The 144,179-nt window shown below is 38.9% G+C and overlaps 3 protein-coding genes across 3 annotated transcripts in view; all 3 read left to right on the forward strand.

The window, feature by feature from the left end:
- Positions 1–8,857: 8,857 nt before the first annotated feature.
- Positions 8,858–53,508, forward strand: LOC102085467 (sodium channel protein type 5 subunit alpha-like). Its single transcript, XM_065050379.1, has 26 exons — positions 8,858–8,996; positions 14,922–15,232; positions 17,793–17,911; positions 19,280–19,369; positions 20,421–20,549; positions 23,264–23,355; positions 25,607–25,813; positions 26,443–26,506; positions 27,519–27,663; positions 28,956–29,150; positions 30,457–30,645; positions 31,290–31,392; positions 33,503–33,741; positions 33,856–34,008; positions 35,146–35,499; positions 36,252–36,704; positions 38,940–39,051; positions 39,795–39,949; positions 40,391–40,564; positions 42,164–42,301; positions 45,301–45,555; positions 46,433–46,486; positions 47,375–47,516; positions 50,020–50,120; positions 50,891–51,155; positions 52,226–53,508. The coding sequence occupies exons 2-26, from the start codon at positions 14,960–14,962 to the stop codon at positions 53,374–53,376; spliced, it is 5,352 nt and encodes a 1,783-aa protein (XP_064906451.1). The 5' UTR covers positions 8,858–8,996; positions 14,922–14,959; the 3' UTR covers positions 53,377–53,508.
- A 24,378-nt stretch (positions 53,509–77,886) lies between these two features.
- LOC102085297 (sodium channel protein type 5 subunit alpha) lies at positions 77,887–111,220 on the forward strand. Its single transcript, XM_065050380.1, has 27 exons — positions 77,887–78,164; positions 79,142–79,260; positions 80,821–80,928; positions 83,044–83,172; positions 83,961–84,052; positions 84,903–85,115; positions 87,458–87,515; positions 88,178–88,319; positions 88,806–89,003; positions 89,964–90,146; positions 90,690–91,095; positions 91,836–91,958; positions 93,393–93,631; positions 93,982–94,182; positions 94,943–95,296; positions 96,982–97,411; positions 98,345–98,502; positions 99,592–99,712; positions 102,163–102,317; positions 103,168–103,341; positions 103,616–103,723; positions 105,117–105,395; positions 106,211–106,264; positions 106,736–106,877; positions 107,488–107,588; positions 107,886–108,156; positions 109,483–111,220. The coding sequence occupies exons 1-27, from the start codon at positions 77,910–77,912 to the stop codon at positions 110,679–110,681; spliced, it is 6,012 nt and encodes a 2,003-aa protein (XP_064906452.1). The 5' UTR covers positions 77,887–77,909; the 3' UTR covers positions 110,682–111,220.
- A 20,690-nt stretch (positions 111,221–131,910) lies between these two features.
- LOC102083872 (sodium channel protein type 5 subunit alpha) overlaps positions 131,911–144,179 on the forward strand; it is a 194,471-nt gene continuing 182,202 nt past the window's right edge. The window contains exon 1 of the mRNA XM_065055229.1: positions 131,911–132,054. The gene's annotated coding sequence lies outside the window, so the exon portion shown is untranslated. The remainder of the gene's footprint in view (positions 132,055–144,179) is intronic.

The raw sequence follows: 144,179 nt of genomic DNA on the forward strand, positions 1-144,179 counted from the left end.
GACAAGGGGCCATGGGCTTCAACTCTGCCAGGGGAAATTTAGGCTGGATATTAGAAAGCAATTCTTTGCAGAGAGAGTGGTCAGGCATTGGAATGGCTGCCCAGGGAGGGAGTGGACTCGCCATCCCTGGAGGTTTTTAAACTGAGACTGGACATGGCACTTAGTGCCATGATCTAGTAAATGGACTGGAGTTGAACCAATGGTTGGACTCGATGATCTCTGAGGTATTTTCCAACCCAGTCAATTCTGTGATTCTGTGATTCTGTGAAAAATGAGGTCCTGACTCACACCTTTTTTAAGACAGCTCCACTGAGCAAGTAGCAAAGACTCAATTACCTTCCCAAGAGAACCAGGGAAGACTTACATGATTTTGTCTAATGAAAAAAGTTTCCTGAAAATAATCATATGATGGTATGAAATTTAATACTGTTTTCCACGGGCATCTCTCACCCCTCAACTCCCAAATATCTCTTTAGCGCTTTAACTATTAGCGCAAAGTGTTCAGCTGCAGCAGTGACCATGTGCTGGGTGAGGATCTGTATGGAGCTGTGTACTGGACTATTTTCTCAGCACACCTCTTTGTTATAAGGGTTACTTCATTATGGTAGAGCAGGAAAGATGCTAATAGTGAAAAAAAATACTGTGAGAAAAAAATGTATAAAGGGATAAGGAAAATAAGATACATTCAGGTATTCACATTCTTGCTCAATGCTGGTTGCAAAGATAAGTAGAAGACATAAAGCAGTTTACTTCTGCTAATTGAAACTTTGCTTATTTTGATACAGGTCGCATTTTCTAGCATTGCTGAAAGCACGTCGTCCTCATCACAATTGCAAGTGGAGGGTGTGATTCTCAAATGAGATCTGCCTTGACCAAAGTCCTTCCTGAGCCACAGTATTTCTACCATTTCATCTTGTTACAGCAGTGGGAAGCGTATAATGTAAGACATCTCCTAAGATAAATGTCAAATGTGTTTATTACCTAATACATTTCAGTTTTTTTCAAATATAAAATTAAGGCTTCTTTTGTTCAGAGTTTAGCTGTGTGGTGGCTTCAGGCTAATGGCAATTGTCAAAGCATCTCAGATGCTGTCATGCATAAAGTGTATAATTTTATTGGGTTTTGGACTGGAAAAGAATGAAGCAGCATGAAGTTTTCTCTGCAAGTAAATACTGATCAAAGTGCCTTACTGCATTTCAGTATGCATTAGTCCATTAAGAGGCTGACGACTTCTTTTCATAACGCAATAATTTTCATGCATACTTCAAAGTAATTTCTTTTTTTCTCTTTAAGATGTTGAAATTCTTGTATTATTTTTGTGTTATTATTTGATAAAATGAAATAATAATTTCATTCATAAACACTAATCTTCATTTCATTATTGATAATCACCAATAGATTATCCATTTAGTAAAGTCAATATTTTGTCTTCAAGGGCAGTCATCTTTTATACCTTTGATTTAAAAATGAATTTGTTTATGGACAGAGAACATTTGGTTTTTACTTTGTTATGCAATTTAAAAATTGCTTTTCCTTTTTGTTTTGTGAATCAAATAACTTTTTGTGGGTAGTCACTGTTACTAATATATATATATATAATACAGTGTTTCAGATCAACAAATCATTACTTGAAGGACAAAAAAAGTATAGTGATCCCTTTGTATCACAGAAGCATTGCAGTTGAAAGTGATCTCTGGAGATTACGTAGTCCAGCAAAGATTGTATGTACTGAGGGCTGCTAAAAATATGAGTATTAACATAGTGAAAATGTTCTTTTGTGTGTGTGTGTATGTTTTTCAAGCCTGAACTAAAGATATTACGCAAAAAAAAATAATTGTACATGAACTTTCCTTTATTATGCAGTAAACCTTTCAACATTTCATCTTGTTTGTGTCGTTTTAGGAAAGCGGAAAGATGACCTAGTTTATAATGTTATTTGGTGGCTTTTGGTTTTGGAAGAGAAGGAACGTGATGTATGAATGAGTCCAGGGGTTATTTTTCAATTTCCATGAAAATCTGATCAACTTCGGCAAAATTGTGAATTTCTGAGAACACAAGAGCGAGCAAACAACTGTTGAGCCAAAAAGGAAGTGGTGGAGGATTGAATAGGTCTCAGGAGTGAAGCCAGGATGTTGAGATAAGGGGAGAAATAACGATGGAAATGCCCGGAATTTAAGTGTTTGTTTGTTGAATAATCATTGTAATAAGTAAGACTGTAAAGGTGATATTTCCTTAATAATAGTAGGTTGAAGAATGCTATAGAATTTCCCAGCTGCTTCTCTCTGCTGCTCCATTCCCTCTTTGTGAGGTTGGACAGTCACAGCATTCCAAGCAAATCTTAAAGGGATTTGGAAATAGGCTGTAAGAATGATTTGGAGCCAGAGAAGTATAACTTATGGTGTGAAGTTCAGATGGATTTTTGTCTATGGAAGAGCGGATGAAAGAGTATGTGGTAGCAGTTTTCAAATAATTTAGAAGAAATGTGGAATAAACTCATATTCATGTCTGTGATGAGTGAAACAAGAAGTAACAGGCTGAGATTGGAGTTCAGGAAATGCAGATGAAGCACAAGAAAAACTGTCAGTGAGAATAGTGAAGCACTAGAATATGTTGCATATGAAGGTTTTGGAATCATCATCTGTTGTAACAAAAGAGTAAACAAATATCTCCAGGAATTACATCAGTAGAGTTGATGCTGGTTTGGGGTAAAACTCTTCACGGGGAGGAATAACCCCAGACACCAGTACAGGTTGGGGATTGACCTGCTGGAAAGCAGCTCTGCAGAGAAGGACCTGGGAGTCCTGGTGGACAACAGGTCGACCATGAGCCAGTGATGTGCCCTCTTAGCCAAGAAAGCCAACGGTGCCTGGGGTTCATTAGGAAGAGTGTGACCAGCAGGTTGAGGGAGGTTGTTCCTCCCCATTTACTCTGCCCTGGTGAGGCCGCATCTGGAGCACTGTGGCCAGGTCTGGGCTCAGCAGTTTAAGGACAAGGAATTACTGGAGGCAGTTCAGCAGTGGGCTACGAAGATGATGAGGGGTCTGGAGCATCTTTCTGATGAGGAGAAACTGAGAGAGCTGGGGCTGTTCAGCCTGAAGAAGAGAAGCTGAGAGGGGATCTCATCAATGTTTATAAATATCTCCAGGGTGGGTGTCAAGAGGATGGACCAGACTCTGTTCAGTGGTGCCCAATGACAGGATGAGGGGCAACGGGCACAGACTGAAACACAGGAGGTTCCATCTGAACATGAGGAGAGACTTCTTTCCTTTGAGGTGCCAGAGCCTGGCCCAGGCTGCCCAGAGAGGCTTTGGAGTCTCCTTCTCTGGAGACATTCAAACCCACCTGGACACCTTCCTGTGTGATCTGCTCTGGTGACCCTGCTTGAGCAGGTGGGTTGGACTGGATGATCTCTAGAGGTCCCTTCCCACCCCAACCAGTCTGTGATTCTTCTTGTCAGTTTTAAAGCTGCAACGGACAAAATGTTGCGCAGTGGGAAGATATAGGTTTGAAAACAGCTGGCCCGACCTTTACTAGGGCTCTTGCATTTGTCATTTTATGGTTGCCTTCAGAGCCATGTAATAAAAGGTGAGACTTCCAGAATAAACTGTGTTACCAAGATGGTGTCAGAAGTTCTGGAAATCTTTCAGAGATTGTGTGCTCATAGTATCTTTTGAGAAACATAAAATGCTTCAAAAATGCTAATACTGTTTTTCAGAATACTAAGAAGAAACAGATGGAGTAACTTGAACTTGAGGCGCTGAGCTCATTTTCTGACTTAGTCAGTGTACATTAGGTGATTAGGCAAAAAGCTACTCTGTGTAACAATGCATTTAATGTGTACTTACCATTAAAGCTATTTCCTGTTATTCTGTAAGGCCAATTAGCTATTTACCAAATACCAAATTCCATGTCTGTGTGATTTCTTATTTCATCATGCAGCACGAAAAAAGGAAAATGGCAATCATATAAATTATTATCTTGGCAAATACATCAGGTACTTTACACTATTTGATTATTTTCTAATAGGGATTGGGACACACCTATAGTTTATCTCTAGTATTTATTTGCCAGAGCCCTTAATTTTTTCTCACTGGCAGACTCATGCCTTTATATATTTTGTGTAATATAATAGTTTTTCTGTGTCTGTTGGTTTAGGGTCTTTTTGTATACCTAATATTTAGTTATTCTGCATTCTAACTATAACAAAGAAGATGTATTTCCCCACTACTTTTCTTTTTGCCTTCTGTACCATATCTCTCTTGTTATGGGGATATGATATTTTTTAAGACATATTCCTGGAATCTCATCTAGGTCTTGAAATTAAGGAGAATCCGGAAGCTTCTGGCCAGCAGCTGAATTAATTCAGCCCACGATGGAGGCATTTGGGTTTGCATCATGATAAATACGTATGAATTATTTAGAGGTGGCTCTTACTGTGGTATGTCAGAGGTTGTAGTATTTCCCAAATTGTGGGCCTGCCTCCCTCCCTGTCTGCCAGTTCAGGTTCCAGACAGGAGGGAGGATCAAATTCTCTGAAGGTGCAGGTGTAGTAAACAGAAATCTCTGCAAATAATTTTCATTGCAAGTGTATCTGATGCAACGCTTGAATTACCAAAGAGTAGGAAATTTTATGGCTGAGCAATGAACCGCCTCCATTACATAATCGTAAGAAATACCATTTATGAGCTCTAAGCACCAGGGTTAATAACTGTTATACTATTCTGAATATGCGTTTTAAAGAAATACTGTCCTATGAAAATCTGCTATCAGTTTTTGAACTGTGGCCGTATGTAAACAGAGCTAGGTAGGGATTAGAAAACGAAGGACTAATCTAATTAAACTGTAATGATTTTGAGTATTCAAGAAGGCCACAAGTGTTCATAAGTTGCTTGGATACTTAATTGTCCATCCTGTTAAATATATCTGTGCCCTTTTTTTGGTCCACATTTAACTATTTTCAACTTTCAGCTTTTGTTTGTTGGATTGAAGAGCTGTCTGCTATTAAAGTTCTCATTCATTTATAAGTCCTTATGAGGTGATCAAGTCAGGTCTCCACTTCTTATTTTAATGATTATGATGGAAACAATCACTGAATTTGCTGACTATTTTATCCCGTACCACATTTTTCAAATATATTTACCTGAAAGACATAACCAAGATGGTTTTGATTAATTTGTCTTTTCAGCACGAGCTTGTGTCCCCAAAACACTAAAGAGCTACACCCAGAATAGAAAGTGTACTTAGTTTTTTTTGTTGCATTTGGCATCAGTGCCTTGGAAAATTCAGTCACCGGGGACCATATTTGCGCGATTATATCTGTATGTTCCATTTTGCTGTCTTGTGGCTGTCCCGCAACAGGTCAGCTGAAGAGCCATGGTACCAAAAGCAGAAGAAGTTGCCCAGTGATCAGTGATAATTCTATTTCAAGCTGAGGCGAGGAAACCATGTGGTTCGCACCTTGAAAATTTGTGTCTGGCACTGTTGCTCCAGGACAGTGTGCAAGTGTGAGGGCTCAAGAGAAAATCAGATTCCTAGCATAGAATAACTAGCGTTTTCTATTGAGAAATTCTTTCTGTCGTGGTATCACAGATGCAGGTTACCCAATTCCAGAAAGTGGCATTAATGAGGAGGAACTTTATTTTTAAAGTTACTTGGAAGACTTTTTTCATTGTGTGTGGTAGTGAGGCAAAAATAACAGCTGATTGTCTCAATACCAGCTTTTTGCTGTGATTATGATTTGTGTTTATTTTTATTATGCCCAAAAGTATTCCTGTAGTGTTCCTATCTTTAAAGAAGCTAAAAACATACCATACCTGTGCTCTATCTGACATATTTTCCATTCCCTGCTCTCCAGAGACAGAGATTTTGCGTTTGGGATAGTATTTTGATGTCCGTGTTCATATGTATTTGCTGTTATGTGCACAGTTGAATTCTCTGTGTTTTGGGGGGGTTTTCTGTGTGCAACTGGTTTGCGCTTGGTGATTCTAATGGAGGATCATTGGCATCACTCTGTTTGTCTGAGACTCACGGTTGATGTCAACTCATGGGCAGCGAATCATAACCAGAAGGTGCAGTAAGCTCTGTAATTAGTGGTCGTGCTTTGTCTCTGTGAGAATCTTAACCTAAATTAAAGCAATCATAATATATTTGATATCAAATTCAATAGAGTTCTTCATCAGTGGACGCCACGATCTGGTTATGTGTTGTGTATGACTTTGTTTTGCAGGATCCATTTCTTGAAAATATGGAATCTCTTTCTTAGGCTTGAGTAGTTTTCCTTCCTACTACTATGGTTAAAGTTACTATGTGTTTTTAGTGTTTAAGTAATATTGATTTTTCCATTGATTTTTTGACGAATGTATTTGTTTTCTCTCTGTAAAACACTTTTTATTTTACTTGAACTTCTTTTCATGTGTACTTTGTGAATAATACATAAGAAAGACTATTGAATAGGTCAGTATACATATTTCAGAATTAGATTCACAGATCCGTCAGTTGATGATAGTGACTTATTTGTTTGAAATTAAGTTCCATTCCCTCTTGTATCCATCTGGTATCTTGTGTCCATCTTGTAATTTTAGCCAATTATAGAACTAGTATCCAAAAGATGCAGATGTATCTCAAAGCGGGGGGTAGTGAGATTAGGTTTTCAGCGATCTGAATTTCAGACTTCTCACAAATCGCAGGGGTTCTCTGATCAGTCAGCTGTTGAGGAAAGGCCCCAATCAGACCGGAAAAGGAGGGAAATCATGCTGAATTTCTTAGGAATTTAAATGATGGGAAAAATAGGAAGAGAAACCTTGTATGAACCCTTCTCCCTCTAAGCCAGAAGCACGTGTTGTGTGTCTGTTATCCCACTGAATACAGGAGACACAGATTTCCAGCATTATCGCACTGAGCATTTCTCCGTAGATCAAAGCCAGCAGACGGGGTGGCCAGATAGAATTTGAGGCTGGAATGTGCATAAACCATCAAATGCCTTGATATCTTCAATTACCATATGCATCCGATCAGTAATTTAAAGCCACATCTAGTGTTTAGAGTTATGGAGCAGACACAAGAGACATTTAATTATGCAAAAATCTGGTTTTTTTCAGCTCTTGACATCCGCACATGCTTAGTCATTAGACTAATGCTGATGTACTAATGCTACCAAGAAAACATATTTTTCTTGTACTCTGACAATAAAAAGGAAAAAGGAAGAGTGTTATACTCTGCAGTTAATGGAAGAGACAGATCCCCGTCAAGAATATGATGACTAAATTTCTATAATGAACATAATGAATGAAACTGTGAAGAAAACAATGTTCTTCTTGTGAAGCAGGTTTTCTGCCCCCTCCCTGCCTTTAAGAAACTGCCTTCCTCATAGGAGAAAGTTTTACACAGTGACACAAGAAGAGTTACTTGTCCAAATGTTTTGCTCTTGGCTGCAAGCCCTAGGGCTTTCTTTTAACAGCTACAGATAAAAATCATGTTTTCTATGTCTTCCTCTTTTCTCCTTGTAAATATTAGAGCATGCAAAAAGGGCAGAAGGGGAGCAACTCTTTTTTCTCCTTTTATTTCTGTCTTTACTCCCTGTGCCCCATTTTTGACAGGGACAGATTGATGAAGAAGCTACAGCAGAAAAAAAATACATCCAGGTAAGGATCCTTCTTCTATGTAGTAGTACTAGCTGGTCCAGCATTATAAATGATGCTGCTTTTGACCGTAGCAGATACAGTGCCATTATAGAACGATGCTTTACTGGTCCTTCAAATTCTCTCTTAATTGAACTTGTCTCAAGTACATGCTATTGCTTTCTGGAAAAATAACTTACACTCAAACTTAAAATGGCTTTTTGCTGTTTGCCTGACAGAACACTTAGTGTCTTTCTTTCTTTAAAACCATCTTTAGTTATTTCCTTTGCTGATGATACCTATAAAGTTAAGTGTTTGCTCACCGTTGTTTTTCTGTTTGCGTGCATTAGGGCTGCCTGGCTTTTAAGGACAGTGTAGTTCCTTTGGTAGAATTCTTCCAGCAAACCCATAGTAACTGTCTTATTGTCAGGAAATATAATAGGAAAGATTTAGAATCTACCCAATAAAGATTAAAGTAATTTTTGGACAATAATGCATTCTGATGATGTAACTCAAAGAGAAATAATTCATTTAGCAATAGGACTTACCAACAGTTTTTATTTGTTACTATCTGATACCTGTTGCTAGCAAGCTTTATACATTGTTTTTATTTTAATAAATATAACTGATTTCAGAATGAGGATTAATGTTGTTGTTTTTATTTTGCTCAAACAAGTTTGTATGTTTAAACAGAAGTTATGGCATAATGTGATATTGAATGTGTTTTGGGCTCTGATCCTGCATATATGAGACAGAATATTTGACTGTGACGTTTTGTCTTTATAAGGTACAATGAACGTACATCATAGCCTGGGATTAATAAAAAATAGAAATTAAGGAATGAGAAACAGTAATATGTAAGTCGAATTTCTAACCAAAAGCTTTTAATGAAGGGTAAAAATTGTGTCAGTATTTAATACATACTGGAAAGTTCATCTGGTTGAAACCTCAGAATAAAATAAGAAGCAGGGCAGCTTTTGCTTTCATAGGTTTTTACATATATATTTCTGATTGAACAAAAAACCCCTCTTTCCTTTTAATAAATGTAACTGATTTCAACAGAAAGAAAAGAATTGATTAATGCTTAGGTGTTTATTCTTCAAAAGTATCACCCTGCACTTTTTCCTTTTTTTTTTTTACAGTGCTTTAAAGTGAGATCACAAAATTCCCTTTATTACCATCAGAAGAGCAACAAAGCTCCTCCCTCCATCCCTCCCCCAGCATCCCAGTACAAAAGAAAACTTACTGCATGGGCAGAATGTTCATGTAACCAGAATAGTGAAGGTGAGAAAAGGAAGACGTTTTGCCTCTGAAGATACAAGCCAGCCAAAATTAGCTTAAGAAATCCGTGTGAAGGGTTTTTATTTTGAAGGGGATGTTGTAAGTATTTTGGTTCTGCCGAATATTTGTGTACTATGAAAAATCTCAATTGCTAATTCTGTTAATTTAAATCTATGCATGTTTGATCAAACTAGTCAGTGATGTATGTGTACATTTGAGTATATATATAAAAATATGTGCACACATGTTTTTAAGTCTTAGATGTGGCTTAGGTGCAGGTAGCATGTACATAAGAAAATGTGCCCTTAATGTAGAACTGCTATATTGCTGTAAACATGCAGCCCTTCCTTTAGTTTCCATGGGGCAATATAACATTTTACTCAATATTAATGCATTTCTCATATTAATTGCTGACTACTTTTTGTCTTGTTGGTTTGTTATATTGGCTTATGACCAGTAGTCTTCAAATTGTCTTTAGTACTAACCTGAGCTGTACTTATCTTGAGATAGTGGAATTTCTTTACCTACACAAATCTGGAATGTTTTTCTCACAAAAATGCTGGTGAGTGATTTTTTTTCAAGGTGTTTAAGCAATATACAATATAGCCTGTTGCATTCTTTTCTGGAGGTGATGAGTGAATAGATTTAATTGTATTATATTGCGATTGTGAATAACTTTTTATATTATACCTGTTAAAACATAACAAACAAGCAAACAAAATCCATACTGGTAGATATTTATCGAAACACAAAGTTTTGGTTGGGGTGGGGTTGGGGGTTGAGTGGGAATTGGAGAGTGGACCAAGCGCTGGGTGGAAGAAATGTCCATGTAATTAGAAACAGCAGTAGTCCAATAAAATACCCAAGTTTGATTTTACAAGGGACTAAAATCTGTTATATCACAGAGTTGTTTAGGTTGGAAAATAGCTTTAAAATCATCGGGTCCAACAGTTAAGCCAGTTGGAACAGTGTTTCATCTGATAGAAAAATATTTCAGCTACATATAAAATAGTCATTTGATTCCTTTCTAATAATCTTTTTTGTGGAATATAAGTTATTACTTTTAATAATGGGCATTCACTACAGTATGCATGTTTAGTGCATCCATGGTGGTGATGAACTTGGAGGTGCTTATAATATTCAGATTTTTCAGATCAATGTTTCCTGTTGTATATGGTGAACTGATTGAATGTAAAGTTGGAAATCTGAAATAGCTAATGCACACCATTGGTTTTGCTGACATCTGGTTCTACTCTTTTGGGTCATCTTGGAAAGTGGCTCCAGAGTGTTAAAAGTCTCTGCTTAACATCAAGGAAAATTTTTGGCAGCTATGGAATTGTTCAATGCAAAATTGATACATATATTTTAGTGTCTAAATGCAGCTGTCTGTGATCTCCGTGTTTAAACTCCCATTACAGTCAGTGGTGATTTAGTTCATCTTGTCCCTGGAGTTTTAGATTATTTTAAGGTATCTGTCTCCCTTTGGTCATTTGAATATCTCTACAGCCTTGATTGTCTGTATGCACCACTAGATATATACTGATTGTAATGGGAGTTAAGATATCTTGTTTACCTGCTGGACCTTAATGAATATGTTTTATCTACAGACTGTATCCATCCATATCTTCTTCATCTTTCTGTATAGCTGGCCTATGTGTTAATACAAATTTGTATATATTTGAAATACTAAAAAGGCTGCTGATTTTGCTGATACAGCTAAAAAGGCAACCTTGTTCCATGAACCAAACTGAATGTGATGTATGCCCTTAAATGTGGTTAAGTACTTCTTTGTTAACCACTTGGAAATATCTGGGTTTGGATGTTTTGTTATTATCATTGTCTGAACTGCGTATCAGATTTATTAACATTTGATTTTGCGTTTAAAATGAGTTTTGACAAATACACAGTTTGGTCAAAACAAGCTTTTTGTAAATACTGTGGATAAATACGGGAAAAGGAACAGGGCTCTGATTAGAGCATAATTTTATTAATTCCAGTCCTATAGTGGTGAATCTCCTGGTAAGCATTGCTATGTGTTTTATTATTTTTTTATTTATTAATTTTAAGATACTTCTTGACCTATATTAAACAGATAGTTATTTGATTTTGTGCTTTCAGACAAGATCCTACCACAGGGACACATTTTTGTTCCTTGTTCCCATGTGAAGGAATCTACTAAACGCATACTAAAACCAAACTAAACAAACAGAGAGCAGTGTAAGGGAAAGGGACCTGGGGGTCCTGGGGACAACAGGATGACCATGAGCCAGCACTGGGCCCTTGTGGCCAGGAAGGCCAGTGGTACCTGGGGTGGGTTAGAAGGGGGTGGTCAGTAGGTCAGAGAGGTTCTCCTGCCCCTCTACTCTGCCCTGGGGAGACCACACCTGGAATATTGTGTCCAGTTGTGGCCCCTCAGTTCCAGCAGGACAGGGAACTGCTGGAGAGAGTCCAGCGCAGGGCAACAAAGATGATGAAGGGAGTGGAGCATCTCCCGTGTGAGGAAAGGCTGAGGGAGCTGGGGCTCTGGAGCTTGGAGAAGAGACTGAGGGGTGACCTCATTAATGTTTAGAGGTATATAAAGGGTGAGTGTCAGGAGGATGGAGCCAGGCTCTTCTCAGTGACAACCAATGACAGGACAAGGGGTAATGGGTACAAACTGGAACACAAAAGGTTCCACTTAAATTTGAGAGGGAACTTCTTCTCAGTGAGGGTGCCAGAGCCTGGCCCAGGCTGCCCAGGGAGGTTGTGGAGTCTCCTTCTCTGCAGACATTCCAACCCGCCTGGACACCTTCCTGTGTAACCTCATCTGGGTGTTCCTGCTCCATGGGGGGATTGCACTGGATGAGCTTTCGAGGTCCCTTCCAATCCCTGACATTCTGTGATTCTGTAAAATAGTTTGCCCTTTGTTTTTTCAGTTCCAGGTGCTCAAAAGAAATATTTAGTGGGTTGCTTTTGACAAGGGAGCAGACAGAAATAATTTGAAACTGAGAATTGTTTCTAATATGTGCTAGAACTACATTGAAACACAAACAAGAACATTTTTCTGTTTATGTTCCTGCTAGTTTTCCAATCTTATACTTTGGAAACTCCTCCTCAAGAAAGCACCTTACTGATTTTGATAGTATTTTATTGAGCAGTTCTGTTAGTTTAAAATCCCCTTATGGACCGTAGAATATCTTGTGGTCAATAGTTTGATTGCTGTTGCCTTCCTGCAGATAAAATAAAAGGAACTTCAGGGAGCTGAAATGAGTTTTGGGATTCACATAAATGGCACCAAATTAAGGAGTTGCATAGAAAGCTTGAATTTGTATTTTAATTGTGTAAATCTGTTAGCATCTTCAGTGATTAGTCATTACCCCAGTAAGCATTTTGTAATTTGTATCTCTGAAACACTGTATAATTGGCAGTACTTTGCTCTTCTGTAGAAAATTGTCCTAAATTATAGCTTTTATCTTAAGAAATGTTTGTAGATGATTGTACTATAGTAGTCCCCATGTGTCCATTTCATTTAATGGCTTGATGTTCATCCTCTTCTAATACTTTGGAGGTAATTTGTTCAGTAAATTTCATCAGTATATCTGGAATTCCTTGGGTTTTGACATGAAAAGATGATGTCATTTTCACAGTACCTGAAGTCAGCCTTAAGTTAGACTAACCTAAAACTGTAGCTGAGTACACTGAATTCAGTTCACCTCAATATAAGAGACAGAAGAAATTTCCATTTCAATTTTTTAAAGAAATAAGAATTTGAAGGCATACTTTTGTATCTCTGATGCTGTAGAGAGTAGTCCTTTAGCAACTGAAGGTCCCACCGGTGGAATTTTATCTCTTACTGCTGGACCACTTTTTGCTATAGGACCAGAGGTATCAAAACCTATTGTAGGTTTTGCAAATCTCAATTTAATTTAAATTGAAATTTCTTGCCTGTCATGAACTGGAAATTAAGAGTCTGGGATTCTAGCCTTGTATTTGCCTTCAGCATCATGCTTTAGGTAGTATTAAGTTAGGATTTCCCCACTCTAACTCGTATTTACACACCCAGGTTTGTTCTCCCAGGTTCTAGAAGACACTCCATTCACTAGCGCTTAAGCTGACTTCTGAGAACACTTTTCCTGTAGCTTCCCCACCAGAATCCTTTACTAGGGAGACTTTTCCATCCAATGCAAAGACTGAAATTATTTCTAAGGGTAACACTTTACCTCACTGTCTTGACTTAAAACTTCAGCTAGTTCAGCAGCATGTGGTTGAGTTCAGCTGAGCTTCAAGAATTTCAAGTAGCCTTTCTGTCTTTTCAAAAGCTTTTAGTCCTCTGTATTGCAAAGATTCTTCTTCAGTCACATCTTCTTAGCTTCTTGTTTCCCAACCTAAGTCACAATCTGTAAATGCCTGGCAGCTGATGAAAGGCCAAGAAGTCTGTTGTTCCATGTGAGCCCAAGTATATTTCTGTTACAGGTCTTCAGAAAAAGTCCCCTCACGTTGTCTGTGAATGTTTGTCCAATTATGACTTCTAGTCACTGCTGCTGAAGGGGATGTGTAGGGTTTTATTTGCTCTTGATCATTGCTTTTGACAGATTCAACTTTCGTGGGTTTTTTGGAAATTCAGCTCCCAAATCCTTAATACTAAAGCAATGTTTATATTTACTAAAACAATTTTCTTTGCATCATTTGTTACAGCCAATGTAGTTGCATAAAAGCTTAGTGTCTCTGTTGGCCTTAAAAACACTTTGAAGACAGAATTAATCTTCTTAGAATTATTACAAATTAAAAAAAAAAAAAAAAACACAAAAAGAGCACGTTGATTTTCACTTTATCTTTTTGACCTTTCCTTTGGAAATGAGTCTGTGTGGTTTTTCAAAGCAACAGTTCTTTAGTTATATACTTCCCATTTGTTATCATGGTAAATTTTGACCTCTGAGTTGTGATCTCTGAGCAGGTCTGAACTTGTAAAGTCCCAGAAAAGGAAAAAAAAAGAACAAAAAGAAATCGCCTAAACCAATATAAAATCATTGCACAATCATTCTGGCTCTAGGCAGTTGCATATTTTTTTAAAAAGAAATACATCTAAGCATTTAAAGAAGAGAGCTGTAATTATTAGAGAATACTGATCTCTAACACAGTACCCAGAACTAAAGTAGCACGGCTGGACTTTGGGCAATCAAAAATGTAGAGTGTTTTATAGACTCGTTGGTGGCCAAAGGTGTTCGTTAGATGGGAGCAATTGGTTTTGACACGAGTCTCACATGGCAAGTCATCCTGGAATGGGTCAAAATCTTATTAATCTTTTGTGGATGAGAACTGCAGTCCTATAAATTACTGTCATCTACAATTAATGTCATAAATTCAAGCCAGACAGCATTAGTGACCAAATACTTAAGAGTGATTTGCCTTACACCACTTCAGTGCTTCTCGTTAGCTTGCCGCCCTTCCCCTTTGTCAATGATTTAAAGTCAAGCAGAATAATTGAAAACAAATTATTGAAGGTACTCTGCTAATCCCCAGAAGAGTTGCGCTGTTGGTGAATATGTAAGACGGTGAAGTTTCTTTGTAATATTTACCTTTTTCCAGGCTGGCATGGGAGGCAGAATGGACCCACATCTGTCAGCATGGATAAACAAGTCGATGACTTGGATCAAAATCCCAGTAGTTAATAGTGATTAAATTGGTTTCCTCTGATGTGTGGGAAAGAGTGGTTATTAAACAAACAGACATAACCAAGATCTCCAGAAACAGCCGACACTTTACTGCAGAGCCACAAAGCATTAATTAACCTGCAACCTTCTAGGAGAGCCTCATCTTCCTATTGACATGCAGTTATGAGGAGGGTGATACCAGATTGACTTGATTATTCGGTTTGTAGTTGTTCTTTATGGTGTCTTTAGGTTGTTTAAATTCTGCAAAACAGTCAGTGGGTATGGAGCATCGTGAGGGTTGATCAGTACAGAAATGGTTTATCTAATGGGTATTAGTTTTACGTTTTATATTATTTATGTTATTTTCTAATTGTCAATAGCTTTCTCTCTTAAGTTACTTCTAGCACTGGAAGCAAACATAAAGAAAGAAAAATGGATTCCTTTATTTGGCCATCAGAAACTCACAGCTTTCGACGTTTTACCCCTGAGTCCTTGGCAGCGATCAAGGACAGAATTGCTGAGAAAAAAGAGCAGCAAGCCAAAGTTGACCAGGAGAATAAAGACAAAGGAGTTGAAGAAGACAAACTTAATCCTCAGCTTGATCTGAAAACCTGCAAAAAACTGCCATCTCTGTATGGGGATGTTCCTGCGGAGCTCATTGGGGAACCCCTGGAAGATTTTGATCCATACTACAGTGATCACCAGGTTAAAACTTTTGAAAGCAATTTTTAAAAATTTAATTTTGACCACTGAACTCTTAAGAGACAGTAAAAGCTCTCTTCAGGGGATGCTGGGGTTTGATTTTTCTGTAGACAGATATTCAAAGATTACTAATGTATTTTGGGGTGGGAGTGCTGAGGTGTGCTCCACATTATGTAATGTGAAGGCATTTTAAGTTCCAGTCAACAACCAGAATTAATTATGAAAAAAGGATACATTTGATGCATTTTGATAGGAAAGATGTTCCAGGATAACTGATGCCTTATTTTCCAGAGCAGTTTCTATGATGTCTGAGAGGCTGAACTCACTCTAGTTTAAACAGTACCTGTCAAAGAGTAGATGAGTGTACTGGAATTGCTTACTTACTACAGATGCTTTTGTTGAATTACAAATATCCAAATTAGGGGAGACATAGTTGAGATATTCCCAGTACTCCGTGCACCAAAACCATATATTTTCATTATAGAAATTAATTTTCTGTTATGTCTCATCAGTTTTATTAATTGTACCATATTTATATTGCATATACTCTGTGCTATTGCAAGGTGTTTTGTGTTGTTGCCTATAGGAGTGTGTAAGGTAGATGCTCTGGGAATCCATTTAAAATGAAACATCTATTTTGTGACTGAGGACTTGACCCAAAGAGCAGAACGTTCCATGCATGTTGCTGTCTTCTGTATACCAGCAAGTCACTGGAATATAGTAATTTAATTAGAGAATGTGTTAAAATCTTTGTTCTTCCAGAGATTTTTTATATTTATTTTTTTTCTCAAAGTTATCTAAGTGTTATTCTTGATGAAGAGAAACTAAGGCTGATACATTTGAACAAATGTGGTTTAACCTGGCTGGCAGTTAAACAACACACGCAGCCATTTGCTCACCTTCCCCCCACAGTGTGAAAGGGCAGAGAACTGGAAAAAGTAGAACATATGGATTGAGATAAAGGCAGTTTAATAAGTAAAGCAAAAGCCTCACACACAAGTAAACAAGGAATTCAGCCACCACTTCCCATGGGCAGGCAGGTGTTCAGATGTCTCCAGGACAACTGGGCTCCATGACATATAACTGACTTGAGAAGACAAATGTCATCACTCCTAGCATCCCCCTCCTTCCTTCTTCTTTCTCCAGCTTTTTATATGCTGAGCATGATATCATATGGTGTGGAATATCCCTTTGGTCCCTGGGGTCAGCTGTCCCGGCTCTGTCCCCTCCCAGCCTTTTGATCACTCCCTGCCTTCTCGTGGGCAGTGTGAGAAGCTGAAAAGTCCCTGACTGCTCAGCAACAACCAAAACATCAGTGTGTTATCAACATTATTCTCATACTAATTCCAAAATGGAGCACTATATCAGCTACTATACCAGACCAATGGTACCTGGGGTGGATTAGAAGGGGGGTGGTCAGTAGGTCAGAGAGGTTCTCCTGCCCCTCTACTTCTGCCCTGGTGAGACCACACCTGGAATACTGTGTCCAGTTCTGGGCCCCTCAGTTCAAGAACAGGGAACTGCTGGAGAGAGTCCAGTGCAGAGTGACGAAGATGATTAAGGGAGTGGAGCATCTCCCTTATGAGGAAGTCTCTTTAGATTAGAGAAGAGGAGACTGAGGGGTGACCTCAGTAATGTTTAGAGGTATATAAAGGGTGAGTGTCAGGAGGATGGAGCCAGGCTCTTCTCAGTGACAACCGATGATAGGACAAGGGGCAATGGGTACAAACTGGAACACAAAAGGTTCCACTTAAATATGAGAAGAAAGTTCTTCTCAGTGAGGGTGGCAGAGCCTGGCCCAGGCTGCCCAGGGAGGTTGTGGAGTCTCCTTCTCTGCAGACATTCAAACCTGCCTGGACACCTTCCTGTGTAACCTCATCTGGGTGTTCCTGCTCCGGTGGGGGGATTGGACTGGATGACCTTTCGAGGTCCCTTCCAACCCCTGGCATTCTGTGATTCTGTGATACTAGGATGAAAATTAACTCTGTCCCAGTTGAAACCAGGATAAGACATTTACATAAAAGATAGTGAACTGTGGTTTTGATTTAAGGGATTTCACTTTTACTTCATGTGGCAAAAGTACTGAGCTCCATGGACCTTAAGGTGGCTTAGAGAGGATTTACAGTTTTATTTGATAATTTAGAGGTATTTCAAAATAAAAATTTTGACTGGACAGGATTCTGGCAATCCTACACAATGTATATTTTGTAAAGAATATTTTGTAGCCTATGACACTACCCAAGAGTCAGGTACTTTTGAGTGTCATTAACACCATTGTTGCAGTCCTAGGATAGTAACCCTTAATTACTTTGACCAAGTGAATATGGTCACTTGCTTTTCAAATTAATTTCCATTACTACCTCTTCCTCACAGTCAATAATGAACTGGTGTCTTTCAAATCATAGTACCATCAAATCACAGCTCCAATTAAGACTACAGGAAAGCTTTACTCTTTATTGCAGTTATATATAGTTCTAGATGCAGATATGAAAAGCTAAACTTTTAATTTGGGGGGAAAATTTTCTTTCATTAAAATATTTCACATGATTTTTTTTTTTTGTAGACTTTTATGGTGATAAATAAAAGGAGGACTATTTTCCGTTTTACTGCCACACCTGCCTTGTGTATATTTGGTCCTTTTAATCCAGTCAGAAAAGCAGCAATTAAAATTATCATCCATTCATATCCTTTTCTTGGTTTATATTGCTTCAGTTTTAAAAGGTACTGTGCCGTTTTCTGTGGTTCAGTTCCTCTGTTCATATGAATGTAAGTGTAAACTCATGTGGCTGTGATAGAGATTTTTAAAACAGTTATATTGAATCTTGTTTCACAATAGCCGAGATATTTACATGGTGTTGGTACAAGTAAAAATGTCAAAAAGCTCGTATTTTAAGTCAGATTTGCAGATAGTTTTATGAAACAACATTTAGAGGATACTGTTTGTTATTTTAGCCCCTTTCTGGAGGTTTTTCTAAATATCTACTGTGGTGACAAGCTTGAAAAAACAAGGAAACAAACCAAACAAAACCGCCACAAACCAATGACTCTCTAGCTATTAAAACATGAAGGATGTGATTTACGGCAACGCTGTGCCGAAGGTGTCTGATGTTATCCTAAGAAAAGTATTTCACGCTCCCGTTTATAAAGTTCTGAGGAGCACCCATTTTTCATATTTTTGCAATGGGGTTTGAAGAATGGAAAAATGTGAAGGATTGCGGTGTAAAACCATAGGCTGAGTAGTTTGTGCTCTTTCTGCAGAACATCTGCCTTCATTTGGAATTTATTAATTTGTAGAAATAGATCCTTTTATGAGAACTTATGGCTGATTTTGAATGTGTATTCCTGCTATTAGAAATCACTAAATTTGCTGTTCAGTTTCAAATAAACCCTAAATGTAAGGACAATGTTTATTTTAAAGAAAACCTCCCTTTCATTAGGGAACAAGTGAACTTTCATGAAAGGGTATTTTTTCTTGTGTATGTTTTCATCACCTGCCATATTAAATGAGAAAGTTTCCAGAACTCATTGTAGAGCAAAGTTGTCTCTTCTAGGAATGTATATATGGATTCCCAGTTTCAAATCATACTGGTTATTGATAATTAAGCTTTTTAATCTGGTTTTCCTAGGTGTAAAACCCCTAGTTATTCCAGGGTTGTTGCCCATTTCTCTTTATTCCATGCTCCTGCTGGGAAGAAATTGAGGTTTCTAAAGTTTCAAATAACAGTAGACAGCAGAGGACTCAGATTTTTTCCAGTTGTTTATGTTTCTCATCTCTTCTGTTAAACAGATTATGTCCCACTAGTGTCCTCAATTCCAAATCGATCTCCACATGCAGATAATTATTGTTATTTTGAAATTAGGATGTTTACCCAGCTGAGCAGAAGTTTGATCTGACATCAATTTCTTCAGAAAACACATGAGAAGTCCTGAGCATATTGAAAACCAAAGTAATTATTTGAATAGCTGTATGTGGTTTTGTGTGTAAATCAGCAACTTTTGTGAACTTTATTGTTTTACAACATAGCACTTTTTCCTTAGCTTATTATTCACATTATTTGTTGGCTTTATTACATGTACTGTGGTGCTCAATTGTGTTTCCATGGCTGTGAATAAGCTTCCAGATGCACTCAACTGGGCTGAGTAAGTATCTCAGTTGCCATTTGTTCCCTCTTTTTCTAAGGATAGTAACATGCCAGACCAAAAAATTTGAATAACGTGGTAATCTAATTCTGGGGCTTGAAAATTCTCAGACAGACCTCTGAGGAAGATTCAGGATTATTATTATTATATCACACAGTCTTCTATAGAGCTTCAGTGCCTTTTCTTAGAGGCTTACACCATATGCCCTTTTCTCAATGTTGGCTAATTTTGCCATCTGATGTAACACAGAAAGCTGCCCCATTTTTCCTTTTAAATATTAAGCCTTTTAGAGACTGTGCAGCAGGATTCTAACTGAATATCTCTCATTCTAAGGCAATAACCTGAATGGCTGTTATGGCCAACTCATGCAAAAAGGATAGATGGGTGAATATTCATTCAGTTTTTCCTTGCTGTTTTCTGGGAACACCCGAGTTCAGTTCACATTAGGAAACCATCTATTTATAATGTCATGTTACCTTTTGTAACCTGTATCCAGCGTAACTTGAGCTAATGTTCTGGAATTAAACCTTGAAGATGTGTCTGGGGCCTCAGAGGTCCTATAATTTTAATTCCACTTATATTGAGGTAAGCATGGTGGTAATGATAGCTTAATTTTATGTAGCATTTCTTTTAGTGATAAAGTTTAAAGAATCAACATACAAAATGTGCAAACTTTACAGGTTAAAATAAATCTTTGCTGTTATTTTCCTCAAAAAATGTTGAGGCTTTGAAGTTTTCCAGCCTGCTTTAGATCATAAACACAGTCTTAAAATCTTTTCATAACGGAATGTGAGCTATTCATCCAAAAATAGCATTATATGCTTAGGTGAACATTCGTGAATAGAGATCCACATGGAAATCTTACTGAAATTCAGGAAGGCATCACCTTATACCCATAATGTTTCTGAAAGTAATATAACCTGTCCTATTTTCCTTCACATTTTCTACCTTCATCTCCATTCAGTGACTAAATCACAGAGAAGGTAGGAACATGCCTGAATCTCATTTACATTTTTATTTCTATAAATTTAATATACACATTCCTTCTCAGATATCTTTTTACTGCCATATACACTGGTGAAATATTAATAAAAGTATTAGCAAGAGGACTTTTTTGGAATGAATTTACCTTTCTTCGAGATCCGTGGAACTGCTTGGATCTTTTTGTTATTGTCGTAACGTAAGTAAACCTCAGTTGTTCTTTTACACTCAAGAGACAAACATGCAGATGAAATGCTGTTTGATATTGAAGTTCTTTAGAGTGGTGGGCATCCTACCTGCTGAAAAGTAACTGTGGTTCAATCACCCTTTGCATATCTGCGAAGTGAAAAATAGTCCTAGACCTTAAAGCAAGACCTAAATGCAAAACTCATCTTAAAACTGTTTGGTTATTCTCAATTTAGTACGTATTTAAATTTTGTTAAGAGGCAATTGCTTAGCTAACCAAAAGCATGTATTTTCTTAGTCGCACTCTGGATCAGATGTAACTCATTTGAGAAGGATCCAAAGTGGGTCACAAGGTGTTGAATGACATGGCGATAAATAGCAGATGAAATCCCAAGACTGAAAAGTGATGCTCAAGGAAAAACAGACCTAGCTTGACATAGGCAGTTATGGGCTCTGAAATAGCTTCCACTTGTTGGGAAGGTGATGCTGGAGTTAAAATAGACAATCATGTGAAAACAGCACTTTGGTTTGTAATCATGGTCAGAAAAGGAGTTAGAAAATTAGGGCACTATGGGTAAGAAATAAAGAAGCAGAACACAGATTTATTTCACTGTGTAGCCTGTATTTTTCTTCAGGACTATATGTAGTTTTGCTCCTGACATCTCAAAAGATGACAGAATTAAAAAAGATACAGATAAGATGTATATCTTTTATTCCACATAATAAAGAATCTAAATAAAGTAGAACTCTCATTAAAAATACAGAACAGGAACATGGTTGAAGTCTGTGGCAGGGAGCCAAAAAATAATAAATAATTTATTTTTTTCTCCTACAATGAGAGCTAAGGGCATCAAATGAAGTGTCACATGGCAGAATAAAAAAGAAGGGAGTAGTTTTTCATACTACATGTAGGCATATTCCCATAGGAGGTTGTGGATGCCAACATCTCAGTTGCATTCAGAAGACATCTGGACAAAATCCTGCGTGAAAACACATCAGGGTTATTTTAAACATAAAGATACTGTATCTTGTTCAGAAAGTCCCTGAGCTATAAACTTGCTGGAAGAATTAAATCTGGGAAGCATCACTGCCTTGATTCTAAAATCCCTTGAAAGCATCTGTTGTTGGTCATTCTTGAAGTCCAGATGAATCACTGCTGTGGTCAATATTAAATTTGTATCAAAATCAACTTGCCAGGTGGACAAGGAATAAGGAAGAAACCAAGTCAGAATTTGCATCTCAAATATAGAATTTTAATCTAGAAAGGAAAATATTCATGCTTGCAGCAGTGAACACATTCCCTCATGCCCAGACTCCGAGCTTTCAAACCAAACCTCTGTCATTTAGTATTTCTGAATAGTTTTCCTTAAGCTGATTTTCTGCCACATCCACCTTTCTATAGAGTAGAGTGTATCATGCCTGTGATTTGAAGAAAATCCCCTTGAAGATCAACCAGCTGTTCTGGGGGCCACTTTTTCCTTTGGGGCAGTTTTACGTTGCTGAACACGCTGAAATCTGCCGTCCTAAAGTCTAAGATTTTTTTGTACTCTTCATCTTGCTAACTTGTCTCTGGGTCTTAAACTCCACCATCTTATGGGCTCTGTACCAAAGGCTACATCAACTGTCATATCTCTGACTGTTTTTGCCTTGTTTGTAAATAACAGATTATGAATTCAGATGTCTTTGCACACCCATACATGTATATTAACAAAGTATTCTTATGGGTAATCTATAAACCACTAAGGAGCTTACGTATTGTTAATCATCAGCGGCTATCAATTAGTCCAGCATGTTTGAGCAGATATAAGCACTTTGCAATTTAGTACCTTCTGAGTTTTTGGGGTCCTATCATGCAACGAATAAAAGTATTTGGAAATTAACTCAACGGTTAAGTTATTACTTAAAGTATTTGAGAATTAGCTAATCTTACAGGTTAGATAAACCCCCAGCGTTCTGATGTATTGCTGAGAAAGTTTTGCTTGAGTGGGAGGTTGCCCAGATCACCTTCAGAGGTCCTTTCCAACTGATGTTTCTCAGATGCTGTTATTGAGACTTTATTTTAAGCAATTCTGTTACTAGTTATGACCTTGTCATAAGAAGAATCACAATTCATGTCCGTTCTGACAGTCTTATAAAATCTGGGCTAACCTGTTAAATATAAAATGCCATGTAGAACATGCAACTCTTAAAATCCTAATTTTCTGAAATTTTCAAATTGTTGAAATGACTAAATTGAAACTAGTTTCAATACTCAAGTTCTCAGCTGACTGTTAAGTAACAGTTAGAAAGACAGCCATGTGGTACAGAATCAACATATTATAAACTTAGTTTTGCTCAGCTCTCTTCTCCTAAAGTATATATTGCAGAGTTCTGAGATAGCCACATCATGTACTTTCATGTGGTCTAAATCAGATTAGTCTCAGTATGAGAAGGTGTGGTTGTGACATTGAAGGTTTATGTTTGACATTTTGATGAGTAAGCACTTCAAAAGTTAAGCATCCAAATCCACACTAAGTAAAAACCTGCCATGTTTCTTTTCAAAGGTAGTATTCAAAAGTCCCATTATTTTATATAGATATCTAGATATTCCTAACTTTAAACAACTACTTTAGGACGTATTTGACCTATTTATTTTCTGTAAGTTACTCGTTACTGTGTGTTCAGTATACTCATGCTCTGAAAAGCTAGATCGTTGTCATTCAGGTATATGGTGCTTTAATTTTATAGGTATGTTACTATTTATGAAGGTCCGGGCAAGGTCGCAGCTCTTCGAACTTTCAGAGTACTGAGGACTTTGAAAGCTATTTCAGTAATACCAGGTAAGGAACGACATATCTTACCGATTTTCTCCCTGCTTCAGCACTGTGCTATTTCTAAGTCCTCTCCTGTTCTTGTCTTCAGTTTTCTGGTCACATTTTGTGATGGTTAATAGGATCCCAAGGTCTGACAGTTTTGCAATTTGTAGTAACTCTCAGCAGTATCCTAACATAAGTTTTTAATCATCTTTCCTCAAAATTATTTTGACACAGGCAAATGTTTATATTTTCTTCTTTTTCTATCCCATCACTAATGTTCAATTTTACTTTGCCCCGTGCCACCCTATTCAATATGTTGTCTTTACATAATGATGGCTATACCACAATATTTCTGGTTTCACATTGTACTTCCTTAGCTCAGTCTTCTATGGTTTATTTCCCAGAATGCAGACTTCACGATATTTCAGGGTTACATTGATTTCTTTACTGATCACAGCTGCAGTATGGACTGAGCATAATACCTTCATCAATAGTATTTTGCATATGCTGTCCACATCATAGAATCATAGAATAATTTCAGTTGGAAGAGACCCTCAGGATCACTGAGTCCAACTATAACCTAACCTAACTCTAGCACTAAACTATGTCCCTAAGAACTTCGTCTAAATACCTTTTAAACCCCTCCAGGGATGGTGACTCCACCAGTTCCCCAGGCAGTCTGTTCAAATTCCCAATTTCTGTAAGCTGTGCTGCTACTTAAGATACCAAAGTAAGAATTTCATATTCTAACTGCAAAAACTCATTTGAAAATCTATAAATGACTATACATCCCACTTTATTAAATATAGTAACTTTACTATTTCTATGTAATTACAAACATATCTTTGATTTTGCTATGGAATTTTAACAGTGATCAAACATAGGACATGTTTAATTTTTAATGTCAAAACCACTTGTCCATACTTTCCCTTTCATATTCACATTGGAGAACAGATGTTAAATGTAACTTTACTTTTTTCTTATGAAAGACTTCTGGAAAAATCCTGGCTATCACTCTCTGCTGATGTCATATTTCAAATTCATTTATTCTGCCAGAATATTGGTCTTCAGTTTATATATAACCCATTTTCACAGAATTGCAGAATGGTTGAGGTTGGAAGAGATTTCTGGAGATCATCTGGTCCAACCCCCTGCTCAAACAGGGTCACCTGGAGCTGGTTGCCCAGGACCACGTCCAGATGGCTTTTGAGTATCTCTAAGGAGGGAGACTCCACAACCTCCCTGGGCAACCTGTGCCGGTGCTCAGTCACCCTCACAGTGAAAAAGTGTTTCCTGATGTTCAGAGGGAACATCTTGTGTTCCAGTTTGTGCCCATGGCCTCTGGTCCTGTCAGTGACCAGCACTGAAATGACCCTGGCTCCATCCTCTTTGCACCCTTCCTTCAGGTTTTTATATTTGTTCACGAGGTCCCCCATGAGCCTTCGCCTCTCCAGGCTGAACAGTCCCAGCTCTTTCAGCCTTTTCTCATGATAGAGGTGCTTCAGTCCCTTTGTCATCTTTGTGGTCCTTTGCTGGACTCTCTCTATTATGTCCATGTCTCTGTTGTACTGGAGAGCCCAGATATGGACCCAGTATTCCAGATGTGGCCTCACCAGTGCTAAGTAGAGGAGAAGGATCACCTCCCTTGACCTGCTGGCCATGCTCTACCTAATGCAGCCCAGGACACCATTCACCTTCTCTGTGGCAAGGGCACATTGGTGGCTCATGTTCATCTTGGTGTCCACCAGAACCCCCAGGTCCTTTTATGCCCAGCTGTTTTCCAGCTGGGTGGTCCCTGGCACATATTTATTCCCTTCTCATTGTCATAAATATTTTGTTGTTTTTAAACTGCTGATATCTGTAAGACGTTATGTTCTAAGAGAGAATTCCCTGAGGTCAGCAGAAGCTATCCTTTATGGTAATATGTATTTGACACAATGTGAAGTGCTTGATTGATTTTAATCAAGCACAGAAATCTGTTAATATTCATTAGAGCTCCTAAGAGTTTGCTTAGATGCCATCTTAATTTAGAATTTTCACGTTATAAAATTTAGTGTTAGAATGAAGTCAAAGCCAAGTAATTTATGACTCGGAAATTTAAGTAAAAATACTTTACTCATGCATATGCTTTATTTTACCTCATTTAATACTCTGAAGTCAAAAACACATTTACACTGATTGTTTTTAAAATACTTGCAACTGTTGTATATTTCCTATGGGAACACTATTGCATTCCTCTTCTCATTTTGCATATCATTGAATCTTATTTTTCTAGGTCTGAAAGTCATCGTAAATTCACTTATTGAATCCGTTAAGAAACTTACTGATGTATTGATTTTGACTGTTTTTTGCTTGAGTATATTTGCCCTAATAGGCCTTCAGCTTTTTATGGGCAATTTAACAGCCAAATGTGTCCTCAATAATACAATATACAATGAAACGTTGTGTAAGGATGCCAAGATATATTTACCAAGCGAGGAAGGTAAATTTCATTCTTTTCTCCCTTTACGTAATCTGTTTATCTGCCTATGTTTTTTCACAGAGATGTTAAAATATAGTTGCATGTATTTCTCACACAAAGTTAGGTCCTTCCATTTGCACACATAGCAACATGAAATCTGTGGGACAGCAGAATCTGAGATTAGTGAATGTGGGATTTGGAGCAAGATTAGCAGTCTGTGGGACAGAAGAGACTGAGTTTTCTATAAGCATTTGCTTCTTTTCCAATGTACATTGTATGGGGATCCCAATTTCAAGGGTACTTCACAGAGAATGATTTTTTCCATTGCTTAAGCTATATTATCCAGAGATTTTGCCTATTTGTTGCAGAGATTCTTGTTTTTATTGTTTGTTAAATACAATCTTACGTTATGAGTTATGCAGGTTAGTTTGTTTTGTGGTTTTTTTGTTTGCTTGGTTTTGTTGGTTGTTTGTTTAATTTGGCATGGGGACAGATCTGCTCGAATCAGCCCTGAGTGCTCTTTGTTGTGCCATGGGTCTTTCACAGAGATTTGGCCCACCAGGCTGTTTTTTAAAGAGCAGTAACATATGGTTTAATGTTGATGTGCTGACATCTTCTGATTCAATGATTCCTTGTTCATTTTTTATTAGATATCTGCTACAGAATTAATAACTCTTCTGAAATATTGCTCTGTGGATTCAGTTCAGATCCTGAGTAAGTGAACAAAACAGTTTTAGTACTCTCTCTTTTTTTTTTTTTCTCCAGATGTACTGTGATTTTATTTTTGGCTTAAAGGAATGGTGGTGATTTTTCAGGAGGGTGGAATTTGTGTGGGGGGTGTGATTAAATTAAAACCAAGATGTTTCTAGAGAACAAGTCTGATGAGGAGCAGCTGAGGGACCTGGGGGTTCAGCTGGAGAACAGGAGCTGAGGGGAGACCTTCTGATCTCTGAACTGCCTGAAAGGAGCTTGGAGCATGGAGGGGGTTGGTCTCTTCTCCTAAGTAACAAGTGACAGGATGAGAGGAAATGGCCTCAAGTTGCACCGGGGAAGGTTCAGATTGGATATTAGGAAAAAATCCTTCCCAGAAGGGGTTGTCAGGCATTGGAACAGGCTGCCCATGGCAGTGGTGGAGTCACCATCCCTGGAGGGGTTTAAAAGACATGTAGATGAGGTTCCTAGGGACATGGTTTAGTGACAGTGTTGGGTTAATGGCTGGACTCAAGGATCTTAAGGATCTCTTCCAACCAAAATGATTCTATGAGCCAAGGAATTATTTATTAATTAATTTATTAAATTATTATTAATATGCAATTTTCCTGACCACTGGTAATGTAGAAGAGGAGGGGAACAGGTTAGTAAAGAGTTTTGAGATATTAATAAACTTTCTTCTTCTTATCTTGATGAATTATTTAAAAACAAACATATTTCCATTTTTTTGCCCTCTATGTGTGTTTGTTTGCTTGTATCCTACATTAGCGAAGCGTTTTTGTTTAGCCAGAAACTAGACACAACTAGAGTTTCTGTCTTGTTTCTTTGACCAGACAATTAGCTTTCTAGGATTGTCTGATATGACTCAGACCTTCTGGCAGAATTACATTGAGGAATAATAAAGCAGACTTTCAGATAAACTGAACAAATCTGGTTTTGGTGTTGGGTACTGGATGCTTCCAGGTACAATCTAATACTGCAAGTGTGTATTGTTTCACATTTCTGTTGTGGATAGCACTGAGTGCCCAACAAACTATAGATGCCAGAAGATTGGGAAAAATCCTGACTTTGGTTATACAAGTTTTGACCATTTTGGCTGGGCCTTCCTTTCTTTGTTCCGTCTGATGACACAGGATTACTGGGAGCGTCTCTACAGACAAGTAGGTACTTTTATTACCTGCTAAGATGACATTAGACGTGCATTTTAGAGCTTTATGTCCACTAGAAAAATCTACACCTGTTTTAACATCCCTGAGACCAAATTTCTTTTAAACTCAATGTAAATGTTAAGGAAGTAGCTTCAAGTGACTAAGTTGTAACACCTGCAAGTGATGGTAGATGGGAGCAATCCTGCTGTGAATGCCCATAGTTTTGTTGGAGAAGACACTTGTGACAGTGATTAATAGTTAAATGATAATATGTAAATATAATATCAAAGGAACGGGTATATAGAAGATCCAGCTGATGAGCTCAGTGCTGCTGCAGGGGATGGGGGAATTTGTTATGCGCTTTGTTTCTCATCCTTTTACGTCCTGACTCCCCAGCAAACCTTTTGGCTCAACATATACACTTACATTTCAGGCCATTTTTATTAACTAGCACTAAAAAAAATCAGAGCTTTTATGTTTTGATTCCAAGAGTTGAATTTAACCTTTAAGTTCTGTTTTTTGACAAAAATGGTAGAAAAATTGCATGTAGAGAACTGTGGATCTGTTACATCTATGCAGTGCCTTTGCTAGAAGACAATTGTTCTTTGACTTGTTCTATAGCTTCCGTGTGGCCCATTTTAATTTTTTTTCCAGCAAGCTTTACTAACTGATACATATATATATATATATATGTATTTTTTTAATGGCTACATGTTCCTACCATTTGGAGGTCATGTGTTTTTTAGTTTTGAATGTGTCAGAGCTTAATTCTGAGCCATCTCCTCTGCTGCCATTTGAAAACAAAATGTAAAAATAAGCAATCATTCTAAATATTGCCTCTGATTCACTAAATATATCATCTTTCCTGACTGTTTAGATATCTGAGCTTTCATCCTTGTTACTGAGTTTTATGAATTTATTTTGTAGTCACCTGTATATCTCTTTACAACTGAAATTGTCTTCTTATAACTTAAACCATGATGATCACTTCCCCGATTTTCTGGGATATGTTTAATTTTTGGAATGGTTTTTGTTAATTCTTCACTGAATTATGATCACAGAGAAGTTTTTAAGAGCTGAAATTCATTTACTTGAAGGCCAGAGGAACTCCTGACTAGAAGGATTTCTAGACCTTCTATACCATTTAGACCAGAGGCAGATCCTACTGTTGTTGAAAGAAAACAGTGCTATATGTCAACCTTTTTTATTATATAGGAAAATAAATTGTTTCAAGTTGGTTTGAAATTCTATTGTAAATGTTAGTTTGTTAAGAATTTATTGCAATCTTTACGTTTTCCTCACAGACTATCCGGACATCTGGAAAGAACTACATTTTATTTTTTCTGGGGGTCATCTTTTTATGCTCATTTTATCTCTTCAATCTGATCTTGGCTGTAGTAACTATGGCATATGAAGAGCAAAACAGATCTACTCTTGCTGAAACAGAGGCAAAGGAAAAATTACTTCAGGATGCTCAACAAATTCTAGAGAATGAACAGGTTTGTAAGTTAGTATATTTAATACATTGAATCCAAATTAAAACATTTTAAGTTTTAGAATTTGCACACCTGGTGTTGTGTAGGAGCAGCTTGCTGGCAAGAATACAGTTTTTATGGTATTGCATAAATGCCTGCACTCTGTTGTTTGCCCCGTTCTCATACAATACCACTCATGCCATGTACAGAAATTCCTTTCTCTGGATATTCCATCTTGTTATTACTGCACACTCTGATGAAGGAAGTGTGAGTGAATATGTTTGCAAAGTGGTCATTTCTACAGCTTCCTGAAACTGGAAGTTCTGCTGCTGATAGGTTTCAGGACCAATTAAAAATGCAAACTTTCCGAGAGCCATTGTGCTCAGCTATTTGGGGGATTTCATGTCTCTTTTGATGAATTGCATGCAAAAGGTCTATGAGTTGACAAGGAATAGTCTTTGGCCAGGCTAATGCCATTAATTCCATATTAATACAGAAGAACATCCAGAGACTGCAGGAGTTTCTTTGCTGTTGTAGAGCTGATACACACACATTGTGTTCTTACAGCGTTCCCTCTTGGCACGGCGTTGCCTTAATTCACTTGTTCCTTGGCCTGTAGGAGACCAGGGATCACCTGGTTGTTCTTACTTTATTCCTGAGAAGTGAAGCTCTGAGCTAAGGCAACAAGATAGACTGAAAGTTATTGAAAGTCGTATTTTATCTTCTAACTTTTTATAAAAGATACCTCTGAGCAACCAGAAAAGTCAGACTTATAAGAGGACATACAAATATTCTCTGACAACTATCCAATTTCATCATTAAATGAAAGGCATCACCAGTTTACCAAATTCCTCCTCTACAGTTGTCAACAAGCCTGTAGTGTTTCTCTGTCTGAAATTCCAGCTTGCCAACCTTTACTTAGGCTTTTCTTCTGTTTTTCTTTCAACAGGATTAGTAGTTAAGAAAAGTTTAACATTTTAGGACTGAGTTTGAGCCCTTAGTCTTCTGTTGTCTCTGGTTTCAAGGTCCTTTCCAAAGTAAGAAAAGGAAAGCAAAAGGATATGCTTTAGTATTCTGCAATTCAGATACAAAATACAATGTCTAAAGTGCCAAGAGCAATCTTTAATTATAGTAGCTGATAAGTAACCCTGCTTTATCTTTCAGTATCATGAATAGGATTTTGTACTCCCATCTTTTAACTGTAGCTTAATATTTGAAAGGTAAGAATTATTAGCGCAAAGCATTCAGACAGCATAATAATTAAGCTGTATATGATCCTAGTCCATTCACCATGTATTAACAGACCGACTTTTTGCTGTTTCTTTTACAGATATTGGCTGCTAGAGAGAGTAATAACGCCTTACATGTCATATCTGAAATGTCAGTTACTGACTTGAAAAATTTAAAAGGAAAAGAGATGAAAGAACAACCGATTTTACAACAAAGCTTAATTTTAGGTGATTGTGGCAAAGACGAGACTATATTTAATTCACAGCCTGATCGCAGCCACAAGAAGCTTGTAAGTATTCGATAATAATTCAGTGTGCCCCATAAAGATATGTGTGTTGACCTGTCTGTTCTTCAGTGCACTTCAGTAACTCTGAGTTTAGCTTTCCTTAACTTCTAATGAGAACATAGTAGCTCCATTCCTAGTTTTAGGTGGTTCAATATTAGTATAGATCTTAATAGGTTTGATAGGGCTGGGAAAACTGATAATTTTGATAAACCAAATAACTATTCTTAATATTAGTAAATATTTATTATTTATTAATAATCAATAATTAGCCAATAAATTATTCAAACTGATTGTTGATGGTTTTTTTGTATGTTCTTTTTATCAGTCACAGATAAGACTATTTTTGTTTCCTTTCCTCCCCTGTTAATGATTCTATACTTCTTATATAAAGACATTATTATTATTCTTGTTAAACATTTTCAGGAGGAAAAAAATTATCGAAAAATATTACTGTTTTTGATTAAATGTCCGTCGCCTTCAAAGGCAAACACATGATATTGTTTTATTGTTTTGTTTTACATTCTTTCAGTCTTCATTGCAATGTGTACTTAAAAAGGCATATTTATCTTATACTGGACATAGTTTTTATATTGCCATTTCTTCATATTCTCTTGTTATATTATCTTCTGTTGTCTTTCTAACCAAAGAGGCAGATACTGCTCTCCTATGAATTGTCAATGGATGCTATTAAAGATCCTTTTCGAAGACAGAGGTTAATGAGTGCAGCCACTGTTATTACAGATAATTTGCGTAAGTCATACTTTAGTGTTTTATCCTATGGTGATTTTGTAACTTGACCTAAGAGATCAAAATGTCACAGTCAGCATTATTTTAAAAGTCACTAGGGGAAATTGTGCTGCAATAAAATGTACATTTCAGTAATACAAATTTTCTCGTATCTCACGTAACTTCAGCTGTAACTGACAATTAGCAAGGGTAAATCATGCCTGACCAACTTGATTGCCCTGCACAATAAAATAATTGGGGTTTCTGGATGGGGGGAAAGCGCTGTTTTAATTTACCTTGACTTTAGCAAGGCTCTCAGCATAGCCTGCCACAGTATTTTTCCATCCAAGTTAAGGTGTTAGAGTCTGCATGGCTGGACAAAAAAATGGTTGAGTGTTTGGGCTTCAAGTATCTGGTTGAACAGGTTATGTTCTACCTGGAGGCAGGTATTGATAACAAGTGGAGCACCACAGGGTGTATCTTAGGACACACGACCTGGGGGAGTTGAGGGCTTGCTCTCAGCTTTTGCAGATGACACCAAATTGGAGGGGGAACCGCTTGATGCACCGGAGGTAAAGGCTGCCATCTAGAGGGACTTAGGCTGGAGGAATGGGCCAACAGGAATGTTATGGAAGTTCTACCAGGACAAATGTAAATTACTGCTTATCTGCATGAACCTCTTGCAACAATACAGGCTGAGAGGTGGCTGGGAAGCAGCTCTGCAGGAAAGGTCCTGTGGGTCCTTGTGGGGAGGTTGCTGAGAAAGGCCCAGCAACATGCCCTTTTGGCAGCAATGGTTAACAGTATCCTGGACTATATTGAAAGGCTCATAACCAGGAGAAAAGTGATTATCACCCTTTATTAAGCACATGCTAGGCCATATAAAATGCTCAGTTTGCCCCCCAACCTTCCCAGTACGTGAAATACATTGAGTTCAGTAGAGGGCCACCAAGTCATGGGCTGGAACGCTCGCCCAGTGCTGCACTGGTTCAACCTGGAGAGAAGGCTTTGAGGAGAAGGTAGTATCGGCCTTCCAGTGTGTAGGAAGGCATTATCAAGAAGATGGAGCCAGACTCTTCATGGTCGTGGACAGTGGGAAGATGAGACAATAGACATCAATTGAAAGAAGAGAGGTTCAAACTGAGCATAAGGAGAAGCTCTCACCATGAGGACAGTCAGAGAGAGGAATAGGTTATTCAGTCTCTGAACTAATAGCCACCCTGCTTTGGAAAGGGGGCTGCACTAGACATCTCCTGGGGTCCCTTCCAACTTGACTTATAACCCTGTCCTTAACTATGGACACCAAGATATGAAAGACACCATTCTTCATTTTATCCTGGACTGTCTTTTCAACCTTTGCTGCAACTGTGACTGCACGGATGCAGCTCTCAGAAAACACGTTGTTGGTTTTCCCAGAGGCAGCTGTTTCTCCTTAATGCAGATCCTTTATCATCCTTCAGTAGTAAAATAAACATATGAAAAGGTGGGTGATATTACCTGTTCCTGTAATGACGAGATTTCTGGATGGTGACCTTTAAATAGCTTGTGATTAGTTTGTGTAGAATGAGTGGATGAGTGGAGCACCTCCCTTATGAGGAAAGGCTGAGGGAGCTGGGGCTCTGAAGCTTGGAGAAGAGGAGACTGAGACTGAGAGGTGACCTCATTAATGTTTACAGATATATAAAGGGTGAGTGTCAGGAGGATGGAGCCAGGCTCTTCTCGGTGACAACCAATGATAGGACAAGGGGCAATGGGTACAAACTGGAACACAAAAGGTTCCACTTAAATTTGAGAAGAAACTTCTTCTCAGTAAGGGTGCCAGAGCCTGGCCCAGGCTGCCCAGGGAGGTTGTGGAGTCTCCTACTCTGGAGACATTCAAGACCCACCTGGACACCTTCCTGTGTAACCTCATCTGGGTGTTCCTGCTCTGGCGGGGGGATTGCACTGGATGAGCTTTCAAGGTCCCTTCCAATCCCTGACGTTCTGTGATTCTGTGATTTTTTTCAATGATGGCATTCTGCTCACAATATTGATTTTTCTTTTCAGTCTTTTCTGTGACTGATTGTCTTTTTCTTCATAGTGTGAAATTCCACATAAGATTATTCCTATGTCACTTTCCCTCTTTGTCATTTAGAACTGCAGGAGTCAAAAATGAAATGCCCCACATTTTGGAAACGTTTTGCTCGAAAGTATCTAATTTGGAATTGTTGTCCCTTCTGGAGAGCAGTCAAAGACAAGGTGAAATTGGTAATTTTGGATCCATTTGCTGATCTCTTAATCATGGTTTGCATTATTGTGAATACCTTCTTCATGGCTCTGGAGTACCCTGACATGCCAAAGAGTTACCGACGAATGATTTGTATAAGTGACAAGGTAAGTTAGGTCTATGTTAGAGTGAATATGGTGTTATAACCCCATATATATACTGGACAGTCCCTTAAGGAGTCATACTTTTTCAGTGATTTATTGCTGAATTTCTTTTTCCAGGTCTTCACCCTGATTTTTACAGCAGAAATGATCTTGAAAATCATCGCTCTAGATCCTTACAACTATTTTCAACAAAAATGGAATATTTTTGATAGCGTAGTTGTTATGATTGGCCTAATAAGCTTTGAAGCAAATCTGTCATATTTCAGGCTGGTAATTATTTACTTATTCATTTTAAAATTACATGTGTTGTATAGATTTGTAAAAGATACAGTGAAATGGTCTTGAGTTATTTTACTGATGAATCTGTTAAATCAGTTCTCTTTCTTAGTAAATAGTAAGGCAACATGAATGTTTAATTAGAGTGAATATTAAATTAATATTGAAGAATATGTTCAATATATTTATTATACTGTGTATATTGGATGCTACCAATCCTCTGGCACAGTGAGATCTGAGTTGGCAGAGGGTTCACTGCTTCCCCATTGGGTCTGTACAGTGGCACCTCTCAACTACATTTCAGATCTTCCATTAAGAAAATATATTATCTAAGTGTTTTCATGAGCTTAGGGATAGCAAAGGTTCCTTCACAGCTTTTCCTTTTGAGCTGTGCAAAAAAGCCCCAGGTTTCCTCAAGGCTCAAACTTCACCTTGAGGTCTCCTCAAGATTTTCCTCCATGCTAGGGGAAAGGAGGAGTAGCTCTGAGATGTCTATGTGTAATGTTACCTTTTTGTTTGTGGCCTCACTATGTACTTATAATGCTAAATTTATTAATTCTAACATTCTTCATGGCTTTTCAGAGTCATCACCCCTAGAAATTCAGTTGAATTCTGTTTCATCTGGTGTATCGTGACCAAGAGGTTTTAACAGCCCCAAATGCTAATTTCACTAAAAATGTCCTCTTTGTTCACGAGGGTACAAAGAATAGATCCCATCTGGCTTTTCAGGTCCTATTTCAAGTGTATTTTTTCCATTTTTGTCTGATTACATTTGATTTGGTCAAATATGCAGTCATTTCATAAGCCTCCTCCAAGGACATATAAGCCACTCGATTATTATTACTATTATTATTGGTTTTGTTATTAACACTAATAGACTTACACATTCTTGTATCTAACTGAGCACAAACAATTTAAAAGTTTTGGCAGTTTTGTGCTGTTGGTAATATTAATCATCTGAGCTTAAGCACAGCGCTTTTGGATCAGAACAATTAATAACCTTTATTTGGGGGGAAAATGATGTTACTGAAGTAAAGGCAGCATGATAAATGCAGGGTCTGGTTTGTCTGTGTGCTTTGCTACCTGTGCAGTGTTCACCACTCACGTTGTTCTCTTGTGTTTTACTTACAGCTCAGGATCTTCAAATTGGCAAAGTCCTGGCCAGCATTAAATACTCTTATGAAAATAATTCTAAACTCAGTTGGTGCTCTGGGTAACCTCACTCTGGTTTTGATTATCACTGTATTTATTTTTGCTGTAGTAGGAAAGCAGGTTTTGGGCAGTTATTATGAGGAACGTTGGTGTAAGATAAGCACCAGTAAGAATTTACGCTGGCATATGAAGGATTTTTGTCATTCATTTCTGATTATATTCCGAATATTATGTGGAGAATGGATTGAAACCATGTGGGAATGTATGGAAGTGGCTGGAAAAGAGCTATGTCTTCCCATTTTCTTGCTAGTCCTGCTGATAGGAAACCTGGTGGTGAGTTTCAAGCTATTTTTCAGTCTCTACTTAATGCATTCAATTACAATGGCATTTGGTTTCCAAGGCAAACGTTATAATTTGAAGAGTGTTCACACTATTCTCTTTTCTGGATGTTCTTTAATATGTGCTTGTCTTTTGTCTTTTTTTTTTTCATTTTCCCCTTTCTCTTTCTCACACAAAATTATTCCTTTTACCCGGAGTATAGAACTGCAGTGCTTTTGGTAATTTGATGTCTGATTTCTTCATCTTTTGTGTTGCTAGGATCAAATAACCAAACTGTTCAGTGCTTTTAATGCTTACCAATTCATCCTTATATTATCAAAAGCTCACAGTACTGAGATTTTCTTATTTGTGTGACATATACAAGATCTAATATATATATACTTGGAAGACAAAGTCTTTTTCTTTTGCTTGATTTGTTGGCCTATACCAGATCCTTTTTGATGATGGCGTTATTAACAGTTACCTTTGTCCACTGTTTTCCAACACATCCACCTCCTTGTACATTATGGACATCAGAGTACGTGAGAATGTATTTGATATACCCAAATCCTCACTTCCTTTTTCTCTTGCTTTCTTTTTTCTAGAAGGAGCCATATCATGTTATATTAATATTCCAGTATAACAGTAAATAATTTCATTGCAGTGGTTGATGAGAGCAAGACTGAATTTTTTAAATTCTAAGGAGGGTTTTCTGAAATATTTTTTCTGTTAGTAGTAGTGTTTCCAACGTACTTTAACTATTTAAGGTGCTCAACCTGTTCATTGCCTTGCTGCTGAGTTCATTCAGTACAGACTCCTCTGGGGGACAAGAAGATCCTGGACGAATGACTAAATGTCAGATTGCCATTGCACAGATTCGCAAGGGCCTGCAGTCTGTGAAAGACAAAATTTGGGACCGTTGTGGCAAAATAATGAAACGAAGCCTCAAAACAACAGCCAAAAAGAAGACTTTGGTGAAAGTTTCTACCAAAGACATAGAGGAAAATAACTATGCCATGACAGATGTCAGAAAGGATGTAGACAACTGTTGGTTTGACAGTGGGTGTTACAAGACTGAAGAGAATTACCCAGTAACAAGGAAATATGAAGAATTTTTAAGCAGTCATAGGACCTGTGCTCCCATTGCTATATCAGAGACTTACACTGATGAAGGTGATGATGAGCACAGTGTATGCGCAGAAATAGAACACAGAAAACAGGTAAGGAATATGAATATTTGAAAAATTATTGTAACTTGCATCTGTAAATATAATCTCAAAGGCTCAAGAGTAAATAATATCCCTTCTGTCATTTCTGCCATTTTAGTTTCTTTGTTCTTCTAGTACCTTCAAAGTGCAAGAACTACCAAATGGTCTTAGTTATTCAATGAGAGATGCTGCATATCCACTTTTTCACCATTCTCCACATTGACAGCCATAATTCTGCTTCTGTCTGTTTTGTTTCCATTTATTGCTGTCAATTGCTAAATGAAGTTTGATCAAGATGTATTCTTTCTTCTTGTCTCCTTTACCTTACAGATGGTACCAGGAATTTGTGGAAGGCAGGCCTCTTGTGTTGCTTAAGTGTTGCTTCTCAGTTGCATGGAATCCAAAGGGAGTGCAAAGAAAAGCTTCACTTTAAAATAATAGTTTCTTAATATTTTAAACATTATTTTCCTGCTGCAGTGGAATCTCATATTGCTTGGAATTTTAGTGGCAAGGGCAGAGAGCTGAGTGAAGTCGCTGAGCTCTTCCAACTAGAAACGTGAGACTGTTGGGGTCCAGCTGCAAAGTTTGCTACGAGCCAGTTCATCAGAGCCTGGTGAACTGGATGCAGGAATCCATCAGTGGGCTAAATGGAGATCTTGAGAAATGATACCCTTCCACAGTATAACCACAAGACCGCATTATTTGCAACCGAGGAAGAAACCATTCTTTTAAATGCCTTTGAGGGATACCATTTAGTTACCTGTAAAACCAGAAAACTATTACATTTTGTGGATTCTTTAGATTCTGCTACAGAATTTTGACTTTTAATAATGACTGTCAGGTAGAAAAATGTGGAAAACCAACTCTTTTGTATTATTTCATGCAGGGAGACAGATTAAGACGTAGAGACCAATGCCGGAGTTCAAGCGGCTTGAGTCAGATTTCCGGAGCTTCTGAAACTGTAAGTGTGTTTTTGGAAACATACCAAAAAAAAGATCAAAAAGAGCTAATGATAACTTTCAACATCTTATGGAATATGCTAAAGATAAAAATTGTCACAGCAGTTCTCTCATTCAGCACTGACAGGACAAACTGGCATTTTCTGAAGAGTAGCAAGTATCCTGTGAAGATGCTACATCTTTCTAGAAGTAATAATAGTCTTAAGCATTGACGTTTGTCTCTCATAAACAGCCATGGCCAGCAGTGGAACTTAATATATTATTCTGTAAAAAATAACTGAACATAAATTAATCAAGAAACACACTCTCTTTATATGTCTGATACATACTCTTCATTTTTGTAGATAATTCTCTCTGCTGTCTTTGCCGGATGCAAAGATTTGTTCTCTAGAAATGGTTCCCAAAACAACCATACTTTTCTGATCTAGAAACTTACTACAATACGGTTCCACAACAAAAAAGGTGAAGAATCATGGCTTCCCTCCAATGACCCACAAAATTAAATGGAAGTTCAGCAACTTTCTGGATTACTACCTCCAAAAGTCCAACCACTTTGGCATTTTCTGGGTTTAGATAAAGTTGCCAGAAGTTTTATTTGTTATACATTAATTATATATATATATAAAATTAACATTAAAAATAATAAAATGTTCATGAATTTAAATAACTATCTTTTTAATGTGTTGAAGATTTCCTGGTGTCTTACCAACAGTGGCACTTTTCCCTTCTGGCTTCTCATTCTTATCCCCCTCCTCATGCCTTCCCTTTCCATGTCATATAGAGCACTTACACTTTATGGCTCATAGATTGCTTTATTCGTTTTTCTCTATATTTCTTTTCCTTATTGTGTTAACTAAGTCTGTAAGTTACCTACCAATAACTACAATTCTTTGGAATGCTTAGACCATATGTACATTTCTTTCCTGCCAGGCCTTTCCATCTTCAAGCCTTATGAGACATAGCTCATATCTCTGAAAATGAAAAGAGAATTGGATTGGCATGAAGAAAACAGAGATTTCTCTAAAGTAAACTTGTAGCACAATATAATATCTTCTAAGCATTTTCATTCCTGCAAGGCCAATGTAGACAACTAGAAGAAACTGAGAAACTTATTAAATTAAAGCCATGGAAACAAGGAGTAGGAATTAGCCTTTTCTGTCCTATTATTTATAATTTTCTTTTGGTAGTTCAGCAACATTATGAATTTATACACTGCAGATTTTGGGGGGGAGGTAACCTTATTAACTAAAATCAAATAAATTCTCTGCTTTGCCCTTCCCTTGTGCAGAAATGTGATGTCAGTAGCTGTTCTGAAGCCAGCACTGTGGATCCAGTTATTCTTCTGGAGATGTTTCCCCAGCCTAAAAAGTCACACCTTCCAAAGGACTGTTTCGGAGAAAGTAAGAATGTTTAATGTATTCCGGTGACACCAAATGAACCAAACAATTCAAAGACATCTGTTTGGAACATTTCCAAACTGGCAGAAACTATTTTTCTGAGACACTTGTTTATAAACATAAAACCTGAAATAAATATACCTGAAGTCCACATAGAACTGGAGTAGGATTGGGATGCCTGAACACAGGTACTTAGTGCCATGTGAGATGCCCGAGAGTACGCAAGACGACCGCTGGAAGTTGTCAGAATTGTCACAAAAGCTGTAGAATATCCAAAGAGACATAAAATGGTTCTATATCCCCATGTTTAGGTAGCAAAATGCCATCGTTGGTGAGTGACTCAGTCTTATATTAAGGCATCAGACTGTAGGGATCTGTATATGAGCAAAAGTGCTCAATGAAGAAATGTGTTTCTGGTGCGAAACAGTGAACAGAGAATCTAGTTGTAATTTCTCTCTAGTGCAATCAAGTGAAATAATCAGTTAAAATAATAATTCTGTAGGGCTTCTAGACACAACAGCTTCTCTGCTTTGTCCATGTATGAGTTGCTCTATTAAAAGAGATTATTTCAGCCTGCAAATCTTTTCTTTATCTTTAGATAATTTCAGCCACAGCATTACTCCATAGGTAAAACAGCACATTCTTTGTATCGTCTGTAGAAGCTCATTTTAAAAGATTTTACACTTTTTAGATTCCATGTCTCCACGTTTTCCATGGAGCCAATATACTGTTCTTTCTGTTTTCAGGTTGCGTTGAATGTTTCCCATGCTGTATAGTGGATACCACTGAGTTTCCAGGCAGAACTTGGTGGAAATTTAGAAAAACCTGCTACCGAATTGTAAAACACAGCTGGTTTGAAAATTTTATAATTTTTATGATAATTTTGAGCAGTGCTGCTCTGGTAATTATAATTTAATTTCTCAAATTTTGAATTGATCGTTGTCAGTAAAGGAAAAGAATTACACTATTGTATTTAATTAAATTCTACTCTCACATTCCTTTCCCAAGGGAGAGAGAAGTATAATAAACATATCCCTTAGAAGTTATAAGGCTCTCCCCAACTTGGATAAGATATTTAAATATTTTGAATCATCGTCTTCTTCATTGTTCTTCATGCAACATAGTTCTTCACACGCTTGTATACTTAATTAGGAGGCTAATCCAGGGTCTGAAATTACTTACGAAAGCTTAAAAAAATAGAAGTACTTCTAAATTTGTAAAGCAGCCTGACTGCTCAGTAAAACATTAGAATAATAAGCCAAACTATGTATTTCTGCTCAATTTTAAAATAATTTTCCATAAAACTAATGAACTGTTTTAAAACTGATTTCTGAAATTCCAGGCATTTGAAGATATTCACCTAAAGAACAGAAAAAATGTGAAAATGATCCTAGAGTATGCTGATATAATATTTACCTACATCTTTTTTATGGAGATGCTTCTGAAATGGGTAGCTTATGGTTTGCACAGTTATTTCACAAACGCCTGGTGTTGGGTTGACTTCATCATTGTATGTGTAAGTATTATATTAAGCTTGTCTTGCATGTTGAGTTTTGATATTTTCTACACAGAGAACTACATGTCAAATTTGGTTGTGAATAAGCAAAAGTGTAAATGACAGTTTCCAAAAAGTGAAAAAAATTGCAATCAAAAGACACTCTAGGATAAATTTAGGTGGAAATTGTAGGTAATAATCAGAAGTTGCTTAAGAAAAATGCGTTATGTATCACTGTCATGGAGGACCATGTTGGTTCTAAAACCATTTTTTGAGTGTAGAGAGTGTAATTAGTGATCAGAAATAAAACTAAGATTAGTTAAGATAACGGAAAAATGTGAAGCTGCTGGCAGCTCTGCCATTTAGAAACAGAAAAAAAGTAGAATTGCCTCCTCAAAGGAGAAGAAATTTAGATGGTAAAGGAATTGAAAAATATTGTTGGAAAAATCATTTACTGGAGATTTAGAGATGCGGGAAAACATGTTTAGCTTTGCAACCAAAGAAATCCTTGCAATCCTTTTTATAGTTACTAAGAGAAATGCTGAAATCATAGAATCACAGAATAGTTTGGGTTAGAAGGGACCTTCAAACTTATCTAGTCCAACCCCTGCCATGAGCAAGGACACCTTTACCAGATCAGGTTGCTCAGAGCCTCATCCAAGTAAGTCATCAGTAGTGAGGTGAAGGGGGTACACTGTTTGATAAATATCTGTATTTATTCTGAATTAAGACAAAGTTAAATAATACAATCTTGCCATATAAGAATGAGATATTTTTGTTTGTCAACAATACACTGGGAAGAGACTGAAGTTAAATATTTAAAACTAGGGCATCTAAACTTCCAGTAACATCAAAGTATCTGTTTGGTGGCCTCTGAATGGTTAGCTCTGAAAGTTGTGAAGTATTAGGAAATTTCAACAGAAAAGTATTATGACAATTTACAAAGAATGTGTCGTATAACTTTAGCAAATACATTTCTGTAATAATAATAGCAATCCTCTCCAAAAAAGAGGAAAAGCATGAAAATATCCAATGGCTAAACAATGAAACAACAAATTCAAACACGAAGAAAGAGGCAAATCATGAACAGTAAAGAAAAAACCCAAACAATTATTGAAACAATTTTCTGATGTTTTTAGTTCTTTTTTCTCTCTTATAAAAATTTAAAATGAAGACTGGGTGTTGTCTTTTGAAATATAACTTTTGTTTCCACACCACCGTCTTATATATGTTATAAGGCATCACTGTATATAGTTCTGAGAAAAACTATGCAAGAAATGGGGATAATTTATTTGAATTATCTCTTCTGGTCTTGTAGTACATGAAATTACCATAGTTACCAATTTGGTTGTTATACTAGCATTCCAAAATACTCTGCGAACTGGTTTTGGAAAAAAAAGAAAAAAGTGTTTCAAATTAGAAAAAAAGAATTACATTATTTGAAAAATACTAGGAAAAAGTGAAGTAAATTACATTACGATAACCTTGAATGTGTATTTTCTGCATTTGACTTACTGGTTGAAGATACTGTAAAATTCAGCCTATGATTGTCTACTGACACAAAGAAAATAAATGTTTCTATACCATTTAATAATCCCAGTTTCAATTGAATGAACACAGCTGTCATTTGCTTCCTGGGGACTAAATAATGTTTCTGAGGCCACATCAGTTTGTCCCGCTGGGGCTGCACTGAAATCTCTCAGGAGTCTTAGAGCGTTGAGGCCTCTACGAGCTTTGTCAAGATTTGAAGGGATAAAGGTAAGGATATTGCAGGTGTGTGTGCATATTTTGTAATAACTGCATTTGAAATTTTTGTGAAAATTACAATTTGAATCTCTATTTCGGGTCCTGATGGCATTAAGGTGGTTCACATTGCCTACTTACATCTTATAGTTGTTATTTTGAAATAATACCTAACAGAATCACAGAATCACAGAATGTCAGGGATTGGAAGGGACCTTGAAAGCTCATCCAGTCCAATTCCCTCGCCAGAGCAGGAACACCCAGATGAGGTTACACAGGAAGGTGTCCAGGCGGGTTGGAATGTCTGCAGAGAAGGAGACTCCACAACCTCCCTGGGCAGCCTGGGCCAGGCTCTGGCACCCTCATCGAGAAGAAGTTTCTTCTCAAATTTAAGTGGAACCTCTTGTGTTCCAGTTTGAACCCATCACCCCTTGTCCTATCACTGGTTGTCACCGAGAAGAGCCTGGCTCCATCCTCCTGACACTCACCCTTTACATATTTGTAAACATTAATGAGGTCGCCCCTCAGTCTCCTCTTGTCCAGCTCCAGAGCCCCAGCTCCCTCAGCCTTTCCTCACACAGGAGATGCTCCACTCCCTTCAGCATCTTCATTGCCCTGTGCTGAACTCTCTCCAGCAGTTCCCTGTCCTGCTGGAACTGATGGGCCAGAACTGGGCACAATATTCCAGGTGTGGTCTCCCCAGGGCAGAGTAGAGGGGCAGGAGAAACTCTCTAACCTACTGACCACCCCCTTCTAATCCACCCCAGGTACCATTGGCTTTCCTGGCCACAAGGGCCCAGTGCTGGCTCATGGTCATCCTGCTGTCCCCAGGACCCCCAGGTCCCTTTCCCCTACACTGCTCTCCAACAGGTCATTCCCCAACTTACACTGGAACCTGTGGTTGTTCCTACCCAGATGCAAAACTCTACACTTGCCCTTGTTATACAGTTTCACAGAAATTTATAAATACAAATGAAATAAGGATAATTCATTATAATGTGCTGCCACGAGGAATTATTACCTATAGTAATGTGAACACTGGAACATATTTCCATGTTTGGTGCAATTTGCAGAACAAGGACTTTTTTTTTTGACTTGTACTTTTCTGAAAGTTATCCTTTGGTTTATCCTGGACATGGAAAAATTCCTTCCAGTCTATGTGGCAAATTTTTCTGAAAAAAAATAAAAAGGCTTGAAAAAAATAGGAAACATTTAAATTACTTGTCAGTAGAAAAGAAGCTATATGTATTGTTATTACAGAAAATAAACTGTAATGTGAGGAAGAAACCTGTACTGTAAAAGCTGTAATTTATCAGTCTCCATGATGTAAGAAGCGTAGTGACCATGGTCCTTTCTAAATTTATTTTCATTGTCTGAGGCAAGAAGTTGGGACCTGGAAGAATTGAATCACTAATTCATTGCTTCAGTGGAACCTTCACTTTTTGTAAATTCTTTTCATAATCCCCATTCTTTAGGCTGATGTGCTTATATCAGCTCGATTTGCCAGTTACTTAGACAAGGGCATGGGCCACATTTCAGACTCTCCAGGGTGGATCTGAATGACAACAATCCTTTAATAGGGTGTGATTTTCTTAATAAGAGAGGGGATTCTTCTAACTGAATTTTAAAAGCTGTTCTGAGCAGAGTATCTGGAATCTTTAAAGTCAGTGGTGAGAAACAAAAAAAAATTGTATAATGCAAATCATCTAACCTGTGTTAGCTCACAGAATGTGATGAGACACTAACTTGAGGCTCCAGAGATGGATATGGAGCAAATCGTCCTGGAAGCCATGAAGGACAAGAAGGAATCAGTTAGAAACAGCCAGCGTGAATTTAGGAAGGGCAATTTTTGCCTCTTAAACCTGATCATCTTCTATGTTGAGATGCCTGAGGGAGGGAAGAGCCATGTGTGGTCTCCAATATAAATCTGGTTTGGATAGGTGAACTAAGCAAAAAATGGGCTGAACTACCAGGTTCAATGTGCGGAGATCATCAGGATAAAGTTCAACTGGCAGCTGGTTACTGGTGGCTCAGAGGTCAGTCCTAGGACCAATACTGCTTAATGGCTTAATTAACAACTGCAAGAAAATTTAGAACTTGACTGGACGAGACACCAAGCAACTTGGTCTATTGTGGAACAGCTGATCTTCCAATGTGCTTCATTCTGTGTGTTTCTAGTATCCAAGGCCAGGATAAAAAGCTCAGAATTTGCTCATGATGCTAGCAGGGAAACATTTCCAGAGAGGTTTTTCACTATGCCCCATGAGAAAGTGGACAAAGATGGTGAAAAGAAGTAGAGAATAGTCCTCAAATTCACACTGGCAACAAGCGTGGTCCTGCCTGTCAGCATCAATGTGCTGGATTTGTGAATATGACATCTTATCACTGCTTGTCAGGTCCCTTGATGTCACCAGTGCAGACACCAAAAGCTGGAGTCCCATTTTCACTGCTGCCATTTAGTGCTCATCATGGGTTTGCATTCACCTTGTCCTCAAGGAAGCCTAAATGAAGGAACAGTGCTGACCAAAACAGCTTGGAACCCAAACTTCTCTACTTCATCTACTGTTTGCAGTCAGTTGCCAGTGGTTATTTGGTTCATTTTGTTATGGAGAGCAAGCTGTTGTTCTCTTACAAAAACCCTGCAATATAAAATGGAGGATTATTTATGATATAGCAAATGCAGATCATAAAACCCATTGCCATATAACCGATTTTTAGATGCCATAGTTACTACAGACTCATAATCTTGGTTTATGTATTTCTTTTACGCAAGGATAATTCTGTTGCTGTCTGTTTTACTTCCTTCCTCACAAAGGCAAGATAGATGCCACAGAATTACATGTTAAGACAAGCTTTAAGTTGGGCCTAAGGCGGCTTTAGATTTGTTATCTACTAGTTTTCTATGGGTGAAAATCTGCAAAAGATACAGAAGAAGAAATAATAACTGTTTTTCTGGGAAAGTGTTCTAACGAATGGGAATAATTCGTTCTTTTCATTCATTTCATTTATTTAAGGTTGTTGTGAATGCACTCTTGGGAGCTATCCCCTCAATCTTGAATGTTTTGCTCGTCTGTATTGTCTTCTGGCTCCTATTTAACATTGCAGGAGTACAATTATTTGGAAAAAAATTTTCAAAATGCACACTCGAGAAAGGAAATATCAGTCTCATTGATAACATCACAGATTGTTTTTTGTATAATGGAACATGGACAACTAATGATGTAAACTTTGATGATGTTGGGATGGGATACTTGGCTCTTCTTGAAGTGGTAAGTTAAGCAAAAACATGCTCAGTTTTGTGTTGAGACACCATTACACTTCTGTTTACCTCAACGAAATCTGGGATTTTTTTAGCTCTTATCTTTAAGCTGCTCAGTTCCTCCTAAAGAACACTTTAGCATATGCAACTGTGTATTAAAATCAAGCATGGTGGTTCATGGCTTTTCAGTTTTGCTTTAATTTTGATTAACATACGAAGCTTGAAATAGTCTACATGTTATTTGATTTAAAGTTATTTTCATTTTCTTTAGCAAAAGTTACTTCTGAGTGGATGAGAAAGAAAAAGCATGAAGCAGTTTATTTATATTTCTATATTATAATATGTCGTGAAGTATTGGGATGCTAATTTATTCATCTCCCTAATACCACAACAAAGGAGAGAAAGGCATTTTTAGAAGTTGTCATTATCCACATCTCTTCTTCTAGATGAAATTCTTTACCCTGTACCCTCCAAAGCGTTTTATGATTCTGCAGAGTTGCTAAAAATTGCTGGAAAGAATTGTCTGTTGTTTTCTCAGAAATTTTTATCCTTTTAGGATAAATCTGCCAGTTAAGCTGAAACTTTTACAGCTTTGTCAAAAAGAAGAGAGTTTACAAAATTTCAATTTGAAAAGAGTTAACATTAAAACACATTTTACAGGATTCACTGATTTTTTTTTCCTTTTCAGGAAATACTTATTTTACTCTTTTAATGAACTCCAGTGAATTACATTTCCAAGCAGATTTTAGGATGTGATGAACATTTTTTATAGCACATTGCTCAGTTTCCACAACTTTTCTCACATTTATATTAGCTTTACTTTTTTTAAATTCTTATTATTTATTCTAATTCTAGTGCCAATAACCTTAATAACCGATTTCTTTCAGGCAACTTTTAAAGGTTGGATGGATATTATGTATGCAGCAGTGGATTCACGAAAGGTATGTCACGTTTTTTTCCCTTTTCGTCTTTCCTTTTCTATTCATACAATTCATTTTTCAGCTATATTTGCAGTAACAAGTCAAAAACATAAGTGGATGAATGCTTCAAACTACGTAGTGAAACAATAATCCTTGGAGTACCAAATATCCAGAAATTAGGCAAAAGAAAACTGGTCAAAATGGAGTGACACCAAACAAAAAACTACTATGTCAAGAATGCAGAGGGCAAGATATTGCAAATTTTGGACAAGTCTGTTTTGGGAACAGAGTTCTGAAGGTCTTGAAGGGACTGTGTCTCTGAAGCAAATTTCCATCTTTTTAAAATGTGTACAATAGCATTAAAACAGCATGCATCTTTAGCAGTTATTTCTGGAGGTTTTTTTCCCGATATTTGAATTTCTTTCTATTTCTTCCCCATTTCCATGGGTTGTTTCTCACCCTCTCACAAGCACAGTATGTTTCAACTTTTCTATGTTTAATTTCCTTTGTATTTTACTTACTTATTCAAGCACTGCACTCTTGAAAGCACTGAAATAGCTGCTAATTAAAAGGATCGTTCCTTGTGTACCTGATTGTAGTGAGCTGGACTTTTAATACTATGTCTCTTCTGGGGTAACATGCAAGGGGATGGTTGTTCACCATTACATTTAGTCTGAGTTGTTTGTCTAATTTAGGCATTCACAGTGTTACTTCTGATTTGAACTGTTTATCTGTTACTTAAGAATTTGCTAGAGCTGGATTTGTTCTACTCGCACATCTAAAGAAAGGCTTTAATAATTTAAACCTTCTAACAATAAAATGATTTGTTATTATAAATTGGAAATGGAAAGCTGTGATTATCTGATTTTTACTAATGTTATTTTTTTTCTGGTTTGATTTTTTTAACAGATAAATGAACAGCCAAAGTTTGAAGCCTTCTTAGCCATGTACACGTATTTCGTGATTTTCATTATTTTCGGATCTTTCTTCATGCTGAACCTTTTCATTGGAGTGGTTATCAGCAATTTTAACCAACAAAGGAAAAAGATAAGTACTTCATGTGCTAATTCAGATTCTCTCATAATCCCAACTTGATGAAATGAATGCTACTTTGACATCTAGATGTCTAACATTTTCAGATAACTATTTTACTGGAGAAACTTCAAATAACATTTACATAGCAAGTTTTGAAAATAGGAGTCCCCTTTTCCTCAAAGCTTTTAGTAGTTTACCTGGAAATTCTATTTTCATGCCAGGTCCTTAATTTTTTCCAAGGAGGAAGACAAGGAGTTGGTAGTTTTGGAAAAGAGAAGCCAAAAAAAGTTATACAGACTTTGCTTCAGGAGAGTGGAATTCTTGTCTTCTGCTCTGAAGATTTGCTTTGGAGAACAGAGGAGGACTTTTTGCTGAGACTAAACACCTAACAAACGCGATAAGGAAAATCAAGAAACACTATTGCTCATGGGAGAAGTAACCCCTGCTTTCCTGCTAAAGAAACTTCAAAATGCCTTGTTAGTCAGAACGTCTAATACTAGCTACATTTAGAAAATTCTGTCTTCAGTGAAGTAACTCTACAGATTAATTTACTGGGGTTTTTAAAAATTTCTGCAGTAAGGTCCAAACCATGGCCCCAAGAAAAAGTTGTCTAGAAATTTAAAGGCTTCTTAAAGCCCACAAAGCACTGACTGCTTCCAGTTTTCAGTTCATAGTTCTTAGATTCCCTGTTATTTTTATTCAGTAAGAAATGGAAGTAAAAATCGTAGAACAGAAAATGCTACAATCAAAGGAGATCAAAGGAGAGCCAGGCATATGGAAATAAACTTCCACATTAAAACCTTCCTCATTCACTGTAGTATTTTCATTTTACTCTCTTTTTCTTCATTCCATCTAATGCAATATTTTTTGTGGGCATTAATTTAAGGGAATTTACACAGTATTTATCACTTATTCAAATATACAACCTATTTCTAAAGGTTCGTTAAATATTTGCTATTCATGACATGGTTACTTAAGTTGCATGATATTGCTTCTGCAACTAATTGGATTATTGCAGGTGACAATGAATAGTGAGTAGTACATGTCCCACGGCTATTTACTTTATAATAATCTCATGCTTTATTTCTTGTAATTCTTGAATTTCATTCCAGTCCTGGCTTCACATAGCAACTATTTAGAGTTTTTCTTGCTTAAGACATTTTAATTAGAATCGCTTATCCTAAAGTGTTTGCTCCAATAAGTATTTTATTCAGTAAGAAATGGAAGTAAAAATCTTAGAACAGAAAATGCTACAACCAAAGGAGAGCAACAGTCAGCCTTCCCTGGGTTAGTTCAGCTCCTTTGTGCCATGTTTATTTGTTGAGTTCTCTCCTAGATTGATTTAGGGGATTAAAGTATCCATAATATCAGGGCAAATTGAGTCAATTAATCCACTTGGAGCTCTCGAAACAAATAAGCATCTTGCTCATTAAAAAAAATGGCACAAAAGCAGACCCCTATAGGAGGTTTACAATTTCAACATTCACGTTTGGAAGACAAAATCTGTACAGGAGATATTTATTCTTTCCACAGGCTGAATTACACACCAAATATCAAAGAATTTCTGCCCTTGGTAGAGATAGACAGCAACCAAGAAATCCTTCTGCTCTCTGCATCTGAAGACAGAAAGGATATGTAGGATGAGGAACAACAGTCCAACTTCACTATAATAATTTCCTTTTCTGACAAAGTCCCAGTTACAACAACCCCAACAGACAGAAACAACTCTGGTTAAGCATCTTATGAGTCTGAACACTCACTAAAAGTTGATGTGGACATAACAATTTTTCTCAGTACATGCTATCAGTGGGCATTTTTTTCTTTTTCATTTCTTTGCTGCTTTTTGGGGATTTTCATCAAGATTCCATATAGTGAAGTTAAACTGAATTTTCAGAGGCCTTGCCAGAATTATTCGAAGTTCACATGCCCTACTGAACATCGTTATATATTTGTTTTACAAAATGCTAATCAGTGCTTTTATGAAAAGTGGTTTCCCCTGAATACTTGGTTCAAAATAATTGCTAGATAATACCGGAGCCGTAGGTGGTAATAAGATGAGTACCAGAAATTTTTTATCAGGAAACTCTTTGCAGAATTTGGTCCCAAAGTGCTTATTCATAACCCTCCATTTACTTGCTAGCCCAGCAATATACTTCTGCTCCTAACTTTCCCCAAAATATAGATGGAAAGTATATTACTTGTTGATGAGTCTTATGTCATTTTAAAAATATGAAATAGATTTTTAAAATTTCGCAAAGTCTCTCACATTTGAGGAAACGGACTCAGGAACGCTGCCTAGACTAGACTTCCATGATCAAACTCTGATCAGCTTTTTGCAGTACATCTTTTCAAAGAACAAGGGGGAAAGGAGAAATGCTGAATATACGTTTTGTCTCTGTGCTCTCTTAGATCCCGCTCACGACAGCTGTAACATACTTTCTTTACATAAACTTGTTGGTGTTTATCTGGTTGACAGCTCACACTTCAGCTGAACAACAGTATCTTTTCTCTTTACTTAGGTGGAAAAGATCTATTTCTGACTGAGGAACAGAAAAAATACTATAACGCTCTAAAAAAACTGGGATCCAAGAAACCCCAAAAACCCATCCCAAGACCATTGGTGAGACCATCTAAAGTAGAATATGATGGAAGATAAAAAGATGATGACCATATTTAAATTCAGCAGCCAGGCATATGGAAATAAACTTCCACATTAAAACCTTCCTCATTCACTGTAGTATTTGCATTTTACTCTCTTTTTCTTCATTCCATCTAATGCAATATATTTTTGTGGGCATTAATTTAAGGGAATTTACACAGTATTTATCACTTATTCAAATATACAACCTATTTCTAAAGGTTTGTTAAATATTTGCTATTCATGACATGGTTACTTAAGTTGCATGATATTACTTCTGCAACTAATTGGATTATTGCAGGTGACAATGAATAGTGAGTAGTACATGTCCCACGGCTATTTACTTTATAATAATCTCATGCTTTATTTCTTATAATTCTTGAATTTCATTCCAGTCCTGGCTTCACATAGCAACTATTTAGAGTTTTTCTTGCTTAAGACATTTTAATTAGAATCGCTTATCCTAAAGTGTTTGCTCCAATAAGTATTTCTATTGAAAGAGCAACCACAATGTACTCTGAATGTTTTCCTGCTGTATAATGAAATGTGGTTGCATGATACCTGAAAATACTTAGCCAAGTATTGGATGTTTGCTTTGAAGGTCTGAAGGAATCACCCAAAAATGCTTCTAGTAGCTTATTGTTAAATCCATATTCTTTTAAATTTTCTTTCTATGCACAAATTACTGGTTAATATTTTAATGTGGCCTGAGTCTTAGAAGTAGCATTAAGCAGTTCTTGTTCTCTCCACAGAATGTGTTCCAGGGATTACTCTTTGACATAGTATCGCACAAAACCTTTGACGTTACTGTTGTGACATTAATCTGTCTAAATATGATCGTTATGATGGCAGAAAGTAACCAGGATGGCATCAAGGATGTTCTTAATAAAATCAACTTTTTTTTTGTGGCGGTATTTACTGGGGAATGTGTCATAAAAATACTAGCCTTAAGACATTACTTCTTCACCAGTGGCTGGAACTTATTTGATTTAGCTGTTGTGGTCCTTTCACTAGTTAGTAAGTATAAATCATTGTTACATCAGGTACTATGACTTAACAATACTAAGCCAAAATTCAGTGTGAAGTAACTACTTACATATATCTGATATACAAATTCCAGATCCATTGTACTTTTTCAAGGTATATGCTAAGTGATTACCATTAAAAGCATATGTTTTTGGTTTACCTTATATTTTTGCAAAATACAAAAAGGTAAATGGGTAGTTTTCATAGTTTTCATTTTTTTAAAGTACGAGTTTTATCAAGTAATTAGCAGAACAGGAATTTAATGCAGTAACATGTTTTCTACGTTATTGTACATAAACTGTTGTCATAATGGTTTTATGCTTTCAATTTACATGTAATCACATTAAATGTTGTTTTCACATTCAAATATCCACACATACATTCATATATTCACACATACATTCATATGAAAAATGGGAAGAATTTATTTCATTTTCCAGGGCTTTCTTTTAAGAAGGCAGATCCAAAGGGTTGATTCAGAAAGCTCAGGAAAATTTAATTGCTCAGCACCATTCTAAATGTGGGCTGCTATTTCTGACTGAAAAGTCTTGTTAAAACTGGCTTGGTTTTGTTTTGCTTTTCAAGTAAGACTAGATGCTTATTGTTTCCTCTACAAAAGGTCATATTAGCTTTAGTTTCTTGTACACTTTATTTGGTCTGTCCTTCCTACTCAGGCTCAGGTTATAACATAGAATAAAGGGAAAGCCCCATACCTTCCAACACAGGAGCTGATCGGATTTAAAAGGAATTTTTAAAGTACTTGAGTAATGCATAATTCCACCCCCTGAATTAGAGAAATCTGGGAGAATGCAGTTTCCAAACGATACATAATTGTGATGCCTCTTTAATATTTAAAGGTATTCCAATTTGTCTTTCTTTTCATAAGCTCTTTTGTAAGCAATCGAAGTATTGTTGATAATATTTTTGTTGAAAATGATGTAATATGATCAACGTTACTTTCAACATCTGAAGCACAGAATATATTAATAGCAAAATTGAGATAAATAGGGAATTTCACCGATATGGCTTGACGACATTTTATTTTCTTCTCCATTTCAAAGGTATTGGACTTTCTGAAGCCTTTCAGACTTCGTTCTCTCCTACAATTTTGAGAATATTTCGTTTGGCACGAATTGGCCGAATCCTGAGATTAATTCGAAAAGCTAGAGGAATCAGAACTCTTCTTTTTGCGTTACTGATGTCTCTTCCTGCTCTGTTCAACATCGGTCTTTTGCTTTTCCTGGTTATGTTCATTTTTGCCATTGTGGGCATGACAAACTTTGCCTGTGTTGCCTGGGAAGGTGGGATTGATAACCTTTTTAACTTTCAAACCTTTGATAGCAGCATGCTTTGTCTCTTCCAAATTACGACATCAGCTGGCTGGGATGGTCTTCTGGTGCCTCTGTTAAGAAGTTCTAATTCATGTGCTCCCAACTTAAATATAACAAATGAGGAGAGAAATACTTGCACAAACAAGGCGGTTGGTATTTTATTTTTTGTAAGCTATGTCATTATATCCTTTCTCATTGTTGTAAATATGTACATAGCTGTCATTTTAGAGAACTTCAGTGTTGCCACTGAAGAGAGCACAGATCCGCTTTGTGAGGATGACTTTGATATGTTTTATGAGACCTGGGGAAATTTTGATCCTCAGGCAACACAGTTTATTGAATATTCTGCTCTTTCAGACTTCGCAGATGCTCTGGCAGAACCCTTGCGCATTCCAAAGCCTAATAAAATCCAGCTCATATCCATGGACCTCCCTATAGTTAGTGGAGATAAGATCCACTGCTTGGATATCTTGCTTGCTTTCACTAAAAGGGTCTTGGGAGAATCTGGAGATATGGATGGTCTTGAGGTACACATGGAAGAAAAATTTACGGCTGCCAATCCATCTAAAGTTTCTTACAAGCCGATTACCACTACACTTAAGAGAAAACAAGAAGAGGTATCTGCTCTTGTTATCCAGAGGGCCTTCAGGAGGTATTTGATGCAGCGTTCTTTTAAAACTAAATCATTCTTATACCGTCATAACCATTGTAACAGTGCTGTCTTTGAAGAAGAAATACATGAGAAGGAAAGGCTTATTTCATTGATGCTTAATGAAAACAATGGTAGGAAGCTTGATAAATCACTGACTGTATCTTCTATATCTCTCCCTTTATTTTATGATGGTATTGCTAAAACAGATAGTGATAATGTGAACACATAAGCTTGCCCCAGGCTGCAGCATTTTTGATTAAAGCAATACCAGTTATTTTGAGATAGAGAAACTATTTTGATCCCAAAGCATAATACTCTATATATAGAATAATGATGACCCTTTTAGACCCTTTTGTGACTCTTCAATTGTGCAAATGCTTCTTAAAATAATTAAGTTTTTAACAACTATGTCATGAATATTAGAGGAAAATCAAACCATAGGTTTATTCTTTCCCTCGGTGACTGGAGTATTTAGGTTTTAGACCTGGGGATTTTTTGTTTGTTTGTTTTGCATTGCTTCATATTTCTGTGTTTACCGAAGAAATCTGTAAAGGATCAGTTTAAACTGTACTATGATTTATAAGCAAATAGGCTGTGGAACAATGTATATCTTTTTAAAGATAAAGCCTGGTTTCAAAAACTGGTTGTTGTAGCAAAATTAAATAATCACTAGATTTTCTGTAAAAGAACTCATTTAAGACACTTGAGTATAATCAGCCACTAATTTCTATGGTTTTTTGGAACTATTTTCTTCCTAGTGCCTTGGGATGGATTTGTTTATGCTTAAGAGTTTTTGAGATGTCTTTACACTTGCACCTTGATGGATTTAGCATATCATCCTTGGGTTTCTGTGCTTGAAAGCTGTATTTAATTTGTTCTTTATATCATTCAGTGTATGAAAATTGTGATAATAATAGTTACCAAAATCAAAGGGTGCTATGTAAGAGGCATGGTTTCCAGAAAATCTTTAGAATTCTTATATATAAAATTTCATCATTACACTTCATTCAAATATCATAGTAAGAAAAGGAGCTCATGGTATACCTTATGAGCCAACATTTATTAGAGTTAGAGGAAGTATTTAATTCATTGGTTCTGAAAACAAAACAAAACAAAACAACAAACATGTATGAACAATGTGTATTGATATTACTTTTACTAGGTTTGGGCAGTTTAAGTTGGTCAGGTGAAGTTTCACGGTGGCCTCAGAACTACTAACGAAATAGGAATCTTTTAGATTCTTCAATAAAGAGCTCAAATGCTTAATGTGTTTTTGTCTGTTTTGTCTGAGTGATCTTCAGTTTCAGTTTAATGAAAGAAATAATCTGTTACAAGAGGGGTAGAGCCACAGCAATATAGTTTTCCAAAAATAGCTAACTATTGGCACAAGAAAACTCAAGATGTTTTTACAGGGAATGAGCGAAGATTTAGCATTTTCATGCCAAGAATAGCAGGAACAATAAGGTAATATTTCAATTTTTACTGTTACTTTCCTGTGGGGGACTACAGTGGGTCCGTGGATTCCCTGACGGAGGGCATGGGAACAGAAATTAGCCTTGAAGATATTAAGGGCTACCCATGAGAAAGATGGGAGTAAAGGAGTATCCGGAGGTATTAAGGATGTACCCGTGAGAGAGAAGGGAGTAAAAGAGTAACATTGATGATAGCAAAAAGAGACAATGAGATGTTACTGCTGTAACTTGTAACCAATAGTGAAGAGACACATGAATTGGTAAAACTGTATAAAAAAGCACTTGGGGCAATAAATGGCATCTACTACTTTCATCCTGGAAGAACTTGGTCTATGTCGTTTGTCTGTCTCAACCGCGACACTTCCCTTGTTAAATACTATTAAAATATGACAGATATAGTCAAAGCTAAGCTACTTGTAGGACAAATAAAGGCACATGAAAGCTGTGGGTTAGAGTCCAGATACAGGGTGTTTTGAATTAGCTTTATTACTTCCACAACCAGCTTCTGTTCAGAAAAAAGTTGACTAAGAAGGGTAACTCAGAAATGTGCAATTGGTGTCGATAGCACTGGGCAGGGACGCAGAGAGACTTGCTGGGTTTGTTTGCTTGAGACCTTCTCCTGTCCAACCTGGGTGGATTCCGTGCTTATGGTGCACAGTGATGCTTTTGAGGTGAAAATCTTTATTCTGTTAGCTGTGAGCTGGAATGGGCAGAGAGATTTTGCTCATTCATCAGATGCCATTAGATGGCAGCATTTACTGTGTTTTAGAATATGACCAGTAAATGAAACAGATGTTGAACTTGTACACATCAGCCTGGGGGTATTAAATTAATTGTAAATAACTTTGTTTTTTTTCCAGGCTCTCAACCTAACCACAGTTTTCAGCAGGTGCTTGTTCACTGACTGTTCTGGTTTATACATACACCAGAGTGACAGACCTTGTTGTCTGCAGCTTCCAGAGGGGTAGTTGCAAGTATAACTCTATAGGAATGCAGCAGAAAATGTTTGTTAGGAAAGAGGTAAGAGTGCTTAGTTCTTATGCATTGGAAAAGAAAAGAAAGACTGGAAGAACCATATAAGAAAATGATAAACACTAATAAAAAATAAAATAAATAAAACAATAAAATAATAATAAAATAAATAAAATAAAAATTAAAAATGTTAAACACTAATAATATGTAACAAAATGCCAGGGTATTTTTAAATTAATCTGATCTTTACTATTTGAAACGATGTCATTTGACTGCAACAGCAGGTCCTGTGCTGTGGTCCGGAATTAGAAATACTTCAAAAGTAAACACCTTATTCCCATTGTAGCGGCAGTAATTTTGGACAAGATTTCGGACAAAATCACACCTGCCATGGACACATTAGTGATTATTTTGCCCCAGAAACATACAAAAGAATCTGAATTCACCACAGTGCAAATTTAAAAGTCTGACCAATTTTTTAGTATTGCTTAAGCATTAAAGCAGCCTTAGCTGACTCTTGGAGGGTTGAAATGGGAATAATGATACCCAGTTGTTGCAGGTTCTTCATGCAAGAATTGCCCAAAAGCCAATTCAGCTGCTGAGGCAACGTGGAGTGTCTTAAGAAGACTGTATATGGTGGTGAGTTAATAGCAGTGAACAGGCGAGAGTTTTTGATAATTCTGGTATCTGGAACTGTGAGTTCCTCCAGATAAAACTGCCTAAACATGTGTGAACTTCACAAGATGTGGTCAGGAGTGCTAGGAATACAGTCATGGAATCATAGAATGTCCTGAGTTGGAAGGGACTCACAAGGATCATCGAGTCCAACTCCTGTCCCTGCACAGGACAACCCCACAGTTCACACCATGTGTCTGAGGATGTTGTCCAGTCTCTTCTTGAACACTGTCAGGCTTGGGGCCGTGACACCTCCCTGGGGAGCCTGTTCCAGTGTCCAGCACCCTCTGGGTGAAGAACCTTTTCCTGATGTTCAACCTAAACCTCCCCTGGCACATCTTTCTGCCATTACCTCAGGTTCTGTTGTTGGTCACTAAAGAGGAGCTGTAGCCGCCATGAGCTCTCCCCTCAGTCTCTTCCAGGCTGAACAGAGCAAGTGACTTTAGTCACTCCTCATTTGGCTTCCCCTCCAAACCCTTCACTAACACAAATTCATAGTTATTAATATTTTTAGTAGCATTATAAAAAAGTCTTCACCCAGGTTGTACTGCCTCAACACCAAGAATAATACAGAAATGTAACAGGAAAGTAAAAATAGGCTATCAGTAATCCCATTAGCCAATTCACTTATCACAGTATCTCATCACAGATGCAAGATAAAGGTAAGAAAATGCCAGAGATTGTGATAACTAACCAGATAGCAGCATAATGATCCTTCCCCTTTGGTATCCCTGAGTGTCATCAATTTCTAGCAAGATGAGAGATTAGAAGAACAAGAAATGGTACAATTTAAAGGTCAGATTGATTGTTTGGCAGCAGCTGGTACAAAAGAAACCTTGAACAGTAAAGAGTAGTTCAGGAAAAGAGAATGGAAATGGACGGGGAGAAGAGATGAACTTTGAATGAGAAAGGACTATCTGGTATGTTGAACACACACTTCAGGAATCACATATTGCCTGCTAAATCTAGGAAGGCTGAGGATAGCATCCATTACGCTTTCCCTGGCCACATAACAAACAGAAGATTTTAGTTTCAAAAGTGAAAACTATAGCATAAAAAAAGACTCCACCAGTATCTTAGAGGTCTGTATTCCTAACAAATACATAAGCAGTTCCCAGCAAACTGCTTGATTCGATCTACGTTGGAAGGCAAAATGTCCGATATTTCTGATACTTCGAACAGAGGGAAAATTCTGACTTCATCCTCAGTCTGGCACATACTGTCCCAGTTTGTCTCAGGTTCTACTGATTCCATCACAGCTTTCCAGTGCTCCACTACCATGGTAGTCATAAATGATTAAGAATCAAATTCCACGTCTGTTGTAAATTAATGCAACTGAAGTATTGTCCAGTTTTGGGTTCCTCAAAACAAAAAATATATTAGAGAAAGTTCAGTGTAGGGCCATTAAGATATCGGAGCACATGACTTCCTAGGAAAAGCTGAAAGATTGATTTGTTCAGTCTTAAGAAGAAAAGTTGAAAGTGTTGGCTGCAACTACTCAATGAGTGGCTGTAGAGATATGAGAGCCAAACTCAGATGTACAGATACAGATAGGAGTCAAGAGGCACAAGTTACAAGAAGGAAATTAGGATTAAACATTAGGAAAAAATCCACAGTGAGGGTGGATAAACTTTGGAACAAATCACCAAGTGGTGTTGTGGCACCTTTGTCCTTGGACAAATTCAGAACTTGACTGGACAAGACACTGACCAGCCTGATCTAGCTCCAAACCTTTGAAGGTGAATCTGCCTTGAGTTGAGTTAGCTGAACTTCAGAGGTCCCTTCCAATCTAAATTACTCTATGGTTCTATGACAGTAGCCACACACTTTTCAAATAAAAAAAATTATGGCTAAACAAGACTCACCCACATTAATCAACAGCCATTTGTATTACCTGGGAGTCTGAGTCCATAATAATCAGTATTATTTGAGATATTCAGTTCTAGACTATCTGTACAAATTAGTGCAAATTAACAAGAGATTTCTTATCTGTCCACCCCTGGGAACCAAATGATGAGTCCTCTGTAACTTCTACAACATCATGTCAGATTTCTTTCTGAAAGTTTCTCCAGTACCCCCGTCCATTATAAATATTTGGATAAAGATATTATGTGGTTTCAGAGCTGAATGTGGTGGCACAAGTTTCGGCTCTTTGCCCTGCCAATTCCACAGAAACAATGTGAAGGCATCACCCAGTAAGTGGTTTTATCGATTTATAGGAACTCTTGAAAGAGTAATAGAGATGTTTTGGCAACCCCTCAGGAAAATATAGCTGTTTGGGCAAATCTGTTGCAGTTATCTGCTTTGTGGCTCCATGAAGCTAAGGTAAGACAGGCCAAGATGATTTTTGATAATAGTAATTACCTTAATGCAGAGTTGCTACGGCTCTGGGCAGATTGAAGGCAATGCAGTTTCCTCTTCTCTCCAGGTTCCAGGGAACACAGGCTTACGCAGGAGCATTTAAAAGTTAGAGATACATAGGTTAGATTAAGACAACAGCCACCCTACCTTGCTGCCCAAACATTGGGTAGAATTTATGCCCGAAGGTTAATTACACTAGTCACGAGAAAATCAACACTTATGTAAATTTTATATATGTATACCCTTCTTGAGTCGAATTGAGTATAACTGGGGATAGTATTTTAATAGTGGTCATATTATGCTACCAGTCTTAGCAGGCTCTGCAGAATTTATCAGCAAAGATTTCATACCACTACTTCAATTATCTATGCCTGGAGTAATAGCACAGACATAATGAAGTAAATAGAAAGTTGTCCTTGTGTTTGCTGCAGCTACAGGCAAAGATTCTAACTGCTGCAGCAGAAATCCGTGTTTGTGCAAAAAGAGAGATTCTACGATATCTGCACACAGGAATCCACCAAAATACTTCCAGCTGCTGCTTCCTCTGCCCTCCTGAGCAGCATCTGTAGAAAATTTCTCCCCCTTTTCAATGAAACAACAGTAAGTATTAATCCAAATAGCAGCAACAAGACCCACCACAGCACTTTTGAAGAACAGCATTTTGTTCCTCCCTCCACTTATGCGGTGCCCATCACTCATTGCTCAGGCTCTCTGACATCCCATTCAATTTAAAACTTGTGCTTATGTCCATTATGTCCACCCTGCTTAACTTCAGATTCATCCTATACATTGTTTCATCTGCCAGCTGTGTAAAAGACAGAACATCCAATGGCTGTGAGAATATTGAATACACTGAGTAATAGTTAAGGTATCCTAATTTTGCCTGAGTAGTGGGCTACTCTTTTAACAAATAGCCCTTAATCCAGATGACAAACACCCAAACAATCCAGGCAGGAAAGAGTGTTAATGTAGAAGTATGGACGAAGCCAGTGGAAGCTGCACTTTCTTGTACACCTGGGAATCTGTCAACAAAATACAAATTCAGAAGAAAAAGTAGAGTTTTACTAATTCTACTGCACACGTGACTAGTTGGTATTTATTTGAGAATACTATATCTAAAAGTATGTTTGCACTATGAGTTCTGGTCAGTTTGCGGCTTGGAGTTTCAGCCTGAAACATGCTTAAACTGACAAATGCTTAAACTGCTATTCTACTTCAGCTGAATACCATCTCAAATAAAACAGAAATAGGTTTTTTTTACATTAAAATTTATCTTTGTGTTCTTTTGTTTCATTATGTTATATTGTTTCATTATATGCAGGGTGACATGCATGAATATACCTGACTGCCTAAAAAGAATCTTGTTGCTTCTTAAACTGATATTGCCCAATTAATGTCATACGTTTACTCAATTTTCAGGTCAGGGCAAAGGCATTTTCTTCCTGTACAGCTGCCCAATAAAGCCCTATAGCAGAGGAGATGGGCAAGGATGATGGACCCCAGAAGCTCAGGGAATAATGTAGGGTATGACTAACCATGGCTGTTGCAAAAAAAGCTGATTTTATCTCAACACAAAGAGGACTGGAAGGTGGGTTTTATTTAAATAAACAGCTGTTAGCATTTGAGTGGATCAGATGGTGTTACAAATGTTTCTCACTGAGTTCATTAAAAGAGAACGTCTCCCTGAGTTGGTGGATATAGTATTGGGGGAAAAGAGAGTAAAAACTGAATAGCTAACAAAGAATTTCAAAGAGAGCAATGACGTTGAGCTGCTTCAACACATGTACTTGTTCCTGGTGACTGGGAATGCCTAACGTTATGATGGTGAGCATATAATAGTGAGGGTATTGGAGATCATGTGGGGTTTGTGATTGAACCATGTATTGTAGTTGCTCTGTTTTGCTAAATGCAACCTTGCATTTGTGTTGTGATTTCAGCATTTTATGTATCATTCTGCTATATCAAATATCCCACATAACATCAAATACATAAACTTGATATTAAACATGTATGGAATATCTAAAATAATCTGGTCAGAGAGCATTGGACTCTGCCATCCAGGAATGGCTGTTCTTCTTTCTGTAGTTACCCAGAGTCAAAAATATCTATTTAGAGAAAGGTTTTTGTACTTGTTAAAGATAGGACAATGGTAAAAATATATGTTTATATATGATTTTAGAACATATTCCCTCATCTTAATGGTTATAGAGACAGTGGCAACAGCCATCTTCATTTAAGGTTATAAATTTTGTATGTTTGTCTATGTATATAGGAACAGGTATTTTAATTGCAGTGCAATTAAATTAACTTCATAGCATGCCATGAATAATATATAAGAAGTAAATTCTGTCTCCATATTTCCTGTTTTGATGATGCTGATTAGTGGATTTGAATACTACATCTAGTTGTAGTGAAGGAGAAAACAATGGCCTTGGTTGGCAGAGACTCATTTCCAAGTGTCACATTGTTGTCCCACTCATGTTATAACAACACACGCTGTCTAATAAGCTACTTCTCACCAGAAAATGTAATGGTTCAAATCTGGTTTTGTGGCCACTGTTTAAACGGTGCCCATATTTCATAGTTTTGAGCAAAGAGGATCACTGTAAATGTCTGTAATAAGCCATTTCCTCACAAGACCCTTTCTGGCTTTCTGAGGGTGATTAAGTAAACCTGTTTATTTTCACCCTTCTCTTCCATCCCTCCTGTGAGGCTTTTGTCGTATTCCATCTTTCTACCATGTTGAAGAGCATAAAGATATTTCCTGGGTTTGTAACACTGTTGGCTTTTGTTGGTGTCAGTCCTACTAAGTGCAAAGTTGAATTTCCTATTCCTTTATCACAGCAGAGAGAAAAGTCTCTGGCTGACCTCAGACACTAGGAAAAGAAGCAAATCCCTTGAAATCTTATAAGAAGGTCTGCTCTTCCCACACACTTCAAAATATGTGGTGTATAATAATAATAAGAAACAAATAATAAACAAAGACTATACTACAGTTGCCCAGAGCTGTAAGTGTAGACTGGAAGCATCCTTGCATGTTCCCATAAATCCTGATGCTTTAAAGATTTTTGTATGTAATTTAATCTAGTTATTAACACTATCCCTTTAGCTTTTTCTTGAATTTTAAGCCGCATAGCGTTTCTGGGCTAAACATCTCACAAATAAAAGATATAAAGCCTTTTTTTATGTGTGAAAAATGTCATATTTTGCTACCTTAAAAAGTAATGTCTACTTGATACACCAGCTCCTGTATTAGGAACTGATGATCCTGTTTGCAAAGAAAAAGATCCTTTTTATCAAAAGCCAACCTCCCTCGCTGAAAAAAAAATAGAAATTGAATACCTTTTCAGTAATGGTATGATGCTGTATGAAACTTGTAGAGAAATACAAGCAAATCCTTTTCCATCGCACTTTTTCTCTTCCCACGTTTTTTCCTTTGTGACTTCAATTTCTTTATATTTTATATTTTGTTAGAAACTGTATGATAAAAATGTTATGGTTAAGATATGAGATTAAAATCCACCCCTAAATATCTTGTGCTGTATGTGTTTTATGTCTGGTACCTAGAAAAAAATTCTATTCTTGTAAGTAAATAAGAATGAAAGTGCTTATAAAATAGCATAAAAGTGTGGCCCCAGTTACAGGATATTTTATTTACCCAGGAGGAGAGAAAGTAAATAAAAACAAAAACACCAAAACCAAACAAATTTATGTGTTTATATGTGCAAATATGTTTGTGTATTTCTCATATCTTACAAGTGGTAACTGCAGTAGACAAATTGATTTTCTGTTTTGGAGGATAACAAAGCTCGTGCATCGCAAGAAATATTAGGATGAATAACCTAGGTGAGACTGATGTTATTTCAGATTATTACTTCCTCTGGCCTTTGTATTATTTTGACACAGAAATACTTGTGTCTGATAGAGCACAGATGCTTAGGACATAGCACATTGCAATAGCAGAATCACAGAATGTCAGGGATTGGAAGGGACCTGGAAAGCTCATCCAGTGCAATCCCCCCATGGAGCAGGAACACCCAGATGAGGTTACACAGGAAGGTGTCCAGGCGGGTTGGAATGTCTGCAGAGAAGGAGACTCCACAACCTCCCTGGGCAGCCTGGGCCAGGCTCTGACACCCTCACTGAGAAGAAGTTTCTTCTCAAATTTAAAGGAAACCTCCGGTGTTCCAGTTTGTACCCATTGCCCCTTGTCCTGTCATTGGTTGTCACTGTGAAGAGCCTGGCTCCATCCTCCTGACACTCACCCTTTACATATTTATGAACATTAATGAGGTCACCCCTCAGTCTCCTCTTGTCCAGCTCCAGAGCCCCAGCTCCCTCAGCCTTTCATCACACGGGAGATGCTCCACTCCCTTCAGCATCTTTGTTGCCCTGCGCTGGACTCTCTCCAGCAGTTCCCTGTCCTGCTGGAACTGAGGGGCCACAACTGGACACAATATTCCAGGTGTGGTCTCCCCAGGGCAGAACAGAGGGGCAGGAGAACCTCTCTGACCTACTGACCACCCCCTTCTAATCCACCCCAGGTACCATTGGCCTTCCTGGTCCCAAGGGCCCAGTGCTGGCTCATGGTCATCCTGCTGTCCCCAGGACCCCCAGGTCCCTTTTCCCTACACTGCTCTCTAATAGGTCATTCCCCAACTTATACTGGAACCTGGGGTTGTTCCTGCCCAGATGCAAGACTCTACACTTGCCCTTGTTATATTTCATCAAATTTTTCCCCACCCAGCTCTCCAGCCTGTCCAGGTCTCTGGATGGCAGCGATTCCTTTGACCTTCTAATCACGTGCACCTTTTTCCACAAATTCAAAGCTCTAGTTTCAGTTTTAAAAGACAAGGGTGAGATGAATTATGACAAAAATCCTAGATTTTTTTCCATTCTGTTTGTTGCATTTGATACACTTTTAAAACATGTCTTCTGAGAGACGATTTCAGGCATTTCTCTTAGCATCGTCCAATTATGCATTGGCTGCAGTTCACTGTATCTATCAAAGTGCCACAGATGCTTTCATGCAGGCAATATATTGCTTTTTCAGACCCAAGAGAGGGGAAAAATCAAGCACCCCAGCGTCTTCTCCTTAAGTAGGTGTTGAGCGAATTAGCCCCGTTACAATTCAGCATGCATTAGTCCATTAAAGAGCTGGAGGAAGATTCCTTTGTGTAAATGATTTCACTGTACATTTGTATTAGTCATTTCCTGTTGTTCTTTAAAGTAAGTTCTTGATACCTGATATTTAAAAGATCTTAATTTCCACATGAGCATAATAAAAATGTAATTTAATGAAAGAAAACATTCCCATATATTTAAAAAGATAATTAATGATTTTTAATATCATCAAATTAAATTACTTTTTGGCTCTAAGAACATAACAATTTCTCAATTTGCGGATACCCAGATAGTCATCCTATGATTAACGTGCATCCTTGTGTCCAAAACCTCCCTTCCTTCCCCAAATCATTTCTGCTGCTGTTTCCGGATTTATTGGTAGACGATGCTAAAAAGCAGCTTTTTGGGCCCTTAATCAGAGGACTTGGACATCTCGGCTGGAATGAACACACTTGATTCAGATCAGCAGGATTAGGGCTCTTCAACTGTCTTGAGATAACAGGTTGAAAAACCTCATGGCGATGAACTGGTGCCTTGGCTGTGAAATTTGCCTCTTCTCACACTGTTAGAGAAGAAGCTTAAAGATCAACTGAAAACAAAGAAAAATTGGGGAAAAAAAATACCGTATGCTCAGGTGTCTTCGACCACAGATTGCAAGAGCCAGTGAGACATTAATTAGACAGAAGACCACAAAATAAGAGGTGGAGATGATGAAGAAAGAATTCACAGAACTATGTTACCAAAATTACAAAGGAAAATGTGAAAATGTCTGCAGAAAACTGATGAAGATGGTAGGCAGTGACAAACTCCTCTGTGCAGAGCTGGTATAACCAGCTGCTGGGGATGGGTCATCTTAGATCTGCTTTTACAACTATTTAGCAGACAGAAGAGTATCTCATTTTCAAAACAGTATTTGACGCTTTTACTTTCTTGGGTTTTTTTCAGCTATTCCAATCTGATGAATAATACAGTCTCTAAATCACCATCCTCTGCCAAACAGATGCTTTAGTCAATCATCTTATTATGTATTAAATAGCTCATCTGCTTCCACTCTGTGTATAGGTCCTTAAAACTGGCTGCTCCTGAAGGCCACAGTTTATCCTCACCTGCCTGGATCTTCATTCCAGGATGCAATATCTTCAACTAACTAAAGTTGTCTCTGATTTACATCAGATGAACAGGTTTTTGTGTTTTGCTTCTTCATAAAAAAATAGAAATTAATGGATTAAAAACCATTTCTCAAAGAGTAACTATCCAGTGTCTGATAGAGCCAGGGAAATCTCTAGATGTGCTTAATGCTGCTTGATGAAGTAGTATTAGGAATATTAATTTTCTAACTTGATTTACTTCACTACCCTAATTCTCTTAGTATTATTTTGATAGACCACTGAGGAGAGAGAAAAGCGCAATCCATAGTTTTCCATTTGAGTAGATGATAAGCAAATTTTCCTGATTGAAATGTGCATTGGAGCATTTAGAAAGCTGAAGATTACTGTATGTAACAGAATGATTTTAATACATACTTACAAAGAAAGCAATTTCCTGTTATTCTGTAATACCAATTATCCATTCAAAAGAGTCTGAGTTTTACATTGCCATGATATTTTCTTTTTTTTAATAGTTTCATTCTCTGATAAAAGGAAATGAGATTCCTTTATACTAGGTCTTTATTTTGACAAAGATGCCAATTAACTACTTTATACCATTTAGACTTCACTATTATGTGGATCAGAAAATGGCTTCAGCTATTCTTTTAAAAATAAAGCAGCAATGTAATATATTAGAAAAGCTATTCTAATCTCTGTGGAGTCAGAGGCCTTCATAAATCACTAAAAGCTCTCTGCAGCATCATTTCCTTAGTTTCAGACTGGGCTAGAAATCCCATGTATGCCAATATTCATCCCATAAACAACAATTTATGAGGGTTTCCCCTTTGATCAGAAGATCAGAGTCTCCATTGTATTCTAACAGTGTTATTACAAAAGAAAACCCAAACACAAAAAAACACTGAAAAGGTCCCAATTTTGTAAAGTCACAGGAACGTTGTACAAATCGCCATAATACCTGAGCTGACAAGTGGTTATGCATTTTGGAGGTCAGTTTCATACCATAATTTCATTGACAAAATAAAGTCAACAACACATCACAAAAAAAGTGGAAATTTTATGCTATAAATCTCATCATGGTCATTTCTTTAGAGAAAAGAGAAAGCATAAGATGGGTGATACGGTCTTTCATTTATCTGTTTAAAACTGTGTCAGTTAAGCAATTCTAAATTAACTGAAAATGTTATACTGAAATAGTACATACACAGAAGTGCAAAATTAGTTTCTCCAAGTCTGTGCTGGTTGGCATTAGAAATCACAATACTTGCAATCAAAAAGCTATCATTTATTATTTTACTTACAAGTACGCTGCTTTGAGTATGTAAAGTTTCTTTTGATTAATGACTGTATAATTCTGCATTGAATATCTGAAATCTGTCACAGTATTTTAACACAATATATTGTTAGCAACAGTGAAAATAAGATATCACAAGGCTGACAGTTTTCCTTTCCCAGATGAAGAATTTTACACATTAGATATTCACACTTTCTATTTGGTTTTCATCTCTTTTTCCCATGTTGTGCAGTTAAAATGGTTCTGATCGATGCTTCTTTAAGAAATTAAAAACAGGAATAGGTTACAAAATTAAAACCCACATGGTGTCCTTAAAAGATGATGACAGTGAAACGTGAAAGGAATTTACACTTATGATTCTGAATTGGTATCTAACTTCTCAGAAAGGACCAGAAATGAATCTTTACTAAATCTGGTGATATTGTGAGATTCCAGAGGTATTTACAAAAGTGATTGTACTTGTGCACCTCATCTGCTTTCTCCCAATTAAAACTGCCATTGTGTTTGCTATTGTCTCCCTGTTACTATAGCAATGAAATCTATGTAAAAGCTGGATAGATACTGACTGATTGCTGCACCTGATATATAATTTTTCACGATCTACCTTCCATTTATTATTTCTTAAATAGCTACTAAATAGCATAATTTATCGTAACAGGTAGATAGGTACATGACATACCAATTACAGCATCACTAGGAAATATACAGAAATAAGTTAGTGGTTATTTCTAAAAGAATTAAGAAATTAAATTATTTTGTACTATTTTTACATAACCATTCCCTACCCCAAAGTTATTGCTACACTGTGGAGGGTGAAACTGAAAGGCAATTTGAATCTCACTTTAAGCCAACTGTTCAGCTCTAGTGTAGATTAAACTACTTTGTATTTAAAGAATATTATTTTTTTTAATAGCAAACATGCGTCACATGAATGTTTCACTTGTTCTTAAGTATGAACTTTTCTTAAGTTCAAATACCCATTAACATCAAGTATTTGCTCACTTACATTAAGTCATTTCTGTATCATATGAAAATGCAGCTATTTCTCAGCTTTTTAAATACCCCTCTACATTTTGCCTCTAAACGCCTAGATTTTTAATGGACTATTTCCATATGTCTTCTTTACAAATCGGGAATACTTTTTGGCTCTTCCTTATCTAGCAAGGTTGAGATTTTGTTACAGCAGCATTTACGTGTCTACTTCAAATTTCTTTTAGCTGGGGGTTTATTTCCCTCCAGCTGCTCTCATTGCCTTGAATTTGCTGATGCTGGAGGCTCTTCACTTTTCTTACTGATAGAGGAGAGGGGACTCAAACAGCATTGCTGTGAGGACAAAGGGCAAAATGATGATTTAATTTTGGACAGGGAAAGAAAAGTCACTACCAAAGGTGCCTTATCTTTCCCTGACCAGCAGGAATCTCTGTTTCCTCCTCTCATATTTAAAAGGAGTTGGGACACGTCTAAATTCTTGTTTATAGTCATGGGAGAGTTCACCGCTACAATCAACAGAACCTAAACAGCTGCTTATCTCACCTTCATCTAAACGTGCGTTTTGTTCAGCTGCTGTGATTTGGTATTTCTCCCTTTTTCATGCATTTGCTGCCCTTTGCAGGCCATGCAGGGAACTGTGCCCCAAAAAACATGTCGCAGCACAGATCACAGAATGTCAGGGATTGGAAGGGACCTCAAAAGCTCATCCAGTCCAATCCCCCCGCTGGAGCAGGAACACCCAGATGAGATTACACAGGAAGGGGTCCAGGCAGGTCTTGAATGTCTGCAGAGAAGGAGACTTGGTGCAAAACACCTGCTTTTTCAAGCCAGCATAGGGGTGAAACTGTTTGAATGCTCGAACTGATTTAGTGATCTCTCTGCCATGAGCAATCAATGGAATTGAATAAGTCAGTACGCACAAGGAATATGCGATGAATGCAACCTGTAAAAAAAGTGCCCTTTGAAAACACCCTGGGATATTTTTAATTACTGAGAGCTAAGCCTATCTCTGGTTCAGCCTGGACCAGAGCTGACAGGTAACTTACTCATCTCAAGGTTAGTGCAATGACCTGGGGAAGTCTTGAGATAAACATGAGATACCATTCCTGCTTTCTTCATCCATAAATGACAATAATTCCTTTCTGCCTCTGCAGGTTACCTTTACCCCAAAGCAGAAGAGAATAGCTAAAAGGCAAGAAGCCAAGGCTGGCTGCTGTTTCAAGTCTGCTTTTCATCTCTAATGGTGGCTAAACTTCAAACAGCTCAAACTTTCTAAAATTAATGTCAGTTTTAAAGCTATATAAGACCTATGACAAACAACTCTCAGGTAACGAGATAATAATTGAATTTGTGTCATGAAGGCTGAGATTAATGTGTTTGATTTGAACATGCTGCTTTCTGTATGTGATGTTACTTTAAAGTGTGATAGTGGTGACAATTGTGAGGCCAGATGGATTAATAAGTCTTTTATTTGTTTTAAACTGCCATGAGATTCGTAATTTTGTTTGTGGACAGTCTACCTGATCATTACAAAGGTGCTTCTTCCCAAGCAATTAAACTTTCTGTACAGTGCCCCGTCCAAAGCATCCAAAACATTTAAAATTCCTACAGCAACAATCTCATTAAATTTAGAGCCTAATGAACCAAAGCTTTTACTAACAGACAAAAATGTTCCCATAATACATCAAAGTCAGAGACATGGTGTACCATCAAGAGTGCTTTCCCTTGTTTCTCAGAGTCCTACATACTTTGAAAGAAGGTACCTTTAAAGATAGGAGATGTTCAACCAACCCAAATTCAACAGAAAATAGCACTTGTCTCAGTATATTGCAAGACTACTTTCCTGGAAAGTTTCTCTTACACTTCAGTTAAAGCTGCCAATGACAAAATACAGATCAGGTAAAAAATGGTTTAATTGAACCTGATTGTATTTAGTATATGGTATATATTTAGTATATGATCTGGCACACAGATCATCTGGGTCAAAACAGTGCCCACATTTTTAGTGCATTCTCATTCTGCAGAGGTACCTTCTTGAACTCCAAACAGGGGTCATTTGGAGTTCCTTCCTTTGATTCATCCCATTTTATAAACTGAAACTAATCTATCAGCCTTAACTTCCCTCTTTAGCATCTGATGATATATTTTTTTCCAATGATTAATGTAAAGAAGTCTTCCTTCTGCCTTAAAAAGTTCAGCTGCCTGGCTAATTCAGAAACTCAACACTCGGGACCCTTTGGATTAGAGTAATTATAAGCAACATCACACCCACTGCCCTTAAACAAAACCACTTGGAGAAACGAGTACGCTGCCAGAGAAATGCAGGTTCTCCTGCAGGATCCTCTGAAATTGCATGAGTCCCTCCTTGGAGTGGAGGACTCAGATTTTCCTTCCCTGATTTTGAAGCATGAGAAAATTGAGTTTTACAGACAGAAGTTTACTGTGCCATTTAGGTTCAGGGCCAGAGAATGAGTCCTGTCCTGTTTCTCTTGTAGCGCAGATGTAGCTGCCAGGACGAAGTCTCACTCCCATCCCATCCAATGGTGGCTTCAGCCATGGAGGGGTTTCAGGAGTGAGTGAACTCTTCCAGATTCCTCTACTACTCCTCATCTAGATTATCATATAGATAAACCATATATATGCACTGGTATTTTATCTATATTTATATATACATTTATGTTTATATATGTATATTTTTATACATATGTGCATATACACACAGAGGTTATCGGTTCTCTTGCCTCCTACCCAGATTCAGCTGTAGTCTTTCAATATAATGAATAGATTCTGCATTATACGTGTTCTTAATTTACTACAGGAGAGAACTGAAACGGAAATATTAAAATAAAATTTGAAGGCAAACGCCTTTTACAAAAAAACCTCTTATAGAACAGACAGCTCTGACTATGGGGCTCACAAACACATTTGCCCCCATGTTTTCCATCCACTTTGTTCTGCTTCACTCCTGCTCTTCTGTGAAAGACACTCAGAAACCCAGGGATGGAACAATATCTTGAAATGCTCAGCTTGGAGCCTCCGCAGTTTTGCCTACTAAGGTTATAGCCTTTCCCATGAGACCTTGTATAATTACATCAGTTACTTCAATGGCTAAATAGACGCCTCCCTCAACACTCCCCATGTACAAATAACACAGTTCCTGAAAGAAGAATATTGCCAGAGTGGTGAGGGATTGCTGAAAGGGGAAAAAGAGATAATAAAGGCAGGGAGGAGGTTTTCCCAACTATTTCCTGGGGAAGAACTGGGATGAGATTTATTTTTCTTACATAGAAAGAAGTGACTCTTCGAACCTGCACTTAGAGGGGATGGAAAATAATGTAAGTCCTGTGGTTTACTGCACTTTCTCTTCTTAGGAAAAAAGGTTGTTTGTGGTAGGGTCTTCTATAGGATTCAGTGACCTTCTGTTTGCATAAAAAATAATTGAAGAACCTGAGCAAAAACTTTATTTGTAAGTGGCATGTAAAAGAATATGAAAGTAGGGAGAAGTTTATTTATTCTCTCCAGTGCAATTTGTTTGCACAGGACTTTTCCCTATGTTTTTGGCTTGTTATTTTGCTGAAGTGAGTTAACTAGGGTCAAAAATAACACAGAGAAGAGTGAAGAGGTCTATCAGGAAGCTTTTCTTTTGTGCATAAGAATGGCAGAGATGTATATTTTATATAGAAAGTTCAGATTCTTTATTTATAATTTATATTTCAATAACCTTAAGTTTTATAATATTACAATACTCTTCTGATACAGACCAACATTTATTTTTTGAGACTTAAGAATGGATCTTATTTTAAGTGTTTTTTTTTTTTGTAAACAGAGGCTTAATTAAATCTGTTTTATTTGTGGGATATGTTGAACTGTGTCTGGTGAAAGTTTTTATCAAGATTCACTGTGGGGCAGATACACTAGTAAGCAAATATTGATGGCAAAGTAAATTAACAAATGTTGCCATCAAGGGGAGAACACAGATTTGACTGTTTGGTGGTGAATTGGCAGTAGAAAAGAAGACAGTCTTTCAAAACTCACAGAAACAGGTGTCTTTGCTTTGAAGCAGAAGAGATTAAATGTTTCAGGTTTGCATTTGAAGCCGCTGCAATAGCTTTTATCTGCTAAGAGTGGGGTACACGCGTTCAGTTGACCACAGAGACAACAGGTAAACCTCTAGAGAAGTGATTTTAAGTGGAGTAGATCTGTACATTATACAAAGGTGTTTCATTACGATGATTAGTTGTGGAGGTCACCAGAAAAGAGATCTGACAGAACCAGTTGCTCAAGAGGTTATTGCCATGGTACCGGTTCTCCTCCTTTACCATATTTCATAGGTTTGGATTTTGTGTAGTATTACATTTTTGTTGTCTTTCTAATTGACTTAACCAGAGAATATTTTCTTTGCTGATGGAGAAAAGTTCATTGGAGGAAGAGAGAATATGGTAAAGTTAATTCTGAAAAGTGAACAACCTAATAATGACATTAGGTGCTATGTCATTATTAAATGGCATCATGAAATGACATACCTGATGCAAATGGGTTGTTCAGAACTGGCTTCTGACTAGATATATTTTAATTTCTTTAGAAAAATGTTCCTGTGTAGAAAACTGTGGCAGACAAAACTTCATGTACTTTGAAAATTTCATACAATTTGTGAATCACCAAACTTCTGGTGATCCAAGTAAAAATTTAGATTGTGTACTGAAGATAAGGGTTGGGGTTAGTTTTTTTGGTTTTGTAAACTTGCACTGTAAATGTTTTCTTACTGTATTTTATTAACAGTTTTTTTTATCAGGTATTATTTCATGGACTATTTGACTTTCGTTTTGATCTTGGGGAAAAATGTTTCTCTTGCATTGTATCTAAAGTTTTGGCCTCCGAAGCATATAGTCAGCTGCTAAAAGACCTTTCTGTATCACAATGGACATGTTGAAATCAATCTTCCGAACTACAAAATGGCAAATCAGTGATACTTCTAGTGCATTTAGTGCACTCTGTTAGTGGTAACAGTCCAAAATCCAATTCAGGTATTTCAATAAGTTTCTACAGCTTTCATTTGTTGTAATGAAGTCATACTAATACAAGGTAAAAGTTTATTAACACAAATACTGCTTACATGTGGCAAGAAAAAAAATCTGACATATTGGCAGTCTGGCCTTTAGACCCCTGAATCTCAAATATTAAGAAACTCAAGTTACCATTTAGTGATGCCATCTGAATAAAATTGCAGCAACTCTTACATAGACGCCCTTAGCCTCTTGCAAATCTGAGTTAGTGAGAGCTTAGTTCTCATTCCTTGAGGGTGAAGATAATTCAATTGCCATCTGTTTGCAGCAAAGCTTGAATATCCATAAAATCTGCAGATGGTTCAGCCCAGTGCTATAGAGAATATGTGGTTAGAATTCACACTTTTCACCCTCCTGGCTGCTAAATGCAGCCTGCAGCACATGCTCCCTCCTTCCACTGTTGCCCCCTTGGCAGGACCCAGCCAACGAATGGATTTTCCTTCCTCCTTCTCCTTTTCTTGCTATTCTACCACACTTGACAGGGCTGAAAAATGAGAAATGCACGTTTTCTTGCCATGTTTCTCAAAGCTGCTCCCAGGCCAGCTGGTATTTCTCAGTATGACACTTCCAAATCAAGATATCCTTCATTTCACTCACTTTTTTTAAGCACGCATAGTATTCAAGTTAGAAGAGGGCTGAGTGCTAACCTGCCTGTTCTTTTTGTTTTTTTAGAACTCCACAACTAAGCTTTATTGCCCTAGCATCTCTGTCCAGCAACCAGTTGATCTTCTCAGTAGCAGCATAGGAAGGATATTTTTATCTCAGGTCTCTATGCAATTTGTCACCATATAGGACTATAGTGTTGAGTGTCAACAGACTTGGATACCAACACACTTAAATCAGAGATATAAGCAATTTTATGCATTGTATGACTTTACTGTACTGCATCTCCAGTCATGCCATCCATAGTCCTGCGTCATGGGGTCCCTTGGGGTCTTCTCCACTCCCCGAATTCCTCATAGATTGGAGAGATGGTCCTGAATTCTGGTGTTGGATCATGGACTTTCCCACCAGTCTTTTTGTCCTCTGCTTAACCCCACTATCCCAAGTTACAGGGCTGGGTAGGGAATTCCTTGTTGATGATCACCCAGTTCAAACTGCAGTGTCATCGCTGGATTTGTGGTGCTCACAATCTTGTTCTGGCCACTTCTGGACAATTTTGCGCTTCTTGATGCCCAACAGGTTGTTTCTATGGTTTGACTGTTTCCTTGACCATACCAAAGCTACCAGTTGAAGTTCATGGGCTTATGCCAATAACTACGCTGGTTATACCTAACTCCTACACCAACAAACTAGTCTATAGTCATTAAAAGCTTTTGAGTTCTTTTCTCTCAGATTCCTGTGCTGACACAGAGTTTCGCAGAGTCTTCGTGCTTGCAACTGTCCATTTGACAACTTGTCAATTGACTGCTCAAGCGCTTCCAATTCCTGGATTTGAATTATTTATGATAGCAAAGTAGCTGAAAATTAGTCCACCCTTATGATGTAAAAGAAAATGTGACTTAACGCTTCACTAATTGCTAAGAAAGCTTGTCCTGTAAGTAGTCATTAAGGAAGTAATGTAATATAAGGCAATCCTAGAATATTTATATGCTCACAGTCTGCTGGTGACTAATGATGTTTGCTCAGTCCTAGCACTGACTGTAGAATTACTAATCTTTGGAAGTTTAGCTGCTGTCCATTAGTTGAGGCAGTCAGAGGAGCACACCTAATGGATACAAAAGCTGAATTTATCACATCTCACTTGAGGCATCTTAGGTCATCAGCTGTAATCACTGGCAGTCTGAGGTGTGATTCATTTCACCCTGAAAGAAATGTGAAAAGGTGTCTCAGGAGATCTAGTGCAGATGTGGGTGTCTAACTCTGGGATGTCTGCAATGAGGTGAGAACAATGACACCCAAAGGGGGTTTCTGGATGAATGCTAACAGACTTTATCAGGTCTCTGTGAATCTCCACACTGTTTACTACCTTGATTCCCCAGTGCTGGGAACTATAAGCTGTAACTCCCAGATGGAAAGAGCGGGATTTATTACAGAATCACAGAGCGGTTGGGGTTGGCAGGTTCACTCAGAGCAGATCACACAGGAATGTGTCCAGGTGCCTAGATAAATCCCTGACCTCATGACTGATCTATATTGAGGAGCAGGTTAAACTAGAGGCCTCCTGAGTTCTATCACAACTTGAATTATTCTGTGATAAAAAAAAATCACATACAAAAGTTATTCTCATACATGTTTTAAAGATCATTATGATGATGTCAGTTTGGTTTGATTAAATCATCTGCCTCAATATACAGAAAAGATTTTGAGGAAAGAATGGAACAGTTCTACAGAAGTTTTGAACTGCAGTTAATGAAACTTTTCCTCAGTCAGTTGTAGGAAGATGTCTTATCTGCTGGAAAGTCGGATGTACTAACTTTGGGTGGTGCACTTGGCAGGTCTTTCCAAGGTCCATATCAAACCTGTAATTCGTTAATCCTGACCACCATGATCGTACTAATCACCCTGGTTACGCTGATCACAGTAATGTCAACATGTGTTCACCTTTTTCCATAGTAGATCATGAAGCAGAGAAATGAAGTAATTGAGAACAACTTTTATTCATCAACTGAGGATTGAATTAGGGCAATTGTAATAGTAAGAAAAGGAAAGAAACATCTTTGACAATAACCCTGTTTCCTAGCCTGTCACAATGAATATTCCTAAAGAGGAAAGCACACATGGAAGAAAGCAGCCTTACTTCAGAAAGCTACCTAGCTACACACTTTGGTATTGAGAAATAACTCATAGGAAATATGTTTGACAGCTAAAAGAGCAAATAATAAACACGTGGTTTTTTGTTTTGTTTTCTTATTATTCTTCAGTCATGTTGATTTCATTCAGCTTTCTCTGGCCTATCAGTCAGTCAAAGGGTAAGAAAGCTTCTCATTTCAAATAGATATTACATGTCACACTCTTTTGTAAATATTTCAAGTCATGAGACAAGGTGAAAATAATACTTTGTTCCTTTTGTGACATTGGGGCAAAAAAGGATTTGCGTTAACACTTTTTACTTCTTTTGGTCAAGTTACTAAATCTAGCCCTAGTCATGTAAAAAACTGAATACATCTCAGCTGTTCTGCGTATGCAATCCTCCCTAAGACTATGAGTAACAGAAATTATTCTGGGGATATTGTTAAAGATGCTTGAATGGATCAGGAATTCACTTTTTCTGGATTACTTCATTTTCAACAATCATTTATTAATAATTATTCAAGACTAGGCTGAGCAGCTCAGAACTGCTCATGAATAAGAAGTGTCGTTTAGCCGTCTGCTCTATGGCTTGCAGCTGCTGTCAATGGAAATTTTGCTAATGGTGTGTGGGATAGCAAGCACAAGAGTTGTTTTTTTTCCTTTCCTTAATGTTTGTAAAACCACCTGCACCAGGAATGTCTCCTGTGCCTTGTTTCCAGCTCTGGCCAAGGACCTGAAACCTCTACGTGTCCTCACAATTTCTCCTGTTTCCCCATCCTTGGCTTTGGCCAGCAACATCTTGTCTTCCTAGATTTTGCTCTACCTTCTAACAGTCTTGAGGGAGAATGCCATGGCTAAGTTTCTTTTCTGGGATTTGAAAGATGGATTCATGGAAGAGGGGAGAGAAAACCACAAATAAACGTGCAACGAAATCAGAATTTAAATGGTGAGCTTTTGAGATCAAGTAGACTTTTTAATGGAAGCACCCTGTGGAGGAATGGGTATGTTTAGATGATTTGGCACAAAGCAGAATAAAGTAATTATTGTATTCCCTCCGTGCATTGCACAGAAATTGTGTCATTTCATGCATCATTCACAGCTCTCATTACTGATACCACAACATCTAAATTACTCTGAGCATCAACAAAACAAATACCACTTTGGCTAGCTGAAGTCTTAAAAATTTGGGAGTGGATGGTATGGTTTTCATTTTTGTTATAATACTACACACAGATTCCAGACTGTTAGCTTGATCTTGAAAAGCATAAAAGAATGAGTATTCTTGTCTGAATGTTTAATTTCTCTCCCAGAAATGTTGCTATTTTGTGCTGGAAGCAAGGATTACTTTTCATATTTATAATTTTGTGTGCTTTTAAAATAGAACAGGCAAGCAGGCTGCAAAAATGAAAAGAATTCACTGGAGCTAGCTTGTCACTGGCCTCCAGCTGTTGTTCTCAGAGCAACGGTTTCCTACAGTTCAGTGATATGAGGACAACTGAAATCATGTTGTGTCTGGGGACAAATGAAATGATGTTGCACAGCAGTGAAAGATACAGGGTGTCAACACATAGAGGATGAAGTTATATATTTCCAGTAAAACAAAGCCTCTTCATTGAGGGGAGACAGTATTGCTACCTACAACTACCTGAAAGGAGGCTGGAGCATGGAGGGTGTTGGTCTCTGCTCCCAGGCAGCAAAGGGAAATGGCTTCAAGTTGCATCAGGGGAGGTTTAGATTGGATATTGGGAAAATTCATCCTGGAAAGGGTTGTTGGGCACTGGAACAGGCTGCCCAGGGCAGTGGTGGAGTCACTGTCCCTGGAGGGGTTTAAAAGGCATTTAGATGAGGTTCTTAGGGACACTGTTTAGTGCTAGAGTTAGGTTATGTTTGGACTCGATGATCCTGAGGGTCTCTTCCAACTGAAATGATTCTACAATTCTAAGTCCTTGACCATATGGGATGGTTTCAAAGTCTGGAGTCAGGGATCCACTGGCTCTGTAGCTCTGTGACTCTGTACTGAATCAATAGTGTCTTCCTAGAGGTCATAATCAAAGAAAATATTTTACAGGAATCTCCTTAGAGAGCTTTCGTGTGAGTTTAGCACAGGGATGCAGGTCTGGATCACCTTACTCTGTGTACTATATTCAGTTTTCTCACTGTTGATACACTTACACTTCATGGTCTTGCTTTGAAGCCTTTCACAGCGTTAAAGTAGAAGGCTGGATTTATTGTACTGCCAAAGTATGGACTCGAGTAGCATTTAGTCGAATGGATCATATCCAATACCTGACCAAAATTCTCCATTAAATAGTGCAAAATATTTTTCTGATATAGTCGCACTTTTGTTGTTCTGACAAGCAGGCATAAAATATCAACTTTGTGCCTGATCATTGTCAGTGTTTCGGCCAGTGTTAACTCTGGGTCAGAGTTACCTTCTGCTTCTGATGCTTAGACACTGCTTGTTCTGATGCTGACACCACCAGGAAGGATTCTCCTTCTGAGTATATACATATGCACTAGCTTATTTAATACTTGGTCCTTCTGTTGCAGATGCAGCTTGCACATATATGATGTTGTTACAGATCGGTGGGGTTTACTGTTGCATTTCCAAATACGGGGTTAAACCAACATCTTAGACTTTTTCTGAACAGCTCAAGAGCATTTAGAATAACAGGTTTTTTAAATTAGATGCTCTAAATACACTCTTGAGTTTATAGAAGTCTGCCCACATCCTATCGGATATACATATTTAAAAAAAACCTATTGAACAGACATCTCACTGAAAAAGGTATTGATCATATCTTTTTTTCTTTTCCTTTTAGAAGCTGATGGCTCAGAAAGTTTATGTTATTAGGCATGTGTGGGCAACCAATTGTTTAGTTTTCATAACTTACCTGTTTTGGAGTTATTTGACTTCCTTTCTACTTGTTTTCATTCTTTGGACAGAGCCAGTGATAGGAAAAAAATGAAAAATGGCTGAGTTCTTACTACCTGGTACCAACAACTTCCATAAATTTACTCATGAATCTTTGGCTGCTATCAAAAAGAGAATTGCTGCCAAGAGAAACTGTCGAAGAAATACTGTAGACCAGAAACCTGAGGAGAAACCACGTCCTCAACTTGACCTAAAAGCTTTCCAGAAGCTACCAGCTCTCTATGGAAATCCTCCTCCAGACCTCATTGGGGAACCGCTGGAGGATATTGACCCATACTACAAAGATAGTAAGGTTAGAGCCAACCAAGATGCTTGAATTTTAATTTGGTTTATTGTGTTGATAAGAATTGTTTATGTGAATGATCTACTAAATAGATTTGCTTACATCCCTTTGGAAAAACTATTGTCCCTTTCTAGGCTATAATAATACAAGCAGTTGGCACAGCTGAAAGACATGCTGTAACCTTTTTGAAAAACCTTAAGTTTTAATTATAGACATTAAATAATAGGAAATTCATTAACATTTGAATCAGAATGGAAGCAGAAAAATAAAATGGATAAAAGAAAATGAGGTTTTGATTCAGATCTACAAGAAATTATAGTAATTTTGTAAATTTTCTTAAATTTTAGGGTTTGAGACAATGTGTTCCTCTTTGTCTCAATACTTATGCTTCATTTAAATGTATAATAAATTATCATCTAAGTATATACATTATTTTGAAACATTTGCCTATTTATTGAATTTCTATATTCTAGTTATGAAGCACTGAAGAATATGATTTTCAATAAAGAACAAAGAAACGGGAAATAATCCATTAGAAATTAAGCTTATTTCTTCAGGAATAGTTGATAATTTGAACTAATTTCTACAGTCTTGGAGCTAGAGGATCACTATCAACAATAGCAAATAATGATAAAGGCTGCAATTCTTCCTTCCACCGATGTGTATCTTGACTCAATGAAAGGTTCAATTTATTTTAAGAGAAAAGTCACGAGCAAGATTAGTTCTTCACACAACTCTTCACAAGTCTTAAGGTTTAAAAAGTAAGTTCATGCTGAGGATGTTTTTTTTCAGGTTGATGGTTAATAGGCATTGACTCTTTCATCAATTTGTGATGAAAGGGTAGTAAAGTATTGCAAAGAGTCTTCCCATTTAAACAGATTAAAGCTAACGACAAGCTCTTGCTCATCACTAATACAACAGGATATAGCATAAAAATATGTTCCTGTTCACTCTTCTGAAAACTTCATTTCTTTATTTCTTTAAAGGTTTTCATAGTGCTAAACAGACAGAAAACAATCTTCAGATTTACTGCTACACGTGCCTTATGGATCCTCAGTCCTTTCCACCCAATACGAAGAACAGCAATTAAAATTTTAGTACATTCATATCCTTTTTTTTGTTTCATTTGCTCTCTTTTGTTACAAAAAACTGTGTAAGCCTGTGCTTTTATATTTCAGAGCATTGAGCGAATCTAGTCTTTCCTTCACTCCAGATTACTTCTGATTATGAATTACCTTGGAAACTTTTATTGTCTTATGCTCTTGTGCTACTTAGAAATAAATAGTTTTGTGTAGACTGCAGGTACTGAAGCCTAATTTTCTACAGCTTCGTGTTTTGAGAATGATCTCTGATGTGGATTACCTGCTGCCTCAAAAAAATATATAATGCTGAAGCCTTTCTCCTTAAAACTAATAAGGTCTCTATCCTCTTCTGTTTACCCAAATTGCAGGAATGTGCCAAAGCTGAGTAGCCATTGGCTAATTTTAAGAAAAATAGGCTGAGATAGGCAGGAACACATGAAAACACATAGGAATAAAAATTATGCAAATCTAGTTTCATTAGGAAATCAGATTAAAAACATAAATATCCTAGACATATGAAAGTGAACATTTCAGGGGTGCTGTTGCGGGGAATGCCTTTGGAATATAAAGATAATACAGATGCCACCTCAAATGTCAAATCTGGGGGAGGGACAGGAATCACTATTGTTTTGCTCTAGTTTGGCTCTAGGGAGTTAGAGTAATAAAGCAGTCAATTAAGGGTGGAAACAGGCGCAGTGCTGAGTTTGTGGTGTCCCTGTGTGGGGACCAGCCCTCTCCTGCTGTGTGAGCTGCAATGGGCCTGAAGTTGTCATTGTAGCAGGGTACAGACATCCCCAGAGGAGTGATGCTTCTCATACGAGACCTTCCCCGAGCAGCAAGTTGGCCAATTGTGACATTTCAACACCAGTGGTCCAGCTCCTGGGTTTGTGACAGTTTGACCATGCCTAGAGCTAACGCCAAGAGGTTTTCATGAGGATGGAGAGGATGGATGATGGAAAGGCTGGATGTCTTTCCCATGGACATTTACCTTCTGGATTGCCAAAACCTGTGATAGGACAAAAGGCATGAGATTCAGCTCCAGAGCTGAGTGCATTAGCTTAGATGTCTACATGTGAGCTACATTCCCAATTTCCTGTTCATATCCTGTACTCAGAAGGTCCCAGAGAGCAGCTGGGCAACTCCAGAGGTGGCTAAACATGGGAATCTCACGTCCTTTGAGACACCTGCAATTATCCTGACAGGCTTCACACTGTCCCTTTAGAAGAGTGCGGCTCTACCAATTTAGAGTAAGGTTTAGACTTCACCTGTGTGACCTTGGGCATGTTTTTAAATTTTATGCTATAAAATGAAACTAAAATTCTATCAGTTCTCCCAAACTTTGAGTGATTTGGGATCCTTTTGCAAAGTTTGCAAATTGCTGGCCCATACAGAAGTCCAGATGGCATGAATAGCAACGGTAGTGTACTGTCATCTCATGTGACTCAAAATCAGCAAATCCATCTGCATGCTGTTCTTACATACGCTTTAAACTAAAAACTAGATACTACATCTATGACTGATAATATATCTAGTTACATTTCTAAATCAATGTCATATTCTTTGCCTTCACTCCTGTGACTTACATTATTCACTTATTTTATTATGTGTACTATTACAACTAATTGTGTATTCATGGCTCTGACTGAGTCCGCTAAGTCTTCTTCATCTCCTTCATGGAACAAGTATGTTGAGTAAGTATCTGTGGGTATGTATGTTTTTAATTCTGTAGTTATATTGAATTATTGGTATTTGTCTTCCAAACTTCATTTGATCTAGAATCGTAGAATGGTTTGGGTTGGAAGCTACCTTCAAAAAGTTCCATGTCTGTCCTATACTGAGGACCCCAGAGCTGGACCAGCACTGCAGGGGGGTCTCACCAGAGCAGAGCAGAGGGCCAGAATCACCTCCCTCAATCTGCTGGCCATGCTTCTTTTGATGCAGCCCAAGATATAATTGGCCTTCTGGGTTGCAAGTGCACGTTGCCAGCTCATGTCCAGTCTTTCATCCACCAGCATCCTCAAGTCCTTCTCCGCAGGGCTGCTCTCAATCCCTTCATCTCCAGCCTGTATTGATTCTGAAGTTTGCCCCAACCCATATGCAGGACCTTGCACTTGGCCTTGTTGAACCTCACGAGGTTCGCATGGGCCCAATTCTTGAGCTTGTCCAGGTCCCTCTGAATGTCATCCTGTCCCTCAGGATGTCCCTCACCACTCAACTTGGTGTCATGCACAAATTTGCTGAGGGTGCACTCTGTCTCACTGTCTGTGTCATTGATCAAGACGTTGAAAAATACTGGTCCCAGTATGGATCCCTGAAGGACTCCACTTGTAATTTGCAGGTGATTTAGAAGGAAAGTCACTTGTGTTAGAACCTCGTATTTTTTTTTTTCTTTGATGGAATGTTTTTGTCTCAAAACTCGATAACTTCAGTAATGGTGGAGTTACAGGAGAGAGTGAGTGTAAATTAAGTTCCACTGCTGAACTACCTTCATTACTGTACCAGGGCTCCAGTTCATTATCCCACTTTCTGAAGCAACTTAGTAGTTATTTTCTCTTTTTCCAGAAATATTTCCCATTGTTGCTGATGCTGATGAAGCGCATCAAGAGCTGCTGTCTTTTAAAATACTTTCTAATAATATTGAAACACTTACTATTTGCTCTAATAAAACATTCTGTCAGAAGCTCCCGGCCTGCAGGACACTCTTGAGAAGCAAAGCGCATATCTTCAGCGCTGCCGACACTTGTAACGTTAAATCACAATAAATCCATGCCTTTACAGCCACATTTAAGATGGATAATCCCATGGTTTTATTTCTTTTAAGAATATTTCAGATCTCATTTTTTTTTCAGTTTGGCATAAAAAAATGTTAGCATGTGAACCCTGACAATTCTAACACGTAATCCAAAGGAAAAGATTCCAAAATATTTAATTTTAAAAATAGCTCTGGAATTGTTTCTGACTATCTCATGATACATGACACTGAAAGAGCTAGGAATGGCAAATCCTCATGCAAGCAGGAACAAGACACTACATGGTATTAATATACATCTCTCCAGAAGATGCTGAAATACTTCTCTACCTATGACAGCATTAAAGGTTAGATAAGAGTTTTACCTGCTGTTGGCATCAAGAATACTGTCCAGATGCATTTCAACAACAATTTCAGAATACTTCTTTCCAAATGAAAAGGGAACCGCTACATCCATATAATTTCTTAGTGCGTTTGCTGACTGCCAAATGAATGCCTTTTGAATCCTGTAGGGAGATCGCTGCCTTGTTGAAATGATAAGTGCACTCACCAAGTCCAGAAGAGCTTTTACTGATAATTTTCCATTAATAAGAATAATTGCCATCTTAAATTGAAAATCCTGTACTTTGTGTTTCTCTAAGGGTTTTAAACATTCTGCACAGAAATGGATGCTGCATGCCTAAAGTAAATAACACACAGCATATCCCACATTTGCTTGGCCAGTTGAAACGAGAGTAAGATACAAATGTTGATCTTTATTTTACCAAGTAGCTATGAGTTTTGTGTTTTTTAAATTATGGAAATTCACATGAAAGAGTCTGAAAATAATTGTTGAATGCCAAAAAAACATTGTCACAAGTGTGCACGTTAATAGCCATGTCCAGATTGCAGTTAACCACCGTATCAGTCGGACACTGACAGAATGCACTGAAAACAACTGCAATCTTGCCATTGCTTCTGCAGTATTGTTTATTGGCCTAGACGGTAAATTTGCTGTGTCTCTTCTGTTAATTGCTAATATCGCTATTTTTCTTTGGCACTTTTCTCCCTTCCTTAGATTTACTTTCACCGGCATTTACACTTTTGAATCATTGATAAAAATATTGGCAAGAGGATTCTGTCTAAATGAATTCACTTTCCTTCGAGATCCTTGGAACTGGCTGGATTTCAGTGTTATTGTTATGGCGTAAGTGGGAACGTATAAAATATGGATTACCTGCGTTTGCGCTCTGTGTTTGAAGTTCTTGTTGCTGTGGTCCAAAAGGATGTTTGCAGTAAAAAGAAAAAAGCAAACAAAAAACCCACGAAAAGCCCAAACCAAACTCTTTGGGTCCTAATTGCATCTGAAACTATCTAGGACATTAACTCTTTGCCTCACTGTACAAAAAATGTGTGAGTCTTTCAAGAAGGGAATAGAAGAGCAAGATAAATTCTGTGGTGAATGTACACGAACCGGTGCATTTCAATCAGTTAAACATAATAGCTGAGCTGTCAAACACAGATATACTGATCCTGTGAATGAAGTGTAAGCATGAAAAGAGAGCAATGTGTGTAGACACCAGGGTGGTGGATTAAATTTGAGGTCTTTATCTCCACAAATCATAGTTTGAGCTTCAATTTGCAGTAATTAGAAAACTTTCATACTGTATAGGTGCAGCTACAGAAGGGAGATCAAGCCAGTTCAGTTAGCATTTCAGCTTGAATTGAATAATTTTGAGCGTTATCTTTGATTGTGTTTTAAATGCATGATATTTTAAGATGCTGACAAAAAAAGCGACCATGCACAAGCCAAGAACTACCTAATAATCAGGAAACGGGTTTCTATTTTAGAATTCTACAGACAAATTCTTGAAACGTAGTTTATGAATATTTAAAATATGCTCAGAAGGATTGACGGTTAAGAATGACCACTGTAAAATAATTGTCGTGTTTACTCCATTCAACCGCTTGACATATCATGTTCTGACTTTACAGGTATGTGGGAGCATTTAGTAAGTTGGGGAGTGTGTCAGTCCTTCGGACTTTCAGGGTTCTGAGAGCTTTAAAAACCATTTCAGTAGTCCCAGGTAAGACACCCTATTTGCTGAGTATTTTCTGCTATTACAACTGATTTTTTTGGTCCAATAAGAATGTTGGGGCTTGCTTTCTTTTTTCTTCTGTATCTTTCACTGGTTGCAGACATGGCTGAGTTTGTGGACACAAATAGTGTCTCAGTTCACCTGGCCCAACCAGAATAAATCAAGCATTAGAAACAATCTTGTATTTAATTTATTTTTGTCAGGCTTTTAAAGATTTTGTTAACACTTTATAATATCAGTTTTACAGAATGTTCTTCTAGCTGGTCTATATGTTATGGTTCAACAGAAACATTTCTGGTGACTGAATGGACTTTATTATTAATCATCTGACCTCACGCCTGGGAAAAGGGTTTCTTTTTCACTTTTCCCTTAGTTATAAAGCCAGTGGATTGTTTTTCTTATGACAAAATACAAATTAAGAACAAGTAGGTTGCCTCTGTCTTTACTTTCTGGTCTTTTTGACCATAGTCATTATTGTTTCCTGTGTTTCCAGTTTCTTCACAGACTAGCAGTGTTGGAAACACTTTTGAATTATGCATATTACTCTTTCTGCATAAGAAAAACTAGACTACCTCTGGTTCCTCATCCTTGCCTAAATATTTAATGCAGATTAAAGGAACTTCTAGAATTGTAGAGTCAATCAAATGAGGAAAAAAAATATTGTTCTTATATTAATCACTCTCACAACAAAGCTATATTTGCATTGCAAATATATTTGCCATGTATTATCCAGCAATTTTGGTGCTTTGGTTGTTATACATTGTATTAACTCTAATCGAGTGTGACATGTGAATCTCAGTTTTCCATCCTGCTTTTCCTCTATATATTATCTTCCTAGGACTTAAGATCATTGTAGGGGCACTTATCCAGTCTGTTAAGAAACTTGCCAATGTGATGATCCTGACCGTTTTCTGCCTGAGTGTCTTTGCCCTCATAGGCCTCCAGCTTTTTAAGGGTAATCTAAGACAAAAGTGCATCAGCAACTCTACAGAGGCCAGAAAAATTTATAACAAAACCTATGAATCTTATGAAATGTTTGCAAATGACACAGGTAACTTTTCTCCTTAATTATTTTTAGATGACAGTATAGACACCTACGTGTGCATATACAACCACTGCTGTAAATGTTATTGATGTTTTGATGATTGATATTTTGAGGAGTAACTATGTGATAATGGCCTTCAAAGTGCCAGAGCAGCTTGCCAGGCATCCAGGGATGTATCCCTTCCCTTCATTATAAGAAATAGCACTCCCAAATTTTCCAGTAACGTCCAGCTGTTTCCCAGAATGTTATGACAATAACTGAAACACATTAGCTCATTCTCTGCTGTAATTCCCCAAAGTTCGCCTTTTATTATATGCTGAAGACTCTGTACATCTTCATTTTGCTGCCCAGTAATTACTATTCAGCTTGAAACAGAGGAAAGTTACTTTCCTCTTCATGTCATATGTATCTTATGTCTTTTTTAAGATATATACAACATACATCTTTTATGTATGTGTCTTGACTGAGGTTGGTGATGGAAGCATAGAGCAGAGATCTGAAAATGCACCAAAGTGTTCTCAGAGGAACAGCAGCTCTAAGACGCATTTCAGAAAGGAAAAGCCTTGTGCTAAAGGAAAAGCCTCAATACACATGAAAAAAATACACTCAAAGTGAACAATGGATGTGCCAGAAACATGAAGAAGGCTCCATCACTGAAGAAAATCTCCACCAGCAAGTTCAGACACAGCAGCAGTTATGTAGGGAGAAAAGCATTCTGCCAGGGGAAATGTTGAAATACATAGAAAAATCCACACAGGATTGCTGTTTGTATACACTCCGTGTAGAAGATTTGTTCAGGCAGGATTTCCTTAATAACTTCATAGTCCAGGGGGAGAAAGTCTTTGTATGAAAGGCTTTTGAGAAAATACAATTTAAAAGGCACTCTTGTACCTACCAACAACCACGCATAAGTCATTCACACATACAGAATACTGTAAAAATCCTAAGTGAAAGCAAATTTCAAAAGAAACCAGGCAGTGACTAGAGTAGTACACAAGATGCCATGGATGTGGCAAACTTTAGCTAAAAATACTAATTTTCTGTGCTGAAGAAACAGGAAACAAAAATATATTTTTCTCTTTTTTTTTTTTTTTTTTAATGCAGAACATTGCAGATGTATAAAGACAATTGCCTGGAGAAAGTAGGGCTCAAGAAATTAAAAATCTGTGTTTCTTCACAAGCTTTGTCTTGCTCACATCCTATGCCACGCATCTTGTGTGCAGGGTGATTTGCAATGGTGGCAAAAGGAACAGGAGGACTCAGATACATTAAGCGAAAGCTAGAAGATGACTTTCATACAGGATTTAGGACTTATAGCACTGTAAGACCAGTGTTCTATTAATTTATTTTTGTATATGTTTTATGGGCTGCTTCATACATTTTTAAGGTCCTGACTGTGCGACATTCCCATCCCCAACATGGAGAACTCCATGTTGTTATGATTCCCTGAAGTTCAGTCGCTGAATCTTCTTTAAAAAATGGATGGAAAGTAGCCCAGATAGCAACTCATTCCTTTATGGTGTATTTTTATGGTATGGTACAGCTGATACTAAAGATTCCTCCTGGCTCTGAATCTTGCTGTCTTACCTGATAAGCACAAGTGAGGTTTGGGAAGCACAGTGAAGACATGAGAACTCCCTTGCATCCGGGATAACAAACCCATACCTTAATGGGGTTAATTAGCTATTGGCAGTAAAGTGATCACTTTCAGTCTGCTGCTTGCTCATGCATCAGAGTAACTCCTGCTAAGAGAAACAGGGGAGGAGGTCAAAAAACGCACAGCTCCAGCATCCTAATGGAGAAATCTGTATTTCTCAGCTAAGAAGGGTTAGGACCTGCTGCTCGGCTCAGCAGAGCAGTGATGTGGCATAAAGTACATCCACACAGCCAAATATTCTTTTTTCCCTCCTCAAAGCAGGGTTTTTATTTTATTGATCTTAGGAAACAGAACTGGTCCACACAACCCCAAATGATGGTTATATGCTGTCCTGGAGAGGGTTGATTGCTACAGGCTAAAACTGCCAGAATTTGTGGTAATGATTACCACACCAGTGACTGTGCTTGAGCCTGTGCCTTCCAGTTCTTAATTTCCTTTATGCAGATGTGGCCAAAGAAAAAATATTTTTAAAAATTGTGTTTTAAAGACTGCGTTCAGTCTGAAATTTGTGTATACACATATGCATGTCTATAAATGAATACAGGACATCTTGCAATCTGGTGTTACTGTGAGCATGGGAAACCTGTGTCTGTGTGTGCACATCTGCTTACAGGTTACTCATCACTGCTCATATTGAAGGATTGAGGCTAGAAAGTGCTTTGTTTTTAATTTTGTTTCCCCTTTTTTATAGTATACTTTGCTAAGAAAGAGGGCACCTCAGATATTTTGCTATGTGGTCTTGGTGCTGGGTAAGTGCATGCATGAATATTTCTTGTTTGGAAGTTTTCTCTGCCTTAGTGCTTCTGGATTAGCTCAGTCATAAGAGACACAAGCAGAAATTCCAGGATTTCCTTGAATGCAGAAACAGGAACGCACACAAGAAAATGCAGTAAACAGTCAGACAATTTAATACTTTCAGAGAATGAAACATGAACCTGCAATTGGCTTATTCAGGTTTCAAATCCTTTGAGCCCTTCCAGAAGTGCTGTCTTTCTCTTCCCCATGGATGTACAGGAGAACTGAAAACATGAAGGACCTGATATATCACAGGACAGCTGCCCTCCTCTCTGTAAAGGCTCAGGAGTGTTAAACTAGAAAAACAGAACATGGATTTTGGAGGGCAGGTTTGCGCAGGGTGGACAATGTCGCTGCTTTGCAGTGAGGGTCTGGGGATAAGGGCTGGCGAAGAAAGGATTGTCCTGGGTTGGTGATTTGGCTTCTTCCTTTGTTGCTGGGTTGTGGGTGCTGCTTTCTCCATCCCACTTTCCAGCCAATACTACCCAGAGTAGAAAATTGGTTTGCAATCTAATGAAATGCAGAACTGAATAATAATCAGAAATCTCACATGAGCTGAAGTGTTATTTGAAATGTGCATGGTTAAAAGAGCTCCACTTTTTATTATTACTTCTAGGGTCTGTCCTCCAGATTATATATGCTTGAAAATCGGACCAAATCCTGATTACGATTTCACTAGTTTTGATACGTTTGGCTGGGCTTTTCTTTCCTTATTCCGCCTGATGACCCAGGACTACTGGGAGCGTCTATACCAGCAGGTACCAACTTTGTGCGTAATTCAGGGCTGATTTTCCAGGGAGAGCAAAAGCCGAGGCAGAAAATGTGTAGTGAGGACAAGAAAACTCAAATAAAAGCAGGAGCTGCAAGTCATCAAGCCCACATCTTCCCTTCTCCCTTCCCACAAGCCGAGACTCCTAGGAAAGGGATGGTGAAGAGCTTCTCAATAATGGGCTTCCCACCCTGCTGGTTTAGGGACTTAAAAAAAGTACTAAAAAAGTCCTGTAATATCTTCTCAAAATACAACAGTGCTTCATCAGTTGTCCTTATGGGGTATGAGATCAGTGATTCACAGGTGATGGTGTAGGAGGAAGGAGAAGAGGGCCAAGGAAGGTGTATTTCGATTTAAGCTTCCCAAAGCATTGCCTCTGGGAAGCCGAATGTTTCTAAAGAATTTCAGAGCTGCACTGAAAGCCTGGTTTGTATTTTTCATGGTAATTTTTATCTCTGGGGTGTGTTGCTTACAGACCCTCCGAGCTTCTGGGAAGGTGTATATGCTCTTCTTCATGCTGGTGATCTTTCTGGGCTCATTTTATCTAGTCAACTTGACTCTGGCTGTAGTGACAATGGCATACGAAGACCAGAACAAGGCCACCATTGCTGAAACAGAGGCAAAGGAAAAGAAATTTCGGGAAGCCATGGAATTACTACAGAAGGAGCAGGAGGTACATAAATTATTCCCTTGCAAGCTTTAGTCTCAGTGCTTTGTTGTCAGACACATAAGAAAAAGCGTTACTCCTTGTATACAGGTGTATACAGTAGTAATTTGTGGGAAGAGGAGCAAGTGATAACTTACAGAAAGCAGTGATTCCAAGAGCTACAGGGGCAATTCCTTGTTCAACTGTGTATTTTTCCTGTGAATTGATTTTTTTGTGGATAATGAGCATTTAAGGCTGCTGTTACTGTAAGAAAAATATATTTCAAAGTTTCAAAAATAGTATTTTAAAATATTGAAAATGCAAAATTCTGTCAGCTATCTGTTTCCAAAAGAAAATGTAGATGTTTTAAAATTTTTCTTCATTTATCATTGTGGAGAGCTGAGCAGAGAAATATACAGTAGTTCCATTGATCAACTGCATTAACATCTGAGGCAAAACACTGTAGTTGAATGAAAAGTCTTTTGGTAACTGAAATACCTTAGAAGCTTCTGGAACAAAATACTCCTGTGTTTTGAAAAGGTTGTCCTAAATTCAGTATGGAAATTAAAGTCAGCCACAGCGTGAATATAGTCCCAAGGATCTCCAATGAAAAGACAGAATTGTAATGCTGGTCTAGCATTTATTTGGGGAAAAGGATATGTTCTACAGTATTATTTTCAAACTGAGTATTTTTATTGTAAGCAAATCTGCCATATGGAGGAATAGGAGGTATAATGTAATTATTTTGCCTCTGGCAGGCCCAATACATGTGATCATGTAACTTACTGCAAATAGCAAATTGTTCAGTCCTCCATATGTTGGGGAAATTCTCTCCTCTTTCTTTTAGTGTTGTTGGAAGATTTTGAATGAGTTTTGTGAAACACAGCTTAATAAGAGGAAATAATATAGAGCACAGAAGTGTTTTCTTTCTGCTTATATTAAAAGTATCCACTCAAAATATCATCTATGTTTTTGTTTAAATTTCAGTCTTTGGCACTTAAAGGAATTGATATCCTGTCAATTAGCTCCTTTGGAGCCTCTTCTCTGTCTACCAAAGAAATGAAAGAGAGAAGCAATAGGAAAAAGAGAAACAAGTCCTTGGGGATAGAAGATAATGAAGAAGAACAACAGTTCCCCAAGTCACAGTCCACAGACATTCAACGAAAGTTGGTAATCTATTGTCTGAATCTGAGATACTTACAGCTTTTCCAATTTTAATACTAAAATAAATTGCTTGAAAGCACAAACCAAATCCTATTACAAACAGTGATCACTCTTAAACCTTTAAAATAAACAACCTTTTGGAATAAGATTGAATTATATGTAAAAATTATTTTGAAAAGGAAATATTCTAAACAAAGGGTGGAAGGGAAGTTCTAACAGTTCAAATACACTTTCCATAACACTGAGAAATAGAAAAAAGTGAATGACTATTAGAATTTACCTTTTCTTCCATCATTCTCTGTTAAAAATTTCTTACTTTAAATATAAAGCTCATCACAAAATTAGCTGCTACAGCTGATAGGATTTTATTATAAGCCCTTCAAAATCTAAGCATAATCCTTCTTGAAACATTTAAAGGAAATAAAGGTTTTGGACTTGCAATCATTGATAGGAAATGTGCTGAAACTCTAGACATCTATTGCTTCCCAAAAATTTTATCTATGATTTTATGCCATTCTCTCTTTATTCTTTTTTTTCCCGGGCTTTTAGTCTTTCCTTGGCCTGGTGTACGGTCCCAACACAAATCAGGAGAAGCGCAGGCTTAGCCACGGGAGCGTGTTTAATTTCCAAACACCTGCTTTAGAAATTGATTCCAGGACAGATTTTGGTGTTGAGGAGACCCACAGTGCTGGGGAACACGACATCCAGCGTCGGTCGCTGTCGGTCACGCAGATGGCAAGACGCTCCAGTGTCCAAAGCCAAATGAGCCACGGCTCTCGCCCTGGTACCCCAAACTGTGGGCAAAGCAGCAAGAGGAGTAACGTGGACGACTGCAATGGGATGATCTCGGTGATGGGAGGAGGAACCAGCAAGGTGCACAGTCTGGATCTGGTGTCTTCAGAAGGAGTAATGCTTCCCCCAGTAGTGGAAGACCCAGGAAAGGGTGATATGGTAAGTAAAATATACAAAGTATATACTTCCTATTACGGTTTCTTCATAAATTGTGGGGTTTTCTTGTCTTTAGGGTTTCAGTGAAATGGCAAAGAGTGATGTGAAATTATGTATACTGACATGGGGACTTCATAAGTCGTCAGTAGAAAGTGGTTTTTAACATTCTGATGAGTTTCCAAAAACTAGAGTTCATTGCTTCAGCCTTCCTGTTATAAACCCTGGTTTTCTGCTTTGCACAACCTGTACTAACACACTTTTGAAGGTTCCTAGTGCTGGAATTAAAAGTCACCAAAGAATCTTTTTTATCCCACGCACTGTCCAAGGGGTAATTTTGAGCAGCACCTGTAACTACTTTCTCCTTCACAGCACCTTGAGATTCATGCAGCAGCTTTGTCTGTAAGATCCCCAAGTGGGTAGAGAGGCTTTTCTACAAGTTTATTCCCCATCTTTCCTTTTCCATTAGTATCTGGAATGTTTCCTAGGCTTACTTCCCCTCATACACTTATTTCCAAGGTTCGTGCTTGCCTTGTTGCTATTACGTGCTTGCAGGATCCATTTACTGCAGCATTATTACTGAAGAGTAGGACCTTCAGTCTCAACATCTATTACTTCTTGTATAAAGGTACATTTATTTGGCTGTGTGTCATCGTCCCCATTAAATTTCATAGTTACCCATCATCACTTCCTACTTAATTTTATTCCTGTGGTATCTCCCTAATTATGTTTCCTTCTTTAAGCAGCCAGCTGTAAATGATGAGAGCAGCATGATGCACTTGCCTCCTCGTCTGTCAGTGGAGCACTTTAATGAGGCACTTCAGAGACAAAGGGCAGCAAGTGCAGTCAGTATAATTACCAGTGTCTTGGAGGGTAAGTGCTTCCTCATTATGCTTATTTCAGTCCTAAGGTAACGCTAGCATGAAAGACCAAAATGTCAATATGCTTCCTAAAGGTTAACAGAGATTTGTAGGTGCATAGTTAGGAATTTTGTCATTAATTTGGCTCTTTGAAAAAAATAAAAACCAACAAACACATTATCACACAGCGTTCATGTACTGGAGCACAGCATTTGCCTATCGTAAGATCTCGTTTTGTAGGACAGTGATGGGGATAGGAGTGAGAGTGGGTGGAAGGAGTTTCTCTGGCATCTGAGGTGCAGGACTGGGATACTGTCTTCTCCTCCCGACACTGTGACTGGTGATGTGTCAGTGGCAGAGACACAGGCGTGCAGAATCTAACAATAAGATTACAGGACCTTCTGGGTTTTGAATACTTAACCTCACTATTTTATTCTTTTAACTTACCTTTCCAGGTGAATTGGGGGAGGAGGGGGGCCACTGACATGCTGACTGATGGTTTTGTTGCAATTTCTGAAAAATTTCAGGCCAAATTTTTTTAGTTGTTTTCTGGACCAGGAGACCAAGATGAGGAAGGCTTGCCTTTATTGTTTTGTTTTGTTTTGTTTTCCATTGGTTCATCTGATCTTTGAACAATTTTCAGGTTGTCAAAACTCAGATTACTAATAATTCCTGCTGTGCTTTTATTTAGCTTTAAGTAAGCTCCAGTTTGTCAATGAATTTGCATAGGACTTCAGCAGGGTCAAAAGCATTTTGGAGGAACCATTAATATTCATGATGAAGAAAGAAAGGCTATGAGAGTTCTATTTGATCATGTAAACGACAAAGCCAAAACAGCTTCTATCCCATGTTTACCTGTAGAAAATGTAGAGGTATGGCAACTTGCACCAGTCGTTTCCAGTAGAAGTGGCCTAAAGCCAAATTTAAGGCACTGTTGCCTCAGCTAAAACCAGAATGTCCACAGCTGACCTTGACTCTCTGGACTCCCTTGAGAGTCAAAGGAGACAGATGTTGGGTGTGGTAGACCCAGTGTCCTAGACATCTATGTAAGGACAAGGTGAGAAGTGTCTTAGCTGCTATATTGACTGTAAAGACCTCCTGGTGCAAGAGGCTGCAATGTGGCCTCTGCATCATAAACATCTGTATTTAGCCAGATTATTATAGCACAAGTTTGAGTCGAACACTAATAAAATCTGATCCAAAGTCTTTTGAACTAAGTTTGCGTCAATGAGTTTTGAATCCAATTTTCTCTGAATTTTATATTCATGTTTATTAGCAGACATAGGGACTACATGAATGGCAGAAAGTACAGGGAAGCTTCGGGACTCTGTGTGAAATGTGGGGTTTCCTTTTTCTTCTGTGGCCTTTTGAGTACTTGAAGTTATTATTTCATCATCTTGCTCAGTGATAACTATTTAATCATATTGGGGTTTTCTTTTGCATTTAGAACTTGAAGAATCCCAGCGGAGATGCCCACCATGCCTGAAAGATTTTGCTTTGAAGTATCTAATTTGGGACTGTTGTCCGCTTTGGTTGAGAATCAAGAAAAAAGTGGCCGCTTTCATAAAGGATCCTTTTATTGATCTCACCATCACAGTTTGCATTGTGGTGAATACTTTGTTCATGGCACTTGAGCACAACAATATGTCAGAAGAGTTTAAATTTATGCTTAAAGTAGGCAACTTGGTAAGCAAATTCTCAACTATGTGACATTTTGTACCAGGGATTGATTGATTGGGTGTTTTTACTTGAGACATCAAGAGTAACTGTAAAAACTAAAGATTAGCAGACTGTGCATTTATAAACTCTAAATTTCTAATATGGACAAATCCCAGGTTTTATTGATGTGTTTCTAACACACTCCTCAGAAATCAGCAAACGGTCCTTCTCTTTTAACTGAAAGTGCATTAGGAGTTCATAAAAATGGGTTTTGTTGACCTGTCCATGAACAGTTACTTTATTTATGGGAAAAGGACCTAAAGATAAGATAAATTCATGGCAACTTTTGGGCTGATGCTACTGTTTCTTTGCCACAGGTTTTTACAGGAATCTTCACTGCAGAAATGGTCTTAAAAATCATTGCTCTAGATCCTTATTATTATTTTCAGCAGCACTGGAATATTTTTGACAGTGTAATTGTCACCCTGAGTTTAATTGAACTAAGTTTACCCAGATACAAAGGCAAAAAAGGAAGGCAAAGAGGAGGAACCTTCACGGTTTTACGATCCTTCAGACTGGTAATGCCTCATGCTTACTCAATTGTATAAAGCATTATGTTGTGAATAAATAGAAAATACTTCTGTTTTCTGCAGTTAGGATGCAGAAAATGATTTCCCCCACCCTCCCGGCTCCTTTTGGCACTAGGAATATGAAACAGAGTCTTAAACTCCCTGTGATATTAGAGTTCAATAAGATATATATTTCTCTTGAACGTACTAGGAAATATTCAGAGGAAAAAATATTACAGAGTAGACAACTTATAAAAGTGGTGTCAAAAATAAAATCTAGTACAGGAAACACACAAAAAAGTGCTAGAGTACAAATATAGGAAAAAAATGCTTAAAACAGACGTGAAATGATGTTAAGGTATGCATATTGTATTCTGTGAACCAATTTAGGTTGCTTTACAAAAGATAGAGCCATTTTATAGTAATATAGTAGCCGGTCTCCCAGCTTTTGTCCTTTGTGTTACATGCAAATCAAGCACCATAGTCTACATCAAACGCATTGTATGGATCCCTGCATGTGTGGGTCAAACACTTACCAGGGACTCAAGTTAGTCTGGTCCTATATAATTTGCCCAGTAAAAAAAAAAAAAGAAAAATAATTTAAAAAAAGCTATAAATACTTGAAATAATACTTGTGTCATGGTGTCACAAATATTACATTGCTGGAATAGTTCAGAATATCTGTAAAATAGTTTTTGCAAGAATTGAGTGGTGAAAAGATGGGCTATTTCTACCAACATCTAACATTATGTTTTATATTTCTACACAGCTGAGGGTTTTCAAGCTGGCGAAGTCCTGGCCAACTTTAAACACCCTAATTAAAATAATTGGTAACTCTCTGGGAGCATTAAGTAATCTGACCCTCGTCCTGGCAATCATCATTTTCATTTTCGCTATAGTAGGGGTGCAACTTTTTGGGAGAAGCTATTGGGAGAACCGCCATAAAATAACCAAAAATGGCAAGCCACGCTGGCACATGATGGACTTTTACCACTCATTCCTTGTCATTTTCCGAATTCTGTGTGGAGAATGGATTGAAACCATGTGGGACTGCATGGTTGTCGCTGGACCACCACTGTGCCTTCTTGTCTTTCTGATGGTCATGGTGATAGGAAATTTAGTGGTGAGTTTTCCAGAATTTTCTTCTCTTTATCCCGTCTATGGTAGAATCTACTTAATTGCCGTTTTGTCAAAAAAAAACAAGTCGTTTCCCGAAACATAGGTGAAAGAGTGATCTGTGCATGTTATGGTCTGCAAAAACCGCTCTTGCCTTTCACTTCTGAGATGCTGCCCATCTTTTCACAATTTGTGTGCTCTGCACACAGCTTCACTTGACCTTTTCACATGGCAATGTAACAACTAATATCTTTGCAGTAAATATAATACAGGCAACTATGTTTCTTCACATTTTGGGATTTGGATGGAAATAACCAGTAAGGCTTATGGCTTACCCGCTTGAATTAGTGGAGCTAAGTGCTTAAGTCCATCTGTAAATTCAAATGTGTTTGTTTGGTATTTTTTTTAAGATCCCATGTATTGAATTCTTTATCAGCAAATGGCAGAACCTACACTCCTATCCCTGAAATCAGGATTTTCTTTGATAATCTCTAAGCACATTTACACCAAAGAGCTAGATCCTACTATGGCAAACTCAACCCAGGGACAGGCTGCCTTCTTAGTCCTGTTCCCTTGTTCCTGCCTGAATCATAAATATCTTTTGTTAGTAGCTTTGTTTGCCATGTCAGTCTTAGTGTCATTCATATACCAGTCTTCCCTTAATTCAAGAAACTGCTGAAAATAATTAAGTTTGAGCAGTCCCTTACAGGAAATACCTGTTCTTTGGCTGAAGCCAGAATACCCAGGTTTAAAGTCCCAGCTGTTCTACAATGCAATGATTGATTTCAGGGATGAAATGCTCTGAGAGTTATTTGTATCACTTAACGTTAACTGTCGAACAATTAAGTGCTTAGCCTACACTCCTTGTTTAGGCTTTCTTAGTATCAAAGGAAACAGAAAGGTATCCAAGAGTGAGATTTGTTCCAGCTTAAGGTCAATAACTAAGACAGATGGGATGAACTGGTCTCTGGAGGGCCAATGTTCTCCACTGACAGGGGTCCTCAATGACTCAGGGGGGATATCTGCCCAGTTCTGACACCATAAAAATTAAGATACATAGATTCCATCCCATATGGCAACATCAGAAAAAAATTTAAAATTCTCCCATTCCCTTAGGAAATAAAAAAAAGAGTGAAGTTCATAAATTCTTCTATTTAAATTGAAACCTCACTTTGAGCTTCTCTTGATTTTCCTTTATTTTTGTGACAGTGTTGCATATTTAATGGAATAGCCTGGCCTGAATCTGATCTCATATAGGATTTTGGAAGTAGCTCCGGATCTCATATAGTATTTTGGCAGTAGCTCCGTGGAGGCCTGATTTAATTGTAGTTTGAAGAAGGAAGAGATATTATTAAACCAACAAGCCATGATCATAGCTTTTATTACTACTATAACGTTTGAAAAGTTATTTTGACCAAATACTGTATTTGGCATGCACAAATCTGTTTTAGCTACCACTTCAAATAACATTTTGTGGAAGAAGCTCATGAGAACATCAGACTTTCTGAGAGAGAAGTTTATTTCTTCAACCATAATGTGATCAGTCATAGTCATTTCTTTATTACCTTGCTTTTGCTTGCTCAGTAAGACTGAACTTTTATAGTATCTGTGTTCTTCACAATTAGAATTTAGATTTCTGAAAGCTACTCTCCTGAATTTTAATTTTATTATTATTGTTTCAATGCCTTTCAGGTTCTCAACCTTTTCATTGCACTGCTGCTGAATTCCTTCAGTACAGACTCTCTCCAGACAGCAGAGGATGACGGAGAGATGAACAATCTTCGGATTGCCTTTGCTCGGATTCACAAGGGGTTTCACTATGTGAAGAGTGTTATGTGGGATACCTGTTGTGGAAAGCTCAAGCATATAAAGAAAGCACAGAGGAAGAAAATCAAGTTGACTGCGCAGAACTCACTCAGGTTCAAGCGTGAAGAAATACAAAATTGTAAAGAGAATTACAATAATGAGTGGGCTGAGAAAAATGCGGACAAATGCTCAAATCTTGAAGATTTTATTACCAATCCCAATATATTTGTTTGTGTCCCTATTGCTGAAGCAGAGAATACAAGCGAGGGTTTTGAAGATGATGATAATCTGAGCACATTTACAGACATAGAATGCAGCAAACAGGTAATACATTTCTTTATTTGTGTTGGAACAGTGCATATATGTATACACATATATTGAGGGGTTCATGTATGGTAGAAGACTGTCTCTAGCAGAACGTGGGGGGTATGTGTTGACCCATTTCCAGACAATTACCAAATTTTGAACTAGAACCAAAAATATCAATATTTAGAGTGAAGGTAAATTATCACTTGGAGCCTTTTAAAAATCAAGAGTCTCTCATGGTCTTAAAAGGAAGACCATAAATCGTTGGGTTTGCTGCAGGGATTCATAGCTGACACATTGTATTACACACAGGTAGTTACATAGCCCTTAGGTAACTGTGCCAGTCCTTGGTGAACTTGTAATATTTATGTAAACAGTTATGCAAATAATGCCAACTATTTTGGCATTATTTACATGGCACAACAAAAATGTGTGTTCTGCAGAAAGAACATTATCATAGACTCATAACATGAAGTTATAGCTCTGGTCCATTCTTTGTATTTGTCCTTGCTGTGTGTACTACATAGTAATTTTTAGAAGGATTAAGTATGGAGCTACTCTGTTAAGATCATGTTTCTTATACAATAGCATATATTATCCTATTTCTTTGCATTCTCTGAAATTTTCAGTTGTATTTTAACCACAGAAGAATGTCATTCTGGTCTCAGAATTCCCACCTTAAGTTTCTTTCTTAATACTTACGCATAAATTCTAGCTTAACTTTTGACTAGTTCACTAAAGTACTAATTCCTCAGTTTGCTGCATGTCCATCAGGAAAAATTCCCTTTCTCTATCCTTAGGTAAAATCAGAGACTCAAAATGATCATACCTTTTGGCTTTTGTCTGGAGAGATCCACTTTAAATTAAATGCATGTCTTATCTTTCTTTCCCTTCCAACTTGTCCACCCTTCGAAAGAGAAAAGAAACCCCCTCTAATCCACAGATTATTTTCAGGATGAAAATCACCTGAGGCAAAGGGGAGAAAGAGGGAAAACTTCAGGAAGCTGGAGCAAAGGATCAGGATTTTCCTCTGAAGATTTCAGTGTGCTTTACCTTGGAAAGGATAGGAAGCTTGAACCGTCATCATCAGAGCAAAATGAAGTAACCATTTTTTTTTTTCCTACGGTATTGACTTTCCAAAAATAGTCAAGCACAGGTATATTTCTGTTCAAGGTTTTGCTGGAATTTAGTGGGAGCAGCAGCTCTGAGCTTGCAGTAGCCGATTGGGCAGGTTAATGAAGGTGCCAGAATTAAGTGAATGAAATCGAAGCCATGCTGGGTTTCTAGGTATCGATGTTTAAGAAAAACGTATGTATAGGCAAGACAGTGTTTAGAAATGGAAGAACTACAAAATAATTCAATTCAAATAAATAATTCATAAAATTCTCTGTGTTACTTTCCATTTATTGAAATCTGAGTCTACGAAAAACCGGAGAGGAGGAAAAAAAAGACATAAAAAGATACGCTTCCACATAAAAGTGGGAAATTCCAGCAAGTCTGACTGTGTCCTAAGTATCTTTTTCAAGAAATGTAATACTTTAATTGAGTTTCTCACTATGACATTAAACACAGTAGTTGTTAATTTAAAATATGTTTAGAATAATTTTGAAGAAAGAATACATTAAAAAAGTAACAGACAGCATCACACCAATATAAAAGAACAAAAGCATAAAGTAATTTGTAACACACTGCTGACTCATCATATATTATATTCAGTGTAATAGGATAGCGAAAAGCTTTGTAATTGGAGAATACGCGATGCGATTCCAATTTCTGCTTCATAAATACTGTCATGGGTGCTCAGTTCCTCGTACAATACCAGGTATATTTATCTGGTTTTCCCGTTTGAATGCAGCTTTATACTATGCCATGGTTTTGACCCAAGTAGTTCATTCCGCTTTGAGGACTACATATAGTTATAAGCAATTCAAAAGCTCTTCAATTTACCAGCTTATTAGGCAGTTAAATCTGTTTCGTGTGGATAGATATTGTCATTCTACAGCTTTGGCCCTATTTTGATTGGTACTTAGAACTCATATACTTCTAAAATCACAAAGTTTGTTCCATTGCCGACACTACTTGAAATATTAGCCAAGTTTGAATTTTGAATCTTATTTGTATATGGATGAGTTTATTCATTTGGAGCTGAATGTAGAAATAATCAATACCTGATCTTATTTTGCTTGGTAGTTTGACAGTGTCAGCTCTTCTGAAGGCAGCACCGTGGATCTGACAAACCCTGAAGATCTTTTGAGGCAGATTCCAGAGTTTGCTGAAGACTTCAAGACTCCAGAAAAATGTTTTCCAGAAGGTAAGACTCTCATGGTTTCACTACTGGGAAGTGAGAAGAGCAAAAACCAGACTTGGTTCTCTAGGGATGCTGAACCAATTGGGCAAGATTATTTTCAGCTAATTTTAGTTATCTGGAAATGAGATAAATTGTCCAAATCATTGTCCCTCTCTAGTCAGCAGATAGATTGTGGCACCTGAAAAATCAACCCCTTTTCCTTTAAAGCCAGTTGTTTCTAACTGGGACCTGGCTAATGGCATAGATCCAACCCTAAAATATGAGATTATTGTAGTGAAGTGAAATTAATTTCACTCTATTGGACAACATCAAGGTAACATTTGGGGGATTAACATAAGACAAGTGTATGTGATCAGTTCTCACCTGACAATGGCCCCTGGAACAAGGTGTTTGGCACATCAGATTTGTTAAACATTTGCACTGATGCAAAGTATTATTCCTTGAATAGCATTTCATGAGCAATCTCTATAAGAAACAAATGAGTGAAAAAAGCAGAGAGAAGATGCTAGGATGAAGTTGAATTTCTATAGGATGATAATCTGGGAATCTGGGAATTCTCTCTCCATTCATCATACAACATTTAGCTTTGTTAGTTGTTATGAGATGTGTTGAGTACTTTTAGAAATTGTTCCTACCCTAACGTATGTAATAGTATGCGGTTTCCATAAAATGAAAAGAAATAGCTCTTGAGATTTTTGTCAAATAACTGTCACTACTGACAGCCGGGGTAATCACTGCACTCTCTGTATGAGTTGTGAGAGAACAAACCAGGTCAGGTCAATTTTTAGGCTCATTTTATCAAAGTGTGTTATATTAAATTCTTGCTGGTACTCCAACTTGCTCTTTGCTCACCCAGTCAGCCTGGCTCACCATGACCATTTTGACGCAGGTCCCACGTTTTCTTCTATTCTGTTTTTGTTTGTTTGTTTTGGTATTGTGCCCTTTTTGGGTCAATGAAACTTCTAGCGCACAGTTTTAGGATTCAGTCAATAACAGTGAAGCATGTAGGAATTATTTGAAGCTAGAGGGGTGTTGTGCCTGAATGGAAAGTATTCTCTGCCTAGTAATAATATGATGTATAACATAATAGTAAAAATACATATAAATCCAGAGGGAGATCGACTGTACCTACATTGCATTTTGTTTTCTCCAGAAAAAACAAACCACAAATATTGCATTAATAATACAGATGTCAGAGTTCTGAGCTACAGGGTTTTTTTCAAAACTACTTTATTGATGTCGAGTTTTGCTAGTACAACCCTTAGAACAAAAGAAATAAATTTTATTTTATTTTGTTTTGTTTTGTTTTATTTTGTTTTATTTTATTTTATTATTTATTTTATTTTTCTCTTTTGTCTTTCCCTGCTCCAGAGAAGAAACATGAAATGTCTTGTTTGTGGTCTGTAGTCCCAGGCTGGACTGTGCCTACTGTGGCCAAACCATTGGAGAACTCCCTGAAGATGCAGCAAATCTGTACCTAACACAGATTTCTGCACAAAAAAAGTCCCTATTTTGTGCAAGTGCCACTCCCTGCCTCATTTTAAATCCCAGATCCACATTACTGGGGAAACTGGGATTATTGAAGGAAAGATAATCAGAATTTTTGTGTATATTGTGTTCTATTATATATGTGAGTTATATATACAACAATATCTCATATGTGTGTAAGACATCATATATATATATATAACACAGGTATACATTATTTTTTTCATGCTTGGAAATGACAGAAGCCTTCTGACTGAAATTTTTTGCCATAATGGAAACATGGATTAGCATAGAGCACACATCAAGGAAAATATTAGCAAAATATTTTGGCAAAATTGATAAGTAATAAATGCCAAGGTTTTGTAATGAGGTGGTCAGGAAATGTTAATTTGCCCTGGTGTCATGGCCTGTTATAAGAAGTAATTTGGTGAGCTTGAAAGGAGATCTCTTATTTTATGGTCCCTATGTGTTGGCTAGAATATAACATTCTTGCAGGTTATATGATATTAAACCATTCACTCCATACTTTCAGAAGCAAATAAATAAATGAATATGCCCTGCAAGGCAGGATATGATGCTACAATATTGAAAGCAACAGTTTACCTTCTCTGTCTCCGAGACTTTTTGTTCCAGGGTATCTTGTCTGTGCTCTCCAAACTGTGCAGAAACTGAGAAAGGCTTTTGTAGCATCAAGTCTCTTCCCATGGACCTGGAGTTTTGTGAGTCCAGTGTCTCAGATATATCTTGAAACAATGGAAAGTTTTCCAAAGGGCCTTCACCTACTTCATATGTATAAAAATAAGAGTTACAAGACAAACAAAATTCGATTATTTTTGGTTTGGTTTGGTTTTCTCATGGCACAACATTTAAAAATCGAACAATGAAGTTTGCAAGACGTCTCTTGAGCAACCCTTCATATGCATGTACATTCATTCCATACTTTCATTGTTGTCTCTCACTTCCAGCTTGTGTTCGATATTTTCATTGTTATGTGGGAAGTGCCAAAAAGTTTGGAGGAGAAACATGGTGGAATCTGAGAAAAACCTGCTACCAGATTGTCGAACACTCCTGGTTTGAATCCTTTATTATATTCATGATTCTTCTGAGCAGTGGAGCCCTGGTTAGTGTAACACAATTTTACCTATTTATTTAGAAGAATTTTAGCTTTATTTTGCACTCAGATAAGTTGTTTTTAGCAGAAAACACAGTGAATATCTTTGAACTCAACAGGAGAAAAACAAAGAGGCTTCAGATAGCAGTCATTTATTCACTACTGTAATTAATGCAAATTCATTATTCATACTATTTCAAATGATGAGAAAGAGTGAAAAATGTTTAAAATATGCAGTTCTCAGAATCTGTTTTTATTCTGACTGTATACTGGGTATTTCTGGCTTTCTCTGGAAGTTATTTCACAGTTTGAAATAGATTTTTTGTGACTAAAACAAATAGACTACTCTTAATACTTAAAACAAATAGTACTTGGTCCTCTTGAAAGTATATTTTTAGAAATTCATTTAAAGAAGAAATTTTTTACACTTAGGGTGGTGAGACCCTGGCTCAAGTTGCCCAGAGAGGTGGTGGATGAACCATCCCTGGAGACATCCCAGGCCAGGCTGGACGGGGCTCTGAGCAACCTGAGCTGGTGAAGATGTCCCTGCTCATGGCAGGGGTGGCACTGGATGAGCTTTGGAGGTCCCTTCAACCCAAACTATTCTGTGATTCTAAGTTTATACTCTCCTAGGTGTGTATGATGTGTGTGTCCACGGGGTGTACTAGACAGAGAAAAAGAAAGAGAAGGGATAAAGAGAATTACAGTTTTATCAGCTGACATAGATTTGAGTAAAATCCCAGGTTTAGTTCTGTGTAAAACACATATCAAATGATTAAGAGGTCTTAATGATGATAAACTTTCATTTTAAAAAGCTCATCTCTAACTTTTGCCATTTATCTATATATTATGATTTCAGGCATTTGAAGACATCCATATAAATGAGAGAAAAAGAATTAAAATGATATTGGTGTTTCTTGACAAACTGTTCACTTTCATCTTTGTTCTGGAGATGCTCCTGAAATGGGTGGCTTATGGCTTCAAAAAGTATTTCACCAATGTCTGGTGCTGGCTGGATTTCTTTATTGTGGCTGTAAGTTCTGCCTTTGGCATTTCTATGTGAGTCCTGACACAGGAGGCAGTAGCAGAATCACTGACTGTTTTCTGGATATGAGGATAAGACAGCACTCTTACCTCCTTTAATTACGGTCTCAGGAAATTGCACTCCAGGCATTGAAAATATGGGGAGATGTGGGTGTTTTGTTAGGTTTTTGTTTGTTTGTTTGTTTGTTTGTTTGTTTTTTAACAGCAATAAAGGAAAAATATGTCAGAATGTTGCTAATCCTTTCTTTTGTCTTCCCATTCAGGCCTCTTTAATAAACCTCTTAGGCAGTACATTTGAGGCCGTGAAATCTCTTAGGACTCTCCGAGCTCTGAGACCCTTAAGAGCATTGTCACGATTTGAGGGGATGAGGGTAAGACTGAGTACAAATTAAACCCTGTCAGTACTAATTAGCATGTAATAGTTTCATAGCCCATGACCGTGTCTTTATGAAGTTCAGGGGTCTATCTCAAGTTCAGTTTAGGACTTACAAAATGAATTTTGAAAAGGCACCTCTGCTGCACTCTTCTGTACTTGGCTGTTACTTATAGACTTTCCTCGAGTGATCAGTCCTAGTACCATTGAACCTAAAATTAGACGAGGTAGAACTTTGTTCTGCTCCTGCTCAGTCGTTGTTGTGTTTCTGTCTCACTGAGGTAGTATTTATTCTCTATTTGAGAATTCTCATTTTTTTCTCATTTGTGAGAATTTGAGGGAAGAATCACGTCCATTTTGCAAGTTTCTACTGGATTGATTTGCAAAGACATTAGACTGTTAAGAGGTACTTTGCTCAAATTATATTTCCAAATAGACATTTTCTTTCAAAGAGCAGGAGTGTTTATCTCTAGAATATTTGCTGCCTTTTTCCATCAAAGCAGCATCTAGAACAACGTGAAACTGCTGGATGTGACTGTAATTACAAATCACATGCTTGTCACTGTGAAGGTGGAGAGAAAGGAATACATTCTGTTTATTAATTTAATGTCAAAATTTCTGGGTCTGGAGTCAGTTTTGAAACAAGTACAATTTTACTTTTGGTCTTGCTGTGCAGAATGTTTGTGGCCTTCACAAAGCTCTTTCATTTTTCTTCTGGTCCATCAAGTTCTTCTCTGCAACCTGACTGCTCAGTTCACCATCTTCACTGTGAAACTCTATGTTATTTTCTCATTGTTTCCATTCACTGCCTCATGTTATGAAGCAATCTGTTATGTCTTAGCATGCACTTAAAACCTACATGGACATTTTCTGTGCTTGTTCAGCACCTAACACAGAAAAATACTCAGCTCGTGGTTATAGACCCCCAAACACAATCATAATTGACTAAAAGTAATAGATCTAGCAAAATACTAGAGGAGAGTTGTTACTGGTCCTTTTAAAAACTACTTTCTACAGTCTTAATAATCCAATCCTCTGCACTAGTGCTTATGGACAAATTGTCCAGAAATTTTATGTTATAAAAGTTTGAAACACACAAACAGGACATCCCCCACTCCAAAACCCATGGGAAGTCATCAAAAGAAGAGGGACTCACGTTGTATACTTATGTGGTAAAGGCTCACAGCAGCCCCAAAATATCAACTATTCCTTTGAAAGTCTAAGAGATACCTTTGAATCTTTGTTCAAGATACCCATGCCAGCTGTGACTAGTATTTATATGGAAAACATTTGTTTTATTTTTGCTGAGATAACTAAATGACTGCTTATTGGAGCAGAAACTTGAGGTCGTCTTTGTTTAAGCATATTTTTCCTCTCCCATTTCACCCAAGGTGGTTGTCAATGCCCTCGTGGGAGCCATCCCTTCCATCATGAATGTTCTGCTTGTCTGCCTTATCTTCTGGCTCATCTTCAGCATCATGGGAGTGAACCTCTTTGCTGGGAAGTTTGGGAAATGTGTCAACCTGACAGAAGAAGATTCAGAATTAGATGATTCAATCAATGACATAATGGACTGTAAAAAGTCTAATACCTCAGGAAAAATATTCTGGGTCAATGTTAAAGTCAACTTTGATAATGTTGGCTCTGGCTACCTGGCTCTTCTTCAGGTGGTAAGTGCTGCTCGCCTTCACTAGCCAGCACCATGTCAGATGGGTTTGACTTTCTGTCAGCTCCCAAGTCATCTCTGTGGGTGATGGAAAAGACCATAATGGAAATAGGGGGACAAATTACATCCTGCTGTGATTTTCCAGGCGATATAGTAAGCATGTGGTGGACAAGTGCTGTTTCAGCCTCCAGCAGCTTCACGAGGTTGAGTGCTAAGTCAGTCTCAGATGAAAACCTGGGGAAAATACCAAATTAATCTTGTGTAATAGAGATTTTTTTTTTTTTTCAGCCATAAGGGTTGTAAGGCCTTCAGGAGTCCATGCTAGTGAAGGTTTGTCCTGTCAACATCCTAGGGCAATATGCTCTGTCCCACCTTAGCAAGCTTCCACGTCTTGATGAGGCTGAGAATGCCAGACATGCAGCAGGAGCACGTTTCCCTGAAGTCAGAGCTTAGTGCAGTGTGTGTGACCATACCAAAGGCTCTTACTCCAGCCAGTGTCATTTGAATATTGCAAATGATGTGAAGACAGAAAGGGTACAAACTGGAACACAAGAGGTTCCACTTAAATTTGAGAAGAAACTTCTTCTCAGTGAGGTGCCAGAGCCTGGCCCAGGCTGCCCAGGGGGGTTGTGGAGTCTGCTTCTCTGCAGACATTCAAACCCGCCTGGACACCTTCCTGTGTAACCTCATCTGGGTGTTCCTGCTCCATGGGGGGATTGCACTGGATAAGCTTTCCAGGGCCCTTCCAATCTCTAACATTCTGTATTATGTGATTTTACACTGAAATTTCAACACATTTTCCATAATCTCTCATTCTAGGCAACTTTTAAAGGATGGATGGACATCATGTATGCAGCAGTAGATTCACGAGAGGTCAGTGACTATCTTCAAACCTGTAATTTGTTAATGCTATTGCTTTCTACAAAAGCGTTATGATTTTTTCACTTTTATATCTGCTGCCTGTAGAAATCTTTCCAGTAATTATTTTTATCAGGCGATGTAAACATTTCTTTTGTGAGTGACTCATAGTATCCTAATCTGTTGTAATAGGGAGTGGGATTCAACTCCAGATCCACTCACCTAAATGCAGTTACCTCTAGTGCAAGATCTCCATGTGAATTCACCTTCATGTGCCCTGCATCATTAGTGGAGATCTGGTATACATATAGTATTTTGTGTTATGCATTATTGGTAGTGTTAAGATATACCAATTTTGTCAGAATTAGCAGAAGGGCTGTAAATCTCCTGGAATCAATTTGTGAAGCGGTTTGCAATATGAATATTACTCTGTATTGGACCCATGTTGTTGTTGATAATTTTTTGTCTTGCTTCTCCTCCCTGCAGAAAGATGAGCAGCCGCAAATGGAACACAATGTGTTTATGTATCTCTACTTCGTGAACTTCATCATCTTTGGATCTTTCTTTACCCTGAATCTCTTTGTTGGTGTTATTATTGACAATTTCAATCAACAAAAGAAAAAGATAAGTATATTGGTTGTGCTCCATGGCACCCACTGTATCTCAAGCAATGCTGTCTTTACAGAACATGGTCCTTGCTGTGCACAGAATCTAAAACTTCTATTGGCATTTACAAGAGCATTAGTAATTAAATCAGCAGAAGTAACACCCAGGGTGAGGTTCTTCCTTCTTTCTTTTCTCCTGTAACCTGAATACCCAGCTCATTCCCAGCATTTCAAAGGCAATGATGACTTCTTTGCAGCCCCTTAAAATTTTGGTCCTTGTTTTTTGGCACTAAGCACAGCATGAGACGCGTTACTTAGAAAATGCTTTGGGACGGATGCTCTGATGAGTATTTTGAAAATTCAACAAGAACAGGAGGTGGGAAGCCAGGGAAAGAGTTGTTCCTATCCAGGTTTTCACTGGCTCCTTTATTTTTGTGCTTTCTGAGCTAGCCAGGACTTTTGTCTGTGAATTTAGGGTTTGTGCCACTCTGTTTTTTTGGATGCAAATTATGAAAAGGGCTAGTGCTAGTAAGATGTGAACAGCAAGAAGTGTTAGTTTCCAGCATTTTAGACTTTGCAATTACAATAGTGCTGCTTTCTCACCAAAATTGTGACATTTCTTTATATACTTAGGTGGGGAAGATATCTTTATGACAGAAGAACAGAGAAAATACTACAGCGCAATGAAAAAGTTGGGATCCAAAAAACCTCAAAAACCCATTCCAAGACCACTGGTAAGACTGTCTGAATTCTTCAAAGAGAAAATGCCTTTCAAAAGTGCAATTTAATTCACTGAAAAATGCATCTGTTTACATATTGCATACAAAATATTTATACTGTCTTCACATTGATACTTAGTGCTCTGAAGGCATTTTTAATGTCATTTTTATATTCTGCCTTTCCTAAACTCCTATGACTTCATTATAGTTGAATAACTTTTCAACGTAAAAATTGGAGCTGATGGAAACATGTACAGATGAGTACTCCCTACTTCTATAACTGATGCCAGATGTGTTTCTTTTTTCCTCTAGAACAGATTCCAAGGGTTCCTTTTTGACATTGTAACATGCCAAGCCTTTGATATTGTCATCATGGTTCTCATCTGCCTTAACATGGTCTCCATGATGGTAGAAACCTATGACCAAAGTCTCACAAAGACTGAAGTCCTTAACAAAATCAATATACTCTTCGTTACTGTTTTTACTGCGGAATGTGTACTGAAATTGGTGGCTCTGCGGCAGTACTACTTCTCAAATGCCTGGAACATATTCGACTTAGTTGTTGTGATCATGTCACTTATTGGTAAGTAAAATTGGTTTGGTGTATTCTTTAGCAAATTATTATTTTTTTCAGGAAAAAAATAGATAAAATTTTTTAACTGCAAATGAATGTTTAACTGGAAATCATAATACTATAAATTGTTGAGGAAAACTACATGATCTAAACCCCCTCCATATTATTAAAATAATATTAAATAAGATTTCAAAAATATTTACTATATTCTTTTGATAGAAATATATATTTTTTTTAAATGTAGACTATGTTAAGTAAAATGTTTCATAATGGTTCTTTAGGTTGTATTTTTCTAGTCTGAAAGGCAGAATTAATAACCCATCATACCAGTACTACATTATGCGATAATTTCCATTGTTCCAAGTTTAGGGGCAACTAAGAAATCTTCAATCAGATGAAAATTGCTGGGTTTTGTCATCTGTGTTTGTAACAGTGAATTGAATTGAGAGAATATGAAGAGTGGAATTAGTTTATAGGCTATAGAATTCAGTTTCTGGAAACACAGGCACAGCTGATTGAAAAAAAGGGTGTGACAAAATAGAAAACAACACCACCAATGCGTTAGCTTTTCTTCGAAGGGAAGGCAAAGGAAGAATGGAATAAAGAGCTCTCCTGCCAATTTAACCTTTTCTAGGGCCAGTACTGTCAAAATAGCAGAAGGCATTTGGGTGAAGAAAAGTATTTTGTTTCTCCAGCATGAGGTACATTTTGGGTGGCAGTGACAGTATAGCTCTTCCTCAAGAAATTAAGTTCCTGTAGTGGATATCCAAAAAAATGTATCAAAACATCTAAACCTAGAAAAGCCAAATCTCTTCTAGTGCTACTAGATCTGTGATTTTTTCATGCAAAATAATGATAAAGTGACACTCAAGTGTAGCTATGTCCCTGGATGAACTAAATGCCACTGTACAGTGGCATGCAAAACTTCTATGTTCATCACTAGTTTTACATACATCTCTTGATTATATTATTTAAATTACGACCACGACGTTGTTATTATATATTGTTTTCTTAGTTTGTTTTTGCAGTGTTAGTATTTGAAGTCAACAAGTCTTGATTGATATTGATATTTGAAGTTTAAAACAGCACAGAAAGGTGCTTGCCATTCTTAGTGCAATGGGTCCTATCTTCTGGTGGCTGAAGAATGTAGTTCGTAATTGCTGATTTCTACAGCTCATTTTTGAGCTTTAAATACTATTAAAGGTTATTCTGCTAGGGTCTTAGCACATCTTAGCACACACACATCAGAAATTTTTCAACTGTACAGATACTATAATCCTACTACTAGTTAAGCAGAAATTATATTCTAACCAGTTGTTATCTTTTTCATTTTAGCCTTACTGCTTGCTGGCATTGGTAAAGCATTTGAACATTTCCTACCACCTACACTCTTCAGGGTCATTCGCTTGGCTCGCATTGGACGAATACTGAGACTCATCCGGGCTGCCAAAGGAATTCGAACTCTGCTTTTTGCATTAATGATGTCCCTACCTGCTCTATTTAATATTGGCCTCTTGCTTTTTCTGATCATGTTCATTTATTCTATTTTTGGCATGGCTAACTTTGCCTACGTGAAGATGGAAGCTGGCATTGACGATATGTTCAACTTCCAGACCTTTGCTAACAGCATGCTCTGTCTCTTCCAAATCACCACGTCAGCTGGCTGGGATGGTCTTCTCAGTCCTATTTTAAACACTGGGCCACCATACTGTGATCCAAACCTAAATGGTACTATAGGTGAATGTGGTAAACCTGCCATAGGTATTATTTATTTTGTAAGTTATATCATCATATCATTTCTCATTGTTGTAAATATGTACATAGCTGTTATTCTGGAGAACTTCAATGTTGCTACTGAGGAAAGTACAGAACCTTTAGGGGAAGATGACTTTGACATATTTTATGAAATCTGGGAGAAGTTTGATCCTGAGGCAACTCAGTTTATAACTTTCTCTGCACTTTCAGACTTTGCAGATGCTCTGGCTGAACCTTTACGGGTACCAAAGCCAAACAAAGTTGAACTCATAGCAATGGACCTACCTATGGTCAGTGGAGATAGGATCCACTGCCTGGATATCTTGTTTGCTTTTACCAAACGAGTGTTAGGAGATTCTGGGGAGATGGATACTCTGAAAGTACAAATGGAGGAGAAGTTCATGGCTGCCAATCCATCCAAAAATTCCTATGAGCCAATCTCTACTACACTCAGACACAGACAAGAGGAAGCTTCTGCCACTGTCATCCAGCGTGCCTACAGGAGTCATTTGCTCCTGCGCTGTGTAAAGCAGGCTTCTTACCTGCACCATCGCAGAACTTGCAGTATTGACACTCTTCGAGATGCTGCTCCAGAAAAGGAAGGACTTATTGCATCTATGATGGGTCAAAAGTATGGTAAGAGTCCTGACAAGTCTGACACTTTGTCCTCAGTATCCGTTCCTCCATCATATGACAGTGTCACAAGAGCCAGTAGTGGCAATCTCATGGTTGAGAATGAAGAAATTACAGATAATCAACAATCTTCAGATGTTAAATAGTTCATCAGTGACAATGTTATTTAGAATATTTTAAAATGTTCACAGAAACTGATGTTGAAAATTCATGTCAGCTGAGGCAGCCTCCCTATTAAACAAAGTTTGTTGGTCATGATCAGTTAACCACAGTCAGGCATGATCACTGTGGTAGCTGCTAAATTGTAGCCTTTGACTCTTCTATATTCAGTTTTGTTCAATATTTACACATGCAGAGACAAAAGCTATGAAAGGTTTCGGATCTGTTTGACCAAGGGCACCCCAATGCAAAGCGGGTCCCATGGTACCTGGGTGCTGCTGTGTGTTCACAGCAGTGATAGGTAACATCTGCCGACATTATCCCTGGTGCAAGAAGTGGAGAAAAGTCCAAGTGACAACAGATCTACCAGAGAACAGGAAAAGAATGTCAATGTTAAGATAAACTGCTGAAGGGAAAGGAGCTAAAATTTACTCTTATCCATTCCTAACTGATACTCTCATTATAAATCTCTTAAGCAAATGGCTGCTGATTTTTTTTAATGTTTTGAGTACTGATGTACCACAAACATAGCCACTGCATGATCCACAGATATGCCACAGTGTAGTGGACTTCTTCCAATATGGTTGATTTACAGAACAAGTCATGGCATGTATGCTATTGTAGTTGTGTTACTGTAGTTTAATGAAATGATAAATACAGCTCTCAGTATTCCAGAGGTTTTACTCAAATAAGCAAAATCTTGCTTTGTATTTTGTCCATGAGGATTATTTTTTTTAATCTGGTTTTCTCTGGCGGAGAGGCAAAGGCAACCATGCTGTGTGTCTATCAGTCACTCCATAAACAACAGTCTTTATTACATACCTTCCTCAAACTTCACACGATGGTTATGTTTTGTGCTCAAGTTCATTCCTCCAGTTGTGGTAGGCAAGAGAGACACAAATAAGTATTCCCACTGGGGGAAAATTGGCAGCATCACTTCAACGACTCCCTTGCACATCAACGACTCCCTTGCACATGCAAGTCAACGTAAGATGCTTTATATTTTTCTTTGTCACAAGATCGTAGCTTTGTGATCGCTGTTGGGGTTGGCAGGTTCTGTCATGGCTCGTGTGAGATTTACCCTCCATGCTGATTTCACACAGAAAGGAAAATGGATTTTGCAACTGAGGGGAACCTGCTGTACCCTCTGCTTGCAACTCCTCTCTTCAACACCCTTTCTCTACAGTTTCAGTTAAATGTCCTGTCTTGTGTCATTTTCCTCTGCTGCCTTTTTCACCTTTTCAGATTGTGAGCTCTTTGGACAGAAATTCTCTTTTATTGTGAATGGTGAATTACACCTTAATAATGAGACTGTTTTCAGTTAATACTGTCTGAACAATGGTTGCAAATAAATAATATTTATAATACCTTTACATTTTAATGTCCTCTGTGGTATTCCCTTAGCTTTTCATAGCCATCATAGCATTTTTAATTAGTTTTGACTAATACTCCCTCAAATTTTAAGATAGATGTGTAGTCAATCTGCTTTATACCAGAGAAGTCAACAGCTCTGTGCCATTGGAAGCCAGGGCACTCTATTCCTTCAGATTAAAAAATAAAACTAATAACTAAAAATAATTAATAAAGTTAAATGTCTTTCCATGGCTAAAATGATTTTGAAATGCCCAGTTTGTCACTCACCACAACTTAGAAATTGACTACATGGCAGTTGTGAGATGGTGTTTCCCAGGTCCAGACTGCCCAATGTCTGCTTCTCATGATGTGCAGGGTCCATCAAGAAGCAGTAATGGGCCACACACACCATTCTCATCAATCTGGGTGTGCACGGAGCACTCCTGACATCACACCCTCTTGAGAGATTATATATTTAAACACATCCATACCTAAGGGTTATGCAACTTTTCTTTACCAGTTCGTGTGCCAGGACAGGATATTTTTGATTGTAAGGACAGCTAATTGAGAGTGAGATGCATACAAGGGTTGCTGAAGTCCATCTGCCTGGGAAGGCCATCCTGAAAATTACTCAGAGCTGTATCAGTATAGGAGAATGAATGCAAAAGACCATTTAGTACCTTCAGTAAACTGTTTATTGGTGCAAGAAATGACAAGTGCTCCCCAGGGTGAATTTTGCTTTCTGCAGAAACCCTTTCTGAGTAAAGGTGTTACTGTTTTGCTGAAGCTAAGCCTCTTGGCATATTCCTTAATCCTTCTGGTTCTCCTCTAAACCCTCTTAATTTTAGAAACATAGAACCATTTTTGGTTAGAAAAGACCTTTAAGATCATCAAGTCCAACTGTTAACCTAACACTGCCAAGTCCATCACTAAACCACGCCCCTAAGAACCTCATCTACACATCTTTTATGGTGACTCCACCACTGCCCTGGGCAGCCTGTTCCAAAGCCTGACAGTCCTTTCCGGGAAGAACTTTTTTCTAATATCCAATCTAAACTCCCCTGGTGCAACTTGAGGCCATTTCCTCTCATTCTATCATCTGTTACTTGGGAGAAGAGACCAACCCCCTCCATGCTCCAAGCTCCTTTCAGGCAGTTCAGAGATCAGAAGGTCTCTCCTCAGCTCCTGTTCTCCAGGATGAACCTCCCAGGTCCCTCAGCTGCTCCCATCACACTTGTGCTCCAGACCCTTCCCCAGCTCCATTGCTCTTCTCTGAACTCTCTCCAGCACTTCAATGTGTTTCTTGCTGTGAAGGTCCCAAAACTGAACATGGGACTTGAGGTGTGTCCTCACCAGCACTGAGCACAGGGGGATGATCACTGCCCTAGTCCTGCTAGCTACTGATCCTACCAATGTCCATAATAAAATCCTAGTTTCTCGTGATGGATGAGTGGCCTACAGTCTTGTTTCCAGACGGATTGTTGCCCTTTTTGGTTTTCCTGAACAACGTTTTATGTGTCAACCTCCTCTTAGCCACTATTAATTGCATTAACAGCCCACTGTCTTCATTACCTCTTCCATAATCTAGGTATCACTTATAAATTTTACCCCAAAGTATTGCATTTTTAAAGAAATTATTGACAGAGGCAACACAACTATGAAGGCTGAGAGCTCTTCTCTCTGACAGCCCATGAACAACACCAGCTCAATAAAGTTATGTTTTTATCTGTTCCTTTGATAGCGATGTAACACAACAAATATAGAAATGAAGGACATGAGAATATCAAAACAATGGTATCACTCTGTAGTAGGCTTGATTTCACTACCTAAAGCACACATATTTTTCACAGGAAATCAAAGTAATGGAAATGCCTGGAATATTTGCACACCAGTCAAAAGATTTAAAGACAAAAATTTTTAAAAGGACTATATGGAACTAACCAATAAAAAGCTATTTTCTTCAGCAAAAAGCATAAGCTAGCATGACTGAGATTATAATTATTAATGGTACCATGCTGATAATATATTTCAGTGTTTTTCAGCTCTTGGTCAAATCAATGGAGCTGCATGGTATGAAACCCCTATTGCACTTTAAAGCAAAGAGAAGATTTTCCTCCCATTTGCCAGATACCTTTGCAATTCAACAGTTGTGAATTAAAATTGGATCAAGTGCAGAGAGGCAGTACTAGAATGAATAACAATGTATATTACGAGAAGAGATTCAAGTTTAGTTTGTGCAGCCTAGAAATAACAGCTGAGAGGATGCATCATAATTCTCAGAAAACAAAGCAGGTGGGAAAATAAAATGAGGGAGAAAAATGCTTAAAGGACAAACAGAATAGTCAGGAAAAAAATTACCCTGGAAAATAGAAGTTGCTTTTATTCTTCAGAGAATGGAGTCATGAAGTAACGTTGCAGGAGAGGCAGATGAGCCAGTCTTACCAAAAGGTGAGTAGTTACTCGTTTCTTCAAGGGATTATGTTACATGGCACTGTCAAGGGGATCTGTGACCCAGCAGGATCCTTGGCGCCTGCTCACAGCTCTCTGAACTTTATAAAATTAAGGCTGAGATTTGCAACAGGACAGTGAAACTTGTTGAATGCTTCCTCCTAGCGGTTTTAGATCAAAATGACATAGTCAAAGTGCAAAAAAAGTTGGGGTGTTTATCTCAACTGCAGAGATCAAAACCTAAAGAAATAGATAACTGCCTTAAAAAGGAATATTAGCAGCAAGCAGAGAGGTTAGAGAGAGTGGGACAAAGGCTTGTGCTGAAAGCAAGCTGCAGTTTATAGTTCAGAAAATGAAATGAGTCATAATTTCCAAAGAGAATTTGAACATCAATAGGAATATGAAACAGAAATTTTGTCAATCCACATTTTGTCAATCAAAATCTGTCAATCCACAGATGAACACAAAAAGGAATTAAAGCAATGGAGTCAGGGGCCAGAATAGGGGCTAACCTATTCAAAAATACTGTTGAGAACTGGCACATAAAACTGCAAATCTGACAGTAAGGATTTTGTGAGAATCTGTTGAATCAAGGAAGGTAGCAGGAAGGAAAAAAAAAAAATCCTCCAAACCCCACCCAAATATCATACTTGTATTTGACTAGAAAGCAAGAAGAAATTCCAGCAATCAGAGATTTGCTAATCTGAACTGAGTGTGTTCCATGGCTATGAAACACATTTTGAAGGGGACATAATGAAAGACTAGGAAGATAGTGGAAAATTGAATAAAATAGGCTTCAAATCTATTTACTACTGTGGCAGATGCATTCTGCTCCCCCCTGCCCCAAAAGCAACAGAAACTTCTAGGCTGATGGACCACTATGGCCAAGCACATGCCCCTTGGTTGACAGACAGGCCCCTTGACCAATGAAATGCCTTGATTGAGAGAAGTTTCTGGACCACTACCATAAATGACCACAGCTGGGTTTCAGCTAAGCTTTTAAATGGAACCCACCAGCAACCCCTGTTGAGTTGATTTTCCTTAGAGCAGTGAGTCTGAAGCTGAGGACTCTGTTCATTAGATTGGGACACCATCTACGGAACATTCCCTGGGGACTGAGACACCTTGCCAACCTGGTAAGAGATCATCTGAATACTGTTGAGAGTCCTTGCTTTGACACAGAGTGAAAAGATGTGCGTTTTTGAATCATTACTCTAGAGCTTTGGGATCTGATCTCCTTGAGTTAGTCATATAGTAATTGAACTCCTAACTGGTATCTGAACCTGTGTTGTATAATGTTATTGAGAGTGCTGAATAATTTTGAATGAACCCCATTTGTAGTTTGTTTCTGTTAAACAGGTCTGGTTAGAATAAAGGCTGTTTGGAGCTTGTTGGGTTTTGGTCTGTTTGGAACTTTTTGGGTTGTCTCTGGGACAACTAAGAAGGAGGAATGTAGTAGATTTTATCTACTGGTATTCTGATAGACAAAATGTTGTAGTGCAGAACATGAAGTTTTCTACTCTGGGCCAGATGGAGACATTTGCTACCAGATGATGGAAAAAGCAGAGTACTGTGAAGACCTGGTTAAATTACTGAAATAGAATAGTTGTGATGCATAATGTGATGTAATTAAATAGAGAAATGTGAGTGAAGATCTATCAGCTGAGAGACAGTCCATGGAGTGCAGGATGTACTAATGCAATGGGCAGGCACAGGTGAGGTCGCATCTGCACCCATGCATGCATTTGTAAATGATGCTCAAGAAAAATTCATACAAATCAAACAAGAATTGAAAGACTTCCATGACAGACAGGAGATTAGAAAGGCTTTAGAAGGAAGCCTGGGGTGGTAGCTTGTTTAATCCTGCAAAATGAAAGTCAAGAGGAGAGATGTGACTGTTCCTGAGATGGGAACAAATGTCCATGAGGGTTAAAACAGATTATTGAGCAATGCTTATTTTGAATACAGCCTGTGTCATTCACCCTTCTTCCAAAGTGTATAGGAGAGATGCAGCTCCCCTGTGGTGAATTTTCCCTGTAGAAGCTTTCCATGATCCCATGACTATGGGCCAAGGCTCTGGCACTGAGAAAACCTGGAAAATGCACCTAATAATTTTGTCTTACATACCCTGTTGGTCTCAAAGCACAAGTTGCTCCAGAACAGCAAAATCCAGACATCCAAAATGTACTTGCTTATCCCATCCAGTCAATTGAGATGGTCCCTAACTGAGACCTCGTGTGTTGGGACAGTGACACCAGAAGGTGGAAAGAGATTTTCCTGCAAAAAGTACAAAGTAACTTTTGCAGGAGGTTATAGACTGTAGCAAAGGAGGCTGGCCTGCTCACAAAGTCATGTGCAGGACACATGTTAATGCAACTGCAGATAAATAGATGCAGAAGATTGTTGGACAGGTAGTAAACTAAGGTTTGTGCAAGCTGATATGAAAAGCAGATCCAGAGGCTCTGCTTTTGGATAGTACAAGTGCAAACTGAGTGACCTTAGTGCAGGTCACTATGTTATAGCTATGTCGTGTCGCCACTGAAAGAAACTGGAAAAACAAGCTCAAAAGCTGATAAATGTCTTGCAGGTGAGTGTTGGACTGCATTTGACTAAAACAAGTTGTCCAGCTGGAGTTACAGTTCTTGACCGGAAGACATAAAGGGAAATGTTTGCCCCTTGGTGATTTGTTTGAGTTAATTAGCCTCACCCTTAAAATCACAAGCCTACCTTTTCATTTAAATTAGCTTGACTTCAGCTTCAAGCTACTGGTTCTTGATATACCTTTAATGCTACATGAATGAGTCTTTTAGTACCTGATAGTTTCATTCAATGAAGGTGTTTATTCACTATTGTCTCTCTATTTGTTTTTGTAATGGGAGTGGAATGACCTCTTAAAACATCTCACACAGGCATTTTTCTCATCAATGAATTAATCTTTTGGCTCTTTCCTGCGTCTTCCTATATCTGACCCACCAACACTCTAGCTGCTGCCTCTTGTGGTCGTTTTAGCCATGATAGTGCGCAGCCAATCTTCCCTCTCCTGGGAGCTGAAGAACAGAAAACAACTGTCAGAAGCTGTACTAGATGTGGCAGGGAAGGTGTTAATCCATTCAGCCATCAGGAGCCAGCTGAAAGGTATAAAAGATGGGAGAAAGATTGGAGGAGTTGATTGTTCAGAACAGAGATATCTATGAGAAGTGTGTCTCAGCTCTGTCAAGGTAAGTTGTGGGAGAGCTAAGTGCAGTTTTGGGGGGAGAAATGGTTTGAGGACTAGCAGCTGGAAGAAGCCTTGGATGGGTTTAATGGAGTTGGATGATTTGGGGTAAAATGTGAGCTTCTGTGAGTGGCAGGATCTCAAGGAGGTGACCTACCCATGGTGAGTGAGGGAGTACCTTGATAATTAATTCTTGTGTCAAACCTCCTGGTAGGAGGAGATGACCCTGTGCTGTAAGAGGGGCCAGGATGAGCCTGAGTCAGCCTAGAAAACAGATGTCTATCGGCACCATCCTGAGGAGAAACAATTGGGCTTGCTTACTGCTCTGGTGGTGGCTTTAGCCTATGTCAATTTAACCTAAAGGGGGAATCAAAATATTGTATGTTTCCACATATCTAAAAGGAAAAAATTCAACCAGGACCAGCATAAGATTAGTGACTTGGAAATGGCTGTCTTAGTTCACCTTTTGTTCCTTCAAATCAACACTGACTTTCGAAAGGGAACATCTTTTCTGATGCGGCAGATACATTCTCCCCTCTGCCTGAAAGCGCCAGAAACTTGTAGGCTGTTGGACTTCTGTGGTTGTGCATGCTCCCTTGGTTGAAAGACCAATGAGATGCCTTGGTTGAGAGATGTTTCTGGACCACTACCATGAATGACCACAGCTTGGGTTCAACTAGAGTATAAATAGAGGCTGCTCAAGACCCCTGATGACCCCTTCCTCAGAGCAGTGGGTCTGCAGTTGAAGACTCTGCTCCTTAGATTGGCCATCTAGGGAACATTCCCTGGGGACTGAGATATCTTGTTGAACTTGTAAGTGATCTGAGTACCCCTGAGAGTCCTCACTTTGACACAAAGTGGGAAGATGTGTATTTTGAATCATCACTTTAGAGTTTTGGGATCTGATCCCTTGAGATTTGAGCCAGTTTTCTAGTAACTGAACTTCTGTCAGGTGTCTGAACCTGTGGGGGTTTTTTTTAACATTGTTGGAATGTTGAATAATTTTGAATAAACGCCATTTGTAGTTGGTTTACTGCTAAACACCTCTCGATAACAGGCATGGTGCAGTTCTCACCTTGGGCTCATGCTTTTTGGCAGGTCTTTTACCTCCATGAGGTTCAAGGCGTGTTTTCAAAGTTTCTCCTTGCTGTGTAAATTGCAGCTTTATTCTGAAGTAAGAACTGTGAGTCTGATGTGATACTACATCACAAGACTCACAGAAGCTGTCCCCTGCCACGTGTATCTCGGGAATGCCAGAAGAGACGAGTGACCTTGTCAGATAGTTGTATTCAGGAAATGGTGCTAAAATGTGTGTAATGCAATGACAGCATTTCCATTGATATCCAACTGTAGGGCAGCCTCATCAGTGTGTCCTGCCATGGTATTAACAAAGCACAGTTTTAATGTTTCACTGGATCACGTATCATGTAGCATACACTGTGTGTGTTGGCATTGATTGCAGGATCAAAATGCTTAATTAAAGTGGAGGATGCCAAAACTCTCCCTTTCATGCAACTGTGTTTGATAATAGCAGGCAAGAGTGACCGCTGCTATGCTCTTGAAAAATGTGGTTCACTCCTGAGCTGAAGATGTCTGTGCAATTAGAATCAAATCCCATGAAAAAGCCCTGTGCAGGACTGGATAAACCCATGCTACAAATTGGGAAGAAAACTGGAACTACAACAGCCACCAAAAATAGCTATTTTGGCCCCTGCTGCAGAATGCGTCAATGAGCACTGCTGCCACCTCTGATGGCGAGCAGCCATGGGAGGCTGGTGGGGGTGAGTTTGTCCCTGTTTCCTTCGCACCGCTCTTCCCACCACCTTTGACCATCCTGTATTGCACTCCTGGGTTTCTATACAGGCAAATCTTCTGCAAGTACATTTGTCAGATTCCCTAGGCAGGGAGCAGGATGCTTGATGTAGACTTAAGTATGTGGGTTCCTCCACAGATGTTGGTGGGATGGGAAAGACAATGCAAATAGCCCCTCCTGGGTGCTCAGCACCCAACCCCATCTGCATTGTATGTAGCAGGTGCAAAGTAAAACTTTATCACACCTCATTTATCTAAGGAGAGAGATCTTACTGGATTTGATTACTTTATTTCCAGAATAACTTCCCCCCTGCCCCATTCTTCCCTAAAGTTTTTGGAGACTTATTTTTGAGCCATTTTTTTCAGGGAAAAGGCAGCTGGTGAATGTTCAGGTTCATGTGGCAGTTAGTTCCCTCTTCCATTGAGGCTGCAGCACAGTAGTAAGAAAAATTATAGTGACACCCACCATCCCCCAGAAGTAAGTTAATTGCAGCTGTTCATTCATTTTTAATTTATCTGAGGAGCTTTAACTCACTTTTCACTTCTTCAAGCAATTCCTGAGTTAGGCCCTCAATGGGTATAACTCGACTGATGGTGTTGAGCCCATTTATATCAGCTGAGGATCTTGTCTATTGAAATCATCATGAACTACAATGAAGATATGGAGGCTTGGGGGTTTGGGGTTGGATTTTATTTCTTTTTGGTCACTCATGAGACAAGCTAATATATAATTTTTACATTAGAAACAATCCAGATTTTTTTCCCATTTTTAGTTAAACTGTGTGCTAAGCCAGCCTTATGTGTGTTACCAAGCCTTTTAGCAAATACTGTTTTATCCTCTTGTTACTTAAATTCTGCAAACTTCCTTAAAAATCAATTTTTTCCTCTCCTTGTGCAAGTCTTGCCAGCCCATTAGCTGACATCAGTCCCAACATCTACTCCAAACAACTTCAGACAATTAAACTCATTACAGTACAGTTCCTTGGGCACCATCCCTCTCCTGTTGTTGCTTTCTCAAGTGCACCTTCAGGCTCTGCACTTTCTTCAGGACCATCTCCAGCCTTCTCTTCAATCTAAGAAAAATCTGAAGTATGGCGGCTGTTACAGACAGCAAAGTGACAGAAAAATCCCATGTATCTCCACAGTGACACTTTGAAGGGGAGACATGGTATGACTTATTTGGATTTGGACTTGTGTAACACTTAGACACATGAATCCTGCTATAACTCACACGAGATCAGAAGAAAATGCACAAACCTTGTAAAATACCAACCTCTGATGGGTATACTGGATGATCACAGTTCTGGGAGAAAGTCCCAGACTCAGTAGTGAGCCCAAATCTGCTTAGTCTAGTGAGTATTCCCCCTTGTTTCAGTCTCTGGGTTTCTTGCGCTATGCTAGTGTTGAGGGTTTAGATTGCGGGGTGACAATAAAACCCTGGCAGATGTATTGTTAACCTCCTCTCCCCCCCCCAGCTTCCCCCTTTTGCCCCTCCCTCTCCCCCCTTCCCACTCAGGACAGGCGATCGGGAGGAAAAGGACAGAGAGAAGAGAGTTGGAAAAATTAAAAATGTTTTACTAATGCTACTAATAAGAATAGAGAAAATAATACAAAATATACGAAACCAGTCTTGAAAGTCTCAGCAACTGCAGAGATGGCACCCAAAGTCCTGGACTGGACTCTGCAGCCAACCGGATCTGGATTCAGTCTGTCACTGGCCTCAGTTCACAGGGACAGCTGGCAAGGTCCTCTCCTAATGTCAGCCATAAGCAGAAGGGAAAAGAAGGCAAAAGGGACGAGATCCTCCTGATCTCCCACTTTTATATGAAGTATTCACATGAATGTTATACACAGTTGGTCAGTTTCTTGGCCACCTGTTTCTTGTTGTCCCTCTGGCAAGATGTCCATCCATGATTATCAATAACTTCGCATTCCATTGCTATGTTTACAAAAACATGTATCTGGTTCTCCAGGAAAATGCAGCTAATATGAAGCTTTAGCTGACAGGCAAATTCACTAAAAGAGAAACTTGTTTTTTAATAAAACCAGGACAACTAGCAACCTGATCTGGGTGAAGATGTCCCTGCTCACTGCAGGGGATCGGACTAGATGACCTTTGAAGGTTCCTTCCAACCCAAACTGTTCTATGATTCTAGCCCTAAACCAGTTATTGCCTCTGTATCTAAAGAGGTAATAGAGCTGAGAGAGAGATTTGTGCTGAATTTCTCAGAAGTCCTTGCTGGAGATATTATTGGAGCTAGGCATTCAAAACATGGGCACTTGGAGTGTTCAGCCTGTTTGTTTGTTTTTGAAGAAATTACTGCTTTTGTTTGCTTATAAATGGAACTCTTGCTCTGTTGTATGGGCTCGGTTTCACAGGTCCGCTTGACTTTGTGTTGGATGGTAAACTTGGGGTGTGCAGTGGGACTGCAGAGTGGTGGGATGTTCTTAGGGACTGTCATGAGTGAGTTACTGTGTCAGTGTGCTGTACAAAAACAGTAAAATGTGACCCCACTAGTAAGAAAAATGGGGTAAATCAAATCAAAAGTTGGTACCTGCCTTTTACATATATTTCTACTTAAATTTTTCCTTGAAGCCATCCATTTGAACCAGATTCAGTGATGTTTTTCCCTTTTCTTTTGATATGAACATGACTGCAGAAAAAAAAAAAGTGAAAATCCATTAGAAAAAGCAAAATATGAAAAGTGTCAGGTAGTGGGAAGTGCTTCTCCAGCATTTATCCTTTCTGTTGGACTCCCGAATGCCCATAGAGACCACTCTTGCAATCATCCAACTCTTTTGGATAGCAGAGTTAATTGTTAGGATTTTGTGTTATTGTCTATGGGTGGTTGTGTTTGTGTTGAGGACAGCAATTCCTTTCAAAATACCTGGCAGAAGCACCAGTCGTGTCCCATTTAAAGTCACCCCCAAATCAATGCTTGAAAATGGATGAAAGAAAAAACAATAATTTACAAAAACTTTGAGAGAGCACTCAAACTCTGCAGAGAAAAAAGAAAATGGACTTTGCTTGATGCTGAGGAGAGCATTCAATATCCAGCAAGGATCTGACGCTGCACTTGGAGGGGGTCAGCTAGCAAAGCAAAATGTGGTTGTTCAGTGTTGATGTGCTTTAATGCTAGATTTCCAGTCATGGGCAGTACAGTTCTCAAAGGCTCCATTTGTCAGAAGTAGGATATTGCATTAAGAATGAAATATGAAAAGCTGAGACCCGTAGCAATTATGGCTTTATTTAAAGTCTTCAGCAAAGAGGCAAACCAGAAGGATTCAAAGGATCCCTTGATTTTTAACAGGGCAAATTTCCAGATGCTTGGAGGACCTGGTGACTACACTGCAGTTTATCCCAGCAAGTAGCTGGGTCTGTTGCATTAGAAACCAGATCCTGGTTGAATGCTGTCGTATTCCTGCACTTTCTTGTTATGTGAGTGGCAGGCTGGTTTATTATGTTAGTTACAGGTGATTTGTGGCAGAGGATCTGCTTGTAGAGACTGTAACTTCGTCTCAATAGTTTGGTCTAAAAATTGCTTGCTAGGAAAAGGAAGATGGGGAGGGAATAGGTGGTGGGACCTGATGGAAGTACAAGTTGTAAGTCAGAGTAAATGGGAAGGGGTGAGGTGTTTGCAGACTGTGCTTGCAAACATGCAGACAGAGCAGAAAAGGAGAAACCCCAAAGAGAAGTGTGAGAGCAATACTTGACTCAGTATTCACTCAAGCAACAGGCAGCTAGTGCATATATTTGGTAATTATTTCTGGTTGTGTAGCATTCGTTCAAAGGGTTGAGATCTGTGCCTGGAAGTTTCTCCTGGTTTTTGGTCTTGCTGGTGCCTTTTGTATTCCACAAGTAAGAAATGGGTCAGCTCAACACAACCACCAGTTTGTGAAGTGCCTACTTGTCATTCAGTCCTTTTCTACTTATAACCTTCTACCTAGGCTTTTGCTGATCACCCATCCTCCTTGTGCCTTCATCCCACCAGGAGGAAGATGGGTACCAACACCCATGAGAGCAGTCCTTGAAGGCAGCAGGGCTCAGACACGTACATGCAGTGTCATGGAACCACAGAATGGTTTTTGTTGGAAAGGACCTTAAAGGTCATCTAGTTACAAACCCCCTGCCATAGGCAGGGACACCTTCCACTAAGCCAGGTTGCTCAAAGCCCTGTACAACATGGCCTTGAACACTTCCAGGAATGGGGCATCCACAACTTCTCTGGGCAGCCTGTTCCAGTGCCTCACCACCCTTGTGGTGAATATTTTTTTTTCCTTATATTTAATCTAAATCTACCTTCTTTCAGTTTATAGCCAATACCCTTTGTCCTATCACTACAAGTGCTTGTGGAAAGTCCTTCTCCATTATTCTTGTAGCTCCCCTTTATGTACTGGAAAGCTGCTTTAAACTCTCCCTGGAGTCTTCTCTTCTCCAGACTGAACAACCCCAACTCTCTCAGCCTGTCCTCATAGGAGAGGTGCTCCAGCCTTCTGGCCGTCTTTATGGCCCTCCTCTGGACTTGCTCCAACGGGTCCATGTCCTTTTTATGTTGGGGACCACAGAGCTGAACAGAGTTCTCCAGGATAAGGAGTTTTACAATGAAAGAGCTTGAGGGCAAGCCCTGTGTCCACCTGGTACTCCTTAAGGTGCTCAGGTTGAAGATGCTGAAAAAATGCTAATGAGGTCCCTTCCAATCCCTAACATTCTGTGACAGTTCCTGAATTCAGTTATTTCTTCCTCTTTCAGAAGGAAAGACTCTGTTGTCACATCTCTGTGTTGTTGCAGTAGACTTGGGTTGGAAACGGATGGAAAAGCAGGTGTGCTAAGGAAACGTGACCAGAAAGAAGTGATCTGGTAGACTGTAGACTTTTGCAAGCAAAATAACATAGGCAATCAAAGCCCTGCAGCCTGCAAAGCCCTGATTTGAAACTTAGTAAGTATGAAAACATTGGTGATGAGCATCAGGAAAAGGGCACTGAAGGATAAAGATGATGTAGAAACCTTACAGGAAACCATGCCAGAAAAGGAATGGGTGGATAGGTTAGATTAATTTTCCTCATTTGTCAAGCTTTTCTCAGAATCTCTTGAGTCACTTAACCACTTCAAACCACAGTTTGCTTGAGATCTGGCCCATGTGAGCATCACTATGCCTAGACCAGTCCAGGAAGTCCACAGGATTGTTTCCATGCTGAAACACATTGTGGTATTCATTGCTTAGCTACACGGGGTCTTTCTACTCCAAGCACTTCCCAGAAATTGAGAAGACAGTGTCTGAATGCAAACTAATAGGCATTATAATTAATTAGAAGATTCAAATTAAAAAAAGTTTCATGATTCATGTAAAATATCAAGTAAATGTACTGGAAGAAAGCTTGACTTTAATTAGTGTTAAAATGGAGAAGGGAGAGCATACTGGACAGCAATGAAAGAAGAGGGATCAGGGCAATAAATACAAAAGATGTTTTTTACTTTATCACTTTGAATTTCCATCCAGTGGGAGTCTTCTCATCAGCTGTGCCTCCACGGTACACCTGAAGGCCCATTTCTAACTCCAGGATTGCAGGTATTGTTTGACCAAAACCAACCAACCAACTTTCTCTGACTCTCTTAGAGATTTTGTTTTGTCTTTTTCAGTATCTTTAACATAAAGAAATTGCAAAGGACAAGACACTATTAGTTTCGGCCTGGAAATGTTAGTGGGATACATTGGAGATCCTCTGTATAATGTGCAAGAGGTGGCTCTAGAGGCAAAAGTAAGGCAAAGATTTCCTCAAAGTGCCTGTGCAAGGAAAGGAAAGCACACAGCAAATGTGATTTGTGACAAATCAAATGTGATTTTATTACATCATCTCTGGTTGATCTTGCAGCATCTACAAGGCACCAATTTTTATGTACTTTAGATTCTATGTGGATGTTTTTCTAGAAATGGTTAATTTCTCTTTGTTCTGCTTTGAAGCTCTTCCCCTATGGAGACCCTAGCCAAAACTCCCCTTAAAACATCTCCACAGGGCATCTCAAGTCTAACTACACCAAGGAACTCTCTTGGTGTCCGTCCATTGACCAAGTTTTACTGCTCCTCAAAGCCACTGAAGACATAATGGTGTTCTGTGCTAGGGATGTTGCAAGAGTAAAGCAGCTTCAGTGTCATGAGTGTTTGCTTTTGACCCCAAAAGCAGGGGAATATATTTCTATTTCTTGATCACTTTGCAAAGATTCAGTGTGTGATTCCTCCCTTGTAGGAGGCTTTAAATACCTGGGAAAGGGGGTGGGTGGGTTGATAACTTTTTGGGGGAAGTCAGCAAAAGAAAGTTCATGTGAGGTGAATTTTGCAGTTCTGGGTGTCAGAAATTCATCCAGCATGCAGCTCGTTATGATGCGGGGACATGGGAGGAACAGACAGCTTTGCTAGAAAGACAGGCTCTGCCTTTCTGACACGGCTAATCACTAAACCCCATGTAAACGCTCTTCTCACTTAGCAAAGGAGCATTTCTCTGCTCTCTGAATGGCTTAATCATCAAATATTTGTGCTGTCCACAGGCAGCAAGAGTGTGGTAATGGGACATAATTCAGCACAGCACAGCCTTCATCCCCTTCTAAATTAAAACACAGCTATATTCTGGTGAGACACAAGTGGACTAATTTGGAGTGGAGTATGGGGGGGGCAAGCCATTTCAGGGAGACAGAATAAATTTAACTTTAATGGTGTGAGCTGTTATGTGTCTATCAGGGCACTGAATGCTTCCTTCACACTTGGACACATTTGTTGACAGAGGCACTGCCTGCCTGTAATTTTTTTCCTTTTTTTTTCTCCCCCCAATTAAATCAGATTAGCTCACTTTAGGATTGTATCTTCAAGTCTGATTGAACAAATGTAGCAATTTAGCCAGGCGTTACAGGATTTCCCCATGGATGCTTGATGAGAGATGCTCCATGAGGATGATACACTTAATTAAAGGATGCAAGCTGAAGACTGATACAGATGTATTCTGACACAGCAGCTGGGTTTATGTCAGGGTCTCTTTGCTTATTGAAATTGAAGTGGGGGGATGAGAAGAAATCAGAGCTCTTATTGCAGAGGGAGAAACATGCCCAGATCCTGGATAACGTTATACAATGAAGCTTTAGCACCATCCTTGGTGCCCTGCAGGTTTGCTCCATTTGCTTGCAATGGGGCTGGGGATCTTGTGGGGGATCCTCATTGAAGGGGAGGAGGTCCATATGGGATGGCTAAAACCCTTTAGCCCAATTAATAAAAAAGCAGCGTGTTGTTAATGCTGAACCCTTTCTTCATCCCACACACCTTAAATCTCCCATCATTTTTAGACAGGAAAACCCTTCTCTTGCTGTCTCCCTTTATTTCAAAGAGAATTACAACAAATCGCAATATTTTTCTTTCCCAGTAGAGGGAAGTATTGGCTAAACTGAGTTTTAGCTGGGACAACCTCATGGCACCTTGTGCTAAAGAAGCTTCTCACACCACTTAGCCCAGGTAGTAAAAGGCTTTCTAGAAAGCCAGGGTCTGTGGAAATAAAAGAGCACTCCACTGAGCGCCAGCAGGTGGGAAGGCAGGGAAGAACCTTTCAAATTTTGAATAGAAACACATTTTTTGTTGTTGTTGTTTTGCCAAATGAAGTTTTGCAAGAAAAGTATTTCTGAATAAAATAATTAAAAAAAACCCCAAAGAATGTCTTCTAAAACTCTCACAGTTTCAAGAACTGCACAGTTTTAGATTTGTTTCCTTAAAAAAGGTGGCAACAAATGTGTAGGTATATGGGATTAAAGAAAGCCTTTGTAAATATCTTGGAAGAATAAATGGCTTATTGCAACCAGCATCGCTGTCTATAATACCTTTAAGAAAGCAATGATTGCTTTGTGTGGGGAAAAAGGTATGTTTTTGGAAAGAAGTGAATAGAAAGATGACATAACTGATCTCCTGCATAGTGTTTATTTTGCTGCTGGTACTTACTTCCATCTGACATGCACATTTATTGGGTTTCAGCTGACTCGCCTGAGCTTTCTCAGACATTTGGTAAGCCAGCATTACCTGAATGTTTCTTGCAGAATGGAAGATTTTTTGGCAAGACAGCACATATTTAATAGATTTGGTTTTTTTTTTAGTCTGTCTATAGGGTTCTAGTTAAGGTAGTTGCTTTATGATTAGTGTTTGCATTATAAGTTGCTCCTGTGCCAAGGATGCTCCCTCTTGCTGCATGAGTTTGATGCTGCATGGACTCACAACCCACGCCTGAAGTGCTGCCTTCAGCTTATGCTGCTGCGTTATGTTTCTGTAGCTTCTGAAGCAGCACTCAAAGGCAATTTAGGAAAAAAAATGATCCAAATAACATGTACATATTTGAACTGAAAACCGGGGGAAGGGATGGTTTTTCTGGGCTGTGAGTTGAACTAGAGTTTAGCAAATGGGAGCCTCCCTCCATCCTGCTCCTGGCATGGAATAAATTTGACAGGTAGATTTCCCTTCCTGTCATGCATCTTATTTATTTCCTTTCTTAACATTTCTGTGTTTTCTATAAGCTGGGTTCAGACTGATCTGATTACATTATCCCAGGAATGAGGATTTGCTAGTATTAGGAATAATTTCTCAATTTCGAAAGACAGGTGAAACACACTGTTTTCCTGGTGCTTCATCAGGGTTTAGTGTATTTCGTCCCTCCATCAACAAGCAGAAGAGTTGAAAATTTAGAGTAGCATTACATATCACAGACTGTGAAAGAGAAGAGATGGGACAGTGGATGGGACATGGAGTGAAAGCTTGTGGGCTTTCTGCTCCTTTCCCTGGTGTGGCAGTTGCACCGAAGCCTGAGATCCGCAGCCCTCATTAGGGCAGTTGATGGCTCTTTTAGCACCTTTTGTGCCCCGTTGTGCCTGTCCCAATACACCCATCAAGGGTGGCACCAAGGTGCCGATGCTCACATCTCCCCTGCCCCAGGGCAGGGTGACTTCACCTCCACCAGCTGGGGGCAGGAGAGGTGGGACCATCCGTCAATTGACATGGTCCTCAGCAAGGGAGGTGCCCAGGGAAGCTGAGAAGCTTCTGGACCATGTTGTAATACCCACAGCCAGATCTGACAGGCTATAAAATAGTGTCCCCGCTGGAGACCACCTTGGAGTGGTCTTCTTGGAGCAACGGGTCTGTGAACTGGAGCCCTCCCCTTAGACTGGGATGCTGTCTTGGGAGACTTCCCGGGACTGAGTGCCCTCACCTCCTCCTGTGGTGAGTGGTTATTTACTGGATATATCCTTGAATGAGCCCTCGCCTAACCAGGCAAGTGTGAGCCTTTGCCTAACCTAGGTGAGTGATTATTTCTTGTGGGTACCTTGGAGCCTCTGGTTTTGTTTCTTGTGAGTGTATAAATGTACATTGTGGATCCTCATTATTCTTATGATGTTGTACCCCAATAATATCATCAAATGATATCCCAACCTGTATTTAATGTTGTTGGAGTGTTAAATAATTGTATAAACCCTGTTTCTAGTCTGTTTATTTGCTACAATTTTCTGTCTAGGATAAAGTCTGGTTTTGGAATCTGTTGCCCACCTAAAATTCACTTTTGAGGTTCCTTTGTAACAGCTGGTTGTGACACTAAATCTGCTGACATTACTAAAGAAGGAGGGAGGATAGAAATGAGGATCTTCATTCACAGATTGTGAGTGGAGCAAGAACAGGAGGGAAGAGACTAAAATATTGACTTTCAGAAGTCAAATGAAATTCCTGATTTGAAGTCAAAACTCCATCAGTGTCTGTGTAACATCAAGCTGCAGAGACAAGCTCTGCTCTCTGAAAGCACAGGCAAGGGTTTCCCAAACCAAAAATTCCTTCTAATGCATACGTGTGTAAATCAGCCCCAAAACATACTCTTCACCTGTCATCAGCACAGAGAGCATTATGCCATAGCCAAGGGACTCTGTTAATTAACCCCTCCTCCAAAGAAAGAAGCAATAGATTCAACCGTCCTCTCTCTGCACAAGCCTGGCTCATCTGTAATAATATCTGTTTGGGTGATTTCAGGGAGGAAACACCACTTTCAGAAGTGATGTAGAGCATTACTACAAGTAGGAGTCTGTACAGGTCTGAGCCCCCCTACAGTGATGCTGGACCCAGAAGTGGGGGTATTTCTGGGTGCTGAGAGCATCTACATGGTGGGACCATACCATGGCCATCCCAGCGTGGAGGATTTCCACTGGGTTCAGGCCATCAGCAATTGCTACACTGCGTTTTTGCTCTGGTGTGAATTCCTTTTTCTGGTTGTACTTAAAATAGTGTTGGAAATCAATTAAACTCTGCTGGGGAGGGGGGAATAAAAGCTGTTCCTCTTGTAAGGTAGAGATGTCCTGCAGGGATGTGCTGGCACAGCAGTAGGCATTCAATGGCAGGGGCCGAGCTGCCAAGGATTCAGAGTTTGCCTTTCTGGTGTTGAAGACGTGTTTGTTCTGTGTGCACTTTGAGTCCTCATGAGAACATCATTCCCTTTGCACAGCCACCATTCAGCTTCACGCTGAGTGATTAAATCCCTGAGGATTTGTCTTCCTTCAGTCTCCTACCTTGCACATCGTGCTGTGCCTCTGCACGGCTCTAGGCTCTCAGAGGCTGTTTTCCCACCAGGGAGCTCACGTCCATCCCGTTCTGCCTTTCCCAGTCTTCATTCCTCTCCATCTCCCTTCATTTGTGGTCTTTGGTTTCCAGTTTCTGACCCTTACCCCTTCTTCTCAGCTCCCTCTCTCCACCTCCTCCCACTTCTGCATTTTCTGCTTTCCCATACTGAGACTTATACTTTTAATTTCTTACAGATAACTTGTTGGTGTATTAACTTGTTTTCCAATTGACATCTGTTCTTCATCCACCTCCTTGGGACTGCTGCTGCTCTTTTTTACAGACTGTTCTGCAGCCTCTTTAGTTTCCCCTACATGATCTCCTCCTGTCCCAGCACTTGCTTTCTTTGATCACTACCAAGCCTTGAGATGCTTTTGCAGGAGTGTTTATTACAGCTCAAATCTCTCTTTCTGGAGTGGTAACAGCCACTTCACAGCCCATCACTGAGCCAGTGAAGTGATGTCCATCTCTTCTCATATGCCCTATTTTATCTTGCTCATTATTTTGGTCTTTTACCAGTTCTTTAGAAGTTTCTTCCACTTTTACCATCCTGAATACTTCAATATTGCCAGCAAACTCTCACCACCCCTCTCTCCACCTGTAAATACCCATCTGTGACCTTCCCAGTAATTCCTGGGCAGCTTAATTTCAGTAAAAGCTGCTGTTCCCGCTCACTGGGGTTGCTGCTCTGTGTGACCCAGGCCTGAAGCACTTGGGGCATGCAGCTGCAGGAGGCTTTGGGTTCCACTGTCTTTGGGGTGAGCAGGGGGTCTGGCTTTGGCATTGTTCATGCCTGTCCCCTTCCCCTGCATGCTGGTGGCACCTTGCCCTGTCCTGCTTCCCAGCACCTCTTCCCTTGCCTCTGGTTGAGCCCTCTCTCCAAACCCCCTGCACTGTGGCAACCTCCAGCTTCCAGTGCAGCTGCCTCACAGCTTCTTCCCTCTCCCACCTTTCTCCCCAGTCTTCTTTATGCCACCTTGCCACCTTTATCCCCTCTCCTGCTTTCTTTTCCACCCTGCCTTCTCTTCCATCCTTCTCTTCCCTATTCCTCCTTTCTTCCTAGCTCTCCCCAACCCTCCTTCCTCCCTGCCCCTCTTCTTTTCCCACCTTTTTACCTTCCACACCCCTGCCTATCCTTCTTCCCCATCCTGCCATCATCCTCATCCTTTCTTCCTCCCTATCCTCTATCTTTCCCCATCCTTCTTAGAATCATAGAGTCATTTGGGTTGGAAGGGACCTTCAAAGCTCATCCAGTCCAACCCCTACCATGAGCAGGGACATCTTCACCCAGCTCAGGTTGCTCAGAGCCCCGTCCAGCCTGGCCTGGGATGTCTCCAGAGATGGTTCATCCACCACCTCTCTGGGCAACCTGGGACAGTGTTTCACCACCCCCGGTGTAAAAAATTTCTCATGTCTGGCCTGAATCTCCACTCCTTTAGTATAAAACCATCATCCCTTGTGCTGTTGCAACACGCACTTCTAAATAGTCTGTACCCATCTTTCTTATAGGCCCCTTTTAAATACCGATAATGCAATAAGGTCTCTTCCCCAACCCTCCCTCTTCCCCACCTCCCATCCTTCCTCGCCTCCCTCCTCCTCCTCCCTCCCCACCCCCGCATCCCCCTCCCCGGCCCCCCCCACCGGCGGCAGGGGTCGCTGCGGGCCCGGCTGGGCTCGGAGGGGCGGGCGGTGCCTCCCTCCTCCCTCCCCGTCCGTCCCCCCCGGTCCCCGCCCGCCCCCGCCGCCCGGCCGGGGCTCCGCTCCCGCGGCAGCCGCAGAGCCGGCGCGGCGGCTCCGAACCATGCGGCCGGCAACCGGGCCCTGCCCGCGGGACGGCACCGCTCGGGGACTAAAACTCTGTGGATACAATGAAGTGGCTCTGGGACCCTTGGTTTAGCAGGAAAAATTAAATAAAGCAATGTAAGTTTCTCTCTTTTTTTTTTTTTGTTTGTTTGTTTGTTAATAAATTTAAAAAAAAAAAAAAAAAAAAAAGGAAATTAAGCCGAAAAGATGCCTGGTTCCGAGAGTGTCGCGGTGGAGGAATTGATAGTGCCGGGGTTTTCCCTTCCCCAAACTTTCCTTCGAGGTGAGAGGAGCGGTCCCGTCCGGGCAGGGTGGCAGGGAGGCTGCCGGGGCTGGAAGAGAGAGAAGTTGGCTCAGAGAAGATTGCAACGGGGCGTAAAAGCTGAGCATATGGGCTGATACATATTTTTCTGTTGAAGGGTAACCCTGGTGGAGAATCGGTCTAGTTTCCATCTTGCTTCCGTGCCCAGAAGTGCCGGAAAGAAATAACAAAACGGAAAATAGACTGCAAATTGTTTGGTTCGTTGTCATGTGGTGTCAGATGTGTTCAAGTGGCAATTTAGTGGCACGTTTTGAAGGGAGGAAATGAACTAGAATGGGTATTTCTGTGATGGCAGGGAAATGGTATCGTTTTCCTGTATCATGAGAGTATTACTGGCATTACTTGTTGTGAGAACTGACGTATTTTAAGAATACATCTTAACAGCCCACTCACTTCAAAGCTGTTCGTAGAATAGCCCTGCTTATAACATTTGGAGTTTTTACTGGCACAAATTTAAAAAGTTGACTTAGTTTATGCAAATAAAAGTAAAAAGGGGAGAACTGTTCTGCACTCCAGCAAAGGTGATCATTATTTTATGGAGGCAGCCCTGGGGGGGGAAACAGTGACACACTGGGAGCAATGCAAGAGAGAACAAAAGCTAAATTAAAGCAAAACTTATGCAACCAAAGTGTGGTTGCGACGGGAATAAATCTGACCTTTCAGTTTTATTTTTCCTGGATATTTGGGTGAGTGAGCTTCTAGAAAGCGGAGAAGCGCAGGAGCCGAGCACACCTACAGCAACAGGTCTTGTTTTGCCTGGGGAGGATGAGCTGAGCTTTGCGAGTGCTTGAGCTGAGCTTTTCTAGTCGCAACTGGGGCAGCCGCTGATCCTGCAGATGGGTGTCAGATCTGGAGCAAGTGGCCCCAATTTCTTCTACCATGGGGCTGGCAAGCAGCTCTTCCCAAAATACAGGGCGGATGGTGGAATAAACGTGGCGATTCAAAGAGGATTTGTCAATACTAAAAATAAACAGGCCCGCAGATTTGTCCTAGAGGGTCATGTCCAGGCGCAGCATTTTTGGGGCCGATGGGCTGATTTTGGCGATTTTATTTTATTTATTTATTTTTTTCCCCTTCCCGTGTCCTGTCCAAGGTGCTGAAGTTAATTTTGCTGTGATTTCCCAGGATTTCGGGGCTTCGCTGAAGTGAGCTTGGAGGCTTCCTCTCATTGAAACCGGCGTGTGAGGGGGTGTACCCCCCCCGCCCCGGGTGGTATGAAGAGAAAGCAGGGATGTGTTTTCAGACACGTATATTTGATCTGTCCTTTTGGCGTGGGAAAGCAGGGCAGGTGGAGCCGCAGATGGATCCGGCAGATCCTATAAGCTTTTGGTGGCAAAGAATTGGAAAGGTCAGAGCTGCAAGGCAGTGAGGAGGGAAACCCTCTTATTCTATCAAACCGAGAAAGTGGTGGTTTTTGAGAGTGTCGCTTCTGTTGGTTTGGGTGGACTGCTTCCGATGAGATACCTGGTTCCTAAAAAGTTAAGGGGAGCCCAGTGTCAGGACAGGGTGGGAATGATGTAAATGGGATTGGAGTGATGTCCACTGATTTATTTATTATTCTTCTGGTGTAGCTGTTTCACATAGTAAACACAGTTGACAGGTTCGGAAACAGAGGGTCCTTAAGGAAAAAAAAAGCATGTATTTGGGGGCAAGTGTCTCGACATTCAAGCAGTGAAAGTGTGTACTGAAAGTTGTGATATTTTTAGATTAATGTGCCAAAAGGTCTCAGCCGTAAGTAGCGGAGTTTATGTAACCTTTGGTATGAGGCAGATCACAGTATTGCCAGAAATAATAATAGATGAATATGTTACTTAACTTGTATATGACTGAAGTTCGATGTTTTTCGTTGTTTTTCTCAGTTCTTGACACTCATTCTGAATTCATTCTTTAACAAAACCAAGACAGGTTTTTACTACTGCTTGAGACTCTCAGAGGGTTTTACAAACGCAGAGGGTCAGATTCTAATGCCCATGTTTGCATGGAAAAGTAGTTTATGCTGTGAAGAGTCCTGCGGATTTAAAGCATACAAAAACTCTGTACAGTATGGTAAAGAACTGACATTGTTTCGTATTCTCAGTCATTTGTCAGAGATCACGGAGGTATGCAGTTGCATCATTAGGTATGTAGCCTAAATTCCTTGACCATGAACGGTGTATGTAGACCATGAGGCTTCCTGTGAGTGACAGCTTATGGATACAGACTTTAAAACTGCAGAGTTGGAAGTGTTGTATTCCTGGCTTGAATCAGAAACTGGCTTCTGTTCTCGCTATGAGGGACTAACACCTGTGGCACCAGCAAACACCTCCCAGGATTTTACAGACTACAGAAGAGCGTTGGGTAGTTGCTGTGTTCTTGATTTAAAAGAGTTGTGAAAATTGTATTTAAAAATGTACTGATGAGAAATGACATCCTAATGGGCAGGTGAGATTTACGAAATATAGCTAGTTTTAATTTCTTTTAAAAAATCCTTTTTATGATATTAGTCAGGGATTGATCTCTCTTCTCTCTCTTCTTTCTTTCTCTCTCTCTCTCTCTTCTCTTTCTTTCTTTCTTTCTTTCTTTCTTTCTCTCTCTCTCTCTCTCTCTCTCTCTTCTCTTTCTTTCTTTCTTTCTCTCTCTCCTTAGAATGCTCTGTGCATGTGTGTGAGGAAAGAACATTTTGGGGTTACATATTAAATCATGTTGGTGGCTGTTTGGAAATCCTGGTTATGCTTTTCTGAAGGAACAGGTTATTATTTGTTATCACTTCAGATGTCTTAGATTTTGGAAGCTCAGTTTGAAAAACATAGAAGAGACTGTGGTTTTCAGAGGGTGGGTGCTCACTTCTTCCTGTAAATTACTACCTTGTAAGCTGTCTGCAATCGTCCTCAAGAATTACTTTGGAAAATTATAACTCTGATAGTTAAAAGGTGACAACAAGTAATTTCTCGGTTCTGTTAAATAAAACTTGGGTATCACAGAAGCAGCATCACTCTTAAGCATCACACTTCTGTGCTTTGTGTTTACATGCTGCCTTGATGTAGGGCCTTAATCATAGTATGAAGCAATTTATATTTGAAATTCTGTCATTGCTTTTAATTTTTGCTCTCTAACCTGGAGGGAAACACGTGAAGTTGGTTGGGTATATTCCTGTTTGGTTATAGTGAATATCTCTTCCACAGTGTCATGTATGACTGCAAACACTTCACATAAAACTGTGTTTAATTTATCTTTTAAATAGCATTGTTCTCATGAACATCTACCGACAGAAAATTCTGGTTATATTAGTATTGATTTTGGTTTATTATTTACTCTGCAAACCAAACTGATGGGCCCACTTTGACCTGGCTCTGTCTCTTTGGGTTTCTTTTGCAAAGTGACAGTTTCTAAATCAGGAAGGAAATCAGGTCACATTTCTGGCTCTGCAGGATTTATCTCATTGCTCTTCTTTCAAAGTAATTAGAGCTACTAATAATGAGGAAAAAAAAAAAAACTTTTCCAGAACTGAAATGTCCCTAACCCCTCTCTCCTTCTTTTGGTTTTTGTGTCACTAAAGAGATCCAGGTAGTTCAGAAAGTTTGCTGTGGAGTATCCTTTTGCTTCTTTATACAGACAGTGACTTCATTTAAGTTTAGCTGCAAATGTACCTTCTTTTCCTTTAATTAATAATGTTTCCTTATTTATTTCCCACTCATCCCGGGATGGTGTTACTGGGCCAGCTGTGGGCTGCCCAGTTGCAGTGAGTGAGATCCCAAATCTCAGCCTGGGAGAAAAATGAGATGTTGACCCAAGTTATCCCCCATCCCAGTCCCTAAGCAGGCTGGGGATGGAGTGGACACACTGGTGTTGTTAAATGCATGTAATACCAGCTGTAAGGAGCACCGTTTGTTCCCCTCCATTTCAGGTTTCTTACCAGTCCCAGTTCACCGAGGTTTATTCCCAGGAAAGGTGGCAAATGAACCACAAAAATTCCCTCTCTTCTAACACGCCCGCCTTTGAGGATGTGCGGCTTGGCCTCCCGCAAGGAGGTCACCTTGTGAATCTTTTGTGTGCAAAATTTTTGTCAGCATCAAAAGATCCCTTATCTTTCATGGCAAAAACATGCCTCCCTGCGCTTCGTAATAAACAAAGCCTTTTAAAGCCACAATTCTGCGTTACACGAATGGCTTGGGTTTTTTAAAGTTTTATCATAATATTGCAAGAGCTTTTTAAATGTAGATATATCACACATCAAATAGTATTGTACCAAAACACACAGAAAAATTAACAATTCTGTTAAACTGAGTTTTCCCTTTGCCTTTTTAAAATGAGAAGATCTTTATTTTTCATCTTGGAAAAAATAAGTCCATTCTTTACCAGATTATTTATTTCATCTTTCACCTTGAACTTTCCTGGTTCACTGAACTTCTGCCAAAGAGGCTTTTACTGCCATGCTAGAGAGCCTTACCAACAGGTTACAGATTCCTTTTAAACCTTGCTGAATTCCTAAGGTACCAAAACTGTTCTGTGCCCAAGTTATCACTTGAATGTCATCTGTAGGTTGTGTGTTACTCATTTTAATCCATCTCCAGTATTAATATTGGACATTTCAAAAGTCTTACTGACGTCAGATTCATGTTTAAGTGTATAAAAGTTAGGTAGCTGAATGCAGACTGTGGACATGAGTAAGCGATATGTGTTAGAAGCAAGGAGTCCCTCTCAATATTCATGGCATTTGCATGCTGATTTTGAACAATAAGGCAGATTTTGGGATTTTGAAGGGGTCTTAGGAGGGGGGAGTTGTGGCTAGTTTTTGGGGTTTTATTAAGAGAAAATAGAAAAATGTATATGATAAGAAGTTACCAAAAAGCCTTCCCGTGGAAAAATTCTTTCAAGACTCGTTAGCTGGAGATAGATTAGATCTTAACTTTTTAGGCCAAATTCCATTCTTACAGATTGTATTATTTCTGAAGTGATTTTTTTGTAAGATTCTTTTTCTTATCATAATGAAGTGGTCACGTCATGTAAATAAATGAACAGTTTTGTTAGTGTCTCAGTGGCTGAATACACCACCATTTCTCCTGGCCAGCTTAATGGCACGCTGGGTCTAACAAGCTGTGTGTGCATCACAGCTCCAGGTTCACAGAATCTTGGTCCTGGGTAATAAGAAACAGGCCAGCACAGAGGGATCACTTCTAGTTATTTTCAGTGAGAAGAAATTCACCCTCGTAGGAGCCAGCTCAGATTTTATGCCCCACTGCCAGCCCATTTCAGTCCTCCGAGGAGCGTCTCTGCTGCTGGCCTGTGCAAGGGCAGACACTGCCCATGGGAAACCCTGGAAAACACACACTTTGAAAAAAGTGATGATTAAAGAAACAACAAAAATAATCCTCACCATCGTGTAAAGCTCTGTGATGAAATGTTTGGTTTTCCCTGTGATGTAGCCACCAATGGTGGGCAAGGATCCATGGAGAGAAATGTCAGAGGGAGGTTTTTGGTGATGGGAGGAAGGTCTGTGAGTAGCTGGAGATGCTGCTGAATCCCCCGGATGGAGGTGGAGGGGGAAACAATGAAAAAGTTTCAGCCCAGACTCAACAGCTCTGAAACGCATCATTAAAGTATTCGTACAGCCTGACCTGTAGGTGGGCACTTTGTTGTCGGAGGCCTGACACGTTAGTAGCTGTTACATAATGCACAATTATAAAGTCACACTAAAGCCTCTTTGAAATACCTGCCTGACTGTAACAGAGTAATTATGCCACGTTTAATGGAGCTGGGTGCTGTGGGGAAGGGACCCCCTTGCACCAAAGCCCCTTCCTCTCCCTGCCATGTCAGTTGCAGCCGATGGTCCCATCCTCTTGCCCTGGGGATGTCCTAATCCCTCCAAAGCCCCCCGAGGTTGTGCGTCTGCTCCCCGCTTTGTGCTCTCGTGTTACAGGGATTGTCCTTTCCTTCCGGACGAGGATTTCTGGCCCCATATTAGTACAGCCTGTGCCACAGCGTGACGCAGCCGCCCTCTCTCCCTCCCCGGGGCTGAGCACGTCGTCTCCATTGCCTCCCCAACCCCATTTCCAGCTTCCGACATCGAGCTACGTGCGGCTCCCGTGCTGCTGGAGGGGCCAGAGATACCACCAGCGGTGTCTGCAGAAAAAGGGTCTGGAAAGCACTGCAAGTATCTTAAGAGTTTTTAAATTTTATTTTATTTTTACCCCTTTATTTCTTTTCAGCAGTGTTGCACATTGAGAGGTCTAATCCCCTTCGATGTGTGTGTGTAATTCTCATTCATGTCAGCGCAGGGTTTGCTGCCGGCGTGTGCAGTGTGTCGCTTGGGAAATAACCCCTCTGGAGTTGCAGCGCATAGAATAACTTCCCCTGGTTTGCCAAAGTCCTCGTAGCTCTTTTCTCCCCTGCATCCATCAAACAGAGGGATGAATCCTGTTCTAGGCTCTGCTGACATAAATCCAGATCGATTTGTTTGTCTCTGGTGGAGCTAATCCAGATTTACGCAGTCCTTTCTCTGAGGACTTCCCCGTTGTTGTATATTCTTCCTTTTAACTTTTTTTTGCTGTAGGTGACAGCTAGTGGGCCAATGTCAAAATACATCTGATGTAGTCAGATTTCCTGTCCCCATTAATTATTCCTTGGCAAAAGTTTCTGAGGAAGAGGGGTCATATTTGAAAACAATATACAAATTCTGTTGCTAATTTTAGAAAGTGAGGGGGATTTTTTTTCTCCTCCTGTTGAAACTAAATATAATTTGAAAGATAATGTACAAAGATTTAAATATAGCATGCAATTATATCTTGCATATGAATAGTTTCTCTCATTTTTAAGACGTTTAGTTTATTTTTCCTTCTTTTTCAGCAGACAGCTGTTAGATAGAGAGAAAAGTAAATAGTTGTTATGAAACCCTATGTCATAACTGAAAGGAAAAAAAAAAGGAATCATCATATGAATATGGGAAGAAAAAGGCAGAATAAATCCTCCCTGTGCTTTTCCCCTCTTGTCCCATCTGTTCTTGATACTTCTAGTAGTACTTTAGGTGAGGCAGTACTTCAGTACTTTGGTCTAGAACAAATGTCCCGTAGTTGCATTGTGCTTTTCTTCCTGCTGGGTTTGGGCAGCTTTGAATGGAGGCTCTGAATTCTTCATGGGGTGATGAAATTGGGGTAGAAACTTTCCTAGGAAAGTCTTGGAATTCTTGGGTTTCTTTGCCCTTAGTGGAAATTTTGCTTGAGTTACATTGATTTTTGTCTTTCTGTGAAGTTGCCTAAACTTGATGATCCCCAAAAGTTTTGCCGTGATCACACTGTGTCTGTACAAGCACCTGCAAGGTGTCCAGGTGTTCTGGCTGCCCAGGATGGCTTGGAGAACCTGCTTTCTCCTATAGCCATGAAACCACATCTGAAAAGACTCCATCACATGGATTTAGTGCCTGATCCAGCCCCACCGAAGATCCCTGTTGGCTTCAGGAGGCTGTGGACAGGTCTGCATGTTCTGTCTGCTGAGGAGCAGGTGTCAGGAGTCAGGGACCAAAGGTGTCCCTAGACATGAGAGAGCCTGTGGTCCTGTCGAAAGGCTGGAGGAGGTGAAAGAGGGACAAAGATGATGTCCCAGAGGACCATGGTCCTCCTCAATTTGTGGAAAACCATTCTTTTTGTTAAAAGTTTCCTCCAGGTTTTCCCTGTTTTGTGAAACCTGAATGGTGCTGGGCTGGCAGGGCTTGCTCTGTGTGTTGTGAGCTGAATAGTCAGGACACATTTAAGCTCTTTGCTTTTCAGCTGCTCCTCAGGGCAGGCCCAAAAGGACCTAGAAACACTGCACTAAGTCACATGTTGCCTTTTTTTAAAGAAATATGGAAAATGACAAAAAAGACCCCCAAAATAATAATAATAACAACAACAATAATTAAAAAAAAGTCCTGGGAACTAGACTCCTGGGAACAAAGCAAGTGACTGGATATGAGGTTATGGTCTGAAAACACTGAAAGGTTCTGGGCTGTGGTTTTCTTTTATTAATTAGCTAAAGTGATGTTCAGAACCTGAAACCAAGGCTTTTAGACACATCTCTGGTGCCTAATTCTGCTCACTGTCTCAAAACGGGGTGAATCAGGAGACTGTTTATTGAAGTCAGTGATGCAGTGTCAACATAAAAGCAACATAAGGGAGGAGGAGGGCTTGTTTGTGAGCATAAGAGTCCCCTGGACAGTTTTAACGGTGAAAATTACTGAATAGCTGAAAAGCACAGAGCTTAAATGTAACTGAAATAAGTTTTCTGGAACATTTCCAGAACTATTTTAAGGGCCTGATCCAGAAGCCAGTGGTAAAGCTCCTTTTGACTTCTTTGGATCTGCCATTATGCTTTGAAACATAATTTCCTCCCTGGAATTTTCTAAAGTTGCCTTTTAGGTGTTTTTTGATTAACTGTTATGCCAGATGTAATGTCTTTTGTGTCCCTTTAGTGTTTCGATTGGTTAAATGTAAATAGGGAATAGCATAATTACTTTGTTGCACAGGAAATTTTAAATTTTCTATGTATTTAGTCATTCACTAGACCAGGCATACAAAATAATATTTTGTTGCTCGGTTTCCCAAAGGCTGTTTTTATCGTTGTTCTCATTACTCATCTGTCTTATCCTGTAGCTTTTGAGCTCACTGGACAATTTGACGCAGAGGTTCAGGACTATAAAGGGTTTTGCAAGCGTTGCCAAATGATGTTCCTGGATAGAGAGTAGAGAGACTCAAAGGAATGTCATACATAAGAAAGTGGCTATAGGGTGACTCAGTCACATACTAAACAGCAATGAGATTCATAGGGAAGCAGATTACTTAAGTAATGTGGGTTGTTCACAGTTTTTATTATGCTATACTGTATTGTATTGCATTTTATGTTTAGTATCTCATTGTTAGGCCAGTGAGTGCTTAACCTACATCAACCAGGCTCGTCGCATCAGGTAATGCCAGGTGGAGGATATAATTGTGTAGTTTTAAAGTGAACTTGGAAACAAAGCCCTGGGATGTCATCCCCTTTTGAAACCACATCTGAAGAGACTCCATCATGCGGATTTTAGTGCCTGATCCAGACCCACCGAAGATCCCCGTTGGCTTCAGGAGGCTCTGGACAGGTCTGCATGTTCCATCTGCTGAAGAGCAGGTGTCAGGGACCAAAGGGACCAGACATGAGAGAGCCTGTGGTCCTGTCGAAAGGCTGGAGGAGGTGAAAGAGGGACAAAGATGATGTCCCAGAGGACCATGGTCCTCCTGCTCTAACCCTGCCCCACACACTATTACAGCTGACTCCCTGTGCATGTGGGGGATGTTTGACTGTGTTGGCATCGCTGCCCAATTATGTGCATCAGATATGGATTAATTACTGTAAATATATATTGAAATGTGTTTTATTTATAGATGCATATATATATATATAAACAAATTGGGATTAAGCAGGGATATTGAAAATGCAATTTCCAGCTCCTCCAGTCTCATACTCCCCATTTTGCTGGGAACTGTTGTATCTTTGGAGTCAGACGTGACATGAGTGCCCAGCTATTGCAAGAAGCAGGGTGTCAGCAGGGGATGCACTGAGGATCCCCAGTATGTGTGTACCCCCCTGCAACGAGTCTGCAGCTATTTCTCCCCCAGCCCTTGCTCTCACCATCACTGTGAATGATATGAGGAAGGGAAAATGGAGGGTGTCCCTGACCCCAGTAATCCCCAGCTGCCACTGAGCCTCCTGGGAGGGACCTGTGGCCAGTGCAGATTAACACAGCCCACAGCGGGGACTGGCCCGCAGCCAGCATGGCCCCAGGATCAAAGGAGCGTGGAGGTGGCCAAGAGCCTCCTCACCCTGCTCTGCAGCAGCTTTTGCCTTCCCTGATCAAACAAACCCACTCTCTGCAGTCGGCTGCAGCTCAAAATGTTTGTGGGTTTTTTTTCCCCCTATATATTGCGTAGGGTGTTTATGGGCAGGTGTGCTTTCTGAGCTAATAATTGGCATATTTTCTTCAGCATCCTGCTATAGGACTGACATGCATGTGTTCTGGCTGCCTCTTTTTTTTTTCTTGATAAATAGAAACAGGATCTTCTGACCCCAAACAATAAATGCCGGCGGCACGAGGCTGGGAACCATCACGAGGTTGTCACAGGCAGATCCGGCACAGAATCATGTAATGAGCTCTGGCCAGTTCTCTGCAGGATCCTTGCTGGGCAAGTCTCTAGGAGGAAAGGAGCAGGAGGGAATTTCATGCATCATTACTTTGGAGTTTTAAAGGTCACAAGGAACCAGGGAAAACACAGGCCAATGCACACCCAGTGCTGAAAATTGTGTATATTAAGGGCAGGTGGCCATGATTTGGTTTGAAGTGGGTGGCCTAGCTGAGATACTTTGTCAGTTAGAGAGGTGATTTTGGAGGGCTGCTTGTCTGTCAGGACCAGGAGGAAGGTGTTCTAAAACATACTTTTGAAGTGACAATTTCCATGCTTTGGAGTCACCATCCCTGGAGGTGTTTGAAAGGCACATAGATGAGGTTCTTACAGACATGGTTTAGTACTAGAGTTAGGTTAGGTTATAGTTGGACTCTGTGATCTTGAGGGTCTCTTCCAACCAGAATGATTCTATGTGACCATCAACATTGTTCTCATCAGCTACAGAAGCTTTCGTTCCCCAAAATGCACAGGGTATTATCCTGTGTGTGGGTGAGCCCTTTCAGGAAGGTTCCTCATCCCATACACACATGCACACCCCTTGGGCTCTTTCATTTTCAGCCTTTTTATTGGGGGCAGAGGGCAGCTTTGTAAAGCAGTGAGTGCTGCTGATGGGCACTGTACAGCCACCAGCAACCAGCCCCATCAGCCCCGTGGTTGATAGATTCATTTTCCAAGGTGGGGATTGTGGCAGCTCTGCTGTGTTTATGGTGAGATGGTCCTTGGGGGTGGCCAAGGAATAACAGTGCCTTAAATTTCGTGAGTCTGTTATCTCTCCCTGATGCTAACCCAAATTTCTGCTCAGCCAGGAAACAACCTGAGCAGTGACACATGGGTGAATGCTCTTGCAAGGGCATTTTCTTCTCTCACTTCGATGGACCAGAATCTTACCCGGAATGCAGGACACCCTCACTTCATGACCATTTTAAATTGTGGTGGTGTAATACTCAAAGTGGTTTGCAGGACCAAAGCAAAACTCAAAAACCAGCACCTTGCATATTTAGGTCTGTATATGTAAAATATGTTGTATGTTCTTCCCAATGCCAGTTTGAAAGCTAAATTTTTGGTCGTGGCCAGCTTTGCATATATTTGAATGGTTCCCTGGTACATATTTTCTTTCAGGAGGTTCCTATAATGTTTAAGAATGTGAAAACTGTGATTAGCGTGGGAAATTATCGCATATAGCAACTACGCCGTGTATCAGCTTACCCATCAGTCTTGCTGTTAGAGCACTCCACAGAGTTCAATAAGTGACGCTGTTTACACAGTTGCTTTTATGATCTTGGGAAACTTTGTGAAATGTCTTATAATACAGGCAACGGCTTTGCTAAAAAGCAAGTTAGCTTCATTGATTGCAGTCCTTCACTTTTGTTACTGAACTGCATGCTAAAAATAAATTTAAAAAAGCAGAATTGGGATCAATCTCTAATTGATTTTTTGACTTGTTGTATCCAGTTAAAAGCAGAACCAATGCTTTCTGAAATGTTACTGATGTTCAGGAGCTTGATAGAGCTGCATATGAGAGAAAGCATCAATAGAAGAGTGTAAGATCTCTTAATTTGGGCTTCATACAGAGTTTTAGACACTTAAATGTCAGACAAAAGTTCAAGTGTTCATCAAAGTCCTACGAGGATCTTCAATGTCAATGAAATTCCTATTAAAAACTGTCCTGTGAGGCTTTGCTGCCTGAAAATGTTGGTTTCTTGAACGAGAAATTGCACAGGCCATTGAAGCAAAGGCCTCCGCAGGATAATGGGATG

This window comes from Columba livia, chromosome 2 (genome assembly GCF_036013475.1).
Source record: "Columba livia isolate bColLiv1 breed racing homer chromosome 2, bColLiv1.pat.W.v2, whole genome shotgun sequence".
NCBI classification, from domain to species: Eukaryota; Metazoa; Chordata; class Aves; order Columbiformes; family Columbidae; genus Columba; species Columba livia.

Bases quoted from the DNA above. Each gene is read 5' to 3' on its own strand.
- LOC102085297 (XM_065050380.1), top strand. From the start codon at position 77,910: ATGGCTGAGTTCTTACTACCTGGTACCAACAACTTCCATAAATTTACT. The intron at 88,320-88,805 runs GTACCAACTTTG...TGTTGCTTACAG, and splicing joins GGGAGCGTCTATACCAGCAG to ACCCTCCGAGCTTCTGGGAA. The intron at 89,004-89,963 runs GTACATAAATTA...TTTAAATTTCAG, and splicing joins TACTACAGAAGGAGCAGGAG to TCTTTGGCACTTAAAGGAAT.
- LOC102085467 (XM_065050379.1), top strand. From the start codon at position 14,960: ATGGATTCCTTTATTTGGCCATCAGAAACTCACAGCTTTCGACGTTTT. The intron at 19,370-20,420 runs GTAAGTATCTCA...ATTCCTTCTCAG, and splicing joins GATGCACTCAACTGGGCTGA to ATATCTTTTTACTGCCATAT. The intron at 29,151-30,456 runs GTTTGTAAGTTA...TTTCTTTTACAG, and splicing joins AAATTCTAGAGAATGAACAG to ATATTGGCTGCTAGAGAGAG.